Below are 144,179 nucleotides of genomic sequence, written 5' to 3' on the forward strand. Positions count from 1 at the left end.
ATTTTTCATATTCAAGTGAAGTAAAACATGTCACTTTTTGATCTTTCAAGTTCTCAAGAGTCAATTCATACACATTGTTACATCGCTTAGCTTCAAACAAAATATCCCCAGATTTTTCACAAATGACTAAACACACCAATTTTCTAAAAATGACTTCATATCCAAGATCACATAATTGGCTAATGCTTAGTAAGTTGTGTTTCAGCCCATCAACAAGTAGAACATCATTTATGAAAGAAGAAAAGTTTTTATCAACTTTGCCTATTGCCACTATCTTTCCTTTGTCATTATCACCAAAAGTGACAAACCCTCCATCATATTCCTCAAGCTTAATGAAGAAGGTTGCCTTTTCGGTCATATGCCTAGAGCATCCACTATCCATATACCACATATTGTCCTTCCTCTTGGATGCTAGGCACACCTACAAAGTAAACTCAAGTGACCTTAGGTATCCAAATTTTTTTGGATCTTTTAACGTTAAACCATCTCCTTTGTCCCAAGCCATTGTAATCACAAACAGCTTTACAAACTTTGTTTCCAATCATTCTTTCAATAAAAAAATATTGAATGGGAAAATGACCACTCCTATTGCACAATCTACAAAACCTTGGAGTTGCTGTTTTGCTAAAGCTTGTTGGGTTTTAAAACCTGGTATCATTTGAAGATGAGGCCATGTTTGCAAAAGAAGGTTTCTCAAAATTTTCAGTTTTATAAAATCCCAACCCAACTTTATCATAAAGAGGTTTTTGACTAGCCAAGAGTTTATTTAAATTTTCAGAACTTTGAGTAAAATTGGCCAAATCTTCTTTAAGCCTTCTTATCTCTTTATGCAGCTAGTCATTTTCTTCAAAGTAATTCAGATTGGCAGTTACAGAATGGTGGAATTCACAGCTTTTAAGTTGGGCTTTTAACTGCTTGTTTTCTTCAATAAGTTCAACAGCATTTTCAGCCTCCCTTAATCTATCCTTGAGAAAACCATTTTCAGCTTTAAGAATAGTAATTTGTGATTCAAGATATTGGTTTTCACTTAGGAAGCATCTAATCTTTTCAGAAAGGTGGTCTATCATGAGATAAAGATCTTCAGTGTTAGGGTTATGAAATACTACCTGTTCAACGTGATCTGCCATGAGACATGGTTGGGACTTGGTTTCTGATTCTTCATCATCTTCTGAGTCATTCTCCAAGTCCTCCCAAGAAGCCATCAGTCCTTTCTTCTTTCCTTCTTTGGCTTCTCCTCCTTCTTCAACTTAGGGCAATCGGATTTGAAATGCCCAGTCTCTTTGCAGTTGTAACAGATCACTTTGCTGAAGTCTTTCTTTTGTTTCCTTGAGCTGCTTCCCTTGCTTCTTTCCTTGAGCTTTATCATTTTTCTGAATTTTTTGGCAAACAAAACAAATTTATTTTCAGAGAAATTATCACTGGATTCATCATCCAGGGGGTTAGAAACAGATGTAAGAGCTATTCCTTTTCTTTTTGAATCCTTTTTCAAATAAGTGTTTTCAAAAGCAAGTAAATTTCCTCTCAAGTTATCATATGTCATAGAATCAAGATCACTACTCTAAGATATTATTAATGCCTTAGTTTCCCACTCTTTTGTGAGACTTCTCAAAACTCTCCTCACAAGCACAGATTCAGGATACTTGATCCCCATAGCATCCAAGCCAACAATGATGATGTTGAAGCGTTCAAACATTTCATCTATTGATTCTCCTTCCTTCATTGAGAACATTTCATATTCTCTGTTCAGCATATCTATCCTGGTCTTCTTTACTATGGTGGTTCCTTCATGAGTGACTTGAAGTTTGTCCCAGATTTTCTTTGCCATTGTGCAATGTGATACCCTTCGGTATTTCTCGAACCTGATTGCACAGTTGAGCAAGTTGATAGCCTTGGCATTGAGCTCCACCTTCTTTCTATCTTCTTCGGTCTAACTGGCTTTGGCTTTAAGAGAGACTACTCCTTCAGCACTTGTGGTGATTGGAAATTGAGGACCCTCCAGGAAGATCTTCCATAGTCTGTAATCTACTGCTTGCACAAAAATATTCATTCTCTCCTTCCAATAGGTGTAGTTCTTCTCATTGAAAAGAGGAGGTCTGTTGCTTGACTGTCCTTCTGTCAGATTGTAGGACACCAGGTTTGAGCCACTGTTCTCTGCCATCTGGATCTTTTCTCCAAGATGCAAAGCTTGATCTCTTTGAGACCAAGCTCTGATACCAATTGATGGTTATCAGTGGCTAAGAGAAGGGGGTTGAATCTTAGCCCCTTTTTCGCTTAGTAACACTTGCTGTCTTTTTGAACACTTGAGGAGATATTTCTTGTTTTTGTCTCGTGCCTAGTCAAGAGACCTTTTCTTTTTGTCTCGTAACCAGCCAAGAGATATTTTCAGTTTTGTCTCCTACACAGCAAAATCAGAAATGGAGTAGAAAAGAGAGAGAATCACACCAAGATGTATCCTGATTCAGCTGCTAAGTGCAATGCAGCCTACATCCAGTCTCTATCACAACAATGATGGAATTTCACTATAATCATCATGATTACATACACCAATTCTCCGTAAGAACTACCCTTCCTATTTGGGACAAATCCAGAACCTATTTCCAATCCTGAACTTGACTTGATCACCTACCAAACTTTCAACTACTGAGTGCTAACCCAACTTACAAGGGGATTCCCACAGAATCATGAAAACACAACACAGATGTACAAAAGACCTCTAGGACATCTATGGCTTTTTCTTTTAATTTTGTATACTCTGCCATTTTTCGCTCTATGACTTTTTTCATACAAACCTCACTGTTTTCCTTTTTTCATGAGACTCAAGACAGACAAAACTAAATAGAAAAATACAACATGAAACACATTGAAGAAGAAGAACTTCTGTTAGCTTTGGTAGCTAAGAGAACTCAGTGCTTTTCACTCTTTTCTCCTTTTCTTCAAGCCCTGGTTGTTCTCCCTTATTTATAGAAGGGGAAGCCTCCAAGGTTGAAACTATTGAACCGAGCTAATCTTCTTCTTCTTCAACCAAAAACCGGTTCGGCCAGAGAGAGAGGAGAGGAAACCGAATGTAAAACCCAACATGCAATTACCTCTGTGTCATCCCTTCTCACCAATCTTCATCAATCCGTGCCTTCCATCTTGACTTGCTCTCCAAGAAGGATTCCTAGCCCTTGATGAGTCCTTGATGCTTGATAGCTCCTCCTGCTCTAATCTTCTGCCTCTTCCTCCATGTACGTAGCTACAGTAGCTACCTCCTGTGGTGGTTGATCAAAAGTAGAGACGAGACATGCTTCCAAGGGATCTTCTTCCTCTGACCGAAATAGATCTCTTCCATTTTCGAGTATGGAAAGCTTGAGATTACTTCACCACATCTTACCTTTAGTGGCAAAGATCTCAGCCACACCATACTTTTGATTTTCTTTTTCTTAATGCCATCATTACAATGGCTTCATGCTTGCTCCTTGCTTCTTCTTCTTTCTTCTGATAGCTTGTTTTTGCTTCCATCTTTCCTGTGAAGTGACAACCGAATAGAGAAGAAAGAGAAGAGAGAGAATGCAGAAAAGATTTCAAAGGGATTATGAAAGGAAATAAAAATGAATTAAGTTTACACTCCCCCATGCCTAGTGGCGTGTAGCTCATTAAAGGCAATTAAATCAATTCTACTTTCTCTTTCATGTTTTCAATGCTATTAATGCAAGTTAATTAGATTTTGAAATCCATCAAATGATAGGGTGGTATCCATGGAAGCATGAAAACTTTGCTTTCTTCCGATATTGATTTCAGACTAAGTTTTGGTCTTTGTAGTAAAGATTTTAAATGGGCTTGTTTCAACAATATACTAGCCCAACTAACCAAGCATTGATTCAGCCATAATCATTTAAAATATTTATGTACCAAGGCTGAATTTTAACTTCACATTGGGCTTGTTATTTTTTTCTTTCGGCCCAAAACAGGATCTGCGAACAACAAAATTATTAATTAACAAATATGAATTAAAATTTAAATTAATAATTTTGTAATTAATTATCTTAATAATATTTGATCATCATCAATTTAATTTAAAATTTTTTAAACTCATCATATTCAAACAAATCAAACAGCAGGAAATTAAAAGACAGAAATACAATGCAAACATTTGAATACAAACAATTGCTATTGGGAGGTAGCTACAATTCCAATCTCTACTAAACCTTGGAGCTACACTATCCCAATGCCTATAATTATCGATGGTTCCGAATATTCATCACAACATTGTAAAAAGAAGAAGCATATGATTCTTCTTTTCGTTTGAAGTCAACAAAAATGACTAAAAATTACATGTTATACAAGTGGAACATGATAAAATTTTAAGAAAATTAAAGAACATTATAGAATTTAAACTTAATCTAGAATCAAGTATAATGTAAATGGTTCTTATCAAATTAAAGACTCATAAAATTTCTTGCAAGTTGTCTAACTTGCATAGTTAAAATTCTAGTCAAAATTTGCTACTTAAAAACAAGTTAGCTTAGTTGCAATCTTTGATTTAGTTAAAGAATGAACTGTTACAAAAATTATATTTATCAACTTGTCATACAACTTGATAAAGATGAATGTAAAAAAAGACTTTAGTATATACACTTGTATAATTTGTGTATAATTTGATCAACTTGTAAACTAAATAAATCTCTGCAAAATATTATATATAGGGATTAAGGTATTTACTAATGTATGTCATATTTTGCATAGAATTAGTGATTAAAACTTAAAGAAAAAAGTAGTAAGATTTTTCATATGTGTAATCCTTTTATAAGAATTTCTATAATATTTAAGAGAGTATTATAGACTTCTCTATATATTGTGAGAGATTATAATTTTACCATTTTATCATATTAGTTTTACTATTATTTAAATTCTGATCAATTCTTTTCGTTCATAAATTTTAATTGCATTATTGTGTCCCTATTAATTCTGGTACTTAAAAAACATTAATTAAAAAAGAAGCTAAACGTGATACTCAATTACCGCTGCTCTATGTGCCCCGGTGGTTATAACTGCTACATCCAACAATTTGTTAATATATACAAGATGGTGAATTCCAACATCTTTAGCTGTAGATATAAAATAATAAAATTTATATACAGTATTAAGTTTTGACTTTTGTGAGAGTAGAAGAGTTCATAACAAATCTAATCTAATAATATTATATTTGCTAACAGCCCAAGCCCCAAGGCAGCCTGCTGTTAAATTTTCCCCTAATAACATAATAAATGAAATGAAAAATTTGGTTTAGCGGTTTTAAATGTCGTGGTGCATGTCCAAGTTAATTAATAAGTACTGTCTCTTATATGTTATTAAGAGTTAATTAATCACATCTATATGCATATATGCATGGTTGAAATGTCTATTTTTTAGTTTGGAGGGGTAGCAGTATTGTGAAAGAAAGGCCTGCCTTAAGTTCAATAATTATATCTATCGAATAAAATCTATGCATGATTATCAATTTACTTAACCTATTATTTGCCGCCTTCTTAATTTGTATAAATAGTTTTAAAGTAATTATTAATTAAATAGAATATAGCCGGCCATGAGGTATTGCAGGTTTGTTAATTAATAGTAGTTTACTTTAGCAATTATATCGTTTACATGTTGTTTACTTGTTCAATTTCCAAAAAAGTATACTTATGAATTATTGAGTCTACTTACTCAGTTGTTCTTAGAGAGTTAATCAGCTTTGTTTCAATAAGAAAAACGCAGCGGTTACACTAAGCTAGCAGGTATGGGGAGGCCGAAGGAAGAACGTTATTGGAATCAAGTTACAAAAGAGGCAGACAGAACGTGGAAGTGCAAGCGGTGTGGACGTCAGTTTAGTGGTGGTGCTTCTCGAATTAAAGCTCATGTCGATCGGATCCCGGGGAAAGGTATCTCTATATGCTCTGCTTCACCGGATGATAATCATTTACAACCACAATCACAAGAAACTGCAAATCCAATGAATCCAAGGGAAGGTAATTCATAATACTGTGATAGTTTTATGAAATTGTTTGTGCTAAAAACTTAAGTTGATTCATTATGGATCTAAGCGATTGTATAATTATATATGCTTCTTCGTATACTTAAAGATACTACATCATAAATTAGTTGTTCTAAAAGTATAAATTGAAAAGAGGAGAAACATTAATGATTATTTCTGATCTATAAATAGTTATGTATCTATCTGTCATTGCTTTAATTTTGTTTTTACCAACTACTTGTGTTGAAGTATAAAAGTCTTGACTGGATCTTTTCCTGTCTCATCATGTTTTTGTACCAATTAAGTGGCCGCTGAAGATGATGATCATGAAATGGTTGATGCCTTCTTTGGAGGTTTAATGCCGCATTCAATTAATATTATTAGTCAACCCATCAACTTGCCTGGAGGTAAGCACCCTTTACTCCCATAAATTCAGCATTAACCAGATTTCTTGTTTGATAGATAGACATTTCAAATTTCAATCGATTAGAATATATTAACAATCGATTGAATTCAGAAAAAAAAAATTATTTACAACGCTTTCAATCGATTGAATTGGAATTCACATACACAACTAATCGATTGAATTTGACAAATCTATATTGTTTTGGTGAATCCAATCGATTGAGTAATAAAACCAATCAATTGTTTTGGTGAGACCTCAGGTTGTTTTCAAGCATTAATCGATTGGAGAGTATAAACAATCCACTTTTTATTCATAGTTCAATTGATTGGATCATATAACCAATTGATTGATTTATGCGAAAACCATGCTGCCTTATAATTTTCAATCGATTGTTTTGTGATAAACTGTAATCCAATCGATTGAGTTATAATTCAATCGATTGTTTTGAAATTCCAATCGATTGGTTTTCAAGGAAACACGATTTTATTATTGATCACGAACGTCACGAATCAAATATAAACTTTTAATCCATTGGAATGGCCAAAAGCTTTATTACGATCAATGGAAGATCTAATTTGTTATTGTTTTTGTTTTTAATTGTTAATAAACATAATAAATGATTGATAAAATAATAATTTATAAAATTAAAAACAGGTTTTATAATTAAAAAAAATATATGGGATTAATTTGTAATTAAAATTAGTTAAAGAACTATATAGCAATTGTTAAAAAATTTTTAAAAATATGTTTTATTATAGGACCATTTAATGATTCAAACGTTATGGGACCATCGAATCTTGTGCCCACTTAGTATTACGCTTGTTTTTATTTTTGAAAAAAGTAAAGCAATATCCTTTTAGATTTTACTTTTTAGTAATAGATTTTCAGGGAGCATTTAAAGTAAAAAAGAATTCATAATAACTAGTCTTCTTTGTAAGTCTTCGCCTTTGTCATTTTACGAGTCAACGGCAGATGAATGCGAAGACAATGTTTATCAGTGCACTCAATTCCCTGTTTAATTTTCCATTTCATGCGGGGCCACCTTTATTTACAACATAATATGATAACACCCAATGAGCTCGAATGGCATAGTCTTTTTATACTCGAGATTATAAATTCGAGATTTTCTATCTCTGATAAAAAAAAAAAACATAATATAATAGCAACAATGAGCAAGCAAAAAAATCTGTGAACTTGTCAACTTTTCATCAAATAAATAAAATTATACTTATGAATTAAGGAGTCTACTTACTTACTTTGTTATTGTTACAGAGTTAAATAGGCTTGGTTGAAGAAGAAGAACGCAGTTCTCAGTATACGGAAAGAAGAACATTACTGGAATCAAGTTACAAAAGAGGCAGACGGTACGTGGAACGGTGGAAGTGCAAGCGGTGTGGACGTCAGTTTAGTGGTGGTGCTTCTCGAATTAAAGCTCATGTCGATCGGATCCGGGAAAAGGTATCTCTATATGCTCTGCTTCACCTCATCATAATCATTTACAACCACAACCACAACAAACTGAAAATCCAATGAATCCAGGGGAAGGTAATTTATAATACTGTGATAGTTTTATGAAATTATTTGTGCTCAAAACTTAAGTTGATTCATCATGGATTTAAGCCAATACGTAGAAGTAAATCAATAATTATATGTTTCTCCCAACACTCAAACATACCATCATATCAGTTGTTCCAAAAATTTAAACTGAAAAGTGGAGAAACATTAATGATTATTTCTGATCTATAAATAGTTATATATCTATCGGTCATTTCTTTTTACCCAACTAAGTATAGAAAGTCTTGACTGGATCTTTTCCTGCATCATGTTTGTACCAATTAAGTGGCCGGCTGCTGAAGATGATGATCATGGAATGGTTGATGCCTCTTTTGGAGGTTTAATGGACCATTCAATTAATATTACTGAACCCATGAACTTAGACGAGAGGTAAGCACCCCTTGCTCCCGGAATTCATCATTGCTTTGGATAACCAGATTTCTGTTTCTTCCACGATATTTTGAGAGATCTAATAAATTATATGATTTCCTTTGTCGATCTCAAAAGTAGGGATTTGAATCCTCTAAAGTTTGAATTTCACTTTAAAGAGTAAAGTATGATCTCTTACTATTTATTTTATAGGTGGGACTAAGAATAAATATGAAAGAGAAACTAATCAAGGGTAAAAGATCACACTTTACTCTCTAAAGTAAAATTCAAACTTTAGAGAATCTAAATCCCAAAATAGTACATCTATATTACTATATTAGTTAAGTTCGTTTTAAATTCTAGCGATGGTTATCATCCTGAGCAAAAAAAAAATCCACTTAAATTCTCAAGCATAAAGAAGAAAGGGAGACGGTATGTATAAATCTAGGTTTAGAAAGTGATGATAATTGGTGTGAAATTTTATTACAAAGTTTTGACTGATAAATTAACCTTAGCACAATAATTATAGAGATATGGTTTAATCTTAATTTCACCATAATTTGATTGGTAAATTAAATTTTGTGCAATATAAAATGAAAAAGTTTAAAGATTAACAAATTTAAATTCTTTTAGCCTGTATTTTTAGTTAATAGATCAATACCTTTAACTTAGCAGTCAGCAGTCTAACACTGTTTTTTTTCTAACATTTTTAAATATTGTTAGGTATGTGCAAGTCAAAAAAACAAAAATACTAGTTATTATAAATGCTAAAAATAAGATAAATTTTGGTTATTTTTGGTTAATTATTTTTTGTTATCAAACATTTCTGATGTATTTGAGTATAAATACATATATTGTTTAACTAATTTTTAATGGAAAATGCCAGTTGTACAATACTAATCGGCCTTTAATCAGCCTTTAATCAGATTTAAATAATATTTAATTATTTTTTTAGTGTAACATGTTCCTATTTTGTAGATACATATCTATAATTAGATTTTAATTTAAATTTAAATTTTAAAACTCACCTACTTCATTGGTAGTTACGGTAACTTTGCTTTACTTTCGTAACTTCACGTAATAGATACAGTTTTTTAAATTCCTTATTCTACGGGACATTCACACGCATTAGTGAATCCCAAACCAAAAAGAACGCTACCAGCTGAATTCTCCATCTCGTCTTCATTGGTGAAGACCATCACCACCTTCCAGTTGAAGGACTCTCTCATTTTGCATTGGTGAAAGGTATCATTATTTTCCACACATGTGTTTATGTATTTTGTTAAGAAATATCATATTCAACATTTTTAATTATATTTTAATTTAAACATAAAAATACTCTGCTGATTTAATTGGAATAAGGTTGATCTTATTTAATTTTATTAATAAAGTTGTTGCAAATAAAGTACTATCTACGTAAGTAGTTTGAGCAAAGAAGCAAAAAAAATCTGGAGTTTAAGAGAGAAGATGTAGTTGATATGGTCATAAAAATTCTGTTGTTATTTATCAATTATAACACATGATAGTATGATATTTTATTCAAAATATTTTTAAAACACATCCAAAATCAGGCTAACTTTAAATATTTAAATTTAAACGTTAATAATACAATTAATCTTTTGATTTTTTATTCGATCAAATGAATATAATATTTATTATTTAAATTATCAGTTAAATTTTTTTCCATACTTATTAGTTTTCAAAATTATTATAATCAACAATTAATTTAAAATTGTGTTGTTATTTTTCGATTATAACACATCTGATAGTACGATATTTTATACAAAATATTTTTAAAACACATCTAAAATCAGTCAACTTTAATAATACAATATAAATGTTAATAATACAATTATGAATGGTCGAATATAATTATATACATAAACTAAAATATTTTCAATTGTAGTTTCTTTTTCAATTGTAACACATCTAAAATATTAAGTTATAAAAAAATATTTTTAAAACACATCCAAAATCATAAATCTAAAATTTAAATTTAAACATTAAAAAACAATTGTAACACATCTAAAATTATGAAGTTATACAGAAAATATTTTTGAAACACATCCAAAATCATAAATCTAAAATCTAAATTTAAACATTAAAAAATAATTGTAACACATCTAAAATTATGAAGTTATACAGAAAGTATTTTTAAAACACATCCAAAATCATAAATCTAAAATTTAAATTTAAACATTAAAAAGACAGCGTTGTAAATGAGCGCCGAAAAGGAGGAAGGCAGCGTTGAGGATGAGCGCGGAAGGCGCGGAAGAGGAAGGTGGCACGGATGAATGACAGCGGAGGATGACTTCTCGATGTGCACCTCTGAGTTTTCCATGTGTGCCTCTGGATTTTCGACATGGCGCAAACGTGACTTCTCTGCTTCTTTGAGTGTTTTGTACGAATTTAATTAATAATTTGATAGTTTAAGGTTTATTTTATAATTTTAAAATCAAAATTTTGAATTTTGAATAATTTGATTTTTAGATATGTATTTAAATTATAATATATTAATAATTAAATATATTAAATCTCAAACAGAAATTTAAAATTTAAATTTTAAATTTCAGTTTTTTTAGATTGTATTTTGAATGTGTATTTAATTTTAAAAAGACAGTAAATCTATTTATAATTTTTAGTTGTGTTTGTTTTAATTTTTTTTTAATTATTGTAATAAAAGGCTGAATGTTGTACTATTTTAAAAGGATACCTAGTTGAACCGATTTTTAATATATATTTTGTATTTTAATTTGTATATTTTATATTCGTGACTATTTTAGTATACACGTAGTATTATTCGTTAAAAATAATAAATTATATTGACCTTGCAGCATTGTTCTTTTTTATTTTTATATAAAATTCACCTTGAATTAGATTTTCATATTTTATATAGTTTTTATAGTAATATTATAGGACTAACAGAATTTAATTTGTTTGTACAGCAGTAAATTATAATATTTAAAAGTATTAACTAAAAATATGATACTAATTACTAGATTAAAGATATTAACTGCATAGTCACCAAAAAAAGATATTAACTGCATTAAAAATACTTACTAATATAAATTAAAATGAGGAACATATGCCACTTGAGCTAAGGCTCATTGACAAATTTTATATGCGTTTAAATTTTGAACTTTATGTAATAGGGTCGGCAGCCGTGGCCCAAAGCAACAATGATGATTTTGTAAGTGATGAGATTAACAAGTTACATGAATTGCTGATAACCCTTGAAGAAAACGACGTTAAGGGAGAGCTAGAGTGGCTCAAATCTCAGGGCAAGCAGAGCAAGAAACAAGTTGATGATTTGTTGAATGAACTGCAAGAATTGAGAAACAAAAGTTGGTGATTGTTTGAATCTTGTGATGGCAGCAACTCATAAGTTCAGTGAAAACTATCCACACGATCTTGGACAAATACAGCAATCAAATGCACAACTGAGCGAGCTTAAGCGGAGAAAGCCTGTGGTTTTGTCAAATGAAGTTGTTGGTGAAGATTTCGAGAGAAATGTGGAGAAGATGTGGGAGCTTGTTAGAGATGAGAAAGTGTTGATGATTGGGATACATGGAATGGGAGGGGTGGGTAAAACATGTCTTGCAACTCATTTGGAAACTCAAATCAAAAGGGAAGGAACCTTCAACCACGTCATTTGGGTCACCGTATCTCGTGAGTATACCATTTCAAAGCTTCAAGAAGACATCGCTGAAGCAATAGGTGTAAAGCTTGGTAGAGATCAGAGAACAAGAGCAGCACATTTGTCATCTGCTTTATCAGAGAAAGGAAAATGGGTGTTTATTTTAGATGATGTCTGGAAATTTATTGATCTGCAAAAGGTGGGAATCCCTCGTTGTGGCTCTAAACTGATTCTAACAAGTCGGCTGAAACATGTGCTTCGACAGATGGATTGCCCCACACTTAATATAATAACAATGCATCCTCTCTCTTGCAGTGAAGGTTTGGAGTTATTTCTTGTAGGACTTGGTGAAGATCGCAAAACTCATATATTAAAGATTGCAGAGTCTATTGCACGGGAATGTGGTGGTTTACCACTTGCAATCAATGTAATGGCCAGAACCATGAAAGACATTGAAGACATTCATCAGTGGAGACATGCGTTGAATAAACTTAGACAGAAGATGGAAGAAGAGGTATTTCAAGTATTAAAACTAAGCTATGATAGCTTAAGACATAAATCCATGCAAAATAGTTTCTTGCTTTGTGCATTATACTCTGAAATCCACAGAGATGATAAAATGATAATGATGCTGGTTGATAGTGGAGCTATAAATGGAAGGAGGAGCTTGGGAGAAATTTTTTGTGAAGGGCATACCATATTCAATGAACTTGAAGACCATTCGTTATTATTGCCTCATTCTAAGATTCTGAGGATGAAGAATTCAATGAGAAATATGGCATGTCGTATACTGAATGAATCTCAGAGGTGCATAGTGAGATATGATCAAAGATTATTTGGAGGAATACCTCACTTGCTGGAATGGAGTGCTGATTTGGACATAGTTTCTTTGGATACAAACAGGATTGAACAAATCCCAGCGGGTATATCACCAAATTGTCCAAGGTTATCCACCTTGATTCTCAGTAACAATCACATCATTAGCATTCCAGAATGCTTTTTCACACACATGAAATCTCTAGCAATACTTGACCTATCTCAAAATCGCAGTTTAACCTCACTACCGGATTCGCTGTCTGACTTGTCTTGTCTTGTTTCTCTACTGCTCCACGGATGTAAAGCTTTGAAAAAGGTGCCTCCATTGGGAAGGCTTCAAAAATTGTCAAGGTTGGTAATTTCAGGCACTTCAGTTGAGGTGGTTCCAGGCTTGGAAATGCTAACAAACTTAACATGGCTTGATCTCTCTTACAATAAAAAATTGAGGTTGAAAGCAGGGAGCGTACTACGTGATTTGACCAATTTGCAATGTCTCAATCTCTTCGACTCTGCTCTGTTAAACGTGGAATTAGAGGATGTACAAGGGATGATCTCACTCGAATATTTTGTGGCCGGCTTTCATGATAGCAAAAGCTATAACAATTATGTGGCAAGCATATGGAACAGAGGTTCTACACCCAAATGTTATCTTCTCTATTTGGGTGATATCTCTGATTCTGAATGGATTTTGAAAGCTTACGATGTTATTGATCCAAGTGATGACAACAACCAATTTCTACATTTATCAGATTGCAAAGACTTGGCTCATTTGCTGCCAAAAGATATTACCAAGCTCTCCATTGATTTTAATACGTGTTGGAAAAGCTTATGTGATGCTCTGTCAAATAATGCTTCTTCTTCTTTGATGAACATCGAAGTTGAGGGTTGCACGAAAATGAAGAGCTTGTTTTGTTTATTTGGTAGATGTTCCTTTTGCAGTAATCTCAACAACCTTCAATCCTTGCAACTTGATGATTTGGAGAGCTTGACGGTCATTTGTAAAGAAGATGTTCCAGTTACTAATACAATAACACAGCCTCTCAAATCAAATTCCATCTTCTCTCATCTCATGCGCTTAAATATCTCATATTGCCATGGGATAACAACGTTGGTAACAGCAGCGTTATTGCCCCAACTTCAAAACCTGCAGACATTAAGTGCAGTGAGATGTTATTCATTGAAAGAAATATTTGATGAGCGTGTTTCCACCATTTCGCTCCCCAACCTAACCACACTCGAGTTGTGTCACTTGCCAGAGTTAGAGATTCTATGCAAAGGAACTATAATCTCTACATATTTGCCGAAATTGGAGATCGATGAGTGTCCTAAGTTTAAAAATCACCATCACTTTCAAGTCTCATCATCATAGTTCCTTTTTATTTAAATAATCTTGTTTTCTTCTATGGGTGTAATAATTTCAGACCTCTTCGCCATATATATATATATATATATATGGTCTTTTTTCATATTTTGATTTATATCTCAGTGTTTAGTAGAAAATAAATTCTCTCAATTTGTTAAAAAAAATGGAGAGAGTTATGTGTGATCTATAATTCTTTATTGTTCTTTCTCTCATATTTTTTCTTAGTCTCATTTATAAAATTAACGGTGAGAACACATTTTACTTCTTCAATTGTAAAAAAAAAATTGAGAGAATCTATTTCCATGTTTAGTATATAGAGATTCATTTACATTAGTTGCACGTTAATTTTCTAAAAAAACAGTAATATAATTATTAATTTCTTTGATACTGAATTATGATCATATAAATTTATTTTATCAGAAGATTTAGTTTTTATACATTAGTGTAATTTTAGTGTATTATATATATATATATATATATATAATAACTATCTTTTATACTCAAAATTTAAATAGCTAACACAGAAATAAATGTGTCTAATTAGATGATAATATAATCATTTTATACATTTTTAAGGTATTAAAATAATCTATTTATAAAAAATATATAAGTTGACAAGTCTTCGTTAAGTCTTCCCCTTTGCCATTTTGTCATTGATGTATCATATTCATGTATGTCCTTTTTTTTTCTCATTTTAATTTTCCTTTTATATAATCATCTAATTTTTCCATTTCACGGGGACCATCTTGTTAATTACTACTAGCATAAATAATACCACGGATAATAAATAAGTCTAAACTCGGGTTTTGCGATGATAAAAGCTAAATATGATAAGATAGTTTTAAATGCTTTATTTTATCTTAATATGTTAGTTAACGCAATTTAGTTAAGCTATTTTGAAGTTGCCAAATTAGCACATAAGTGACCTTTTATTTTACACCCAAAATGGTGATGGTGATGGTTCTGAGTTTAGAATGATTTTAGAGTTGAGTTTTGGAGGAAGAGAGACGGCTGCATGTGTGCCTGTGAGGTGAGAGATGTGATTAAAAAGCTAATTGGCTAAGTCTAGAGTGATGAATTCGATGTCATGTCATCTATTTCGTTAACAGAAATGGAAACAATTGAAGTCTAGTTATTTTTATCAGATTTTAAAATATTTTAGAGATTATTTTATCAATGACATATTTTAGAGTTATTTTTGTTAGCACTAAAATATTCCTAGTACCAATTTGGCTGATTTAGTAATTTACTCATCATATATATATATATATATCGTTGAAAATCATATCAACAGTAGCAATGTCTTTTTGATACATATGATACTCGTGCTTTTAAATTCATAGAAATTATTGAATTGTAAATTTTTTGTTTAATTATAATGTTTTGGAGTGTGAATAACCGAATATCACTACTAAAATGTTTCCTTGAAATAAAAGTTGTAGTTATCGAATCTGTAAGCTCCTTAATATGTTTGCTAGAACACTACGTACTCTATACTACTGCACTTGTATTATTTTAAGCTTCATACATCGACTTTTTGTGAGTTCTACACAAATTATGAAGGTCAAAATCATAAGTATAAGAGAGAACAATATTAATACGAAAACACGAGATTCAAACAAATTAAATCAAAAAGCAAGAAATTTAATTACAGAAATACAAACATTTGAATACAATCAATTTCCATTGAGAGGAAGCTACAATTCCAATCTCTACTAAACCTTGGAGCTATACACTATCCCAACGCCTATAATTATCGACAAATACCAGAGGTTCCGAATATTCATCACAACATTATTAATTAAAAAAGAAGCTAAACGTGATACTCAATTATAACTGAGATCTACATCTAATAATTTGTTACTATATACAAGATGGTGAATTTTAACCTCTTTAGCTGTAGATATAAAATAATAAAATTTATATTCATATACAGTCGACAGTATTAAGTTTTGACGTTTGTGAGAGTAGAAGAGTTCATAACAAATCTAATCTAATAATATTATATTTGCTAGCAGCCCAAGCCCCAAGGCAGCCTGCTGTTAAATGTTTCCCTAATAACATAATAAATGAAAAGAATAATGCTAGGTATCCAAATCTAAATAAGTTGATCTAATATAATAAAAATCGGTTATATTATTATTATTCTAAATTTTATTGTTTTATTTTGTTAGATTTGGTTTAAAAATATTTGGTAACAAAAAAAAAATATCCTTAAAAAGATTTAGATGCGTAGCATTACTCAAATAAAAAATTTGGTTTAACAATTTTAAATGTTGTAGTGCATATCCAACCTAATTAATAAGTATTGTCTCTTATAAGTTATTAAGAGTTAATTGATCATATCTATATACATATATCCATGGTTGAAATATCCATTGTCTAGTCTGGAGGGGTAGTAGCTAGCATTGTGAAAGAAAGGCCAGCCTTAAGTTCAATAATAATATCTAGCGAACAAAATCTATGCATGATTATCAATTTACTTATTAATTTATTTTTTGCCGTCTTCTTAATTTGTATAAATGTTTATTTCATTTGAGCAGATTATATTATTAATAGAGATGCTTGCAAAGCATGAAAATAAAAATAATGACATACAAATTTAAAATTTGAAGAATATACTTTCATCATCACCTATAAAATAAAAATTTTAATAAATTTGGTATATGCATGCAATATCAAGTATCAGAACTCTAAAGTCTAAGGTACAATATCATAATGAATAACGCGGTTGCATTGTGAACTACAAATCCAATGAATCCACCAGGGGAAGGTAATTTATAATACTGTGATAGTTTCTTGAAATTATTTTAAGTTGATTCATCATGGATTTAAGCGATTGAATACTTTATATATGTTTCTTCGTACACTCAAAGATACTACATTATGAATTAATTAGTTGTTCCAAAAGTATAAATTGAAAAGAGGAGAAACATTAATGATTATTTCTGATCTATAAATAGTTATGTATCTATTTGTCATTGCTTTAGTTTTGTTTTTACCAACTACTTGTGTTGAAGTATAAAAGTCTTGACTGGATCTTTTCCTGTCTCATCATGTTTGTACCAATTAAGTGGCAGCTGAAGATGATGACCATGAAATAGTTGATGCCTTCTTTGGAGGTTTAATGCAGCATTCAATTAATATTATTAGTCAACCCATCAACTTGCTGGGAGGTAAGCACCCCTTGCTCCCATGAATTCAGCATTGCGTTGCATAAACAGATTTCTGTTTCTTCCACCATAATTTGAGAAATCTAATAAAATATATTATTTCTTTTGGAGATCTCAAAAGTGTGTATATCTATGTAACTATATATTAGTTAAATTCCAGTTAAATTCTCAAGCATAAACAACAAAGGGAGATGGTATGTATAAATCTAGATTTAGAAAGTGAAGTGAAATTTTATTAGAAAGTTTTGATCGATAAATTAAACTTGGCACAATAATTACATATTTGGTTTTGATGATTTCAGCGGCTAAAAGAAGCGGGGGTTGAATCTTAGCCCCCTTTTTGCTTGCTAACACTTGCTGGACTTTGAAGAGACTTTTCTGTTTTTAGTTCGTCCCTAGCCACGAGACTTTTTCATTTTGTCTCGTCACTTGGCACGAGACATTTTTTGTTTTTACTCCTGTGCAGTAGAAAACATAAATGGAGTAGGAGAGAAGAAAGATTACACCCAGATATATCCTGGTTCAGCTGCTAAGTGCAGTGCAGCCTACATCCAGTCTCCATCACAACAATGATGGAATTTCACTATAATCAATCTGATTACAAACTGTAAAGTGCTAACCCAACTTACAAGGGGATTCCTACAGAATCATGAAACACAACATAGATGAACAAAGGAACTCTAAGACATATATGGCTTTTTCTTTTAATTTTGCACTCTCTGCCTTTTTCCGCTCTATGGCTTTTTCATACAAACCTCACTGTTTGCCTTTTTTCATGAGACTCAAGACATGACAAAATTAAACAGAAAAATACTAAACAGAATACATTGAAGGAGAAGAAAATCTGTAAACTTAGGTAGCTCTGAGAATCCCGTGCCTTGCACTCTCAATACTTACTTCTAACTCATTGCTTCAACCAGTGGCTGTTCCCCCTTTTTATAGAAGAGAGAAGCCTCCACACTTGAAGCCAAAAACCCAAGCCAACTTCTTCTTCCTTCAAGAAACCGGTTTGGCCACACAGAGAGAGAAGAGATAACCATGCAAAACCCAACATGCAATTACCTCTAGTTCTTTCTTGATCATCATCCTTCATCAATCCGAGCTCTCCATCCTTGGCTTGCTCTCCAAGATGGATTTCTGGCCCTTGATGCTTCATGATGATAATGACTTCATCTGCTTTAATCTCTGCCTCAACCATCACTTCGCCACTCTAGCTACTTCCTGTGGTGCTTGAGCAGAATCAAAGATAAGCCATGCTTCAAGAATCTCCCTGGCTGGCCGTGATCTTCTTCTTCCTTTTTGAGCATGAAGAAGCCAAGATTACCTCACCAAATCTATCCAAAATTGGTGACAATCTCAGCCACAGCTCATTTTTTATTTTAGTATGTTTTCTTGCCATCATTGTGATGGTCTTTAGGCTTGCTTTCTCTTCCTTTCGGTAGCTCATTTTTGCTTCCATAGCTGCCAATATTTTCTGTGTAATAACCGAAGAGAGAAAGAAGTGAGAGAGAAGAAAGAATCTGAAGAAAAGCAATTCAAAGTGGTTAAACTAATTAATTGAAAATAGCTTGCTTTTGCTTCCCTTAGTTGGCGTGTAGCAATGATGCCCTTAGTCAAATCAATCTTCTCTCACTTGCTTATATTCCCAATGTTTAAATTAGCTTTGAAATCCTTTCAGGAAGTGTAATGGAATCCGTTGGAAGCATTTGAGGATTTGTTTTTCTTTGCTTCATGGATTCGGACAAAGCATGAGGAACTCTCATGGAATTGGGCTTGGTTGCAATAATTAATAAGTTTCTTGGCCCAAAAATAACATTTGCTTTCCTGATAAAATTTTGGAACGGATCAAGCATAGGAAAACATTCATCAAAATTAAATATGGGCTTGGTTGCAATAACATTGAGCTTGGCCCATTAATACAACAATTCAGCCACATAATAGGAAACATGTAGCAAGGCTGATTGTTGGTTTTAGTTTGGGCTAGCAACATATTTATTTTCCGGCCCAATTAAAAAAACTGCATCACAAAATTATTAATTAACATATGTTAAATGAAAATCAAATTAATAATTTTGTAATTAAATATTTCAATAATGTTTGTTCATCATCAAAATTAAATTAGAGTTTTCCAAACTCATCAATCTCCCCCTTGATGACAAACATTATTAAAATTGAAATAGAAAGAAATTTAAAAAAAAATTGAGTATGAGTACTCCCTTTGAAGATTGAATTTCTCCCCCTTTCTAAATGTCACATGGCTCGCCCTTGATGTATGCTTATTTTACCAAGGGAAGCACTAACCTGTAACATTTTAATCAAGCTTCAAGAACAATGTTATTTAGCATGGTAGATGATACTAAATGCTTGATTTATGAGCAGTTTTAATTGATAATCAAAACTCATTTGATATCATAAACTGATTTACTGCTCAAACTATACAACAAAACAAAGTGGTTCAAAAATTTCAAATATTTTCCAGTCAATATATCAGAGCTATATTATTCATTTAAGAAAAATATTTTTGAATCACATATGATCACATCAAAACATGGCAACTGTTAGATATCACAATTTAAAGGAACTGCCAAAAATAAATGTTCAAACCAACATGTTTACCAAGATGAATAAGAATATTCCTATTTCAATACAAGCATGTTTATCAAGATAAATCAACAATCAGGCATTCATATGATCAATACAAACATATTGTCAAACATCATCATAAACCAAATGCCAAGTGTATTTCCAACAGTAGTAACCATAGTAAGACAAATGCAATAACAACATGCATTCTTTAAACAAGAGAGATAATGAATTTTCAATTTGAAAATTTCATCCCCTGTTTCTTTAGTTTCAATTTCAATTTTGGAAACTAAATTTTCTCCCCCTTTTGGCATCAAGGGGCACCTGCACAAAATATGAACAACATAACAAAGTATCCATAATAAAGTAACAAGAGAGTAGCAAAGTATCATAGAGCAGTGAGTATCAAGTCATGCTCCTACAAAAAACAGATTGAGCCTAATGGAGCCAATATCAAATAAAGTAAAGAAACAGTCATTAATCATCAGAAAGATTGATCTCTGAACCGGAATCATCATCATAATCCCCTGTTCCCATGTCATCATCAAATCTTTTAATCATGAAACTAACTCTTTCGTGACATTTTTTTCAAGCCCTTTCCTATTCATATTCCAATTTCCGGGCAGCCTTGTGAGATTTACGCATTAGCTTGGCCATGTTGCGAAACTCTTTGAGAACTTCCCGGATTGATTGAGTGACATCTGAGGGTTCAGGACGGCTCTCTAGATCGCTGAGAGATGGTTCAGAGGGAACAGACTGCTTGCCTTTCTTGCCCGAAACTCCTCCTCCTTTAATCATGGAAATCTTGTTCTCAACAGATTCATTAGACAAATCAAACTTAAAGTACTCAAATATACATGTGAGAAACATGCCATATGGAAGATTATCCTTTTTAGTACTCTTTACTGCTTCCCACATATGACGTATCATAATATAAGCAAATGAAATTGGGGTAGAAGTAATGAGAGCAAATAGGATAATAGAATCAAAAACTGTTACTCTATGGTGAGAACCACTTTGAGGAGTGAGGATATGAGTGATGATACGGTGCAATAGAGAGTTCTCCGGGCCGAGTACTTTGTGAGTTGGGATTAATCCATCTAGTCCAGAAAGGTTTGCACAGATGTATTGCAAGACAGCTTGTTGTGTGACTCCTACTTGATCATCCCATTTATCAATCATGTAAACTTTTGGTCCTTCATCTTCATACCCAAGAGCAGCACCTACAGTTTCAGGATTGAGAGTGATGTAAACACGCTTGACGTAAGAATGGATTGAGCCATCAATCAAACACATATTTGCATAGAATTCCTGGACCAGCCCCGGGTAAACCAGTTTCTGAATATGAACCAGAGGGGTCCATTTCAGAGCATCAAACAGAGAAGAAAAATTGATTCCTTTGGTGGCCAGATTTTCAAGATTCACCAAGTAAGAGGGGCAGAGATGTCGTTTCAGCAAGACCTTTTTGTGAAATTAATAGAATGCACATGAGTAGAACCTAGAGGGATCAAAATAGGAATGAGGTTTGTGAAACTTGTTCTTGAATTCGAGTGACTCCAAATTCGCGGGTTCATTAGTATCATGCAACACAAAGCTTTTCTGCCTCTTTTGAAAGCTCCTTGCATGTGGGGTGGATCTTTTCGGTGATGATTGAGGAGGTGAGGTATGTGACTCGTCTTCTTCCTCTTCAACACTTGGTTCCTTGGCCTTTCCAGATTTGCCTCTCCCTGACGTTTTCTTGGCAACAACCTTACGGCGCATGGTTTTGGTCCTTTTGGATGGAGTGGAATGAGTAGAAGAGGAGGTAGAATGGAGATGGATATGTGTATGGGTTGGAGGTGATGAAAAAGGTGGATTTTTTTGAATGGGGGTTCGGTTACTTCTCCTAGGTGTAGTTTTCTTTTTCATGGTAGGAGAAATGAAGAGGTTGAATATGAAGAGGTGAGGGCCGAAAGAGAATGAGGGTGGAGGGAGGTTAGTGGTGCAATAAATGAGGATTGGAGAGAGATGATGGAGAGGTTAATGACCATAATGGCGCGGTTATTAACCAAATGGGAGTTTCAAAAAGTGATAAAGAGGGGGTTTTCCTTGAATCAAGGGATTAGTTGGAAGGAAAAGATATGATTTGACAACATACTTCTTCCAACAAGATTTGAAAAGACAAATCAAGGGATTTTGTGATTTTATTTTTTAAAGAAAGAATAACTAACTAAACTGTCATGGTGGGGTCAGGAATTATTAGGTGGGGCCCATGAAAATTTAAATCTGCGTTGCCTCCCCCTTGATCATAGCTCCTCCATCAAGCTTGCATTTTTATCTCGTCCAAACCTACGAGACAAAACTGAACAGAGTTAAAAAATTCACAAATTTTCAATGAAACTTAAATCAAACATTCCCAAACTTTTTCTCAAGGTGCAGAATCTGTCTTCACAGAGAGGTTTTGTAAAAATATCAGTAATTTGGTCTTCAGATTTTATAAATTGAATATCAATAGTTCCCTTTTGTACATGTTCTCTAATGAAATGATATTTAATTTCAATGTGCTTTGTTCTTGAGTGCAAAACAGGATTTTTAGAAATGTTTATAGCACTCATATTATCACAAAATAAGGGTATACTATTGATTTTTAATTTGTAATCTTCTAATTGTGTTTTTAACCAAATTAATTGAATGCAACATGCAGATGCGGAAATGTATTCTGCTTCAGCTGTGGATAAAGCCACTGTGGCTTGCTTTTTGCTTGACCACATATTGAGTGAGCTTCCAAGGAAGCAACACATGCCGGATGTGCTTTGTCTATCCACTCTATCTCCCGCAAAATCTGCATCACAAAACCCTACTGCACAAAAGTCATCAGATTTAGGATACCATAATCCATAATCACAAGTTCCCTTAATATATCTAATGATGCGCTTAACAGCCATGAGATGGGATTCTTTTGGGTGAGATTGAAACCTTGAACATACACCCACACTTTGGACAATGTCCGGTCTAGAGGAGGTAAGGTACATGAGTGAACCTATCATTCCCCTATACCTTGTTTTATCCACATCTTGACCATCATCATCCTTTTCAAGTTTTGTGTTGGGATGCATTGGAGTCCCCATTGATTTGGAAATTTCTAGGCCAAACTTTTTGATAAGCTCTTTTGCATACTTCCCTTGGTAAATAAAAGTACCACTAGGAGTTTGTTTAATTTGGAGGCCAAGAAAGAAAGTAAGCTCTCCCATTAAACTCATTTCAAACTCACTAGTCATGAGTTTTCCAAACTCTTCACATAAGGAAATGTTGGCCGATCCAAATACAATATCATCAACATAAACTTGAACAAGGAGTATGTCATCAATAGATGCTTTAATAAACAAATTAGTGTCGGTGGTACCCCTTTGAAATTGATTTTCCAACAAGAAGGCACTAAGCCTTTTATACCAAGCTCTTGGAGCTTGTCTAAGACCATAAAGAGCCTTAGTTAATTTGAAAACATGATTTGGAAACTCTTTTTGTTCAAAACCGGGAGGTTGTGCCACATACACTTCTCTATCAATAAAGCCATTAAGGAAAGCACACTTAACATCCATTTGAAACATTTTGAAACCTTTATGGGCGGCATAGGCAAGAAGCAATCTAATTGCTTTCATTCTAGCTACCGGAGCAAAAGACTCATCAAAATCTATACCCTCTTCTTGATCGTAACCTTGGGCCACTAATCTAGCCTTGTTATGAACAACTTGTCCATCCTCACCAAGCTTATTTTTAAATACCCACTTAGTACCCGTTACCTTCTTACCATCCGGATAAGGTACTAATGTCCAAACCTCATTCTTGTCAAATTGAGCTAGCTCTTCTTGCATGGCCTTAACCCATGATGGATCCTCAAGAGCTTGTTTGACATTGTTGGGCTCTATTTGTGACAAGAGAGCAAGATTGCTAGGTTCGGCTTTCCTTTTGGTGGATGATCTTGTTGTTACACCATGAGAGGGATCACCAATGATGAAGTCATGAGGATAACCCCTCATAGACTTCCATTCTCTAGGTTTTCGGACAGGTGTTGAGCTTTGATGATCTTCTGGTGGTCTCACTGTTTCAGTTGCTCGTGCCTGCTCAGGAGCCAAAATGGAAATGTCTCCTCCAATCTGACGAGACAAAACCGGGCTGACAAATTCTTCACTTTGCACAGGTTTGGAATTTTCTTTATTTGTTCCAGCCTCTTCACAATCTGAATCAATATCCTTCACAATACTGGAAATTAAGTTAGAATCACAAAAAGTAACATGTATGGATTCCTCTATGGTTCTATGCTCTTTGAGATAAACTCTATAGGCCTTGCTTGTGGTGGAATATCCAACAAACATTCCTTCATAGGATTTTGGATCAAACTTTCCAAGATTTTCTTTATTATTAAGTACAAAACATTTGCATCCAAAAACATGAAAGTACTTAAGATTTGGAGGGGTTCCTTTCTATAGTTCATAAGGGGTTTTCTTTAACCCTTTTCTAATGATAGTTCTATTTAAAATATAACATGCTGTGTTCACAGCTTCAGCCCACAAAAATTTAGGAATCTCATTCTCACATAGCATAGCCCTAGTCATCTCTTGAAGACTTCTATTTCTTCTTTCAACCACCCCATTTTGTTGGGGGGTTCTAGGACACGAAAAATTATGAGAAATTCCTAAGTCATCACAGAATTTTTCAAAATTTTGATTTTCAAATTCCCTTCCATGATCACTTCTCAAATGGGCAATTTTCAAATCCTTTTCATTTTGAATTTTCTTGCAAAGAGTGAAAAAGGCTTGAAAAGCATCATTCTTATGAGTAAGGAAAAGTACCCAACCAAATCTAGAGTAATTATCTACCACCACAAGACCATAGAATTTACCTCCTAAACTTTGAGTTCTAGTAGGACCAAAAAGATCAATATGTAACATTTCTAATGGCCTTTTGGTTGAGATTTCATCTTTTGATTTAAAAGATGATTTTACTTGTTTGCCTAATTGGCAAGCATCACAAGTAAGATCCTTTTCAAACTTAATATTTGGAATTCTTCTAACCAAATTCTTTTTGACTAGCTTAGAAATTTGGTACATGCTAGCATGACCCAACTTTCTATGCCAAAGCCATTTTTCAGATTCAAGAGATGTAAAGCATGTTACATTTTGTTCCTTTAATTCCTCAAGAGTTAATCCATACACATTGTTACACCTTTTGGCTTCAAATAAAATATCCCCAGTTTTCAACCAAACAAACAAACTTCTTAAAAATAACTTCAAAACCCAAATCACACAATTGACTAACACTAAGTAAATTATGTTTCAAACCATGTACAAGGAGAACATCATTTATACAAGAAGAAAAATTTTTACCAACTTTCCCAACAGCCAAAATTTTTCCTTTTGCATCATCACCAAAAGTGACAAGTCCTCCATCATATTCATCAAGCTTTATGAAGAAGGTTGTCTTTCCGGTCATATGCTTAGAGCATCCGCTGTCCATATACCACATATTTTCTTTCCGTTTGGATGCTAGGCACACCTACAAAACAAGCTTAAGTGACCTCAGGTATCCAAATTTTCTTGGATCCTTTCACGTTAAACCATCTCTTATGTCCTAAGCCATTGTAATAAAAAACAACTTTACAAACTTTATCACCAATCATTCTTTCACCAAAGAAACATTGAATGGGAAAGTGTCCATTTCGTTTGCATACCCTACAAAATCTTGGAGTTGCTGTTTTGTTAAAGTAGGTGGGGTCTTGATACCTTGTATCATTTGAATATGAAGCAATGTTTTCAAAATGAGATTTTTCAGATTTATAAAACCCCAACCCAGCCTTATCATAAAGAGGTTTTTGACTAGCCAGAATTTGATTCATATTTTCAGAACTTTGGGTGAACTGGGCTAGGTCTTCTTTAAGTCTTTTAACCTCTTTAAGCAACTCTTCATTTTGCTTAAAACAATCCACATATGCAAGAACGGAATGATTACTTTCACAGCTCTTAATTTGGGCTCTTAACTGCTTATTTTTTTTAATAAGATCACAAGCAGTTTCGACCTCTCTCACTTTCTCTTTAAGAAAACTGTTTTCAGCTTTAAGAATGGTGATTTGTTGTTCAAGTTCTTGATTTTCCAACAGAAAGCATCTTATTTTTTCAGAAAGGTGGTCTATCATAAGATGAAGATCCTCAGTGTTAGGGTTATGAAAGACTACCTGATCTATGTGATCTGCCATGAGACATGGTTGTGACTTGGTCTCGGTTTCTTCATCATCATCATCTGAATCATTCTCCAAATCTTCCCATGAGGTCATCAGTCCCTTCTTCTTTCCTCTTTTCGGCTTTTCCTCCTTCTTTAACTTGGGACAATCAGATTTGAAGTGCCCCATTTCCTTGCAATTGTAACAGGTTACTTTGTTAAGGTCTTTCTTCATCTTCCTTGAGCTGCTGCCTTTGCCTTTGAGCTTCACCATTTTCCTGAATTTTTTTGCAAACAACACAAACTCATTTTCAGAAGAGTTATCACTGGATTCATCATCCAGAGGGTTAGTTACAGAAGAAAACGCTATTCCTTTCTTTTTTGGATCTTTTTTCAAATAGGTGTTTTCAAAAGCAAGAAGATTTCCTCTCAAATCATCAACTGTCATGGATTCTAAGCTATCGCTCTCAGAAATAATTAAAGCTTTTGTTTCCCACTCTTTTGTAAGACATCTCAACACTCTTCTCACTAGCACAGATTCTGAATGTGTAATTCCCAGAGCATCTAAGCCAACAATGATGGAGTTGAACCGTTCGAACAGTTCATCAATGGACTCTCCTTCCTTCATTGCAAACATTTCATATTCTCTGTTCAACATGTCTGTCCGAGTTTTCTTAACAATGGTGGTTCCTTCATGAGTGATTTGTAGCTTGTCCCAAATTTCCTTTGCCGTTGTGTATCGTGAAACTCGTCGGTACTCCTCAAAGCTGATAGCACAGTTGAGCAGGTTTACTGCCTTGGCATTTAACTCTATTTTCTTCCTATCTTTTTTGGTCCATCTTGCTTCTGGTTTGAGAGAGACTACTCCTTCAGCACTTGTGGTAGTTGGAAATTGAGGCCCTTCCAGGATAATCTTCCAAAGTCTGTAATCCACTGCTTGTACAAATATCTTCATCCTCTCCTTCCAATAGGTATAATTTTTCCCATTGAAAAGCGGAGGTCTGTTGCTTGATTGACCTTCAGTCAGATTATAGGACACCACATTTACACCACTGTTCTCTGCCATGAGGATCTTTACTCCAAGATGCAAAGCTTGATCTCTTTGAGACCAAGCTTTGATACCAATTGATGGTTTCAGTGGCTAAGAGAAGGGGGGGTTGAATCTTAGCCCCCTTTTTGCTTGCTAACACTTGCTGGACTTTGAGGAGACTTTTCTGTTGTTAGCTCATCCCTAGCCACGAGACTTTTTCATTTTGTCTCGTCACTTGGCACGAGACATTTTTGGTTTTTGCTCCTGTGCAGTAGAAAACAGAAATGGAGTAGGAGAGAAGAAAGATTACACCCAGATATATCCTGGTTCAGCTGCTAAGTGCAGTGCAGCCTACATCCAGTCTCCATCACAACAATGATGAAATTTCACTATAATCAATCTGATTACAAACTGTAAAGTGCTAACCCAACTTACAAGGGGATTCCCACAGAATCATGAAACACAACATAGATGAACAAAGGAACTCTAAGACATCTATGGCTTTTTCTTTTAATTTTGCACTCTTTGCCTTTTTCCGCTCTATGGCATTTTCATACAAACCTCACTGTTTGCCTTTTTCCATGAGACTCAAGACATGACAAAATTAAACAGAAAAATACTAAACAGAATACATTGAAGGAGAAGAAAATCTGTAAGCTTAGGTAGCTCTGAGAATCATGTGCCTTGCACTCTCAATGCTTACTTCTAACTCCTTGCTTCAACCAGTGGCTGTTCCCCCTTTTTATAGAAGAGAGAAGCCTCCACACTTGAAGCCAAAAACTCAAGCCAACTTCTTCTTCCTTCAAGAAACCGGTTCGGCCACACAGAGAGAGAAGAGATAACCATGCAAAACCCAACATGCAATTACCTCTAGTTCTTTCTTGATCATCATCCTTCATCAATCCGAGCTCTCCATCCTTGGCTTGCTCTCCAAGATGGATTTTTGGCCCTTGATGCTTCATGATGATAATGACTTCATCTGCTTTAATCTCTGCCTCAACCATCACTTCGCCACTCTAGCTACTTCCTGTGGTGATTGAGCAGAATCAAAGACAAGCCATGCTTCAAGAATCTCCCTGGCTGGCTGTGATCTTCTTCTTCCTTTTTGAGCATGAAGAAGCCAAGATTACCTCACCAAATCTATCCAAAATTGGTGACAATCTCAGCCACAACTCATTTTTTATTTTAGTATGTTTTCTTGCCATCATTGTGATGGTCTTTAGGCTTGCTATCTCTTCCTTTCGGTAGCTCATTTATGCTTCCATGGCTGCCAATATTTTCTGTGTAATAACCGAAGAGAGAAAGAAGTGAGAGAGAAGAAAGAATCTGAAGAAAAGCAATTCAAAGTGGTTAAACTAATTAATTGAAAATAGCTTGCTTTTGCTTCCCTTAGTTGGCGTGTAGCCCGTTGGAAGCATTTGAGGATTTGTTTTTCTTTGCTTCATGGATTCGGACAAAGCATGAGGAACTCTCATGGAATTGGGCTTGGTTGCAATAATCAATAAGTTTCTTGGCCCAAAAATAACATTTGCTTTCCTGATAAAATTTTGGAACGGATTAAGCATAGGAAAACATTCATCAAAATTAAATATGGGCTTGGTTGCAATAACATTGAGCTTGGCCCATTAATACAACAATTCAGCCACATAATAGGAAACATGTAACAAGGCTGATTGTTGGTTTTAATTTGGGCTAGCAACATATTTATTTTCCGGCCCAATTAAAAAAACTGCATCACAAAATTATTAATTAACATATGTTAAATAAAAATCAAATTAATAATTTTGTAATTAAATATTTCAATAATGTTTGTTCATCATCAAAATTAAATTAGAGTTTTTCAAACTCATCAGGTTTAATCTTAATCTCATCATAATTTGATTAGTAAATCATATTTAGTAGAATATAATAGTTAGAATTCAATGACGTAAATTCTAAGTAAGTTTAGTATGGGTGAATAGACTTTTATAGTTTTATTTGTTTATGTTTTATTTTTATACAAATTTCACCTTGAATTAGAAGTTTATATTTTATAAATTTTTAATGAGAGTTTGAAATTTGAACTTTACGTAATAGGATCGGCAGCGGTGACCCAAAGCAACAGTTAAATGAATTGTTGCATGATTTAACTCTTGAAGAAGACGACATTAAGGGAGAGTTAGAGTGGCTCAAGTCTGAGGGCAAGCAGAGCGAAAGACGAGTTGATGATTGGTTGAATAAACTGCAACAATTGAGAAACAAAGTTGGTGATTGCTTGAATCTTGCTATGGGAGCAGTTCATTATTTCAATGAAAACCATCCACACTATCTCACACAAATACAACAATTAACTGCACAAGTGATCAAGCTTAAGAAAGAAAAGCCTGTGGTGTTGTCAAATGAATTTGTTGGTGAAGATTTCGAGAGAAATGTTAAGAGCATGCAGAAACTTGTTGGAGACGAGGAAGTCTTTATGATTGGGATACATGGAATGGGAGGGGTGGGTAAAACATGTCTTGCAACTTATATGGAAACTCAAATCATAAGGAAAGGAACTTTCAACTGCGTTATTTGGGTCACGGTGTCTCGTGAATACAGCATTTCAAAGCTTCAAGAAGACATTGCCAGAAGAATTGGTGCAAAGCTTAATGGAGATGATGATGAGAGAACAAGAGCAGCACATTTGTCATCCGCATTATCAGAGAAAGGAAAATGGGTGCTTATTTTGGATGATGTTTGGAAATTTATTGACCTGAAAAAGGTGGGAATCCCTCGTTGTAGAATCAATGGTTCTAAATTGATTATAACAAGTCGGTTAAAACATGTGCTTCGACAAATGGATTGCCCCACAAGTAATATAATAACAATCTATCCTCTCTCTTGTTTTGATTATTCAACTGAAGGTTTAGACTTGTTTCTTTTAAGACTTGGTGAAGATTACAAAACACCTGCAACCTTATCTCCTAGAATATTGGAGATTGCAAGGAATATTGCATGGGAATGCGGTGGTTTACCGCTTGCAATCAGTGTAATGGCTAGAACCATGAAAGGCGTTGATAACATTCACCAGTGGAGACATGCGATGAATAAACTTAAGAGAGGGGAGATGGTGGGAGAGATGGAAGAAGAGGTATTTCAAGTATTAAAAGCGAGCTATGATAACTTAACACATAAATCCATGCAAAATAGTTTCTTGCAATGTGCATTATACTCTGAGTTCTGGAAGGATGACAAAATAATAATGAATCTGGTTGACAGTGGAGCCATAAATGGGAGGAGCAGATTAGACGCAATTTTCGATGAAGGCCATACTATATTCAATGAACTTGAAGACCATTCATTATTGCTTCGTTTTGGGGATATGCAGAATTCAGTAAGAAATATGGCATGTTATATATTGAAAGAATCTGAGAGGTTGATAGTTAGATGTGGTAAAGAATTGACAGGAATACCTCACCTGCAGGAGTGGACTGCTGATTTGGAGTTAGTTTCTTTGGATAGAAACATGATAAAAGAAATCCCAGCGGGTATATCACCCAACTGTCCAAGATTATCCACCTTGATTCTGAGTAGTAATTGCATCAGTAGCATCCCAGAATGCTTCTTCACACACATGAAATCTCTAGCAATACTTGACCTATCTCATAATCGCAGGTTAACCTCTCTGCCGGATTCCCTGTCGGACTTGACTTGTCTTGTTTCTCTACTGCTTCATGAATGTTACGCTCTGGCAAAGGTGCCTCCATTGGGAAGGCTTCAAAAATTGTCAAGGTTGGTAATTTCACAGACTAAAGTTGAGGTAGTTTTAGGCTTGGAAATGCTGACAAACTTGAGATGGCTGGATCTATCTTTCAATAAAAAGTTGAGGTTGGAATCAGGGAGGGTGCTGCGTGGTCTGACCAATTTGCAATATCTGAATCTCTTCGACGCAACTCTGCTAAATGTTGAAATAGAGGATGTACAAGGGCTGACCACACTTGAATATTTTCTGGGTGGCTTTAATGACTGCAAAAGCTGTCACAATTTTGTTGCAGGTATATGGAGCACAGGTTCTGCTTCTGCACTCAAATCTTATCTTCTCTATTTGGGTAGTCTCGATAACTCTCGATGGATTTTTGAATCTTATCATCGTATTGGTCCAGGTGGTAACGACCACCAAATTTTACATTTATTAGATGGCGAAGAATCCCCTCATTTGCTGCCAAAAGATCTTACCAAAATCTCTATTGAATGTAATCCGCGTTGGAAAAGTTTATGTGATGCTCTGTCAAATATTACTCCTTCTTCTTTGGAGAACATTCAAATTGAGAGATGCACAGAAATGAAGAGCGTGCTTTGTTCATTTGGTAATTGTTCCTTTTGCAGTAATCTCAAGAACCTTCAATCCTTGCAGCTTTACCATTTGGAGAGCTTAACAGTCATTTGTAAAGATGTTACTGCTACTGATACAACAACACAATCTCTCAAACCAAATGCCGTCTTCTCTCAACTCAGGAACTTGGAGATCTTCAATTGCAATGAGATAGAAACGTTGGTAACAGCAGGGTTATTGCCCCAACTTCAAAACCTGCAGACATTAATTGTAGAGAGTTGTGAATCATTGAGAGAAATATTTGCAGCAGGTAGCAGTGATGCTGATAGTGATGATGCTGCTTCCACCGTCATTACACTCCCCAACTTAACCTCACTCGACTTGTGTAACTTGCCAATGTTAGAGACTGTGTGCAAAGGAATTATAATCTCTGAATCATTCCCGAAATTGGACATCCTTCTGTGTCCCAAGTTAGAAAGTCGGTCTCCATTTGAAGTCTCATCGTCATCATTTACTTCTTCCACATGACTTTCTTTTGGGCTCTGGTAAGGTCTCTACTATGGTTCAGAGGTAACATAATGATTTCTATATTCAGCTTGTAATGGAATAACTTCTGCAGGGCTGCGTCACTGAAAGTGGGCCGAACGACATTTTGGGTTTGACTTATTTGCCTTTGGGCTTGCAGCTTTTGTTTTTCCTTATCATGTGTTCTATTGAATAAGGTGTAGCCCTGTGTGAAATTTGTGTCCAACATCAACATGTGTGTTAGGTTGTGAACATTTTCAATTTAGTGGTTTCCAATAATTGACACATCTATATAATGTTCCATAGGGGATTTTGAGTGTTTGGTGTTCTAATAAATCTAGTCCATTTAAATTTTTGATAACAAATTTAAATATTCAAATCAAGGTAACAATACTAATTTAATACCCAATATTAAAAAAAAAACTATATTTAACAAATTTAGTTTAAATATTCAATACAAGATAACAATTAACAAGGGTTTCTTCTCACAACCCACAAACGACATCGTTTAATACCTTTTTTAATGTCAAAACGTATACAATATCGTTTTAATATGTCACGTTACTAATATGTCACGTCACTAACAGTATTGAGTTTCTGGAGGAATTACATTGATACACTTTTTTTAATTTGAAAGATCAAATTATAACAATCAAAAAGTCAAGAACTTAAAATAGTTTGTTTTATATATAGACCTATTGAATTATATTATGCTGTAAACACCAAATTATAATTCTTTGTAAATATGCTAAATTTATGTTAAATATAATGTTTGAGCATGCGTTGTTTATTAGTATTATGAGAAATTCTATTTGTTTTTCTTTTCCCTGCCGAATTGGATTGTGACAATGTAAGTTCTCTAATTTGTTTATTGCACTCTTATTGCTTCACTGAGCTCTCTCTATTACTTGTATTATTTTGAAGCATAATTTATTGAATACATGACTTTTGTGAGTTTTACACAAATTCTGAAAGTTAATACCATGTCTATGAGTATAAGAACGAACTTATTCCTTTTAATTTTTAAAACAAGCAAAATATTTAGGGGTGTTCATGGATCAAATCAGATCCGCATACTAATTAGATCGGATTGTGAATTTTATGTTGGTACCAAGATATGTGATTCGTATATTCGCGTATTCGCAAAAATAAAAAAATAAATAGGTAAATATTATTTAAATTTTATTTCAACTAATAATTATCATATATGTTATATTATTTTAATTTATTATTTAAAAAAATATGTTTAACATTATTTTAATAAAAATACTGACCGTCTAAACTTTCTCTTTTCAAAATTTACGCACATAAATTAATAAAATGACAATTTAATATTTATGTTCCCCAAATAATACTAAGGGCTTGTTTGGGTGAGCTTTTTAAAAAAGATCTTTTTTTGAGTTATCTTTTTTTAAAAGATCTTATAGAGAAGTAAAAGTAATTTTATGTTTGGATATCTCATGTAAAAAGGTCTTTTTATCAATCAATTATGTTTGGGTATAACAATATAAAAGTATTTTTTTGTTTATTTATTACATGAAAAACATCTTTTTTTTAAGAAAAAAAGATCTTTTAAAAAAAGATGTAAATTACAGCTTCTCAAAAAAGATCTTTTTTTTATTTTACTAGTGCTTTTACTTTTACTACTAGAAATTTGCCAAACACATTAAAAAATAAAAAAAGATCTTTTTTTATTGAAAAAAGATCTTTTTTTAACAAAATAATGGCGCCCAAACATGCACTAAAAATTGCTAACACTCAAGAATTTCTCTTCAAATATTTCTTATTTTACCTCTCTATGCGCACTATTGTTATCATTATCAACAATCTCAATATCATCGTGAGATCATAGCCACCACCAACACAATCATTCTATCCTTTCTCCCAGGATCATCATCAATCACACAACAACTCACCACCGACCACCCAACGGCCACTGCCCCCAAATTCCATGATCCATCACCCAACCACCACGGCCTCTTATCTCATTTTATGTTAGATGATTTTTATAATTGGCTGAGACTAAAGAGATGAATTTAATGTCATGTCATCTTATTTTGTTAACAGAAATAAATGAAAATAATTGACGTCTGTATATTTTTATCAAATTTTCAAATATTTTAGAGGCAAGTTTATTTTATTCACATATTTTAGAATTATTTTTGTTAGCACTAAAATATTTCTACTACCAATTTGGCTGATTTAGTAATTTACTCATCATATATAAAATCATATCAACAGTAGCAATGTCTTTTTGTTACATATGATACTCGTGCTTTTAAATTCATAGAAATTATTGAATTGTAAATTTTTGGTTTAATTATAATGTCTTGCAGTGTGAATAACTGAATACCACTACTAAAATGTTTCCTTTGAAATAAAAGTTGTAGTTATGGAATTTGTAAACTCCTTAATATGCTTATTGCACTCTACCAGCTAGAACACTACGTACTCTATACTACTGCACTTGTATTATTTTAAGCTTCATACATCGACTTTTTGTGAGTTCTACACAAATTATGAAAGTCAAGATCATGAGTATAGCAGAGAACAATATTAATACGAAAACACGAGATTCAAACAAATTAAATCAAAAAGCAAGAAATTTAATTACAGAAATACAAACATTTGAATACAATCAATTTCCATTGAGAGGAAGCTACAATTCCAATCTCTACTAAACCTTGGAGCTATACACTATCCCAACGCCTATAATTATCGACAAATACCAGAGGTTCCGAATATTCATCACAACATTATTAATTAAAAAAGAAGCTAAACGTGATACTCAATCTCCTCTTATGTGCCCCGGTGGTTATAACTGAGATCTACATCTAATAATTTGTTACTATATACAAGATGGTGAATTTAAACATCTTTAGCTGTAGATATAAAATAATAAAATTTATATTCATATACAGTGGACAGTATTAAGTTTTGACGTTTGTGAGGGTAGAAGAGTTCATAACAAATCTAATCTAATAATATTATATTTGCTAGCAGCCGAGGCCCCAAGGCAGCCTGCTGTTAAATGTTTCCCTAATAACATAATAAATGAAAAGAATAATGCTAGGTATCCAAGTCTAATTAAGTTGATGTAATAAAATAAAAAAATAGTTAATATTATTATTCTAAATCTTATTGTTTAACTTTGTTAAATTTAGTTCAAAAATGTTTGGTAACGAAAAAAAATTAACTTTTAAAAGATTTAGATGTGTAGCATTACTCAAATAAAAAACTTGGTTTAACAATTTTAAATATCGTAGTGCATTTCCAACCTAATTAATAAGTACTGTCTCTTATAAGTTATTAAGAGTTAATTGATCATATCTATATGCATATATCCATGGTTGAAATATCAATTTTCTAGTCTGGAGGGGTAGTAGCTAGCATCGTGAAAGAAAGGCCTGCCTTAAGTTCACTAATCAAGCTTTTAGTCTTTTACTAAATAAAGAAAAAGTTACACTTATGAATTATTGAGTGTACTTACTTTGTTGTTCTAAGAGAGTTAATTAGCATTGGTTCAAGAAAAAAATGCAGCGGTTACAGTAGCAGGTATGGGGAGACCGAAGGAAGAACGTTACTGGAATCAAGTTACAAAAGAGGCAGACGGAACGTGGAAGTGCAACCGCTGTGGACGTCAGTTCAGTGGAGGTGTTTCTCGAATTAAAGCTCATGTCGATCGGATTCCCGGTAAAGGTATCTCTATATGCTCTGCTTCACCGGATGATAATCATTTACAACCACAATCACAACAAACTGCAAATCGATTGAATCCAGGGGAAGGTAATTTATAATACTGTGATAGTTTCTTGAAATTATTTTAAGTTGATTCATCATGGATTTAAGCGATTGAATACTTTATATATGTTTCTTCGTACACTCAAAGATACTACATTATGAATTAATTAGTTGTTCCAAAAGTATAAATTGAAAAGAGGAGAAACATTAATGATTATTTCTGATCTATAAATAGTTATGTATCTATCTGTCATTGCTTTAGTTTTGTTTTTACCAACTACTTGTGTTGAAGTATAAAAGTCTTGACTGGATCTTTTCCTGTCTCATCATGTTTGTACCAATTAAGTGGCTGCTGAAGATGATGACCATGAAATAGTTGATGCCTTCTTTGGAGGTTTAATGCAGCATTCAATTAATATTATTAGTCAACCCATCAACTTGCCTGGAGGTAAGTACCCCTTCCTCCCATCAATTCAGCATTAACCAGATTTCTGTTTCTTCCACCATAATTTGAGAAATCTAATTGGAGATCTCAAAAGTGTGTATATCTATGTAACTATATATTAGTTAAATTCCAGTTAAATTCTCAAGCATAAACAACAAAGGGAGATGGTATGTATAAATCTAGATTTAGAAAGTGAAGTGACATTTTGTTAGAGAGTTTTGATCGATAAATTAAACTTGGCACAATAATTATAGATTTGGTTTAATCTTAATCTCATCATAATTTGATTGGTAAATCATATTTACTTAGGATATAAAAGTTAGAATTCAATGATGTAATTCTAAGTAAGTTTAGTATGGGTGAATAGATTTTTATAGTTTTATTTGTATATGTTTTATTTTTATACAAAGTTCACATTGAATTAGAAGTTCATATGATAAATTTTTTATGTGCGTTTGAAATTTGAACTTTACTTAATAGGGTCAGCAGCAGTGGCCCAAAGCAACAATGAGATTAAAAAGTTAAAAGAACTGCTGCATGATTTAACTCTTGAAGAAGACGACATTAAGGGAGAGTTAGAGTGGCTCAAGTCTGAGGGCAAGCAGAGCAAGACACAAGTTGATGATTGGTTGAATGAACTACAAGAATTGAGAAACAAAGTTGCTAATTGCTTGAATCTTGCGATGGGAGCAGTTCATTATTTCAATGAAAACTATCCACACTATCTCACACAAATACAACAATTAACTGCACAAGTGATCGAGCTTAAGAAAGAAAAGCCTGTGGTGTTGTCAAATGAATTTGTTGGTGAAGATTTCGAGAGAAAAGTTAAGAGCATGCAGAAACTTGTTGGAGACGAGGAAGTCTTTATGATTGGGATACATGGAATGGGAGGGGTGGGTAAAACATGTCTTGCAACTTATATGGAAACTCAAATCATAAGGAAAGGAACTTTCAACTGCGTTATTTGGGTCACGGTGTCTCGTGAATACAGCATTTCAAAGCTTCAAGAAGACATTGCCAGAAGAATTGGTGCAAAGCTTAATGGAGATGATGATGAGAGAACAAGAGCAGCACATTTGTCATCCGCATTATCAGAGAAAGGAAAATGGGTGCTTATTTTGGATGATGTTTGGAAATTTATTGACCTGAAAAAGGTGGGAATCCCTCCTTGTAGAATCAATGGTTCTAAATTGATTATAACAAGTAGGTTGAAACATGTGCTTCGACAAATGGATTGCCCCACAAGTAGGTTGAAACATGTGCTTCGACAAATGGATTGCCCCACAAGTAATATAATAACAATGTATCCTCTCTCTCACGGGGAATGTTTGGAGTTATTTCTTTTAAGACTTGGTGAATATCACAAAACACACTCACCTCCTAATGCATGGAATATTGCAAGGGAATGCGGTGGTTTACCGCTTGCAATCAGTGTAATGGCTAGAACCATGAAAGGCGTTGATAACATTCACCAGTGGAGACATGCGTTGAATAAACTTAAGCGAGGGGAGATGGGGGGAGAGATGGAAGAAGAGGTATTTCAAGTATTAAAAGCGAGCTATGATAACTTAACACATAAATCCATGCAAAATAGTTTCTTGCAATGTGCATTATACTCTGAGTTCTGGAAGGATGACAAAATAATAATGAATCTGGTTGACAGTGGAGCCATAAATGGAAGGAGGAGATTAGACGCAATTTTTGATGAAGGCCATACTATATTCAGTGAACTTGAAGACCATTCATTATTGCTTCGTTTTCGGAATATACAGAATTCAGTAAGAAATATGGCATGTCATATATTGAAAGAATCTCAGAGGTTGATAGTTAGATGTGGTAAAGAATTAACAGGAATACCTCACGTGCATGAATGGACTGCTGATTTGGAGTTGGTTTCTTTGGATAGAAACAGGATAAAAGAAATCCCAGCGGGTATATCACCCAACTGTCCAAGATTATCCACCTTGATTCTGAGTAATAATTGCATCAGTAGCATCCCAGACTGCTTCTTCACACACATGAAATCTCTAGCAATACTTGACCTATCTCAAAATGGCAGTTTAACCTCTCTGCCGGATTCCCTGTCGGACTTGACTTGTCTTGTTTCTCTACTGCTTGATGGATGTAGTGCTCTGGCAAAGGTGCCTCCATTGGGAAGGCTTCAAAAATTGTCAAGGTTGGTAATTTCACACACTCAAGTTGAGGTAGTATTAGGCTTGGAAATGCTGACAAACTTGAGATGGCTTGATCTATCTTACAATAAAAAGTTGAGGTTGGAATCAGGGAGGGTGCTGTGTGGTCTGACCAATTTGCAATATCTGAATCTCTTCGACGCAACTCTGTCAAATGTGGAAATAGAGGATGTACAAGGGCTGACCACACTTGAATATTTTCTGGGTGGCTTTAATGACATCAAAAGCTATCACAATTTTGTGGCAGGTATATGGAACACAGGTTCTGCACCCAAATCTTATCTTCTCTATTTGGGTAGTATCGATAACTCTGAATGGATTTTTGAATCTGATTATCGTTTTAGTCCAAGTGGTGACGACCACCAAATTGTACATTTATTAGATTGCGAAGAATCCCCTCATTTGCTGCCAAAAGATCTTACCAATATCTCTATTGAATGTAATCCGCGTTGGAAAAGTTTATGTGATGCTCTGTCAAATATTACTCCTTCTTCTTTGGACAACATTGAAATTGAGAGATGCACAGAAATGAAGAGCGTGCTTTGTTCATTTGGTAATTGTTCCTTTTGCAGTAATCTCAACAACCTTCAATCCTTGCAGCTTTACAGTTTGGAGAGCTTAACAGTCATTTGTAAAGAGGATGTTGGTGCTACTGATACAACAACACAATCTCTCAAACCAAATGCCGTCTTCTCTCAACTCAGGCACTTGGAGATCTCATTATGCAATGGGATAGAAACGTTGGTAACAGCAGGGTTATTGCCCCAACTTCAAAACCTGCAGACATTAACTGTAGAGAGATGTAATTCATTGAGAGAAATATTTGCAGCGAGTAGCAGTGGTGCTGATAGTGATGATGCTGCTTCCACCATCATTACACTCCCCAACTTAACCTCACTCGAGTTGTATGACTTGCCAATGTTAGAGACTGTGTGCAAAGGAATTATAATCTCTGAATCATTGCCGAAATTGGAGATCGCTTTGTGTCCCAAGTTAGAAAGTCGGTCTCCATTTCAAGTCTCATCATCATCATTTACTTCTTCCACATGACTTTCTTTTGGGCTCTGGTAAGGTCTCTTCTATGGTACAGAGGTAACATAATGATTTCTATATTCTGCTTGTAGTGGAATAACTTCTGCTGGGGCTCCGTCACTGAAAGTGGGCCGAACGACATTTTGGGTTTGACTTATTTGCCTTTGGGCTTGCATCTTTTGTTTTTCGTTATCATGTGTTCTATTGACTAAGGTGTAGCCCTGTTTGAAATTTGTGTCCAACATCAACATGTGTGTTAGGTTGTGAACATTTTCAATTTGAGTGTTTGGTTTTCTAATAAATCTAGTCCATTTAAATTTTTTATAACAAATTTAAATATTCAAATCAAGGTAACAATACTAATTTAATACCCAATATAGAAAAAACTATATTTAACAAATTTAGTTTAAATATTCAAAACAAGATAACAAGGGTTTCTTCTCATAACCCACAAACGACATCGTTTAATACCTTTTTTAATGTCAAAACCTTTACGATATCATTTTAATATGTTATGTCACTAACAGTATTGAGTTCCTGTAACAGAAAATACACGAAGAATTACATTGATACACTTTTTTGAATTACATTGATACACTTTTTTGAATCTGCTTGTAGCAATCGAAAAATCATGGACTTAAAATAGTTTGTTTTATATATAGACCTATTGAATTATATTATGCTGTAAACACCAAATTATAATTTTTTGTAAATATGCTAAATTTATGTTAAATATATATATTATGAGAAATTCTATTTATTTTTTTTTTCCTGCCGAATTGGATTGTGACAATGTAAGCTCCTTAATTTGTTTATTGCACTCTTATTGCTTCACCGAGCTCTCTCTATTACTTGTATTATTTTGAAGCATAATTTACTTAATACATGACTTGTGAGTTTTACACACATTCTGAAAGTTAATACCATGTCCATGAGTATAAGACCGAACTTATTCCTTTTAATTTTTAAAACAAGCAAAATATTCTTGATATTTCAATTTTGATTGAAAAAATTATAAACATTCATTAACGGCATATGACATGAGACTAACAGAACAATATTAATACCAAGACATCGTCATGAGATTCAAACAAATCAAACAGCAGGAAATTAAACGACAGAAATACAAAACATTTGAATACAATCAATTTCCATTGGGAGGTAGCTATGATTCCAATCTCTACTAATACTTGAAGCTACACTATCCGAATGCCTACAATTATCAACAAATACCAGAGGGTCCGAATATTCATCACAACATTAATTAAAAAAGAAGCTAAACATGACACTCAATTACCGCTCCTCCTATGTGTCCCGGTGGTTATAACTGGGATCTACATCCAACAATTTGTTAATACAAGGTGACTTCCGACATCATTTCCTAAAGTCGATGAGGGTCAAAAGACAACACACCAAACCTCCATTCTCATGAAGATGGTGTATAATTATGTAGTCAGAAACTTCAAAATCGACATACCAATCTTCTTACCTATTGAAGCTTCACCCGGTTGCGGCTGGTAGTCTTCATCATCCACATCCACATCCTCATCCTCGTCCTCCTCGCCAATGGCATCTTGGCTGTGGGATTCGCTCCTATTCTCGGCATCATGTTCCTCCACATTATCCGTTGTTCCATTCACCTCTTCGCTCAAGGCCATATTGTTCGTAAATTCCCTTGTTGTCTCATTATAAACATCCTCTTTCTCCACAATTCTCTCAGACTGAAGACATAACAACTTGCACTTTCAACCTCCGGAACCGAACATATCAAAGTTTGATGAAAAATAACACCATGAATGTGCATGTTCAAATTGCTATACTAAAAGCTTACCTGTTCAACATGTATGCTTCCACCGTTCTCATTAGTAACATCTACTGAATGTGAAGAAGGTTTTGAGTTTACAATTCCTTCATCTGCATCTTTTACACGATCAACCTCTCTCTCACTTTCTGTGCCAGCCCCAGACATTGCTCTAACGGATGAGGTTGTTGCTCCACTATAAAAATTCAGCGCACACATCCAAGTCAGAGGACAGAAAATCCAATAACCATTAAGCAACAATCACCTGTAATAATAGAATAAAAGATTATGGATCTAAATGAGCTAAAAAGGTACTTACGCCTTTGATCGCCTCAGATTATATCTAGTTCCAGCAGCAGCTTGTACAGGCGGAGCAGCAGTCTTCTGTCGCCTCCTTTTGTTTTGCGCTGCTACTATGCTGTCAGACTGTCCTTCACTGGCAGCACCATCATGCCCACCAACAGTTTGAGATGTCTGAGCTCGATTTCGCTTCCGTGTGTTCACTTGCGTCCTTCTAGTGGATGGTTTCAGGTGTTCAGAATTCGTGTTGGCAGAATCCTCAGCATTTCCATTTGGTAACTCCGACTCATGATCATCCACAGATTCCCCAGGTACAGCCTCAGCAGCTTTTGAGTCACCAAGTATAGCCTTAGCCTCTTTGAGAACAGCTTTCACCGTTTGTGTACGCTTTACTTTCCTCCCACCTTTGCGAGGTTTCTGCTGCTCAAAGTTTTCTTCAGGGGGCTGGGAATCTTCGGGTGCCTTACTGTTGATATTACTCTGATTATCAATTGATGGTTCATGGTTGACCTCAGCCTCAGCAACTTCATTGCCAGATTGTACCCTTCCAGCATCAAAAGAATCATTTACAATAGCAAATGACAACTCAGCTTCATTTTCAGTGCCGGGAATTCTCTGTTGTGAATCTTCATCATTTTCCTCCACAGTCAAATCAACCACATCTCTTAAGCTCTCAACATCTTCAGACTCTCTCTTTCTAATTGGGGACTTCTTGAAAATGTTAGTGCATTTGCGTAGAAAAGAAATTGTGCGTGCAGAAACTGGCGACTTTGGATCCGCAGCAGGTGATGCATCAGTATTTTGCCTTGAAGCAGCAGCCAAGTTCACATTAGAACCACCCTGAATATTCCCGGCCAATTTTGGGAGAGAAGGAACCTCTATATTCTCAATGTCATCCGAAGATTGTAAATTAGACAGCACAAATTCAGAGATCATTTCCCCACAGTTTTGGCAACTCCTAAATTTCTCAACATAGTCAATAAAACGCCGTCTCTCCAGAATAAATTGTTCCCTCTGACTTTTGAGCTTCCTATTAAGGTCAACAAGAACATCTATATCCTCCTGCATCTCCATCCTTTGCCTTTCAAGATGATTTTTACTCTCATCAGCTTCTCGTTTCTCCTTCTCTAGTTTAGTTCTTTGAAGTTTCATTTCCTCCATTTCTCTATTAGACACTTCTCTCAGGAAATTAATATTGTTCAATTCACTCTCTCTTTTTTCCTCAAATAACTGCCTCCTCTCTAGGAATTCTTTTTCCTTCTGCTCAAACTGATTCTGCATATCAGCTTCAAGTTCTTTTTTTCGCAGCTCAAAATCCAGAAGCATTTGGCTTCTCTCACTTTGAGCTTTCTCAGCCAGACTTGACTTCTCCAACTCCATTTCAGCAGCAAAAGACTCTTTGGCCAACTTAATAGTTTCCAACTCCCTTTGTACATAATCCTGTGCAGCCTGCTTCTCATTCTTTAACTTCTCTTCTTCATGTTGTTGGAGTTTTAACATTTCTTCCTTCTGCTTAATCACATCTTTTAGCTCTTTCTCAGTATCAGCTCTTTTTACATCCAGCTCATCCCATTCTCTTTCAAAAGTCTCTTTTTGTTGCCTCAGGTCATCAGCTTCCTTCAGAAGCAGTTCTTTCTGCAGCCTGTACTGATCAGCTTCATGCTTCAATTGTGACTGCAAGCGCAAATATTCAGATCTCTCCTCATCAGTGACTTTAAGACGATTTATCTCTTCATTTATCCTCGATAACTCTTCTTCATTGTTAGCCCTTATTTTTTCAACTTCAGCCTTAAGACTGAGCAATTCCTCTTTCTCATTTTCTATTTTCCGTCTCTCCTTCTGCATGTTGTTTTCCTCAGCCTTAATAGATTTCTCCCTTTCCTTCAAAGCTTTTAACTTCTGTTCATACTCTTTCTCTTTCTCCTTGAGTTTTTCTGCTCTCTTTTCCAGTGCCTGCTCACGTTTTGCAACTTTCTCCTCCATATGGCTGATTTCAGCTTCTTTATTCTCCAATTCGACCAATCTATTCTTCAATCCATCTTCAAAGGATTTTCTTTTCTCCTCTAATTCCAATTCAAACTCCTGCTTCTTTACCTCAAGAATGGCATTGTGTTCATCAAGACGCTTCTGAATCTCAACCTGCAAAATAGATCAGACTGCGGTTAGCAAAAGAACGAAATGTAAAGCAGTAATAACAAATGCATGTGTGCCATCTAAGCAATGATGCTCCCAACAACACAATGATATTATGAGTAGTTAACAATTAGACACTTCTGTTCCAATCATAAGACCATTCGAAAGCAGACCAAAAAAATAATCACAACACAACCAGCCTGCAAACTTTAGTTGTCATAGCTTGTTGAATGCTAACTTATTTTAGGAAACGAAATTTACACAGCCATTGGATACCCATCTCCTGAATGTCCCAGACTTGATAAATAACAAGAAAATAGGAAGCACACAGGCTTACATTTTCCCTTGCACTGAGTTCTTCCTCCCATGCGGATAACTCCTTCTCCTTGATGTCCAAATTTACTTTAATAGAATCACACTCCTGCACCAAAATGATATTGACCGATTTAAATTTCAATCACAACGACAGAATTAAAAGTAACGTTAAACAATATCACCAGAGGCACAAATATTTACCTTCTCCTTTACAGTTAAATTTGCAAGCCTTTTGTTCATATCATCTTCTTTATTTCTCAAGGTTAAATTAGAAGCATCAATATTCTTCTGTGCATCTTCAAGGTCCTTCTCTTTCTGCCTGCATATCCTGTCATTCTCATTAGCTCTCTGTTCTCTTTCATTGAGAATTCTTTGACCTTTGGCTAGCCTCTCTTCCCCCTCCTGCAATTTCTTTTCCCATTCTCGCAAGTCCTCTCTCTGCTTTGATAAAGTACTCTCGTGTGCTTCTTGCCTGTTGCAAATCAAATCATAATGCATTATAAACAAGAAGTACAGCTACATATCACAATAAGAAAACAGTAAAACCTTTTAAGAACAAATAGTTTAGAGTTAACAGGAATACTCTGCAATCAGAGATAAGCGATCCCTTCGAAGCAAAGCTTCTTGAGACTCAAGATCGTGTGATTTTCTGTCAATCTCTGAACTCTTTCTGCTTATTTCTGCAAGTTTGGCATCAGCAGAGCGCAACCTGGCTTCCACTTCTAAAGATTTCTCTTCAATGCTAGCAACCAATGCATTTGCTTCCGCTAACTTTGACTCTGCAGAAAATTTAATATTTGCATGCTCTGAACGCATTTCTCGCACAGCCTTCTCTAGCTGTTTATGCAAAAAGTTTTACATATTAGCAAGCAGCAATTGTTAATTGTTAATTAATAAAATAAGAAAAGAATAATCATGGGTTCCACAAATAAGCTTTAATATATGAATCATGCTTTTCTTTATTTTGAAAAAGAAGAAATTAACAGTAATACAAGTATTTATATAATAATTAAAAAAAACTTACATCAAGCACACATTCTTTCTCAACACCCAAGGCCTTCCTCAGATGCTCTTCCCGCTTCTCTGCCTCAGAGATGGCAATTAAATGAGCAGATTTTTCTCTTTCAAGAGCATCCTTCACTTCTGCCAAATCTTGATTCAGCTCATTATACTTAGAGTTCCACTCTTTTTTCTCAATCAAGAGAAGCCCCATATTATATTGATACTCGTAAAGCTGGCCCCCAAAAAAGAAAACAAATTAGCTAAAAGAAAATTAACCAAAGTTACCATGAACAAGAAGCAGTGTACACTACTACATATAGATAAAAGTGGACATTTGACCAAAATCCAATTTCCTTAAGCAGTGGCAAAATTGGAAGAAAGTAAAGAAGAAAACACTGGAAAAGGGACATTAGAAAGCTTTATGAACTAATACCCACAAGACAAAGACAGACTTGAGAGCTAAATTGCCACAAGACTAGTTCTTTGGACAACATAACAAGCTGCCAACCCAAAACCAAAGTTAAAATTTCAGAACCCAAAAAGTAGGTTGAAATTTCACGAAACAGCCTGAATCCGGTTTACACTGGAATAACTCTCTTAATTTATAAAATAGTACTTCGAGTTCCCACTACAAGAAATAAGAACCAAACATTCAAATCAAAACCAAGAATTTCAAACCACTCTCCCCCCCCCCCCCCCCAAAAAAAACAAAAAAACCCCCTCAAGTATCCATCCTCTCTCCTAGTCTTATCCAAAACTTCAAAGTAAACAAATTTTTAAATTACTAAAACACACATACTAGGCTACATCAGCAAAAAAGTGATAACGAATAATAACTCGGAACAGTGAAAAACAATTAAACAATCTAAAAAATCATAAGCAGAAGTTTAAAAAAAATATATTTACCTCCTTCTCGAGGCTGGAAATCCTCTCAGCCAAAGCCTCTCGATCCAAGCTCGCGCCATTCTCACCAAAAGCCAAACCTTTACCCTTTGAAGCGCCACCCTCACCGGAACTCGGAGCCGAACCAGACCCGGTTCCACGCGCCCCACTCTTACCGGGGGTGAGGGACCAGCCCGGCCACGCCCTCTGCGGCGTAAACATCACCAAACCCTCACTCTCCCACCGAGAATCCGAAACCTCACACACCGAATTCCATCGAAGAAGAAGAATCTCCGAAGAATTTCTCTAATTCGAAGTAGCGAAAACCCTAACAAATTAGAAAGAAAAGCACTTTGTGAATAGAAGGAAGAAAACCCTAAGTCCCCGGACTCCAACCGTTGGTCCCAAATTCCGGCGAATTGTGGATTTGAAGTCCGATAACGTCTCAAAAATGCTCAAACGGTTCTTTCTCTCTCTCTTTCTTACACACACTCTCTCTCTTCTTCTTCCTTCACTTTCTTTGGTGTCTTTGCTTTTTGCGCGGATCGCTCACGTTCTTTGATTTTATTTTAATAGTTTTATTTTGGGGTCAAGGAGTTGAAATTACTGGAGTAGCCTTTTCTCTTAATGGTTGTGGAACTAAGGGGAGGGTAATCTGGGGAATTCGGAAGGTTGCTTTATGAGTTTGGAACGTGGGCTCTCGTGGGTGTTCACTGGTTTGACCGTTTTGCCCATGGTTGGTAGAATGTAAGGAATAAAGAGGACTAACGTTGCAGCTGTATTAACTTGAATCTTCTCGTACACTAATTAATTTTTATATTAACTATGGTTTAAATGATCATCTCCAAGATGATTTTCATTCATTTGTTGAATGAAAATGGTATATTAAAATAAAATTCTATTTCAGTTAAGTTTCCTTTCTTAAAATATATACCAAAATTGAAAGAAATTTGAAATAGAAAAATTTGATTCATCACTCTTTGATATTTTGAGTTTAAAATTTTAGAATTATTCATTTAAAAAAGTCAAAAGTTATATGTTGACTAAGAATTTGAATCATAATTTAAGTACTTTGATTACGACCATAAAATAAAAGTAATCAAGGGTGCTTTTGTTTTATATTTAAGATGCTACTTTTCTTTTATATATATAATTTTTTTTTTAAAATGTGATATTGTAGTTTGAATTGTATGTTATTTACTAGTTTGAAAACATTTTCCTTATAAATACAGAAATACGATTAGTAAAGTTGGGACTCAAGGGGTATTTCGGTAAAAGTGATATTAGGTGTTTGGATTTTGGAGAATATGCCATTTGATATTGAATTGAGAATGCCACGGTGTATGAGTGCTGTTAACTAGGAAAGTGCCCAATTGAGTTGAGGGTGTTTCAAGATAAGCATCGCTTTTGTCGCATTTGTTCTTAATCATTATGTTGAGTTTAATTTTTCACTTAAGGACTCTTTGGTCACTCTATCTATCTAAATAGTGTCTAGGATACTTTAGGAACAAAAAACTATGACCTTTTTCTGTCGTTTGTTGGTTGTGAAACACTATAACATAGGAATAAATGAAATATAAACATTTGTAATAGTAATAACAATAATGTTAATTATTAACTAACTATAATAATAATATAAGGACTTTGGCACAAGGAAAGACAACAAATGAAAAAGGTTAAACAAGATCAATTTTGGTTGTGGTATGGATTGTGATGTAATGCAACCTATTATGTCTAAACATTTAGGTACTCTCTTAATCCACTTTGAGGTATCTTTGACTAAGACTAGAAATTAGTTTAAGTTTGGAGTCGTGATTTATAATAATCTTTGTCAGCGATATTCATTGGATTTTTATTGGAAAATTAAAGTTTATCCAAAAAGAAAAAAAGAAAGTACAAAGGATATATGAATGAGAACATGACCGATTGTGATGGTTTGAAGGCGGTGCCTTGTAAGTTGAGCATGAACAGGTAGAAATGTAACTGCCAAGTTTACTCTCAAAAAGTTTTAATTTGTTTCAAGGATTATTCAACCTATGAAAAATTTTCTAAAATTTAGATGTTCCTCCTCCATGGCTTTTCAGAACGATGAAAGGATTAATTCCTTAGACTAATAATCCTTGGCTTTTCATATTCAGGTAGACTAATAATAATAATATATTAGCATGATTATTAATTTGTTATTATTATTATTTTCGCATTTCATTTCATCTGATCTACATAAAATCCGCAAATATGCCAAACTTTATTAAAGTAAAATAGTATTGGATTTGTTTCGTGTACCATTGATTGTTTAATTCTGGTGGTTTCTCTTGATTCGTTATGGAGAATCGGAATGACTTCATTCTTTTACCAGTTATATTTATATATAAACAATTAACAATTAACAACTGGAAAATTCTCTAATACAAATAGCGAAACCTATTAAACACGTGTTTAATACTAATCATCCTACATAGATTTAGGTAGCGTTTGTTTTGAGGTACTGAGACAGAGACTGAGAGACTGAGACTCAGTATCGTATTTGTTAATTCAGAGACTGGTACTAAAATTTCTATCTCTGTCTCTAAAATTTCAGTATTTCAGTACCTCCAAAAAGTAGGGACACAGGAGACTGAAATTTTTAGAGATGGAGACTGAAACTTTAATAACATTTTATATCTAAAATACTTTCATTTCAATTAATTAATTCTAATTTTACCCTTTGTGCAAATTAAATTAGAGTATCAATATTGTTTCAATTCCTGTCTCCCATTTTGCACCAAATAGAATACTGAGATTTATTTCAATCCCTGTCTCTTAGTCTCTGCCTCTCAGTCTTAGTCTTTCGGTCTCTGTATCTCCACCAAACGCTACCTTAGGGTATATCTCCAAAGTCAAAATTCATTTGACCACTTAGCCATGTTTCTAAATCCTTAATACAACTTATATCAGCAATTGTATTATGTACAATCCTGAAGTTTAGATTGTCTTAAATAGTCAACATTTGTTCTTTATATTTATCTTACATTTAAGTCAATATTATCCAATTCTCCAATTTTTTCACATTAAAAAGTATTAGTTTCCTAACCTTCTTTTTCCGCTAATACTACAATAACAATAACAACAAAGTTTTGTCCCACTAAATGGGATCAGCTACATGAATCAAACGACATTATTGTGCTCTATCATATATCATATCTACAGAAAAACTATTTACATATAGATCTCATTTGATCACCTCATGGATGGGTCTTCTTAGATCTTCCTCTGTCTTTCACCTCTTCTTTTTCCGCTAATACCTTTTGTAAATGAACAAAGTTTGAATGTGAAACATGCCCGCATAGCCACACACTCCACGCACATCCAACCAAATTCTCTATTTAAATAATCAAATGAAGTTGGACGCTAAACAATTGTGGCTACCACTTGCCTTAACTTCGAACATTTAACACTTGGACTGCATTTTAATACTTAGCTGTCATAAGTCTTAACAACGACGATATACAGATCCTTTGGCTGGGAGAACAAATGCAAAAGATGCTGAGTTGGTTAAGTTCATTGATCACTATGACACAGTGGTTAGGATTTGCAGTATCACCTCTCTTTGCACAGGTGGGCCACTGTAGTTCAGATGTAACCGACCTCTCTTTTTCTATGGCGTCTTTATTTTCAATGAAATTCCCTATTTAGGATAAAATACTTGCGGTGGCACAAGCTTACAAGACGCACTTGTAGTTGTCAACTTCTGGAGATGGTAATGAAACTTTGTTTGAATTCATGCTATATACATCAGGATAATGCAAAAGTTGAGAAAAGAAGAAAATCATGGGTTCAAATTATATCAACCTAATGGGGCAGCAGTAAATATAAATACAGCAACAATATAAGGGACAAGGATTAACTAACCCCCAAAATTGTGACTGAACAACTATCCAAAATTTGAAGAACCGTTACAAGGTAAAAAAACGAACTGTTCATGTGAGGATTCGTGGCAAAATTAAAATCTGTCTGGAGAGACGACAATTCGCACTCTTCACTGCGACAGGCCAATGCCAACAAGGGCACAAAATTTCAGAACAAGAAAGTGGCTCACTACATTATTCAAAGATGAGAAAATACTAATACACAGAAAGATGCAATACAACAATCTTCTCAAATTTTATTGCTGCCAGGCTGCTACATGGGGATTTCAGCGCCCATAAACTTGAGATGATCCGCATTTGCATTATTTATATCCACAGCTGTTCTCTCCTATATTCTCTTACAATTACAGGAACACTTGTTGGTGGGACCTGCCAACAATTGTAAACAATCATGACCTATAGTGAAGAATATGCAAATGCTAGTGTCCCTTATAAAAGGGACAAACAATCTATGCACACAAGGTTTGCCTAGGACAAGGTCCACATCTATAACCTTCATTGGATAAAACCACTTACCATGCCATAATCTGTGACTATCATTGAAATATAATCTGAAGGAGTTGCATCATAACTGGCATCAATTTAAAGAAAATCAAAGTCAGTGAACATTTTCGGTGGTCTGTTATGTATTATCTGAAGGTGCTTACATCAAATTTAGTAGTTGCAGATTTTCAGTATTGGCCCAACCATCCAAGTAGTTGACATCCTCTCTACCCAGAACCTTGGAAATGACTTCTGGATCACCTGAAAGAAAATCCAATAAACATTAACATTCTTTCAGACAAGGAAATAATAGATCCTCATAGTTTGTGACTGTTTACATACCGAGTTCATTTGAGCATATTGAATCAAGTTGTACCCTTTCACTAAATTTATAAGCCTCACAACATACTAAAACAGGGACACGAAACGAATGAGCAATCATTGCAACACATGCAGTCCCAACTCCTGAATAAACTGTCCCATTAGACAAAACTGATGAAGCACCCAAAAACACACGAGTGACTTCATGCATTATGTAGGAAAGTGCATTTATTTGAGTGTATGTACAGCTAAGACCTTTCTCCACCAACCTCCGAAGCAAAATTTTTCCTCTAAGCTGTGGACGAGAATCAACTATTATAACTCGAAACTGTTTTCCCAACTTATGTGCATGTAACAGTATCATTTCAACAGCCGATGACAATCCATAAGTAAGAAGAACATCACCATCTCTTATTTTTGTGACTGCGTGCTTAACTATCACCTTGTCAGCAAGTATAATCTTCTCATTTATAAAACGCTCAATATCTGAGTGGAGAGAAGCTTTTGATTCTGACTCAGACAGTGTCAAAGGTAGTTTAGCAATTCGAGTTTTAAGAAATTTTATTGCATTTCCCATACTGATACAAAGAGGCCGACACTCAATGAGGAATGAAACATAGCTACTTATTTTTGCTGTTAAGTCTCTCACAAAAGTCTTCTCCGGTGGAACTCGGTAGTCTCTGATGGCATCTTGAAATGCTTGAAGCATTGCAATGCAACGAGCATTACTGCCAGATATATTGCCAGACAGATACTGCAAACCCGCCTGATAATCATAAAGACTACCATGGTTAAGGGAATAACCATAGAATTTTTACAATATGGCTCATAGTATCTCAGTATTATACAATTTTGACACCATTCACAATGAACTTCTTAGTTGCAGATAGTATAGGCAAGAAAATACACTGCAGGTATAACAATATAATATAATAATACAAGTGACTTTAAGTCAGGTGTTTTATCAAATTGAACGCCCAACAATCAATGATGAAAAATTAAGCAAAAAACTTAGAAAAAGTTTAAAGAGAATTAAGTGCTGAACCTGTGTTAAATAATTAGCAATTAATTATCTAAAGCTATATGAAACTAAACCATTTCAAGTGATTGATTTAAACACGAAAAGTTTTGCTGCACGATATCGGCAATGACGTCTAATCTGCTGAACATTTAAAACTGTTTTATTTCTACGTTGCAACAAAGAACTGATTTTGAACTTTACGATAGGCCTATATGGGTTTGTCAACTCCTTCATCAGGACAAGAAGGGATCCCAGGGTAAGGAACATCAACTTATCCTGTGGCATTATTTCACAATTGAGTCATGAGCATGAAGCCATGAACATCACAGATATTGTGAAATGATGACTCCTGGCTGTATAACAAGAATGATTGTAACAAGACACAACAAGGAAATAAGATAGCCACCTTATAAACTGCAGGATGCACAGTATCAAGCTGGAAAAACTTCGCCTCAAGATCTGGAAGAAGACTCCCATGTTCATACTGTGGCAAATGCCTGAACAACTCAACTCTGTTCCTAGCTTCTGTTTGTTTTACCACAGCACGCCGTTTAGCTTTCTCCACTCTGCTTTCATCATCATATTGCATGCGTGGTTGAGGAACATCTTTCTTTCTATCCTTTTCTGGTGGACGATCACATCCCTTCTTCTCGGACACTGCAACTGAAGAATTATCTACTTTGTGTGGGGGCTTTATGGCCTTAGCTGGTTTTGCAGTCCCAGAAGTTACAGTTCCAGATGCCTTATTTCCTTCAGCTAATAAGACAATAAGACATTATATAATAACTGAATAACATAATAATGAGCAGGCAACTGTTCATTGGAAAAAGAAATTTCATGAAAACAAGTCACAAGTTCCCAATTTAAACTTGTTGAAAGTAGTGTTAATAGAGAAATTGAGTTTTTGCCGGGTGGGTCTAATCTGAAGATTATACTAGGTCCAAATAACAAAATTGTATGGCATTTCCAATGGAAGAGCTCGAAGATAGACATAAAATCAATAATCAAATGTCATTTCTTTGTTCACAAAAACTTAAAAAATAAAAGATTTTTTAGAATTGGTGTGATGATCACAACTAAACATGCAATAGTTCTAATCAAAGTAGGGCATAATAATTGCTAATACCTTTTGCAGCAGCCTTTGCAGCTCGTTGTGCTTCTTGAAGAGCACGTCTTTCAGCTTTTGTGGTCTTATCTTTCTTCTGCTTTGAATTGGTAGCTTGGTCTTTCGCTTCCAATGCCGATCCTCCTCCATTATCTGCTTTCTCTCTTCCTAGAGGTGATTAAGGAAGGAATAAGAAAAGGACTAACAAAGTGATTTGATTTCTAAACAAAGTCATATATGCAAGAAAGAAAGAAAAATTAGAAAACGAAAAAATACCACAAAGGGAACCAGAGAGAGAGTAACATTTGATGCCATCCATAATTAACAAGAAGCAAGTTCGACAAAAAAGAAAATGAAAATTTTCAAAATCAACTTTTAAAACCAAACACGTACTATCAAGACGAATTAAAGTCAACACCAATTTCACGTATAGGATAGTTATAGCTTCCCATGTGCCGACACAAAACTCAATCTATCCTCTTAAATTGCGGTTCAACAATCCAACCTTCATAGGGCAAACAATAAAATGATCTTCATACTCAAAGCACATAATTCTCCACTTGAATTCTCACTAGTAGTACAAAAAACATTTAAATGAAGCTCAAATTTAAAAAGCCTGTAAATTCACAACACAAAAAGCACTTAAAATAAGACTCATATTCAAACATGAACCCTCCACTTCAATTCAAATTAGATTCATATTCAAAGCGTATAAATTCTACCCTTCAATTCACTCAACAAACAGCACTTAATGACTTCAAATTCAAAATCACATAAATTCTCCACTTAAATTCAATTCAAAGTCAAACAACGGAATAACCAAAACTAAACAAGAGAAGCAAAACCTAACCGCGAATCCCTAGGGAGGAATCATTCACCACCGAAACCGTAGTCAATCCGCTCGCCGGAACGCTGCTAGCCTTCACCGCCGGCGACTCGAATCCGCCACGAGGGAACGAAGTCGCCGCCTTCCCTCCGCCGCGACCAGGCGAAGCCACCGCAGCTCCATTCAAGCAGTAATCTCCGTCACCACCGCCAACGAACCTGCTGGAAGAGTACGAAGACGACGCCGGAGACATCGGAGCTGGAAAGAGCTCCGACGAGCTCCCGTAGCTCCCGCCAGCAACAACGGAACCCTCGATGGAAACAGAAGATGCACCTGGCACAGTCGGCGCCAGCGGCCGAGCATGGTGAAGGAGATTTTCCGACGAGTGGCGCGGCGGAGGGATCATGACGGGAGAGAGGGAAGAGGAAGGAAGGGAGATCGGGTCGGGAAGACCCGATTGTGAGAGTTCTGGTGGAGCAAAGAACCCGACCTTTCGAACCTTGGGGTCAATGACGGCGCGTGGAGCTCGGCGCGTGTCCATTGGTGATTGATTAAACAGAAAAAAGAGTGAGGAAGTGAAAGATGTTAGGGTTTTTGAACAGAGAAGAAGAACGAGCAGAGCATTGTTTTGGGGTTTTTCGAGTTTGGATTATTTTGTTTTTGTTTTTCTGTGAAATTTTGTTTTCGGATTGAATGTGACTCAGAGTGCGCAGCCGAAAAGGTGAAAATGAATGAGGAAAAAAAAAAGATTATTATATGAATATTTTTTTTCCCTTTGTTTGATGCTTTTGCAGGTTTGAGTTGATAGAGTTTATCAGTTTTCTCTGCATCTCATCTCACTCTCACTCTCCAGCTATATTTTCTTCCATGTTATCGTTAATTTTCGAAAATCTCAATTGGAGGTAAATTACCAAATTTGACATAATAATAATATCTACATTTAATTTACATGTTTTTTCAAAAAAAAAAAAATTTCATGTATTATTATTATTATTATTATTATTATTATTATTATTAATTGAAAAACATGCTTTACCGTCAATGAGTAATAGTTCAAATGGTATAGTCTCTCATACTCAATTAAGAGATTGCGGACTCGAGTCTCATATCTTTGATAAAAAAAAAAGCATGCTTTACCGACTTTTGTATAGAATACAATAATTAAAGGTTTAATTACTATTTTAGTTCTTATAGTTTCGTGAAATTTTCAATTAGGTCTTTATACTTTTTTTTCTTTTTAATTGGATCTATGTACTATTTTTTTTTAATTAAGTCCCTCTTAATAGTAATTAGCCTAATTTTATAGGAACTCAATTAAAAAAAAAAGGAATTGGTATAAGGACCTAAATAAAAGAAAAAAAAATGTAGGGACCTAATTAAAAAAAATTGGTGCAAAAACTCAATTAAAAAGAAAAAAATATAGAAACATAATTAAAAATTTCGCAAAACTATAAGGACCAATAGAATAATTAAACCATAATTAAATTCAATACAACTTTATAGATAAATTTTCTTTTATACAAGAAAAACAATATTTTTCTTTTTTATTTTTTTTAACTCTTAGAATTGAAAGAAAAACAATATAGATTCCTTTTTCCGATGCTGTGGAAAGTGGAAACAATTTTGTTTTAATGGATTCCTTTTTTTCACCACTTTATACCTGACTCTTAACTCGTTAAATTGAATAATTTCAATGGTTTTAGTTTTAGAGAGGAGACTGATATTTTGCAAGTATCTGTACAATTCGTACTACACATAACACGCTTACACAGGAGTTTATAGTACACAGTACTTTCAAGTGCTCTGTGTATAAAATTAAATCCTTACCTTATCTGAATTATAATTGAACTACCACTATCCTTATCCTCACTTATAAAGTAAATAGTAGTAATAATAATAATAATCATTTAAACAAAGCTATACGTTTAGTTTATTTTAAATTCATTTCAAATCTAATTTGCTTTTTTTTTTCTCTCCAATGTTAATTCTTTGTCATCACTCCATTTAAGATAGAGTAAATACTCTTTTTAGTCTTTATCTTTTTTAAAAATTGATAAATCATTTTTTAACGTTTAAAAAATAATAAATTGATTTCTATCTATTTTTATTTTCTTTCATTAGACACATTAATTTTTTCGTTAGACAAATTGACTTTTGTCTATTTTTTTTGTTAGACATATTAACATCCATTTATTGGCCACAAAAAAATTGATGTGTCTAATAAAAAAAATAAACAAGGATCAATTTATTATTTAAAAAGTGTTAAGGAACAGCTTATCAATTTTCAAAAAAACAAAAGTCAAAAAAATATTTACTCTTTAAGTTATTGTTAAGATAAACTCTCATCCCCGTCAGAATGGAAATAAAGAATGATTAAACTCTCATAATTTAGGCTGATCCTGTGAATAAGTATATAAGTAGAAATCTAACATCAATTCCGTTGTCGTCCAGCGGTTAGGATATCTGGCTTTCACCCAGGAGACCCGGGTTCGATTCCCGGCAACGGAAATTTTGTTTTTTTCTCTTTCAATTAATTACTTCTGAATTCTGATGCTGTCAAACTTATAATTAACTGAATGATGAAATGAGACTATGACAAGTGCCTTGGTTTTATCATATATCATTCTATGATCAGCTAAGTTCCCTTCATCCTTCAATTTCATAATGTTTTTCCTATGCTTTACAGAAAAGCATATAAAAATGGCATCAAATTTTCATTTGCCATTGGAATTGATTCAGACCGGAAGAGTTCTAGGAACAGTCACAGACTCAAAAAGGTTTGAAAAATGAAAGATTCCGTTGCCGGGACTTGAACCCGGGTCTTTCGGATGAGAGCCGAATATCCTGACCAACTAGACTACAACGGATTGCTGATTTAGTATTGTGACAAAGCATTTTGATCTTGTCAGTTCTATATTTCTTTGTTATTAAATCTTGACAAAAGAACATTTGACTTAAAACATCTAACTATTAATAATAATATCTTCTAAGAGCTCAATAGGGAATTAATAAGAATAACAATTTTAGAGCATATATAGTAAGATTATTTATTAGTTACTTTAGCGAATCATCATACACTATTATCCCCACAATATTGTGCTAAAATTATTACTATCTCAAGTTCATATAATAATTATCAATGTTTTGAAATACCCAACCAAAACAACTGAAATATACTGCTAGCAAATACTCCATTTATTAATTTCACGAGCATGTCTGTGATTGATAAATATTGAATGGCAAGTGCTCATGATGTTAGGCAATGCATCTTCTTGTGACACGAGAGAACCAGAAAAAAAGAAATATATATTTTTTTGAAAAAAAAAAAAAAAAAAAAAAAGTGGGGACTGAATAGTGAATGCGTACACAAGTCACAAGATGCTATACATAATTTTCATCAGAAGACATTGACAAAACAGGTTTGTCGCTATTTCCTTATCAATAAACACTAGTAACAAATTAAACTGAAAAAGCACAAACAAATCCTAGTTATTACTTATTAGTTGATTTGATTGCCATGGCTGTGGCCTGATTAATTAATATATTTACCGAATCATCATATTATAATAATAATTAATAATGTAAGAATTTGGATCACATAATGTATAACCATACTTACATGCATGTGATGATATGATGCCACTTTAATTATATCTTGGTCCACACAAGAAACATATATATAGCCCCTACCATTATATTCATGTACACGAAATTAGATTGTCTCAATTAAAATGGTTAAGTGTTATACATCATCATCATTATAAATAACTCATGATGAGTTCAATTCCAACACTTATGCACTTAATTCCCTATGCATCCACCAAGGAATTGAATTCAATTCATCACCTAATTAAGATCCAATAATAAGGCATTGCAGCATCATATGGCTATGCTTAGTTTAATTTTTGAAACCCCACAAAAATCATATATAGTAATTTTATCTAGGCAAAGGCTAACAGACAAATCGTTTGTCGGTTTCAGACTTTTTCACATATATAAACTAAACCAAACATGTGCTGGTAATAATTGATTTTTGGTGATTGATCATACTATGATTGATATGTACATGCATCTATCATCCATTATTTATCTATGTATTCTCCAACATCAATATTGAATAAATCACTGTATATACATATATATGTAACCAGCCAAAACCCCAGAACTACTACTTTTGGGTTATTCACAGCATAAAGGACCACAACACAGATTCAACAACACATACACCACCTAATTTGACTCAACAATCTTAAAAAAAAAAAAAAAATCACAAGAGCGATAGAAGATATCATGGTGATAAATAATTTGTTTTTTGCATGCATGATTCGTTGTTGTTATTAAATTTAATTAATTTGGTGTTCAAAGCAGTTGAAACTTGAAAAAAGTGAATGCTAGCTCAAGAGAGAATGGAGCAGCGAAACACAGAGAATAAGTGAATCCAATTTCCGTTTAATTATTATGTTGGTTTATATAATTTCACTCTATTTTTAATTAGATTTTTATATTTTTTTATTTTAATTGAGTTCTTACATTATTTTTAATTTTATAATTAGGTCATTTTTATTATAAAAAATAATAAAATTAATTGAATATTTTTTTATAAATTAAAGATATTTATAATTAAAAATCTAATCAGATATTTGACCACATATATTTTAGGATAAATAATATTTTATTAATATTAACGTTTTTGACATAAAAATGATCTAATTATAAAATTAAAAGCAATGTAAATATTTAATTGAAAAAAAATAAAAATTTAATTAAAAATTTGGTAAAACTATAAAGACTACTAAAATAATTAAACCTTTAATTTTCAAAATGAATCGAATGATGAATCATACTTTTTTTTTTTTAAGTAAAAAAGTTCAATACAGTAAGGTGGAACAAAAAAAAAGAAAAAACTCATCACACTAAAAATAACAACTCCTAACTATCTTTGACATTACCATCAACAACCATAGAATTCACCACCAATCCACTCATCATAACTTGTAAAGCTTAAATCATACATCTTTGGATAAAAAGTATACACACAACTAAGAAAACTAGTTAGCTATGCTAACTAAGTATAACTAACTCAATGTACTTAGTCACATGGGTATAACCAAGTACCATAAACATCTTCAAATCCAACTAACTACTAACTACTCCCATATGTGTAATTCACTAATTGTTCTACCCTCAAGTTGGGGATTAAGATTTGTTCACAGAATGTAGAAAATAATAATGAGAAGAATTTAACTAACATCTATTTTAAAAATATATATTAAAATTATTAATTAATTTTTTTTAAAGAAAATAATAGAACATTTTTAAAATAAAAAATATTTAAAATACCTTAACGTATGCCTTTAAATTCTAATAATAATAATAATAAATCTCTAAATATAGAACGAACCTTAAAAATCTCAGAGCATCACATCAGACCTCAGATGATAGCATTTGACCACAAAAGTGTCTTTTCCTAATAGCCTCTATCAATTCAAAGACCATAGTTGCTCCCCAAATCATAAGTACACTGACGAATCATTGGCATTTAACTTCTCATTAATGTTCTTCCCAAATTTCCTTTAATTTAATTTCGTCATAAAGTAGGCTGTAACATTTAGGCTCCTTGTTTGATGGAGAATAATTCATCTCCAAACTCAGGAGTGTCAATGACATTTCCTTCGCAGAATGTATATGCTTCAAATCATTCAAGGAAGAACCAACTTGATTGGTCAGATAGTTAACTCATTTATTTGTTTATTGAAATTTTGTATTATATATACAATAATTCTTTAGTTAATAACAAACCTTTAAATAAAATTTAAATTTAGAATGTATTAATCGTTAATTTGTCGAGTTAAAAAATAAGAGACAAATTGATAAAAAAAAAACTACAAAGTCTTACAACGATTCCAAGCTTTACGAGTATGAATCAGATTTACAAGAAGAACTTACAACTTTGTTCTTGATATATGCATTTCAAATTTTCTTAAAAGGAAGTCCGAAATTGTATATTTTAATTATGGTGGATTTTATGGTGCCTTTTCATTGTGGTGTCTAAATTGTCTAACTTATTTTTATAAGTAAAAAATAAAATATATAAAATAAAAGTAAAATATTTAAAGTTTATTAAATATTATTTCTTTGACTTTTTTAAAAAGTTAGGCACCATAGCATTCACGTTAATTATTATGTGCTATATAGCTAAGTGACCGGGTTCATTCCACGTGTATAAAAAGAAAAAAAAAGAAGTAAAAACCTGTACATGAGATTTATTATTTAATTTGCATGTAAATTTTTCATATCAAATGTAAAATTTAATTTGATGCTATAAAAAATTTTATATGTGTATTTAATCACTGTAATATTACATCAGTAAAAAAATAAATGTGATTGTATAACTGTATAAAATATTTTATGATGTTAATATATGAAAATTAAATTAATCTAACATATATTTTAATAATTAAAAAACTAGAAATAAAAAAAAAGCGCTATTATTCTCATTTTTTAGGCCAGTAATATAATTAGTAACCCTAAAATTATGGGAATAGAGATGAACAACAGTCCTAGACTCCTAGATATACAATAGGTAATTAAATACTAGCATTTTTATTTTAATCAATCTGAGACCCTAAGCTGTCTAACCACTATTGGAAGTTATTATTCATTAATACAAACTATTAATGTGAATGCATATAAAGAGGTACCTAGTCCTTATTAGACTTAGCTTATATATTGACATTGATTTGTATCTGCAAAAGGAGCAGAAAAATAGCTGAAGAAAGAGATGTATCATGAAACTAGATTATTAAAGCTATGAATTTTCATACATTATTGATTGTTATTAATGGTGGCATAGTCCTAGTGCTAATGCATGTAATGTAACCGTACCAATTTCAAAGTGAATATATATATAGTCAGAGTGATGATTTAATTTAACATATAATATTATTATTTCTGCACAACAATACTACTAATAATTAAGATAGGGCTTGGTATAGTAGCTGTGTTCATCATCATCACTTTTGCATAATAAGGCTCAGACCTCAGAGAGATAGATATATAGAAAATTAAAAAGAGACGTACCACTGCATGCTATTTATGATTCATCTTGATCTCATACATTATTCTCAGTTACTCATAAATTCCATAATCTATATATATATTTATATTTATATTTTTAAAAGAAAAAAAATGAATTATTATTATATGCAAGTATCTATTTTCCTATTCCCTCCTACTCCCTAGCTAGCCCTGCTTTTTTTGTCTCTTATCACTTCATCTTCTACTCTTCTTATTGTCTCAAGGTTAAAACCACTATATGCTTTTTAAATTTCCACTGTTCTTCAGATCAGTTGAGTTCTCTTAATAAGGTTAACTACTGTTGAATTGTTCTTGCTGCTGCTGCATTTCTCTTTCTTCTTCTATTCTTTCTCTCTTTGTCCATGTTCATGAATGTTATCACACATGATCTTCACTGTTTTCTTCTTGGACAGGTACTAATCAATAATAAGAATAATGTGATCCTAGTTTCTTTCTCAATTTGGTAATAGTGTTGTATGATTTGTAGTACTACCATCTTTAATAATTTTATCATCATGCAGTGTTATTGTTTTTGTGTATGTGTTATATATCTGGGTATTTCTAAATCTATGCTTCTCTATTTATTTAATGTGAATTTCACATACAGAGCTATTTCAGTGATTAGTTTATGATAGATGTTACTACTAATCAATTTCTATTTCAATTAACATTCCAATTTCATCTTCTTTCTTCTCTTTTGTTCCTTTTTTTTTTTGGTATCATGTGACTTATATATTCTTAATCCACCAATACATATACTATGAAAATTTAGGTACAGTTAATTTTATATGAAGTTAATAGATGAAAGTCCTTAAATGATTTGATAAGTTTAATAACTAAATTATCATCTGACGATTTTCACTTATTAATTTCACGTGAAGTTAATTGCATCTGAATTTTTGTCGTGCTATTTTAGTGTTTGGTACAGTGCATTTCAAAGGAATCAAAGTTATATGATGAGATAATTATTACTATTTATGTTTTTCTTTTGTACATATATGAAACTATTAAACTTCATTATGTGAGTGAAGGAGAGTATCAACTTGTTCCATGACTTACTTCATCTCAATGCAACTTGTTCAAGACAAAGATTCTTGTTGGAAATAATTTTAAAAGATGGAAAAATATAATGATTAATTAAGAACGAATAATTAAAAAATGAGCATTAATGTCAGTCTTAATTTTGTCTTATATGTAGCTTAACAATGTCTTTTGCAAAAACTTTTCAGATGGAAGAGATTTTGGACTGTGATGATGAAAGTAAGAGACAGTGATTATGGAAGCGAGGCCATGTAAAAAGATCACTGCCATCAGGGTGAGAAATAAGTATTACTTTCATTTTGGTTTTTTATTTGAAAAAAAAAAAAAAAGAAGTATGCAATCTTTTTTTTTAGTAGGAAGAAAGCAAATAGTTTAAATATTAAAATCTTAGTTGGTGAACCAATAAAAAAATGCATGATGCTATTAATTAATCTTACGTCACTGAAATCATCTGTGAAAGGCTTACTCATTACAGATTACACACACCAAATAAAGTCGAACACAGTATGCCCCCGCCCAAGCCCAGTTAATATATATGAAAGTTATCAGGTGTATCTGGAAATATCAATATTTCAATTGTTTTAACTATTGATTTTAATTAATATATATTATATATATTTTTTATAATTTAGATCAATGGTTAAAATAACTGAAATATCGATATTTTCGGTTATATATAAGATAGCTCCAAGTCACAAAAAAAAAAAAAAGAGATAACTTCATATATCGAATTATGATTTTATTACGTAATATTTTTAGTTAGGTATTAAAAGTGGAATAATTTTTTTTTTTTTGAATCAAAGGGAGCTCAACACAGCAAAGTGGAACAAATAGCAAAGCTATAGTAAGAATAAAACAAGATAACATACAACTCCTAGACACTGTGACCCGGCTATCAACACCCAAAGGGCTCAGCACCACCCCATTCTTCGTAGAACGTAAACGATCTATTGATAATGTCCCCTACTCTTGAACTCTTATTTCGGAAGAGTCTGTCATTCCTTTCTAGCCAAATTGTCCAGATAACAGCAAAGAATCCAGTGAACCATCTCTTCCTATCTACCTTCCTTCCTAGAAAGCTCGTCCAACTCTCAAAATATTCCTTCAAAGTACCCGGAAAGCTCCACCTTTGTTGAAAAGCCATTAGCCAAGCACACCACACCTACCAAGTGGAATAAATTTGTGTAAAATTATGATTTAATAGACAAATTAGCTCTTAACACTGCATTTGGTTAGTAATTTTGAGATACATAAATATATATATACAAATATATAAGATATAAAAATATAAAGATACACAAATTTTATAGTGTTTGATAATAATCAGAAATAAATTTAGAGGGGATCAGTGGAGTTATGGTCCTCTAAAAAATTTTAAAATTTCTATGATATGATAATGCATTTAACTTTTAAATTGAGTTATTAGTCTAATTGTTAATTAAAAAATTATTTGTTCTATGACTTGAGTTCAAATTTCAATGATTATATTTTGAATATTAATAATATATTATAATTTTTTTAGACTAATTATTTTGATCAATAAATCTTTTTTAATTATTTTTTATTTTTTATTGTTCCTTTTCTTTTTTTCTTTTTTTCTTCACTTCTAAATTTATTATCATATAAAAAATACTTTAATTTTTATAACAAATTCTAATTAAATAGTAAAAAGGTATATACATAAAAATAAATTATTTCAATATTTATTTATTTTTCATGATTTTAAAATAATAACATATTAAATAAATTATATATTAGTATGAATATTTTACATATTTTGTTCATTAATTTATTTTAAATGCATATATCAAAATATCAAAATAACTAATTTATATTAATCATGTTATATTTTTTATAATAATAAAAAATTAAAATTAAAATTTTAGTTATTATGAATAATATCACATATAAAATTATTATTTTTTAGTAGAATTCTTTATTTTAATATAGCACTTATTAATAATTTTTTATTAAAAATAATAATAAAAATTAATATCATCAATTATATAATACAATATTTAACTATACAAATATTTAATTTTTGGCTCCCTCTTTAAAAGAATTAAAGATAAACTAAATATACAAGACACATATGTATAAACTAAATATCAATTTTATTCTTTGTGTCTTATGAATTAGTATTTTTAAAAATAATTAAAGATAAAAAGATCAAATTTTGTGTCCTATACATTGTATTTTCCTATCTCAATTTTAAAGAAGAATATTAAATATATGTATTTTGTGTGTATATGTGAACTACCGTGTTCATTTAAATTTGTGTCTCAACACACAAACCATAGATATGTACCACCGTGTCTAACAATTAGTGTCTGTGTCTCAGCTAACAAACACAACCTAAAAAACTAATTTTTTAAATTTGTCCTTAAAAAATTATATCAATCAAATTGATTTTTCAAAAATTATAAATTAATCATTTTTTCCTTTTTTTTTTTTGGTGACTAATCATTTTTTCCTTTAATCGCTCAATTAATAGTTTTCATCACCAACCATTAATAACATGGAACATTAACTCACAGATACCTAGCATATCCAATTAAATGCTAAATAAATATATTTATGAAAATCTATTTAGTGTTGATATTAGGATTAGGATTTATATAATTAAAATATTTGACTAAATTGATAGATTTTTTATAAACATATTTGTTATCACTTAACGTTTTATATCATTACTTATTGATCGAAATTATTAATTACGTGACGAAAGAACAAAAATAATTAATTTATAATTTTTAAAAGATTAATTTAAGTAATATATTTTTTTAAGAAGGAATTTAAAAATTAACTCATTTTTTAGGAGCTAATTTAATTACTAATCTATAAAATTATATATAATATTGATTTAGGTATTTTGTTTGTATTTGTGTACGTACAACGTATAATTAATGACAATTAATGCATATATATGGCCAAATTAAAACTTGAATGTAAAGATTTGGAAAAGCATAGAGATCATCATCTCAATAACAAGGATTGAGCCATTGAGGAGCGTCCCACAAAATAAATTAAGCGTCTAATCTAAACATCTTGCTATGGTTAAATTCAATAGATCACATACTAATTAAAGCTAACAATAAGACACAAATTTTGGAAGCAAGCCGAACACTCTTTTTAATCAACAAATTAACTTATAATTGAATATTTAAAAGAAACATTAAAACTAAAGGGGAGAGGTTTAAATTCAAAATTCTATTACTCTTCATTGTTATCTTCCCAGCCATTCGGGTCGAGACATGTTTGGGCCGGGCTTAAGGACGGTTTGGGCCGGACTTTATGTATGTCTGAAACAAAAGTAAAATAAAATTAAATTAAATTAAAGTATAAAATTTTAAATTTAATGTTTAGAATTTAAAATTGAGAAATTATAATTTAGAGTTGAGGACAGTTCACAATATGAAACGGCAGACAGCAGGCAGATAATGGTAGTTGATAGCTGATGGTGAGTGAATGAAATTATATTGTAAAAAAAAAAAGGGAGAAAAAATAAAAAAGAATAATTAAAAAAAAATGTGAGTAATTGAGTTTGTCTGTTTATTGGTTGATATTAATTATTTTTGTGTTTGCTCCTTAGCTAGGTTGTATTGATTTAGGTGTTTTTGTTTGTATCCATATATGTAGAACGTATAATTAATGAAAATGTATATATGGCCAAATTAAATTAAAAGTTGAACAAAAACATGTGGAAAGCATAGAGATCATCATCTCAATAACGGGGATTGTGGAGCATCCCACAAAATAAATTAAACGTCTAATCCAAACAATCTTGCTATGGTTAAATTCAATGTCTCGCATACTAATTAAAGTGAATGATTAGATATCTTGTTCAAAGTATATACAGGGGCAGAAATGTTTAGTAACCAAAGAAAATCAGCAAAAAATAATTATAATTTGTCTTATTTAATATTCATTAATTGTTGTGATAATTAATTAATACTAAATAAGACAAATTCTGACTGTTTTTTTTTTTTCTACCTAACATTACCCATATAGTTCAGAGTTGTGTTGAATGTTGACCATCAATAATTTAGAGTTTAGAAAATAATGATTAATTTACAACACCAAATTATTTAATATTCTAAAAAAGAAAATTTAAAAATTTAGAATTCATTCTGTTAATTAAAATAATCATGATTAATTCATTTTAAATTTAAATTTTATTTAAGAATTTATCATTAGTCAATAAATTAATATGTATATAAAAAATTAAATTCCAATCACTTGTTTAAATAATCGAGTAAATTTGTGTCTTTAAATGAGTAATATAATATTGGCATAACGAGAATCATAAATACTACTTAATTTGCACACTTAATTATTAATCATAATATTATTACCATGATTAAACAAAATTGAAATTAAAGAATAGGTTTTATTTACTTTTTGTTGAGCGTTTTGAATATTATATATAGTAGCAATTTGTGAATGATGATGAGATGGGTTAGGTGGGATGCAATCTTAGTGCTTTATTTATTTGATTGTGCAGGATATATATGTAGAGTATATATAGGACTTTGACATATATATGTAGAGTATATATAGGACTTTGACCTTAGACATAATAATCAGGTACTTTCCATCCTTACCCTATACATAAATACTACCTAGTATCTTCTATAGCTGCTGCTTCTTCTTCTTTTACTTTTTATTTTTATTTTTTATTTTACCCTGGCTTGTTTATGGTGTCTTATTTTAGCCTCTTATGATAATTCATTTGGCAATAACACCTTGCTGTCTCAATTTTTTTGAAAATTCCTCAAGTTGCTATATGTCAACATAATATAAGGAACAACATCAGTATCTGTATTTTACCTACTTATAGTTTGGAATTACTAATTCCTAAGGACAAATATGCTCCCATACAATATATATACATTATATATATAGAGAGAGGTAGCTGGAAAAGGAGGCAATGGAATTAATGATAACAATCGGAAGGCCGAAATATGTATGTTTAAAGTTTTGGTCAATACAAGTAAGGATCTATCATCTTTCATAAAAAAAAATAGGCACGTATGCATTACATGATTCTTTGTGAATGCCTTTCATATATGATGATGTTAAATAGGTGAAGACCAAAAATACAAGTTCTAAGTTTAACATTTTTGCTCCTCGATTATATATTGCCATAATCTACATAGAGAAAAGAGAAAGTTTAGGGCCAGTAGATTTTGTGGTTTTTAGCCATTAATTAATTATTAATGATGTTTTTAATGGTGTGAGATTGTATTTAATGGTATAGAATTATTCAATTTTCTTTTGATAGTTAAGTGATGGCCATAATTTAACAAAAATGCTGACCTCCTAGCACTTCTCTAGAGAAAATACGGGAAAAATAATTATTAGATAGCATTTGGAAGCAGAAATTAGAATTGAAGATGGATCGACAGAAATTTAATATTTTGTTTGACAGATAGGTAGTGTTTGTTTTGAGGTATTGGGACAGAAACTGAAAGATTGAGACTCAATATCATGTTTGTTGGCTCAGAGACTGGTATTAAAATTTCTGCCTTCGAGATTTTAGTATTTTAGTACCTCCAAAAAGTGGGACATAGAGAATTGAAATTTTTAGGGAGACTGAAACTTTAATAACATTTTATACCTAAAATACTCGCATTTCAATTAATTAATTCCAATTTAACCTTTTGTGCAAATTAAATTAGAGCTTTATTATTGTTTCAGTTTCTATCTCCCATTTTACACAAAACATAATACTGAAATTTATTTCAGTCTTTCTTTCTTAGTTTTTGTTTCTCAGTTTCAGTCTTTCAATTTCGGTCTTTCCACCAAACACTGTCTTAAAGACTAAAACTAAAATTTTAATCTCGGGATATAAAATTAGAGTCTTTTAAAAAGTAAAAACAGAAAAAATTAAAATTTTTAAAATAAAGACTGAAATTTTAATAACATTTATTTTAAAATTATTCTCATTCAATTTTTTAAATTTTAAATCTAACTCTACCTCTTTTTTAAGATACTACTTTATAATAAATACAATAATAAAGAAACTTAATTTAATCCCTGTAAGTCTCTCTCCCAAAAGATTTATTGGTGTTGACTTCCATCAATAATGAGGTTAACTTTTCATAAAAAGTAGCTTGAGATAGATATATATGTCTTTCTCTTTTAAAAGACTGAATCTATGACGCTTTCCTTAGAGTTGTTGAACACTTCTTCAGCCTAATGATCCTATTATGTCTATTAATGATGTCAACATACACATTTTGACCTTGCATCCAATAATAGACGTTTTCTACAAAAAAAACTACCCAATATTTCAAAAATAAAGGGTACTTTTTTTGTGACTGAAAAAAAAACTACCCGATATGATCCATTTTAAATAATAAATTCATATTTTTAAAAATCATATAAATATATATACCACCCTATTTTCACTTGATTAAAATCCAAACATAAATATATTATCAAAAATTCAATTTATAAATGATGATTAATTAATATATACACTATGCAAGAGTTCCACCATGTGCAACAAAATCTTCATATCAGATTCTATGTATTCTAGCTACCCTACTTAAATTGAAAGTTCTATGTATGTCCGTAGTATGTAGTAGGGTTCTCCAAAAGATTTTATTCGACAACTTTTTTATGCCAAATTAATTCTATACCTATATGTAGTCACTAGTAATCTCTTCCATAAAAATTTATTCTTGGTCATATACATAGAGGGAATAGACCAAAGTTTCAATATACACAACATCATTGTTTAAACTGCGCATATATTGTAATGTATTTAATTGGACTATATATATATATATATATATATATATATATATATATATATATATATATATATATATATACATACACACGAATATTTTACCCTTAAATTTTAAATCGATAGTTATAAGTAATTTTATGTTTTTTATTTACATAAATTTTATACAAATATTTCTTGTTTTATTTACTTTGTAATAGTTTTTTTTTAAATTAATAAAAATTAAATTTTAAAGTTTTAAATCATAACATTTTATATGATCATAACATGTTATAGGTAATAGTGTTATAATTAATATGCAATTAATATAAAAAAAGATAAGAAAACAAATTAATTAAATATGTTTTTTTTTTCTCATTTTCACAAAGGAGAAATATTAACTACAAATAATTAATCAAGTAGATTTTTGTCCCAAAAGAATACGTTTATATACACACCCTTGAAGCTTCTTTATATTTCTAAATGTTCATCAATTTCTAACAATCTTCCAATAATCCTCACACACATGCATATTTATTTGGGGCTTTTGGGATTTTTATTCCCATCATGAAGACATATTTTTCATGAAATCTACCATGCATGTAAAAATCTATTGGTAGGTATGATGCAAAAATTTGATACATATAAAGTAAGCTGCTTCCATGTGCTGATGATTTCACATCTCTGCAAGAAATTATTTGGTGAATTCTATGCATAAAGCAGAATTCAGTTATATTTGTTTTTTTTTTTTTCATTCAGTTAGATTAACATAAGTGGATCTATCTTAGGGATAGCTAGAAGACCTAAAGACACAAGAATTTCAGCAACTTATTGTTGTTATATTAAAGCTATAACAAATGAAAGTGTCATTAATATGTTAGCCAAATTTTCATTCTGTACTGATAAAATAAATAATAGTTATGACAAATAAAAGCATAACAAACTCTTGTAATGAGTCCAATTATTTTGTCCACCTAATTAGCCTGCAGACATAAATTCTCTTTTGCAAAAATGTTAAAGCAAACCAAATGCCTGATGAAATCAGTACATCAAACCTGCTTATTAATTAAGTAATTATCAAAGCACTTTTTTTTATATCTTGAAAGTAGTACAATAATCCTGCCACCCATGATTAGAAAAGGAGTTCAGACTTTCACTGTGTATGTTGCTGTAATAATAATGGAGATTATCATATACATGATAGTTAATATCTTTCTTTAGTCTTGCAGAGAATAAAATAATGCATTGTGTTAATAACTTGTACATGCAGAGAATCTGATCTGCTAATATCCAAGCTAAGTATATTATATTATAATATTTTTCTTGTCTTCTTATTAAGAACATATATATAACTGAAATTCTGGAACTATATATTATATATCATGCTGGTGCAAAAATTCAGTTCTTCAAATTGAAAACAAATTGCAAACTTATATAACATGTTTCTGCTTTTCTCTCACAAGAGGCAAAGAAATCTTTAATTTCTAATGGAATGTAGCTACTACTATTTATGGACTCTGTAATAGAAATGAAATCTGATTTGATTATTGGAGATAAAAAATACCAACAAATTAAGTAGACCTATAAATCACATATATGTAAATTGTTCCAAACAGCTTACCATATATATCAAGGAATTAATAATTGACATATTCTAATACTGATGCAGATAAGAATTAAGAGAAATCAAATATGTTCATTATTTTCTTAAAAAAAGATGTAGTTTCAATATTTCTTTCAATTTATTCATCTGTGAATTTAGGAAATTACCTAGCATAATATTCCACCATAGCATCAGATCCTATCTGTAACTTAATGATTTACATGGTTTTGAACTGAAAGTTGTTATTTAAAGTATATGGGACTCTTGATTTTTCTTGCATATTTGTTTGAAAATTTTCAAAATATATAAAGTTCTTCTTACAGAAATTAATATGCAGTGAAAATAAACAAATGCATGTCCCATCCAGCATATATATTTCTCAAACTGAAAACAAAAGCAATCTCAAAAGCCATTGAAATTTCTTCTACCATACACCTTCTCCAAAGAATTTAGCTGCTTCCAAATTTTCCACCAACAACATAGAATATGTATCAGTAAGTACCAAGTAAGAATATATTTAATAAACACTAACAAGTAACAACACAGATAAATATATATGATTCCTGTGATAAATATATAATATATATAATGTTTGTACTAATAATGTGAACCAAACTTTAAAAATTTGGTCAGAAACAAAACAACACACATTCAGAAACCTTTTGTGCCAACTGTCATATATGCCCTTCTTGGCTTGGCTGACCTTGAACAACCAAAAGATGAGTACAAACATTTGTTCAAAAAGGAATATTGGACAGGGAAAAAAAAAAGTTGGTGGTGAAGAAAATAAAAAAATAAAAACACAGATCAGAAAGAAAGATGCCTCCATATGAATGATTCCTTGCAAAGCATAATAGGAGAGTTCCATTGATTCATTCATTCAGATCAGAGAGAGAGATATAATGCTGAAAAATTAACTAACATACTTATAATCATAGGTGGGGATTGGTGCACTCTTCCCAAGACTTTCCAAAGATCTGAAGCCCTAACAAAAATTAAATTGAAAAATAAAATTAAAAAAGCAAAAGAAAACAAAACACTGTTAAGTATCAGTAAGTTCAACCAGAGAAAAGTAAGTTATTAGCTATGATTTGTTCATGAAAAAGAGAAACATACTTGTAGACAGATTCATGCTTGATATTGTGCAAACATTGGAGCGGCCATTATTAGTGGCAGCAGAAGCATTAGATTCCCAATTTGGTGATGATAAATTGGGAAAGCAGTGGTAGTCACTGTTGTTGCTGTTGTTGTTGTTGAAGTTTGTTGCTTCTTTAGGGATAACATTATGATTTTGATGGTGATGATTATTGGAAGAAGAAGAAGAAGAAGACATCAAAGATTGCTTCAACTTTCTCCTTATCACAATGGATTCCTCAATAACATTGAAATCATCTCTGGGGACTTCACTACTTCCTCCTCCTCCTCCTCCTCCTCCTCCTCCTCCTCCTCCTCCTCCTCCTCCTGCTGCTGCAAGATGATGAGGCTGAAACAGCTTTGGTGATGATCTCATTGAAGATTCCTCAAGAGGTTGAATCATTGGTGCCCTCAATTGTTGGTGCTGCATTAGAATCTGAGGATCTTCTTCCATTACCATTGCAGGGCTTTTCTTCTTCAACTCTTGCACCTTCTCACTGTTGCACATCTTGCTACTAGTCCTTTCCCTTGCTCTTGCCCTTGCTTTTTCCCTTGATTCCTTCATCTTTGCCCTTGATTCTTCATCCTTCTGTTGATCCCTTCTCAGCCTCCTCTCTAATGAATCCACACCCCCTTGTTCATGAGTACCTATACAATTCACAAATTAAATGAAGTAGTAGTGTTTGAGCATATTATATATCCATCTTAGATGAGTAGTATATACCATCAATATTATCAGTGAGTTGTTGTTGGTTGATGACTGAGTCAACTTCATCATCATCAACCCCATCAGAAGAGGAAGAAGAGAAGCTGTTATTATTGGCAACACCACCATTGTTATTACCACTGCTACTGTTCTTGCTCCTAGCTAACTCCTTAATTGCTCTCTTTGACTTTGTTAGGAGCCACTCAAGAGTGTTGCTGGCCTTATCAAACCCTAACATGTCTTGAAGATCAAAGAACTTGCGTGCAATCTCAATAGAAAGCCTCACCCTTCTGTCCCTCAAGCCCTGAGAAGTGTGAATCTTGCTGTGCCTATCTTTCTTTGGTGCTGGCCTCTTTGTTATCAAACTTGACATGCCATAATGGTGATGATGGTGGTGTGAAGAACCACCACCACCACCACCACCAGCAGTGAAGTACTCTTGCTTGAACATTGCATCTGCCACTGCCAAATTTGTCATCAGTGCACTTTCTGGGATTGTTGGAGCATGATGATGGTAAGGAATAACAGTAGTAGTAGTAGTAGCATTATTAGAAATTGGATCATGAAGGAAAGTGTTGTTGTTGTTGTTTGAATTATTAGCACCATTATTATTGTTTTCAGGGTTAAAGAAAGGGAAAGGAGGGTATGGTGAAGAAGAAGAAGATGAAGGGTAACAAGGGTAAGAGCTATAACTACCGAAACTAGAAGGAAACATCTATGGAAATTGTGATCTCAGTGGAATAATAACAAAAACCCTAGCTTTAAGGGATACACTAGAAGCTAGTTGCTACTACTTCATGAAAAGTATATCTATCTATATATCTATCTAAATATGAATGTATCTTGTTGATGAGTATAATGGGAAGAAGCTAATAAGCTTAAGGGAAGTTATCTCTAATCATAATAGTACAATATCAAATCAAAGGAGATAGATAGATAGATAGACAGATAGATAGAAAGATAGATAATGAAGGAAGTGGGATATGGATAGCAGTATATAATAGCAGAGTTGTTGATGATGATGGTGTGAAGAAACCACAAAGATCCAGGGCAGGATTGAATTGATTTTGGTGTGTAGTGAAGATGGATGTTGTTGTAGTGAAAAGTGAAACAGTGATAAATAATAAAGAGAGAGAAAAGAATTGGGTGGTGGATGGTGAAGCATAAAACATATATTTACATAAACAGACATGTGGATTGTGGAAGAAACGTAAGCAGATGGTGGCAGGGGGGGTCAAATCATACATTCAACTTTTAAGCCCGTTAATGTATGTGTGTTTTGTATCTTTGTGTTATCAACCATTCTCTATCTCCTGTTTCTGCCTCTCACTAGTTGTATTCATATGAATAGGGTTAGGGTAACTTAATAGTTGAATTCAAGGAGAAAAACCATCCTGGATTACAGGTACCTTTACCTATATATGCTTCTACTAATAACACCTTTTTTGTTATGTAACATTAATAATCCGTAAATTCAGATGCAGTTATCTTCATGTAAAATTAATAACTAAGAATAGTTAAATAATAATTTAGTCAAATCATTAAACGATTTTTAACAATCAACTTTATATAAAAACATTTGTATTTGAATTTTTACCGTAAAAATTTTTAACTAATAAGGTTAATTATATTTTTTTGTAAGATTATAAAAGAATAATAAAAATCTAAAACATATTAATTTGTTTATTATCTCTAAGAAGTATTACATTATTCCCTATCTATCATAATAGATAAAATTTTGATTTAATTTTTAAAGTTTTTTAATATTACGATTTTAAATAAATTAATTAATTTTACAAATTTTTATTAGGTCACAAAATTTTATGATTTAAATCTCATTACAATACTATCTTACGTATATAATTTACCGTAAAAATTCAGGTACTAGTAAACTTAACGTAAAATTAATAAGTGAGAACGGTTAAATAATTTGACTAATTTAACTAAATTTTTATTTAACGACTTTCAATTATTAACTTTACGTAAAGTTGAGTGCACTTAAATTTTCACTATACTTTAGTTTTAATTTTACGTAAAATTTCGAATATCTCTGCTTTCTCTTTTTCCAGAATGCATTAACATTCTTCTCATAATAAAAATAGTAATAGATGGCTAATCATTTGGAAAACGTAAAAAATAAAATGAATAAATTCCAAATCAGTTGATCTGACCATTGGTAGAGCTAGTTATAAGATTGCATGAGAAAAAGTTGACCAAGTCATTTCCGCCATTGTAATCGATGTTATTATATAATAGATGCTTAATTTACGTTGCAGTAAAAGGTGTGGGGGGCGGGTTTCATTTTGCAAGAGAAATAATTAGCAACTCAGATAGCAGCATTATGAATTCACGTTTTTGACCCAAGGGTCATCATCAACTCAAAAGCAACGGTTACATACTGTTGTAAATACTCTTTTTTTATTTTTAAAAAAATTTAACATGTTTATATAATTGTTAATTAGTATGGTGATTAAATGTATAATTTAATTTGACATGCATGAATAAAAGGAGAAGGCAGAAAAAGACAAATGAGAAATTAGAAAACTTATTATATATATGGTTCTCTTGAGATGGAGGTACTATAGTAGTATCTACAATCTAGTGTCATTATTTTTATCTAGATTACTCTTTCAACATCTGACACCATTTACTCTTCTGCTTTCTTCAAGAGTGGGGGAGGGGGGTATACTACTTCTTCTTCTCTGTTGTTCTTTCAGTTTCACAATCACGATGTTGTAAGTAGTCATAATAAACAAAGCATGTCTTCTTACTTATGTTTGGATTCGCACCACCATCATCATCAACCATATATTTATCCTCTTTACTTTCATTATTTCTTTTTTTATTTCACACTTGCTACCTTAGCTTTATTAGTGATTCTCCAATTTCCTTAATTACTATCACTTTCAAGTATATGTTAGTACTCTACTGTAAATGTTGCAAGTGTGAGGAGTGTTGAAGTTAGTCCCACATCAAAAAACGCAAGGAAGAGTGAGGAGTTTATAAGATGAGAGACCCATTAATTTATTATTTTAAGGTTTTGAGTTGGATGTGATGTCATCTCATCTTATGTTTTATCACTTGATTCTTTCCCAAAGTCTCTTGACTTTTATGATCAATTATAGATCTATTAACTTCTATTATTTCATCAAAATTTTAATTAGATCATTACAATTTAGAAAATTTAATTAGATCTTTAGTTATTAATTGTTTCTTTAATTTCAAAAAATACAATAATTCTAGAATATTTTACAATGATCCTGCATCAAATACAAGAAACAAATATTTCAAACATATTTTGTAACTTTTAAGAAAAATTAGCAAAGACCTAGTTGAAAATTTTTTACATTTAATATGAAAATTCAATTACAAATGTTTAAATTATAAAACTTAAGGGAAGATTTAATGAAACTATATATATAAGGAGGTGAAAACTCAGGTGCAGTTGACTTCACGTGAAGTTGATAATTGAGAGTCGTTAGATTATTTGACTGATTTTGTCTAAATTTTCATCTAACAGCTCTCAGTTATCAACTTCACGTGAAGTCGACTACACCTGAGTTTTCACCATATAAGTATCCGCAAAATAATTAAGCATTAATTATAGGTATGAACATGCTTATTTTGATATAATAATAACATTAAATTCATAACAAAAAAGTTCAATTGCTACTTGCACATATATCTATCCCAATTAATAGAAAATAACTAAATAAGTATGCATTCCTAACAAAAAATTTATTAAGTTTATACTTCAATAACATTATTTATAACAACAGTTTTTCATTATATTTAGCACATAAAACTAAAAAAAGTAAATAATAATAATAATAACAAATATTTCAAAAATGAATAAAGCTAGAGATATTTCTCACCAACTGAACCTAAAAATTTCAGCATCGACAAGTGATCGAGCCTTTTGGATGGTTGCAATAAATTTGATTGAGCGGATGAAAAGGCTTTGATGGAGGCATTGATGCCCTAAATTTACTCTCTCTTTCCCTATATTTACTTACAACTAAATAAAGTAAAGGCTTTGGAGGATTTCAGGTTTCGTTTATCCAAAAAGGGAATAAAACTGTCTATTGACCTCATTCTTTTACTTACCCTTTTCTAGTAAACTCCCATTCATCAACATTTTTCACAATTTCACAAATTCAAATTGAACTTGCAGGTTTGATATGATATGCTATATTCGTCTAATCGCCTTTGCTAATTTAATATGTTAACCCATTAATCTAATTCGTAACGAAATTAAGAATATTTTGACTTTATAATTTATAATATATTCAATAGCGTCATATATTTTAAAAATACTTCAAATTATATAATTAAGTAGTTAACTCATGGATCCATCTTATCCAACCCCAGTGGCAGCTATATAAGGGGGCCCCGATGTGGGGCATATTAAACTTTAAATTATTATTTATTTTTAGGTTTTTCTTTTTTAGTAAGTTTTTATTGAATATAATTTTAATATAAATTTATTAATTTAGTGTTGCAAATATAATTCCGCCACTGATTTAACCATTTAAATATTGGTATATAAGTGGCTTTTAGTGTTCAAAATTATGTACAAGTAAAAATGCATATACGTAATGAAATGAACATAGTATTATAAGATAAAGTATATACTAGGGTAATGTTACGTGGTTTGAATTAATCAATTGGATAAGTTTTAAAAAGTTAGATTTAGAATTAAATCATGTTGATGCAATTTGAAACAAATGTGATCACTCCAATTTAAATTCTTGCAGTTTTGATGATCTATTTTTTGTTTTATTTTCTTATGATATCTTAATTTAGTAGATTAAAAATTAATTTATTGTGAATAAAAAATTTATTTAAAAATTTATTATTAGTAAAAAATTACTGCATATATAATATAGGATTAGACCTTCTAAAATTTACTTAAAACAAAAAAAAAATAATGATAAACTAACTATTTGACCAAACTAAAATGGTTTATCGATTTTAAGATTTAGTTTGGTAAAAGTTTTTGAAAAGGTGTTTATACTTTTTAAAAGTATAAGCTCCTCATTTTATATTTGGTAAATCAAAAAGACCTCATACTTATGCTTGTAGCTTTTAAAATATCGGAGTATTTTTTAAAGTAATTAAAGTGAAACTTTTCAAAATTGTGTACTTTTTAAAATTTAAAAATCTAATATAACCTCATATATTAACTAATTTTAAAATTTAATGTTTAAATTTATGTCTTTTATAATATTTTTAAATCTTAAAAACTATTTTACCAAACATAATTGTTATTATTGTATTTATTAAAAATTATTTTTAATTTAATTTACCAAATATAAATGTTATACTTTTAAAAAATAAAAATTTTACTAAACTAATCTTTAATTTGATTGCATTGGATGGGAAGATCCCTAATAAGGGATGCATTTTCTATGTATAACTTATTGATTTATCGAATTTTTAATTTATTCACTTAAATTATAAATGAACAAATATATCAATAGTGAGTGTTGACATAATGATAGATATTTTTGATCTCATACCGAAGGCAACACGGACGGATGGAAACAATCTGATTGGTTTCTATTTTCCTTTTTCCTTTTGTAATATTTTTTCTTTCTCAAAATTTTATAAAAAAATCGAAAATAATAAAAAATTTTGTTGCTTTTTATTTCTTTTAGTTTTCTTCCACAAAATACATTGAAAATAAAAAATAAAAATAGAAACCATTTAAACTTTTAGTCTTCATTTTAGGTTGTGCTAGCTTATATTTTTAAAAATAATAATTTATCTTTCACTTAATCAATGATTTCAATATCTCGCTTAATTAATGATTTCAATATCTAATTATCCACCATATAATGAGAATATAAGAGAGATGTGATGCACAATTTATTTTTTAAAAAATATTTTTCATCGTAAATAATTTACAAAAAAAAAATATATTTTGCAATGTCTAAAATTTAATTCATTACCTTTTAATTTGAGCATAAAATACTTAGCATCTTAACTGAGCCTCCTAAGATACTTTGAGATAATGTCATATTAATTTTAAAAATTTTAATTTGATACTAGTAAATTGTAGTAAGATTGGATTCGCTATAAAAAAAAACGTTGAATACCATTAAATTTATTGTTGGATTTAGTAGCGAAATTTTTATCAGATTAGGTAGCAAATTCGTAACTCTAAAATATTACTGACGGAATAACATTTCCGACAGTAACATCAACGGTAATATTTGGAAGAAAAAAAAAGAAATTTTTGGCGGACACACTACCGTCGGATTTATTGGCGAAAAAATCCGACGATAACAAAGTTTAGTAAAACACTGCATTTTGGGCACACGAAAAACGTTTCAGTCGGACTAATCTGACGGTAACAGTGCTCTAAATGAAAGCGCGAGCGTCGTCTTCCCCATTTTGAATTTCATACTCTCTCTTCATCTCCACCCTATCTCTCTTATCACCGCCACCACCTCCGTTCCCTGCCCTCTCCCGTCGCCGTCGAGAGCACCGCCGTCGCCACCCCCTCTCTATCGTCGCCACCCCTTCTTTCTTCTCCTGCCGCTCTCTCTCCTTCGCCGTCACCACCATCTACCGCCATAACAACTTTGATGACCAGTTGACCACCACTGCAACATCCACATCTTTCCTTATTTCTATTGTTCTTTATTTCAGATTCATTGAACAACTCTTTTTCAATTTATTTAATTTTAGTTTAATATGGTTTAAGTTTGAGTAGAATTTTAATTTTAATTTTGAATTGGTTTCAAAGTTAGTTCAGTTTAGTTTTCTCTAATTTTAGTGTATATAGGTTTATTAAGTAAGGTTAGATTCAATACATTAGGTTTTGAATAGTTGAAGTATTTGAAATTGTCTAATTGTGTTAATTGTTGCGTTGATGACTATTTTGCTGAGAAATTATTGCTGAGATTGTTTGATAATTGTTTAATTTTAGTTTAGTTGGGTTAGATTTGCGTAGAATTAGAATTTCAATTTTGAATTAGTTTCAAAGTTAGTTCAGTTTAGTTTTCTGATATTAGTGTATATAGGTAGATTAAGTTATGTTTGATTTAATACATTAGATTTTGAATGCTTGAAGTATTTGAAATTGTCTAATTGTGTTAATTATTGCGTTAATGACTGTTTTGTTGAGAAATTGTTGTTGAGATTGTTTGATAACTTTTTATTTTAGTTTAATTATTTTAGGTTTGAGTAAAATTAGAATTTAAATTTTGACTCATTTTTAAAGTTAGTTCAATTTAGTTTTCTAATATTAGTGGATTTAGTTTGATTAAGTTATGTTTGATTCAATAAATTAGATTTTAAATGCATGAAGTATTTGAAATTGTCTAATTGTGTTAATTGTTGCGTTGATGACTATTTTATTGAGAAATTATTGCTGAGATTGTTTGATAATTTGATATATGTAGACATGATAACAGGAAGAGGTGCTGCTAATCAGGCTGCTGGTTGTGGTCGAAGCCGTGGTTGAGGTAGAGGGAGGGCTTCTTCCGATACTCCCAGGACCTCTGGATTCTCTCCCTCTACTCCGACCACCCCGGTCACGCCACACATTGCAAGTTTAGTGGACCAACCGTTTATCATGGTCCCTAACCCCAACTACGTGCCTCCGTCTAAGGCGGTGACGCCGCCTCCAACCGCTCAGCAACCGATATCCAGCGACGAATACCGCGGCTCCAGAGTCCAGCCACGGAAATGAGGTAGCAGCTGATACCCCTCCACTACCTCCCACCACACGGTTGCGCATTTGGCGTGACGGCGGCACGGGGTAAGTAACACGTTCAATGTTCATGTATTTTCTTTTATGGTTATCGCTAAAAGTGCTTGAATTGTTTATAGTTTAGTTGATTTAAGTGTTAATTGCTGGTTATTGTTTTCTAGTTTTAATGATTATGATTCCTGTTATTGCTAATGATTCCTGTTATTGCTAAAAATTCCTGAAAATTGATTCCTGTTTAGTGGATTTAGGTTAATTTGGATTGCTGGTCATTATTTTCTAGTTTTATTGATTATGATTCCTGTTATTGCTGAAAGTTCCTGAAAATTGATTCTTGTTTAGTGGATTTAGGATAATTTAGATTGCTGGTTTTTGTTTTCTAGTTTAATGATTATGATTCCTGTTTTCTAGATTTAATGATTAGGGTTGATTTTTGTTTGTAGGTTGTTGTTAGGTTTTTGCCGAACCCAAACGCATGTACTCAGGAGATGACGAATGTAGTCAAGTTGATGTACGACCAGTCCTAACCCAACTACACAAAGATTCCCGTTGAGACCAGGAAGCGCTGGTTTGAGAAATGAACGGTAATTACTTTCATTGTTTCTGTTTGAACCCTTTCTAACTAGTTTATATCCTTTATCTTGCCTAACTAATTTTAAAGCTTCTTTGTTGCAGTTGCAGTTCATTTGGGATGCTGAGTACGACCTGGCCAGCTGGAAGATATTCGACCATAGAATGGGTCGACGGCTCTAGCAGATGATGGATGATGTTCGTCATGGGCGGGATCAGCGGATGGGATGGCTCTGATCGGAGGTAAAGAAGAGCCTGTTAGCTCATTGGAGACCGATGCCGGGTTCAGGCATCGGCGTCTCACCAACAAAGCTAACAGGATATCGGCCAAGTCTCCAAGTACACCGGCGGCTCGGAGACCTTCATGAAGACCAAGGCCAGGCTACTATGTAGTTCCTTTAATTTTGTTAATAACTTTGTTATTTTATTTGTTTTGCATATCATTACTAGGCATTCTAATAATTTTGTATTTCAATGCAACTTGTGTAGTCGAAGTCGCTGGACCGCGAGGCCTCATTGGCAGAGATGTTCAAGTACACCAACATGCCTGAAGGAGAACAAAGTGAGATTTGCTTATCAGTGGTCTCAGGACCATTATGTGAGTAAACATGCATCCGATTATCTTCTGCTATGAAATTATTAGAGATTAATTATATATCTGTCTTACTAATTACAGTAACTTGTATTAATTGCACAAGAATTTTACACTCAGAGACTAGAGGCTGCGACTAACAGTCTCAGCAATCTCAAAAAAGTGAGGAGGATGCTGCCGATGGCTCTGCGACTTCAGTCGTCAACCCCAATGCGATTTGGCGCGAGACCACCTCAGTCCCATACAAGAACCGTGTATATGGGATGGGGTCGTTCTTCTCCAGCAGCCTTTGCACCTCGACGTTGAGGTTGTCGTCCCGCCACCAGTCGAGCCATCTAGCCCTAGGAAGGCGTGAATTTGAGGCTGCAGGTACAGGAGCTCAAGTGCAACCTTCACCAGCAGGCTCAAGATCTTAACGATTATTGAGAGAGATATCAGGAGATCCTCACCTACGTGATGTCTACAAATGAGCTCAGGCTGGAGTTTAGGGAGTCACTGGAGCGGATGCAGCGTATGTAGGCTCAGATGGAGGTGTACCAGGCCCAGATGCGCGCCGTTGGCATTGGCCCTATTGGTGGCACACGGACATCGTAACCACCTTCTGCACCGCCAACTCAGGGCCACGAGCTAGGAAGCACCGATACGACACGCGATACGGACACGACACGACACGGATAGGCTGACACGTTCTTTTTATTAAAAATTAGATACGACACGTTTAGGATACGTTGTGAATTAAAATTTAAATAATATGTTAAATTAATAAAATATCATATTATAAATATAAGAGGAAATATAATTGCATAAAAAAGTCTAAAAATTATGCAATTATTAAAAAAATAAAAAATTTTAATCTACTCTTGCCATCTCGCTAACAGGAAATGTATCAATTTCTTCTCCTCCAAGTCCATCATCCGCAAATACCACAGCTTCTATGTTTGGTTCATCTAAAGATCGATAAATACGAAACATCACTCAGATCTGGATTGTTGTCATCAACTCTAACGTCCCACATGCTGGTAGCTCCTTTTTTTATAATCTTCACTCATTCTAGATAAAAGTCGAAGATTAGTATGAACATATACCAAATCTTCAGCTCGAGAAGGATCCAATTTGTTTCTCCTCTTAGAATGAATGAATGAATATGTGCTCCAATTTCTTTTAGAGCATGATGAAGAACTAGGTTGAACAAGAAGTTTTAATGCAATCATTTGAAGAAGAGGGGCAGAAGATCCATAATTAGACCACCAGGATTGTGGGTCTAACTCCCATCTATCTGCAATTGAGTCAAAACTAGAAAATACTCCTCCAAACGTAGAGAATTTAGAGAACTCAAGAGCAACCTTCTTCCTATCCTCAATATCAGGAAAGTATCTTTTTAGACACTTATTTCTCTCCATAGAAATTTCTTCATCTTGACGAGGAGCAACTCTATTTGGAGCTTCTTGAAGCCATTGTGGACTATAATACCTATACAAAAGAAAATAAATATATAACAAAATCGGATCAGACTCGTTCGGATTCGTGTCGGACTCGTTTAGATTCGTGACAGCTTCACCAAAATTCTGCACCGTAAAAAGACACGCCACCGATACGCTCGTTTGAAGTATCCGTCGAGTATCGGTGTCAGATTCGTGTCCGACACGGATACGCCGGCACCATAGGAGAATCCGTGCTTCCTAGGCCACGAGACTGACGACGACGACTACCTGGATCTGTAGATATTAATTTTTTATTTTATTATTTCATTGTATTTATTTGATGTACTTGACTTTTAATTTATTTGAGTATTGAATTATTTATTTTAAATAAAAATTCTTCAATATTTATGAATTCACCACCAATTATGTGAAAAATTTTAATTTAAAATTAAAATTGACAATTTATTTCAAATTCTTTTAAAAAAATTGACATTGCGTTAATGACTGTTTTATTGAGAAATTGTTGTTGAGATTGTTTGATAATTTTTTATTTTAGTTTAATTATTTTAGGTTTGAGTAAAATTAGAATTTAAATTTTGACTCATTTTTAAAGTTACTTCAATTTAGTTTTCTAATATTAGTGGATTTAGTTTGATTAAGTTATGTTTGATTCAATAAATTAGATTTTGAATGCATGAAGTATTTAAAATTTTCTAATTGTGTTAATTGTTGCGTTGATGACTATTTTATTGAGAAATTATTGCTGAGATTGTTTGATAATTTGATATATGTAGACATGATAACAGGAAGAGGTGCTGCTAATCAGGCTGCTGGTTGTGGTCGAAGCCGTGGTTGAGGTAGAGGGAGGGCTTCTTCAGATACTCCCAGGACCTCTGGATTCTCTCCCTCTACTCCGACCACCCCGGTCACGCCACACATTGCAAGTTTAGTGGACCAACCGTTCAACATGGTCCCTAACCCCAACTACGTGCCTCCGTCTAAGGCGGTGACGCCGCCTCCAACCGCTCAGCAACCGATATCCAGCGACGAATACCGTGGCTCCAGAGTCCAGCCACGGAAGTGAGGTAGCAGCTGATACCCCTCCACTACCTCCCACCACACGGTTGCGCATTTGGCGTGACGGCGGCACGGGGTAAGTAACACGTTCAATGTTCATGTATTTTCTTTTATGGTTATCGCTAAAAGTGTTTGAATTGTTTCTAGTTTAGTTGATTTAAGTGTTAATTGCTGGTTATTGTTTTCTAATTTTAATGATTATGATTCCTGTTATTGCTAATGATTCCTGTTATTGCTAAAAATTCCTGAAAATTGATTCCTGTTTAGTGGATTTAGGTTAATTTGGATTGCTGGTCATTATTTTCTAGTTTTATTGATTATGATTCCTGTTATTGCTGAAAGTTCCTGAAAATTGATTCTTGTTTAGTGGATTTAGGTTGATTTAGATTGCTGGTTTTTGTTTTCTAGTTTAATGATTATGATTCCTGTTTTCTAGATTTAATGATTAGGGTTGATTTTTGTTTGTAGGTTGTTGTTAGGTTTTTGCCGAACCCAAACGCGTGTACTCAGGAGATGACGAATGTAGTCAAGTTGATGTACGACCAGTCCTAACCCAGCTACACAAAGATTCCTGTTGAGACCAGGAAGCGCTGGTTTGAGAAATGGACGGTAATTACTTTCATTGTTTCTGTTTGAACCCTTTCTAACTAGTTTATATCCTTTATCTTGCCTAACTAATTTTAAAGCTTCTTTGTTGCAGTTGCAGTTCATTTGGGATGCTGAGTACGACCTGGCCAGCTGGAAGATATTCGACCATAGAATGGATCGACGGCTCTAGCAGATGATGGATGATGTTCGTCATGGGCGGGACCAGCGGATGGGATGGCTCTGATCGGAGGTAAAGAAGAGCCTGTTAGCTCATTGGAGACCGATGCCGGGTTCAGGCATCGGCGTCTCACCAACAGAGCTAACAAGACATCGGCCAAGTCTCCAAGTACACCGGCGGCTCGGAGACCTTCATGAAGACCAAGGCCAGGCTACTATGTAGTTCCTTTAATTTTGTTAATAACTTTGTTATTTTATTTGTTTTGCATATCATTACTAGGCATTCTAATAATTTTGTATTTCAATGCAACTTGTGTAGTCGAAGTCGCTGGACCGCGAGGCCTCATTGGCAGAGATGTTCAAGTACACCAACATGCCTGAAGGAGAACAAAGTGAGATTTGCTTATCAGTGGTCTCAGGACCATTATGTGAGTAAACATGCATCCGATTATCTTCTGTTATGAAATTATTAGAGATTAATTGTATATCTGTCTTACTAATTACAGTAACTTGTATTAATTGCACAAGAATTTTACACTCAGAGACTAGAGGCTGCGACTAACAGTCTCAGCAATCTCAAAAAAGTGAGGAGGATGCTGCCGATGGCTCTGCGACTTCAGTCGTCAACCCCGATGCGATTTGGCGCGAGACCACCTCAGTCCCATACAAGAACCGTGTATATGGGATGGGGTCGTTCTTCTCCAGCAGCCTTTGCACCTCGACGTTGAGGTTGTCGTCCCGCCACCAGTCGAGCCATCTAGCCCTAGGAAGGCGTGAATTTGAGGCTGCAGGTACAGGAGCTCAAGTGCAACCTTTACCAGCAGGCTCAAGATCTTAACGATTATTGAGAGAGATATCAGGAGATCCTCACCTACGTGATGTCTACAAATGAGCTCAGGCTGGAGTTTAGGGAGTCACTGGAGCGGATGCAGCGTATGTAGGCTCAGATGGAGGTGTACCAGGCCCAGATGCGCGCCGCTGGCATTGGCCCTATTGGTGGCACACGGACATCGTAACCGCCTTCTGCACCGCCAACTCAGGGCCACGAGACTGACGACGACGACTACTTGGATCTGTAGATATTAATTTTTTATTTTATTGTTTCATTGTATTTATTTGATGTACTTGACTTTTAATTTATTTGAGTATTGAATTATTTATTTTAAATAAAAATTCTTCAATATTTATGAATTCACCACCAATTATGTGAAAAATTTTAATTTAAAATTAAAATTGACAATTTATTTCAAATTCTTTTAAAAAAATTGACATTACCGTCGGAATTACTGTTGGAATAATCTGACGGTATTATGGCACGGAACAACATTTTTTGGCACCAACATTACCGTCGAAAAAATTTGCCGGTAACCAATTAGCTATAAAGCACGGACACTTCGTTGAGTTGTCGTGTCCGCGTGTCGGACACATTTTGGACACGACACTCGCCGACACTCGTCCTGGACACACCTAAATACCATCACGTGTCAGCGTGTCCGGTCTTATTTTTAACATATATTTTTAAAATAAATTTAGATATAGTATATATTATTATTTATTAAAACAAAAAATATTTTAAATACTTAATATAATTAAAATAAGACATTAAAAATAATTAAAAATTTTAATTTATATTTTAATATCAATAAAATATCAAAATATCATTATAATTTATCTAAAAAATGCTTTATATTTTATATGTATGCGTGTCCCTGCATCATGTAATATTTTAAAATTCGCATGTCGGCGTGTCCTGTGTCGTGTCGTGTCCCGTGTCCGTGTCAGTGTCTATGTATCATAGCCAATTAGTTTTTCGAGCAAGTAATTCGCTGGAGAATCCGAAGACAATTACCGTCGGACGGAATAAATCCGACTGTAAATATTTACTGGTGAGGTTTATACCGTTCGATTATTTCCGACGATAAACCTGACGGTACTCAACTTTTTTTTTTGTAGTGGTTAATTGGATGTGTGGTTCATTGGAATGCAAGGTAGCGAGACTACCAGTTAGATACCTTAGGATTAATCTTGAGACGAATCCGAGGTTGGTGAAAACATAAAAATCGGTAATAGATAAAGAGATATTTAGTTTGTGGAAGTCAAAGGTACTAAGTAAAATTGGTAAGTTGGTTTTTAATCAGTAGCTTACTTGTGTGTCATCTTAGTCTCTATAAAATGCTAAATACAGTTGCACAGAGATTAATTTTATTGTAGAGATTTTTCTGGGGTAAGAAGGATGAAAAATTTGGCATGGCTCTAGTTAGATGAGAGTGAATACAGGCGCCAAAAGTTATGAAGTTTGGATGTGGGTGATCCAGTGATACAAAATTTAGCACTACTTTTTAATTGGTGGTGGAAATTCTCTAAAAAAGATTGTCCGCTATGAAAAAAAGTAGTGTGTTTATGTTACAATTTGAAACCAAATCAGTTGTTGTCCACTCAGTGTTTATCGAATAAAGGAGACCGTGGAGAGATATTTGTCAATTACAGATAAAACATATGCAGTAAAGGAGAAAATGATATATAGTCTTACTATGGAGGTAGAGAACAATAGAAGAACAAAATTTTGGGAGGATATATGGTTGCGATCTAGAATTTTAAAAGAATTCTTACTGGTCTTTTTTTTTTTGTTTCAAATCAAAAGGAATCCATGATTGAAAATTGTGAGTTTTAGAATGAATTTGAATGGATCAGGAATCTCCGATGAAGGAGGAAACTTCGTCAACGAGGGTTGAAACAATTAAACTAACTCTTTGAGATCCTACAAATAATCAGATTGATAGTAGGAGAATAGGACAAAATTGTATGATAATTTGATAAAGACGATATTTGTTTTACTAACTTTTTTATGATGGTGTTGTAGGAAAAAATAGTGTTATGGGTCATAAGTAACTTGATTCACCAATGAGATCTGGAAAAAATTAGTTCTACCACGAGTTGAATTATTTACACCGTTTGTTTTAGTTGAGCGGGTTAATATCAAGGATCATCTAAGTAGATTAGGTGTGATTGAATAAAAGGATAATATATGTCTGTTATGCAGGAACAAAGTAAAATAGTACAACATTTATTTGTTGTTTGTAACTTTACTTGCTAAATATAGTGTGTTTAGACTGCTGATATTGGTAAACCATGGACCATTCCAAAAATTATAGAAAATGTTGAAAAATTGTGACAATAGAAAAATATATATGCAAAAAATGGTTAATTAGTTTCTTTTCGTTGTGTAAAATGTCTAGTTAACAAAAAACGAGATTATTTTTCATAACAAGTCAACGGAAGTAGAGTGAAAGTTAGTCTTACAGTAGTTGATGATTATGCCAAAAATAACATAGAAATAGTTATAGTGTTGTAGTTCTTATTATTTTATTGTTTGTTTTATTTGGTCTGTATGCTCTTTCATTATGTGTTGAGCTTTTTTTCTTTTTCTTTTTTTTTAAAAAAAAAAGATAACATTACATTTATTATAATTGCACATATTTAATTAATAAAAAATAGATTATATTAATGGACACATTAATTCTTATTAATACATTAGTTTATTTTTTATTTATTTTTATGTGGTATATATATATATATATATATATATATATATATATATATATATATATATATATATATATATATATATATATATGAAAAGTTTAGTTCACAATTTTTTATTTCCAAAACACCATTCATTACATATAATTTATAAAAAAGAATACAATTTTGTTATTTCGAAGACTCGGATTCAATTTTTTTTTAAGAATATTAAATATTTACCATTTTGATTATTAACCTCATTTGTTATTGTTTTGAGTAATATTATGGTAAATATTAAAATTTTGGTGAAGAGTAAAGTAATGAGTAACATTTACATATTTTTTGTAAATTTAATAATACATATTTAATTTATAAAAGATGGATTAATACACGTTAATGTTTATTAATAATCCACTAGTATATAATAACTAGGAAGTTTAGAAGAATCTTATCTACTAATATTTTTGTGATTTCTATTTATTAATTAAGAACACAAATTTTATTTCATTTGCTAACTAGAAAATTTAACATCATTTTCATTTTCCAAAATCGACAATAATACTAATAAGCCCAAGCTAACATTAGTTGTGGCTTAGCTCATGACTCATCAGTACAAAAAATATGCTCAAAATTGTCAAAATTATCGTTGAAATTATTTTAAATTTAAAATATTTTAAATATTATTGTTGGAATTTTTGGCTGAATTATTCGATGCTAATGGTTCACCTATTACCGTCAGATTAAATTCAACGAAAACTACAAAATAGAGTAGATTTTAACTGAAAATTAACGTTGAATGCAAAAATCCGACAATTAGATATTTCTATCATAATTTTTATTGGCAAATCATATCCAACGGTAAATTTGATGACAATAAAATTATCCTCGGATTATATTAAGAAACTCGATGGTAAATTTTAACGATTTTGAGTGTATTTTTTGTAATAATATTAGTTATATATGTGTATTTGAATTTCAGTTTGCAAACATCAATTTGCATAAAATTAATTTTATAAAATTAATTTTGATGAAAAGTAAGTTTGGGTTAACGTGATTTATGTTTGGTAATATTTGTTTTAAAATTGATTATAGTAAAATAAATATTATTTGGATTATACTACTCAAAATCACTTTTAGATGAAAAATTACTAAAAGAGACATAAATTTAAATTATTTTTTTTATATACATGCAAAAACAGAACCTAATAAAAATAATATAAAAAATATTTATTATATAAATAAATACATACAATAAAAGATATGAAAGAGAGTACTATAAATTTTATAATGTTAAAAAAAAAATCTATAATTTTTCTAGTATTACCCGTATTCTTTAATTTAGTATTATTTTATACTATAAATTTTTATTATTTATGGCTCTGTTGTTACTTATAATAACTTTTTTTATTTATTTTGTCCTTTTTTATAGGATCATAGTTTATATTATACAAAATTTTGATAATAAACGTAGTATATAATAATTATAATTACAAATTTTATAAAGTCAAAATAAAAAATAAAAAAAATTAATATAAAACAAAGATAGAGTACATCAAAGAATAGAAAAAAATCATATAGATAAAAAATAATAAAAATTTCATAAAACCAACAACATATATCATATGAACAAAAAAATACAATAAAAACTAAATAAAATTTATATGAATAAAATAAAAAAAATAAAAAAATTTCATTCACAACATAAATACAATGTAATAAAAGATAGAAAAAAAGAATTCATATGAACAAAAAATAATAAAAATATCATAAAAATTAATAAAATACTTAAAAAATTATAACACTACAAAAAATAAAAAAAATCAACATTTGTCATATGAATAAAAGAAATACAATAAAATAAATAAAAAATCATATAAACAAAGTCAAACAAAAATAAAAAAAATTCATAAAAAATATACATATAAAAAATAGTATAGAAAATGATAAAAAAAAACTCATATAAAAACATAACATAAAAAATGGTAACACTAAAAATTAAAATATGAAAATGAGTACTAAAAATAATAAAAAAATTAAAATATTCAATTTACTAGTGATTGAAACAAATTTGAACGATTTTGATGAAAAAATGGAAGGAAGAACTATGAAAAAGTAAAAAGAACTTATCTGAAGCTTATAGTTATTGGTATCTTTTTCATAGAAAAAAAATAAAGGGTAATGTTGGTAAAAAAGAAATAAATTTCTCACCTAATTTTCTAAAGGTAATCAGCAACCATGAACGTGAAACGCAGAAGCTACAAATTTTAACTTCTTCTCAACATAGGTTCAGGCAGAATCGTTTCTGCGTTTAGAACGAAAAAAATTGCCAAACATAAAAGTGAAACTTTCAAAAAGCTCAAACGCACGCACTTCTTCCTTCACTAACGCGTTTGCCAAACACACTGATAGTATTTTTTTTGCTTCACAAATTAAAGTTTACCCATGTTTGGGGTTGGTTATTCTATTAAACTCAAGACAAATAAAACCCTATATATACATATACTTTATGGTTATGATAATAAACTAAAGTAATTTTACTAAAATCAAGTGATGTATTGCATATGATATTATTTATTTTATTTGTCATATGCATGTTTATATTTAAAAGTCCTTGTTTCTTGTAGTTATATTGATATATCCAAAGGGTTATCTTTCAGCAACAAGTTGTCATATTTATAGAAATTAAATAGTTAATGTTATATTGTGGAAAAATATAAAAGTATTAGGTAAATAATGTGGTATAATTATATTTAATATAGTTTAATTTGATCTTCAAAGGTATTCAGTAACAATGCAAGGATATAAAAAAAATGTAATGTTATATATTTAAATTTTTTTATGTGTCAAGTTCAATTAAATTAAATAATAAAATTTAGAGTGATATTATTTATAATTAATTTTTCTTGAGGTTAGACTAACTCTACGATGCACGGACACGGGACACGATACGATACGGAACATGCCGACAGGCGAATCTTAAAATCTTATAAGACACGGGACACGCATACATATAAAATATAAAGTATTTTTTAGATAAATCGTAATGATATTTTAATATTTTATTGATATTAAAATATAAATTAATTTTTTAATTATTTTCAATGTCTTATTTTAATTATATCAACTATTTAAAATATTTTTTATTTTAATAAATAATAATATATATTATATCTAAATTTATTTTAAGAATATATGTTAAGAATAAGAGTGGACACGCTGACACGTGATGGTATTTAGGTGTGTCCAAACGTCTGAAGAAGAATTTTTTACTTTTTATTAAGACACAATTGGACACAGAAGACACGCGTGTCGGTGTCGGTGAGTGTCGTGTCCGAAATGTATCTGACACCCAGACACGACCACTTAAAAGGTGACCGTGCTTCATAAAACTAATAACTTAATTGAATTTAATTAATAAAAAGATTTAGATGTGTAGCATTATTTTATTAAAAAAAAGTCTTATATTAAGAAAAATAAAAAAATTATAAGATGAGAATTTTAATTTATCAATTTAGCATTTTAAAATTTTTAGTTAAATATAATAACATCTTCTCATCTTATATTCTTTCATTTGTTTTGTCTCCGAAATTTCTCTGATAGTCCATCAAAAGGATCTTTCTCTTATTAATTATTAATTAGATTCTATAATTAATTATATATGTCCGTGCAGGAAGGAATCTAACGATTTGTTGGTTTAAGTTGATAAAAAAAATAGCAATGTGTTCACGTATGAATCATAGTACAGTACTGTTCTGACGTTAGAGAAAGATATTAAATATTTAAAGATGGCAGAGAGATAATAGAAGCAATATGAGTAGCAAAAACAAACGTTGAAATTCATGCCAAGAATTGAAGGAGTTGTCCCACTGAAGGTCATTCATGAGCATATCAAGACAAAGCTTAAAAGCGACTACTCCTTTCTGCTTATCAATGAAGAGAACAACTCCTTCACTCTGTTAACTACATACTACACAAACCAAGCCAAATAAGCACGTTACACTTTGCTGCTTCATTATTGTATGTGCTTTCTCTTCCATGCCAATCTAATATTTCCAATACACTTAGCTTCCATCTAATTTTCATGGATAAAAAGAAAAAATAAAATAATGATAGAGACACCCAGTCGGCATAGTGTCTCAGCATGGTATGAGTTATGATTAAACGATGTTGGTGTCTATTTAAATCGTTGGATAGTTTTTTATGTGTGTAATTTTTTTTTTTGAAAAAAATAACAGTATTTGAATTACAAGCTTATATATTTTAGATTTTTTTTTTTAAATGTTATGTCAATTCAACATAGTTTGATATATCTTTTTTAATATAACTGATAGTATAAAATGTTTTACACAGTCAAATATATAATTGAAAAAAATTTTATAATTATATATTTTAAATAAATATATTACATCAATTTTTAAGATATATATATAAAAGATATAATTTAATTTTAATATATTATCGGTATAAGATAATTTTATATGTGCATCTAATTATTACATAACATCACGTTGGAAAAAATAATTATTTTTTAGTCTTTTATATTGACCGTCTGAATAATCATAAAAGTAACGGATGTTAAATGAATTTCGTTATATGTTTTTATGCTTTAATAGTCGTCGATCGATAAGATAGGGAGTGGATCTTTTTCAATGGGAAAAAAACTGGATGGTATTCAGTGTTTAATCTCACCTTTCATTATTCTCTCTCCTCTTTAATTTTGATCTCACTTATAGAATTAAAAGTGAGAGATCACATTTTATTCTCTCAAATATTAAAAAAATTGGAGAGGGCCCATTTTCGATGACATATGCATCTTATAGTTGGCTATTGATCAATATTTATTAACTCTCGACTCCAAAAGAGAGACTAAGTCAACACTCAATGTTTACAATTAGTGTTTGCAAGATTACAAATCAAGAGATCACAACAATTCATACTCAAAAAAACCAAGATAAAAACTAATACAAAAGAAAAAAACTCCAACACAATACCACAAACAACACAAAAGTAAAATTTCTTAACTAAACACAACCAATACCTGTGTCATCTTTTCAATTTATGGACAGAAAAACAAAATATAACTACACATCAAGTAAGAAACCAACATGGTTCCATAAAAAAGATAATATAAGACTTACACTATATTTTTTATTCGTTAAATTTCTTTCTTCTGATTTCTATTGTTGTGTCACTCTTTTCTTTTGTCTGATCTTTGCGGTTATACTCTTTGTTATATATGAGTACACATTATTATGAGAAATAATATAATTTTATATGATTATTGTTGCTGATGTTATATTATATTAAATAAACATGAAAAATCAATTCTTTTAAAAACATATGATTATATAGACTAATTTAATTAAAATGAATTTCTGTGAAGAGTTTAAAAAATATGTAAGAGAATATAATAAAATGTTTTAGACAAAACTTGCTATTGAAAAATTTCAATTATTTTTTTTATTATTATTATTATTATTATTATTATATATATATATATATATATATATATATATATATATTAAACTCATTTAAATAAAACTTATATTCGATACCAACTAGTACTTAAAATATGTACACATAAAACGCACGATGAGAAAATATGTTAAAAAAAATTATATAATAAAAAAGTAATTATTATTGAATTTATCATTTTTATATTATATATTTTATTATTTTAATTGAAAAATAATTATACTTTTATTTTTATTTTATCATCTATTTCACTTTTTAAAAGTTTTTGATGTAAAATACAGAGGCCCACAAAATGAAATGAAGGCTTTCAAACTTTGGGTAATGAACCAGCAAATTAAATAAAAACAGCCCCACATAACCCCACAGATAGAAGCTCTCATGTGCAACAGAAACTAAATTATGCGGCAAATTTTATGGTGCCTATAATTTTGGTGGCGAAATTGCGGAACTTATCTTTTATGGTAAATTTTAAATATTAAAAAATTATTTACTTTTATAGTTTTTAATTTAAATATTAATTTTATCTCTTTTTAATAAATTAGACAAATACAAATAGATACTATAAAATACACCAAATTATATAATTACAAAAAAAAAACTAAATTATATATCACAAATCAATGTGGATTAATTAACAGGTCAATTCACTCGTCAGTTTAAATAAATATTAAAGATTTAAATTTTATCTTAGTAGTAATTTATCGACTAACTTTTGAATAAAATTTAGATTTTTTGTAAATTAATTTTTGTCTGTTAAATTAAAAAATATTATAAAAAATATATATATATTATGCATTACAAACTGCAGAAAACAGTTTGGCACTTTTGGCAGTGTTACTGTGTCAGGTTTGGGAGAGATATTAGAGGTTGCTGTTTCAAACTCTAATTAATTAATTAATTACACACTTATAGGTAATTATATGCATGGTCATTTCGGATTTCCCAATATTCCATATTCCATTTCATACTAACATTTTTCACAAAGTTAGACCCTCAAGTCAATGAACGTCTTATCATTGCTTTTTCAGTAATGATTGTAGATATTTTCAGTCAGGAGAAAAATATTAAAGATTATTAACGTAATAAATAGTCAATCAATTGTCTATTACTCAGAAATTATTAAATAATATCTTTTTATGTATTATTTTAACGTGTGTACTTGTTTCAGTTTTTAAATAGATTAGAGACTAGCTAGGGAGTGAATTAATAATTTACACACTTTTTTTTTTCTTTCAAAAAGTTATGTTATTATTTAACAATAATGTGGTTGTGTTTGGCAGCTGTGGAGGTGGTGGTTTTCTCCTTTGATAAATTAGTTTGCTCAAATTATACAATTTGTCTCTTCAATTAAGTTTTGTTAACTCTGTTTTAGTTAGTTGCTTTTAGTCAAGATTAATGTACATTGGAGTATTGGACAACTAGAAGAGAGTTTATGTGAATTTAATTTCCACATATTTTTTAGAAAACCAATGTAATTTATCCTAATTATTTACTATTTCATTATGTTTTTTTATTCTTTAATATATCTAACTAATATTACTCAGTTTTTTTATATCCGAATAATGAGACGGAACATTTATTTCACTCCATTCTTTTGCACTATATTATTATTCAGTAACATTCCATTTTATTCACTGCGAAATAATTAAATTGTATTATAGGAATGTTTTCTGATAACAATAAATTTGAAATAAAATTGAGTACTGAAGGGGAAAAAATCCCTTGAAAGATGAGGCTCATTTTTTGGATATGAATTTTATGCCTGTGTTGTGCTTTGTTATGAATATAGGGTGTGTTATACATTGGAATAGCGACTATTTTTTTAAATTGATAAGATAGAAATTGGATTCTCTGATTTTTTTTATTATTGATGCATTAATACAAATTGGATGGTCTAATTTGTATGAAAAATAAAAATTTTAAATTTTAAAAGTACTAAAATCGATAGATCCGATTTGCTTGTTTTAATTTTTTTTTTATTTTTAGTCAAAATAAATTAGATCCGATCAATTAGTAGAGGTTAAAAAATATTTTAAATGGTTAAATATAAATCGGACTTTTCGATTATTTGTCCTCTTTATATATACATTTATTATCCGATCTTCGCAGAACTTCCTCTTCTCTTCTATTTCACTGTCTCACATTTTCATAACTCTCCCTCTTGACTTCTTCTACTTCAAAAAATGTATTGAGATTGAAATATCTTTAATGTGAGGTAAAATATATAAGATGCATGATAAAATTTTGTTAAAAATATATTATCATGGTCAAACTTTGTTGTAAACTTTTGAATGAGTGAAATTTGTATGTGAAAATCTGTTGGGAGATTGTATGTTATTCCGTTCACACTCTCATTTGAGAAACTGAAAGGTATGATCTGTGAGAAGAAGGATTCTCAAATATCAAGGAGAGTGTCATATATTTTGTATAAGTATGCTATATCAGTATTTTGTGGATTCGTTCAATTTCAAATTAAATATGTGACTGATGAAGTGAGCATGCAAGAAATGTTTTTAATGTATATTGAAACTCGCTCTCAGATATCGTTCATTGAATTGTATGTTGAGTTCAAACAATCTGAAGTCGATCGACAAATCAAACAGAAAGATTACAATAGTGATAGCAAGGAAGAGTTTGAAAGTAACTATGAGATCGTTGATTCAAATGAAGCCGAAGATCAAGCTGATGGCACTATGGAGGCAGCATAATCGCGAAGGTGGCAAATGCATTAGTAAATCAGCATCCGTTTGAGGAGCCATCTTTCATCCGCGTGTTAAATTTGGAAGTCATGCATGCACCAAAATTTTTTGAATATATGAATACAGATATATAATTTGGATATTTGTCTGAGAGATTACAGTTTTGCTATTTTTGGTTTCATCGATCGATTAAGTACTTATGTGACATGTGAATACATAATTACGTAGTATTTGTTTATATATTTGTTTGGTTAAATTTGAGATAATAACCTTACTAGGGTTGAATAATTTTTTAGTTTAATTTAAAGTAATTAATTGAGTAGGAATAAATACATTGTATATATTTATATTTATATTTATATTTATATTTATACTATAAATATTTGTTTATGATTTATAACAGATAGATGGATTTAAATTTTACTTATTTAATATTTATTTAGTAAATATTTAATTGATGGTGTCGTTGTAGCAGAATTTTTTGTTGTCGCAAACGGTGAATTTGCCATGGGAATAGAATTCAGTTCCAGAAAAGTTGTTGTTACAGTGATGAAAGATTATAACATCCGTAAAAGTGTAGGTTACCAGGTGTATGAGTCAAAATCGATAACATTTTATGCCAAATATACACAATGCGGCTCAGGGTATGATTTACTGATCAGGGACTCAGGTTAACATGATCTGCACGAAGTACTGTTGGGTTATAAGGAAGTACAATGGTAGTCGCACTTGTACTAGAGCTACAATTTCTTAGGACCATTCGAAGCTGGATTCCAACACAATTGCAGAAGCAATAAAGCCGTTACTAGAGTTCAGGTAGGGTTGCCCTCTTTATTCTCATGCACCACAAAATCCAACAAGTTCAAGCAGTTGGCATATTTTTCACGGTACCAATGCATGTAAATCTTTAAGGGATACTGTGGAGGCATGGGAAGCTCAGTAAGAACGTGATATACCTGTTCATCAACTGCATCACCCAAAATGAATGAATGGTGATTGTGGACTAGTCAAGATTCTTAGGACCAGACAGGACGTATTGGTTGCATGCCACTCAATGCATTCGAATGGTATCAATGACGCCATAGTGCTCTACACAACTGAGTGCTGACGGATGTCTGCAGGGATTACATTTGGCTCAATGCGATCAACACCATAGGCCGCCCACACAAACTGGACGCAATAAAAGAAACAGATGATTACACATCAAATTCAACCGTAAACAAAACACTTATTTAATGAAAACATACCTGGCAATCCTGCAGATCATCCAACAACTTCCTAAAGTGGGTAAGACCAAAAAATCTATAGTATCGGTCAACACGCTCCTAATTACGCCACCTAATATTATTTATTTCGTTAACATAATTTCATCTTAAATATAAAAATACGATATTACTCGATAATTTTACCTGTTAGCAAGCAGAAAAATGTGGGAATAACCAGAAATCGGCACAAGAAAAAGTAGACAGATCCAAGCCCAACCTAGCAGAAATGTTAGTGGATCATCGATTTTATGGCAATTAAAACGAGATGCCCTACATAGTGCTCTATATACAAGTGTATGTTAGGCATGCCAATCCCCAACTATACTCCCCAATACTGCCGAAATCGCAAAGCAATGGCAGAAACTTTCAGTGCACAGCTACTCCAGACTTCCAAATAAGATTGTACCCAATAATAATATGATGTGGCACTTCGCGTACCTCTGAATGCTGTTTTCGTCAGTCAAATCTAAACGATCTTTTAAATTTTGAAATCACATCAATTTTATGAAGCTTTTTTTATAGTCTGACTTTCTCGATGTAATTCCAGATTGGTACAAACACTCATCCTCTAAAGCTTCATGACTACTCATCGTCACTTTTATGACTAGAAGACCATTTGTCGAAAAACCAAGAATAATAGCCACATCTGCCAATGTCACAGCACACTCACCAATTGGAAGGTAAAATTTATGGGTGTTGGGGTGCTACCTCTCGATTAAAGCATTTATCATTACTGATTGACATTGAATTATTCTAGGTTAATATGAAAAATATGATAAAAATCAGTAAACTGTAAATGTTCTTCCACAATAAAATTGTACGAATTTAGCGACAATAGGTAGTTACATGTCAATATAGTAAACTCTACAAAAATAATATTACCAAATATTACATCAAACAAAGTTATACAAAAACTCCGACTAATTATTTTATGACAATTTATAACAATAAAAAATAATTTTTTATTATCATTAACAATATATAGTTATGTTTTGACAAACTATTATTATTTACCCAAACAATTTGTAAAAATTATAATTAATTATAATTCTAATGATACTAATATTGTATTATATTTTATTCTAGTCTCACACACACACGCACGCACGCACGCGCGCGCATAACAAACCTAATTATTCCTTAAATAATTATTTATTTATTAATAAATAACTTATTAGATAATTTATCAAGTAATAATTAATAATTTACTAATAATAATTAATAATTTTCTAATAAAAATAACCAAGTTAATAAAATAATATTAAATTTAGTGTTAATTTGTTAATTTAGTAACTAACATCCATGCATACGTACAGCTAATCTACATATTATTTAACTAACATTATTAAAAAATTTAAAAACTTAACTATAATAAATACATTAATTAACAATAATTAATTAATTAATAAAATTTAAAAAATATCATATTAATAAATCTATTTTACTGAAACTTTACAATAATAATTTAACTTTTAAATTTAATTAATAAAAGTAAAAAATATTTCGAACAGTTTTTTATTTTCAAAAATTATGATATTATTATTAATATTAAATGTTTTATTAAATTGTTTATTATTATTTTTTAAATTATTCCTTACACAATTATTTATTTATTAATAAATAATTTATCAAATAATACTTCATAATTTACTAATAATAATTAATAAATTACTAATAATAACTAATTAATTAACTAGCAGGCACGTACGAACCTAGAAATTATTTAACTAACAATATTAAAAATTTAAAAACTCAACTACAATATTTATGTTAATTAAATATGTAACAATAAATAATTATTAAAATTTTTAAAATATAATATTTATGAAATCTATTTTACAAAAACTCTGCAATAATAACTTAATAACTTCTAATAATAATTAATAAAACTAAAATATAATTTTAATAATTATTACAAAATACTCTAAACATATATTTTCTAATAATCTACTACATCAATTCAGTACTAATATTGTCATTGACTAAAATATTCACTAATTAAATTTAAAGATATATATTTTTAACTACTACACTAACTATCATTAACAATGTTAATTTCTAACATTATTAATAATATTTTTGTTAAATTAAAAAAATTTAAAATATTAATTTACATAATCAAAATGACAGAGATAATTAATAATATAAAATTTACGATAATTTACATTTTTTTTTTGTTTTTTTTGACATTATAGTTCTTTAATGAAGATGAGGGAAGGTTGATGATGAAGAGAAGAGAGAAAATGGGGTTGGGGTTCTTTGAATATGGGAAAGAGACTTGAGAGAGAGAGTGACTTAGAGAGAGTGACTTCAGGAGAGTGGAGAGTGGCTTTGAAGAAGAGGGAGCTTAACCGGGGAGGGCCATATTGCATGCGCCATACGTGGTTAGTAACTTAGTATGACATAGATCGAACGGTCTGATTTGTGTAATTGAAATCGGACTGTTCGATTATCGTAGCTTAAATTTGTACCATTTTATTTTAAATTTGATATCACAACTGTGTATAGCATTCAGGTCTCCAATATTTGTGTTCTACATCATTCTCACCTCCATATCAAAATTAAAAAGTGGAAAGAGTTTTTTTTGTTTGAAATATATGCTAATGATTTGCAAAGTTTTTTTTGTATTTCATGGTGTTTTTTTATTTTGGATTAGCCAAAAATTAATCATCCATAAATCTAAACTCTATTTAAAAATCTGTAATTGATGAATGAATTATTGTATGTATAAAGTGAAATTTAAATCCGTTGATATTTATTTAAACAAACCAGTTGACTCACTAACTCAAATTAAGTTGCAAATTTTTTTTTGGTTGTTGGAAGAACCATCTTCCATTTGAGGCCATTATGATGAAAGAGATAGGCCCAACATATTTGACGAATCATCTCCAAAATTCTCAAAACGTTGATTCTACATTCGGCCCACCAAGATGTTGAGGCCTTTTTTAATTTAATTATGAGGGTGAAAAAACGATGAGTGTGCACTTGCAACGATAGACAGCCGAAAAGCCATTGTTGTTCATATTTCATAACCTTTTCTTTTTGTCAGGATATTTCACAACTTTGAATTGGGCAATTGTTTATTTGGGCTGCTAGAAAACGATATAGTGAAAGAGTTACAATACTTAAATACTAGGTGTTGTGGGTCGTGTAAAAAAAAAGAATGGTGTTGAAGGTCAAATAAATAAATAAAAAGAAATTTTTTTTAAATGTGTGTCATTTGTTTGTTTTTAGTTTTGGACATTGGACATTTGTTCGTGTGATTAATCCGTTTAGATAAGTATAAGGTGTTCGAATCTTTGTGCATGCAGTGATAAACTGATAATCTATTAGTCAATACAAATTTTTAAATAAAATTTAAATTTATTATAGATTAGTCCTTATTTTATTAGACTGAAAAATACAACGAAAAGCAAATATTGTTAAATATTGTAAATAATTTTTCATTGGTAGGGAAATTTGTTGAAATCGAAATTTTAAAACATTTTGTGCTTAAAGCAAGAATCAAACATGCAATACTTTATTAAACATGGTCTTGATTCAACTTGTGGAGTGGAGCCTTGTTATTATCTTTAAGATTTTGAGCTTTTTTGGGTGACCTTCTAAGAAAATATCTTTTTTCGAGTTATCTTTTTTTAAAAGATCTTGTGAAAAAGTAAAAGTAATTTTATGTTTGGATATCTCATGCAAAAAGATCTTTTTATCTATCAATTATGTTTGGGTATAACAATATAAAAATATTTTTTTATTTATTTATTACATGAAAAATATCTTTTTTATAAGAAATTTTTTTTTTTAAAAAAAGATGTAAATTATAACTTCTCAAAAAAGATGTTTTTTTTTATTTTTCTAGTACTTTTACTTTTATTATTAGAAATTTGCCAAACGTGTTAAAAAATAAAAAAAAAATCTTTTTTTAATAAAATAATTTTTTTTAATCAAAATAATAGCGCCCAAAAATATAATATTAGAGGTGTATTATTTGCTAGAAAAACTGAAAAAGTCAACATAACTATCCCAGTATCCCTCACAAAAGACAAAGGATCTTCTACTTGCATTCTGAACTTGAACTGAATACATCATTTTTTTTTTCTCTTTTAAAAAAGATGCAGCATGTGAGGTGTTTCGGTTGGGCACATACTCTGATCTATACACCGAAATTAAAGTAACAATTCTTTATTTTTATCCCTATCAAACGCCAAGTTAAAGTTAACCATCTCAATGCACTAAATATGTAAATTTTAGGGTAAAAAACGTTAATAAGCCAAGTCAAGAATCATGTAACGTAAATACGCCAAAACGAAAATCGTTTTAGCAATAAGCCAAATCATATTTTTATATAATTCGAACCAGCTTGGTTCGAATTATATACAAACACATGCATACACGTAATTCGAACCAGCTTGGTTCGAATTACACACAAACACACGCACACACATAATTCGAACCAGCTTGGTTCGAATTACACACAAACACACGCACACACTAATTCGAACCAACTTGGTTCGAATTACACACGGTAATTCATGGTATAATTCGAATTATGCTGTTAAAAAATTAATAATTTATTTAAAAAAATTTATTAAAAAATTAATAATTTAAAAATTAAAAAAATATATATTTTTATTTCATACGTTAAAAAAAGCTAACAAAATATTTAATTACGAGACTTCTTTAAAATATTAATGAGCTATCAATTCGAATTCCATACAATACTTTTCTGTCCATTTTTAATAGTTCATGAATATTTTTTAATAAATTTTTTTAATAAATTTTTTTAAATTATAGTACAAAAAATATTTTATCCTATGCAAAACAATTTAAAAAAAATGGTTTAAAAAATATTAGGAGTACTATAAAAATTTGTAATGTTATAATAACTTAGGTAAATACATGCATGTACTCAAATTTTAAATAAAATACTCTACATAGTCAATAATAATTTAGAAATGAAAGAAAATATTTTATTCCATACAAAATAATTAAAAAATATATTTTATTCTATACAAAATAATTTAAAAAAATGGCTTAAAAGATGTTATGAGTAATATAAAAGTTTGTAATATTCTAGTGATTTAGGTAAATACATGATAAAAATATTTTTTCTTTAATTTCTAAATTATTAGTGACTATGTGGAGTATTTCTTTAATGTCTTAAGTCATTAGGACATTACAAATTTTTATAGTACTTCTAACATTTTTTAAGCCATTTTTTAAATTATTTTGCATAGAATAAAATATTTTTTTATGATATAATTTAAATAAATTTATTAAAAAATATTCATGATAATTTTTTAATAAAATTATTTAAATTATATGGTGAGATATTACATGATTCGAATTACGCATAGGGAAGTTCGAATTACTCTGATTCAAATGATATGGTGAGCAATTCGAATTCTATACAATACTCTTCTGCCCATTCTTGATAGCTCATGAATATTTTTTAATAAATTTATTTAAATTATACCACAAAAAAATATTTTATTCTATGCAAAATAATTTAAAAAATGGCTTAAAAGATGTTAGAAGTACTATAAAAATTTGTAATGTCCTAATGATTTAGGACATTAAAGAAATACTTCACATAGTCACTAATAATTTAGAAATTAAAGAAAAAATATTTTTATCATGTATTTACCTAAATCACTAGAATATTACAAACTTTTATAGTACTCATAACATCTTTTAAGCCATTTTTTAAAATTATTTTGTATAGAATAAAATATATTTTTTAATTATTTTGTATGAAATAAAATATTTTCTTTCATTTCTAAATTATTATTGACTATGTAGAGTATTTTATTTAGAATTTGAGTACATGCATGTATTTACCTAAGTTATTATAACATTACAAATTTTTATAGTACTCCTAACATCTTTTAAGCCATTTTTTTTAAATTGTTTTGCATAGGATAAAATATTTTTTGTACTATAATTTAAAAAAATTTATTAAAAAAATTTATTAAAAAATATTCATGAACTATTAAAAATGGACAGAAAAGTATTGTATGGAATTCGAATTGATAGCTCATTAATATTTTAAAGAAGTCTCATAATTAAATATTTTGTTAGCTTTTTTTAACATATGAAATAAAAATATATATTTTTTAATTTTTAAATTATTAAATTTTTTAATAAATTTTTTTAAATAAATTATTAATTTTTTAACAGCATAATTCGAATTATACCATGAACTACTGTGTGTAATTCGAACCAAGCTGGTTCGAATTAGTGTGTGCGTGTGTTTGTGTGTAATTCGAACCAAGCTGGTTCCAATTATGTGTGTGCGTGTGTTTGTGTGTAATTCGAACCACACTGGTTCGAATTACGTGTATGCATGTGTTTGTGTATAATTCGAACCAAGCTTGTTCGAATTATGTAGAAATGGAATTCGAACTAGCCTGGTTCGAATTATATAAAAATATGATCTGGCTCATTGCTGTATCAATTTTTATTTTGGCTCATATAGATAAATTTGGATTGACGTTGGCTTATTATAGTATTTTACCCTAAATTTTATGATACTTAAATTAAATTATAAGGTTCTTCCTCCCAATGGGTTAACATTTTTGGCTTCATATATCATAATGGATTGAAAACCATAGCAGGTATTTCCATTTAATCTTGTGCAATTAGGAATTAATAAAAGAGAAAACTTTAATGCTCAGTAATTTTACGTTATTTTTTTATTGATGGTAAAATTTTCTACTCAAAAAAAGAGAAAATGTGAGTATTTATAAGACGACAATAAAAATTTTTAACAATGCTAGGAAATTAAGAGGGTACCAACCAAAAATCAGCCAAATACTTATGGGTGAATTCAAAACCTCTACGTGGATGGTGCTTATACTAGGTATTAGAATGTTTCTTCTATTAAGTATCAGAATGTTTCTTTTTCATACTAAATGGATGTTCTTTTATATATTTTATAATTTTTTTATATACTAAGAATCGGGATTGTTGGAAGTTCCGTGATCCCCACCTCTATTTCTCCAACATATCATTCAGAATCTTAATTTGGGGTGAGAAGCAATTAATATCAAATATTATAAATTAAAAACAAATAAAATTAATTAAATATAATTATAAATTAGTTAAATTGTTTACTTTTTGGTTTATTACCTCTTGATTCCATATACTTTTCCAAAAAATTTACATCAACTCAAATTAAAATACTACAATTTTATGTTATATGGCCAATAATTTTAACCAACAATTCAATACTTTTAGTCTATCAGTCTAATAATATATTTTTAGATAACACTTTTAAATATTAATAAATATTCTCCTTAATAAAACGGATATCTTTAATCAATAGAACAGATGAAACATTCTTTTTAAGGTAGGGTCTTTCTTCCATGCATTACTTTTGGTCTTTTTTTTTTCCCTGGTCATATGCATTATCTTTGGTCAAAACAATGCAATTACTGATAAGTTGAGGTGATCTGTAACTTTCTGGTGCACTCTATTTGCATTGAGCTGTCAACTGAAGCACTCAACAGCACAATAATAATTTTCCTTAATAGTTTTTAAAGCTACAATATTGTGATAGCTACAATTCATCATCATGTGTTCAAATGTAGGTAAATTTAAGATATAAGTAGAATAGCTCCTCTTAGAAATTTACTGTTCCTAGTAAAAGGAAAAGGTAATAGAGAAGAATCAAGATCAGAGGAGAGACCTGAAAAGTGAAAACCTTTGAGTATGATATTTAGTGTTTACAGCAGTTAAACGGTCAACAAGTAAATTTAAGAAAAGGACACCTTCTGAATTAAACTGGAAATATGCATGGGACCGGTTTGAGATTAGGATCTTATGCAGCTTATGCCAAAAAAAAAAAAAAAAAATTTCACTCCCTTCTACTACGAGATGCTAAAATAATACTCTCCTCTCCTTTATTTATAAAATGTATATTCTCCTCCCTTATAACTCTTAAAAAACCTCATTTTTAATCTATTTTAAATTTTTTGTGTTAACTAATGTTAACTTTAACTATTTTTCAAAAAAAAGAATTATTTTTTACAAAAATACTCTTTAGCAAAAATTTTATTTTTTTATCATTAAATTTTACTTACTAAAATATTATTTAATAAATTATTTTTTATTTATTAAATTGTATTTTTACCAAAATATTTTTTTAAAAAAATTAATAATTAAATTATTTTTTTAAGATACCCTTCAATAATTTTTTAATTATTAAATTATGATTTTACTAAATTTTTTGTTAATAATTTTTTATATTTTACTATTAATTTTTTGATATCAATGTATATTATTTTAACATTAAATAAAAAAATCTTACCATGGTTAATATGTATAACAATTAATATGTATTAATATTAAAAAATAATCTTACTAAGATTTTTTTAATATTAAAATAATATATATTGCTATTGAAAAATTAATAGTAAAATATAAAAAAAAATGTTAACAAAAATTTTGGTAAAATTATAATTAATAATTAAAAAATTATTGAAAGGTATCTTAGAAAAAATAATTTAATTATTAATTTTTTTAAAAAATATTTTGGTAAAAAATAATTTAATTAATAAAAAAATAATTTATTAAAGGGATTTCGGTAAGTAAAATTAATAACAAAAAATAAAATTTTTGTTAAAGGGTATTTTTATAAAAAAATAATTTATTTTTTTTGAAAAATGGATAAAATTAAAATTAGATAACACAAAAAAATTAAAATGGATTAAAGAAAAGGTTTTTTAAAAGTTATAAGGGAAGAGAATGTACATTTTATAAATAAAGAGAAAAAGAGTGTTATTTTAGTATCTCACAGGAAAATGGAGTGAAATTTTCTCAAAAAAAAAAAAAAAAAACAAAGCAACTCTGGTCATTAAGGTGTTTCTTCAAACTAACATTCACTTACTGCATAGACTTTATTAAATTATTACTTACTAGCTAGTAAATGGAACAAAAATAATTGGGTAGCACAAAAGAAAAAGAGAGTGCAAAATTTCAGAAAAAACCTATATATATATATATATATATATATATATATATATATATTAGGGCTGGTAATGGGTAGGGTAGAGCCCTACTCACGGATTGAAAATTTTATTAAAACTCTATTATACCCTACCTGCGGATTGAGAATCTCTCAACCCTAACCCTACCCACACCCTAAAATTCTAAATCCTACCCTATTCTACCTGCAGAAATATCAAATTTTTTTAAAATAAATATAAAATTCAATCATTTCGAATTTTATACATGTTAATAACATAAAAAATAAAAAATTAATGATCTAAATTACTAAATTAACTAACTAGTTTTAGTGGTTGTTCACTCATTATAAGTTATTATATAAGGGAGGTTGTGAATTCAACTCTTACTTCCTTCACTATATACCTAATTGACCATACCATACCCTACCCGCAGTGGGTCGAGTAGCCTATCTATCTGAACGGGTTGGACCGAATTGAATACCCGCGGGTAGGGTATAAATTGCGAACCCTAATACCTGATAATTTTTTTTTTGAAGAATTACGAAAATTTTTAGCAAAAAAATATTTTTTTTAATTTTTAATATTTAAATTTGAGAGACTGGTTAGTTTTTTTATTAATGATCTCTCTTTAAAATATACTTATGTGACACATTAATTACTAATATATTTTTTATTTAATTTTTATAAGTAAAAATAATTTAAAAATTACTAGTATTTTTTAGTTTTACATAATAAATTTAGCTAATGTATTTACAAAAAATAATAAAAAATAAAAATAAAAGCTAAACAACTTTGACAATAATTATTCTTGAAAGATAACGAGACTCTCAACAAAAAAAAATTTATTAATTCTAGTTAATTCTTAATAGATAAATCAACAGTTTACCATGCTATATAAGCTTATTCCGTTAATATAAAAAAATATTGACAAAAAAATTAATCAGTCTTATAAAAATAAATATTAAAAATAAAATAAAAAATATTTTTTTTAATAAAAAACTTCATTATCTTTTAAAATAATTATTAGCACCATTCATTTAAAATTGTTTCTCATTATAATTTGTTGCACAAATTAGTGAAGTTAGCTATAACTTGTTGATGTGCACTTTAAAGGAACAACGGGAATGAAGTTGCCACATGGAATAATTCATGTATGTGCTACATTTTTTTTTTCCAATAAAAGAAAGATGATATATTATATTAATATTTATCTTAATAACTATAATAGTCCTTGAATGTTGGACACATACATGATTGTCTTCATAATGTTTCGGACCACATGCATTTAGATCATAACCATAGCCACCTCATTGCCTCGTCAGCTTCTATCTCCTTCGGATCAGTACTACTCTTTATCCTTGTAATCTTATTAGCTTGTTATATATTATTATTGCATTTTTGTTAGATCACTATGCTGGTAATTAATGATTATGGTGATGATGGTAGTACTATACCTCTATACATAAATCATCATCATCATCATCATCATCATCATGTGTTATCTTCAAATAGTACTAACATTATGAGTAGCATCTAAGAAATTGAATAAAACAATTCAGCTAGCGACCATAAAAGGTATAAAAAAAGAAAAGCAAAGTATCTAAATATATAATTACTATTATAGGATAATCCATAAATATATTATATACATGTATAATCATAGGTTCATTTTTCTTTATATGAGAAGCATGCGTGTATTACGTGTTATTGTGGAGGATGTAGGTCTTAGACATAGATGTAATACAACTTTTTCTGAAATAAGAGATGAAAGAATCGGACCATTCGATTTCTTTGTAAAAAAACTAAGCCTACTAATCGGATAGTTCAATTAGTATAGAAGAGAAAATTTAAATTTTGACAAAAGTTATCGGACCTTCCGATTTGTGTTTAAAATATTAAAAAAATTTGGGGTACACAAATCCAATTTTTTTTAAGTTTTAAAACACAAATCCAATCCGAAAATCGGACAATTCAATTTTTGTTTCTAACACTACATTTGTGTAAAGTACTTATACACTCCATAACTCCATAACTGCGTCCTACACCATTTGTCCAACCACATCTAAATTAAAAAGTGCTATAATCATATAAAATTATCAAAAATAGTATGTACATATAAAAAAATTAACTACTAAATTAATTATTATATATTTTTGTATAAATATATATAATATTTAATTTATTTTAATATATATTTTATATGAATAATTTGATAATGATTTTTTTTTACAATAATATACTTATAAAATTATATAAGAAGTGTATGTTACATTCTCTAAAGAAATAAATATATGCATTTTCTAAAAAGAGTTTATATTACGATTAATATTAACATTGATCAAAATAAAATTACATTCAAGCCAACTAAACATGAATATAAGATTTATTTTAGGAATTGAAGATTATTATTTTGCATTCGGTTGAAATTTCTTTAATTTTCACAATTTTTTTTACTTTGAAATTTGAACCATATAAAAATATATTCCAAGAGAAAAGAAAATACTCATTCTTAATACATAGATAAGAGTTATACAATTCATATTTATATTAGTTTATATAAATATATTTTGATCAATATTTTAAAAATAAATTTTTGTGCTTTAATTTTAATTTGTATATTTAATAGGACTTCTTAGAAAAAATTAGAAATTTCTAATAAATTTAATAGTGTGTATTTTATTGTGCTAGAACTTGATGAGTTACGCAAATTAAAATAATTATAAAAATATTTTTTTAATTTCATGTAATAAACTATGTTATTTCTAAATTTTTTTTAATATATCAAAGGAATGACCTAAATTGAGATTCACACTCTGAAAAAATTACATAAAATAATTCATTAAATATATGGATAATTACATAAATAAAAAATATGTTAATTAAGTTAAATTTATTTACAATTTAAAAAAATATATCTCAAATATAAATACAAAAAAATAAATATTTTCACACGAGTTCATACACTAATAAAATTAGAAAAAGTCTAGGGGCATCAATTTTTTAAAAAATTGGCCAACATTTAACCATAAAAAAAAATTGAATGATCCTACACCATTGGATTTAATTTCACACCATTAAAAATATTATTAATAGCCAATTAATGGTTATAAAACACAAAAATTGCTGACCCTAGCACTCCTCATAAAATTATATAAGAAGTGTTATAGATTCTCTAAAGAAATAAATATGCATTTAGCTTTTAGCTTAGATTCAGAGAATGTTGATATCACAGCATGTTACAGAGACTCATGATCATCACTACTCTCACATTTTATTTTTCTTTCAAGAAACTTTTGTCTCCATATATATAATGCATGAATAGATGAGTGTCATGATTTTATCCCTTGCACAAAGGACTGTGATCATGAGGAACAAGTGAGGGTAGCCATTCATGTGTCCATGATTTTAGACATACAACAAAGACTAATGGGTTTTGGTGATGGGCCCCAACATCATAAAGCAGGTGGGCCCATCCATTTGGGTTGGGATAAAAAGAAGAAGAAAAGAATAAAAAAAAGGACAAGAGAGTAATGGTGAATGGTTACTTAATGGTGGCATGATGGAGAAGAAGTACTACAGACAGGGGGCAATCAGCAATGTGAACTGTGAAGTTGTGATGAGTGTGTGAGTGAATTTGCATGTGTGCATCATAAAGCTGCCACTTTGACCAATCAATACTCTTTTTTTTGTTCTTTTTTTTCTTCACTGCTTAACTGAATCATGGGGTCCCTCCTATTTTTAAACAATAATGTTAAAAGAATCAAATATAGTTTCAGCCAAAAATCAGTCAAATGTTCTTGTATCAATCTAAAATTTTTATGTATTTATGCTAGGTATTAAGATGCATGTTTCTTTTCTTTATAAATTGGATAATTCTAAATCTGTTTTTTGATTTATCATATTTTAGGTATTTAAATAGAGAAGGAGAGTGAAAAGACGAAAACTAATTGAATTAGTTTTTGTGATTCACGTTACAATGATACTGAACGTAATTATAAATAAATAAATAAATAAAATTAATTACTATATTTATAATTAATTAAGTTGTTCTATTTTTAGTTAATTTAGAGTTGATTTCATATACTTTTCCATTCTTAAAGGATCGATTTTGCTCCATTAATGCCATAAAAATTATGTTAAATATTCAATCCAATCTTTAATTTTTTTACTTTTTATGTGATATAACGTATTTTAATTATTTTTAAATCTTAACAATCAGGTTCTTATGTATTAGAAAAAAAAAAATAGACAGATCAATTCTTGTTATCGAATAACAAACAGCTATCTGCTGACATATTAAATAACAATATTAAGTATATCACTTCTAAATAATTATAAAAATTAAAAATCTCTTTTCTACTTCCTCTTCTCCTTCCTTCTTATAATGCCAACATATTAGGTTAGATGTATAGATGTTGGTATCTTTTTTAAATTATTACCTAGTGATTTCGGATTTTAATGTTCGACTAAAATGTTCTTTAATAAAAAAATATATATTTAATTTAAAAAAAAATCATATTATATGGTAACTTTTATTATATTGTTTGGCTTCACTTCTCAATGTATAATACTCAAGCTAAGCATCTATTTTATATATATATATATAGTGATTTTACATGAGAAGAGTTAATTAAAGAAAATATTTTATACAACTATTTAAATATTTATTTTTTTAAATAATTATTTAAGTAGTCGACATAAAAAATAATTTTTATTAATATAATATTAGATAATTGAATGTACATCTAAAATTATTTTTTAATAACGATATATTAAAATTAAATTCATTTATACGGCCTAAAATAATAGTTATGTCATTCACTCTCCTATAAATTGATTCCTCTAACACTCAAATTCTATATGAAAGATCCATGTTGTTTATAATTGTTGCTTTAGTTTATAGAGGGTAATAAAGGAGGTAGGGCAAAAAGTGAAGAGAGACACTATTTGATTCTGACCACAATAATGGGACTGCACGAGTGCAAGTAAATGTTTGAAGCCATTAAATTTTCGTATGACCACATTGGAAGATTTTTTTCCATATCCATTAAATTTTGGAGGACTACTTGTGATGAAAAGACAAGTCAACATTTCATACATTCAAGCAACGAGCTAGGCCTAAGCAACAATAATGTGTATATATATATCAAAGCATAAGTGTGCAAATATTATTATGAATTAATATATATATTAAATATTACTAAGGATAAACCACAAATTGTTTAGGGGATACTACGAGTCTCGAACAACTTCCTTTACTCATCAATTTTAATTTGTTGTATTTATTTATATTTTTGGAAAGGAAAACAGCATACTAGAACTTATTAGAACCCATTAGAGATATCAGAAGAAACATATTATACTAAAATTGATCATATCATCACATTGCAATATATTGAGATCAATTGGTGAAACAATATAATTTATGATGTATATAATATAATCAAAACTTTAATTTTGAGAAATATATATATGATTATCGCTTGAACCTACATTCAAAATCATTACAAATTTTACATTTTTCAAAAATTAAGATCTCTAAATAATTTATAAATATAAAATATTCTTCATTCAAAACTTAGTTTTTAAAGTTGAATTAAGTTTACTATTTTTAACATGGTATCATAATATATTAGATTTAATATTGTTTGACAATTTACCTGCAAATGTTCATGTTTCAGATTATTATTCGATTCTTGAATGTGAAGAGTGTGTATTAAAAATCACATCACATACATCTCTAATCTCAATAATAATGTTTATGAATAATTTATAAATGTGAGACATTATATATATATATACATACTAATTTATACAAAATACCTTAATGTAAAAAAGTATATTAAATAATAAATCTTTAATTTTCTAGTAACTAAAGCAGCAAAGTTAAATCGCTTAAGCAAATGTCAGGAGTTCAAATCTCGTCTTATGCATACAATAATTTATTGGTCAACGAAAAATCTTTAAATAGAGCTCTAATCTGTAACAAATTAATCATTGACCTGCCAAATTAAAAAAAAAAATATCGTGATAAAAAAAACGAAGTTAAAAATGTGGCATAAAATAATAAAACAAGACAAAGAAAAAGAAAGAAAAAAACTACATGTGATCAACGAACTATAACTCAAATGATATAGTCTTTCCATATACTTACCTAGAGGTCACGGATTCGAAACTCACTCCTCACTTTTGAAAAAAAAAAAAAAAAAACATACATGTGATAAAGCATTGATAATGTAATTTCTAGCCTTCTAAATGTGGTGTGCCTCATGGTGTGAAACGTCTTTTATGCTTGGTAAGGATGAGCAAAACCTAGAAGGCAAGGTCTACTATCTACAAAAGTTCTCATAAACTAACCACATGTGATTGCATTCAGTGGAAACCAGAACAGTAATACTATCTCATAATGTCTCAATTACAATCATGTGGATCGGAAATTAAACTCAAATAAAATAACATAATAAACTCCTACATAGAAAACTAACACTAACAGTCTAACAATTTCTAGATAACATATATATATAGGTCTCTATTAATAATAAAACAAAACTCTATATTTTTTTTTCCTTTTTGAATTACAGGAAGGAGAAGTGTTATGAAATAGTGACACGTACTTCAAAGACGACAAATATGAATAGAGGGAATATAAAACGGTAAGAAAAACAATTCTTCTCCATGAAATGATGGAAGAAAATGGCAATAAGAGTCATATCATTGGGCACACACACATGTGATCCACAAAGCTCTTTTTTTCTTTTTTTTTTTTTCAAAATGCAATACATGAAACTCTGAGTTGACAAGACCTGAGCAAATAGAGCCTACGTAAAAGACACTAACACACTCATGACCTCATTACCACACACACGTACGTGTCCTTCTTGCATTCTAGGTTATTATTTTTTTTATTTTTTAATTTATAGGTCTCTTATTAATTAATAAGGTATTTTCCCTTTTTATTTGTAACCTTTACTTTGATATTTCAAGGAAATATTCCCCATTTCATTCCCCTCTAGCTAATCATGAAAAGAACCTTCAATTATTTAAATTAAACCTTTAATTATTATTGCTAATAAAGGAAGTTTATATTGTTCTGTTGTCTTGAACAATCTCAAATACATTAATTTATTATAGCCTCTACTAAAGAAATTAGCACAAGATTATAAATAAATAAAATATATCAACTTGACAAGCTAAGGAACAAAAACATTCAAATATTTCTGATCATGAGATATTGAAGAGTACAAAATATAAATAAACTGAAAATTTTAATACTATTAAAATGCTTTTGCATGTAGGAAAGAAAGCTAAGATTTGAGGCATGATCATAATATATATAAATGAAAACTTGTGTCAAACTAACATTTCTTTCTCTCTCTCTCTCTACTAGCTAGCAAGTATTTACATAAAAGTGATGATAATATATAATAAATTAAAGAGCAAGATAGACCATGCCCTTAACTCGTATATATGATGCTTGATTGAGACTTGGATTATCCTTGATTTGAAGGAACACATCACCACCACATCCAAAAAGGGAATAATAATAATAATAATAATGAAACAATAGTGGTTGATTGTTGTTAGAGAATGCATGCATAGCTAGAAGCATATATAGAAGGTTCTTCATTAACTCAATCATGCCAGCATAGAAGCATAACAACACATCTTCTAATTATGTAAAGTCTTCCTTTTTGCTCCCTAATATACCCTCCAAGCCTTCTACATGATACCTTCTTCTTTGAAGAAGAAGAAGAAGAAGAAGAAGAAGAACCTCTTCTCATTGATTCACTATTACTCATCTTTGATTGATAGATGTGTATGTATGTAATAACCTTAACTCTTGTACACTTCTCAAACAATGGAGAATTGGAATGTTTGAGTGAGTGTGTTGAAGGCTCTAAGCTTAAAGAAAGAATGTGTTATATATAGAGATGGAGGATTGAAAGGGGGTTCTTATAGAGCAAAGCGTGCGTGGTGTGGTCCATGCTTCCCATAAGAAAATGTCCCCTAGGCCCCCCATCATTTCAGATTCCATGCTCCCATTTTTTGTTTCCCTCTCTCTCTTTCTTCTTAGCACTAATATTAATGTGGCATCAACCACCAAGATATTTGGTCGGCCAATATTCAAATTAAACCAAAGAAACTAATAATACTCATGTTTATTCAATAGTGATACTAGTTAATTCCCCCCACTCCAAATTCCATGCAAAGCATCTTAATTACACGGAGAAAAAGTATAATTGGTAATGTTAAAAAAAATATCTTATTTAGTATTTATTAATTTTAGTATTAATTAATAAATACTAAATAAAACAAATTTTAACTAATTTTTTTGTTATTAAATATTTTCGATCTATAATATAGTTAATTAGCATAATAACCTAAATGATATGTATTTATAAAGGTGACATATGTATTGTTTGTTTTATTTTATTTTATCTTTTGAGAAAGGGTCATATATATTTTGATTTAGTTTATTCCTTTAATTAAAAAAGATCAAATTTGATTTTTAACATATTCTTTATTATAAGACTTCTATCCTTTTCTTTTATAAAATTTGTAGTCATAATTTGAATTTAAAAAATATTCGAAAATTAGTAGAATTTATTGTTTATTATTATTATTATTATTATTATTATTATTATTATTATTATTATTATTAGTTATTAATTTATTTTTTTGTCTAATAATCAAATAATATATTTTTAATTTATATTTTTAAATATTAATAATTAATTATTGATAAAAAATAATAGTTTTTTAATGTTCTAACATTTCTCATATAAATAATATGATTCAGATCTTAGTGATGGTTGAATTAGGTCATAAGAAAAAGTGATACATTCATCATATACCTAATTAATAGAAGGCCATTTATCTTAGATATTTGAGCTTATTTTCCATGGTTTCATGACTATGTTATTATACGGACCTCATAATTAGGCCAAGAAACAGTGAAGAAGTTTCCTTGTCATGTCATGCGACTATAGTCTACTATTATTTATTAGCACTCACATCAGCCATATGTATGAAATTTCGTGAAATCAAACTTTGAAGTATTGCTTAATTAGTTGTTTATTTTTAGCACGGGCTACTATATATATATATATATATATATATATATATATATAAAAGGGTAAAACATTATAATAAGTCAACGATAATGAAATTTTACACAAATAAGCTAAATGGAAAATTGGTTCATAAATTCACCAATACATATTACTATATAGTTCGAATTAGGTTCATTCGAACTCTATTCACACATAATTTAAATCATGTTGATTTGAATTATACACAAACGCACACACATACTAATTCGAATCATGTCGATTCGAATTACACTAACACACGCTGCACATAGTAATTCGAATTGACCAGATTCGAATTACTCATGATTTAATTCTGTCCATTTTTTTATTAAAAAATTAATAATTGATTAAAAAAATTAATAATTTAAAAATTAAAAAATATATATTTTATTTCATGCATTAAAAAAAAGCTAACAAAATATTTTATTACGAGACTTCTTTAAAATATTAATGAGCTATCAATTCGAATTTCATACAATACTCTTTTGCGTATTTTTAATAGCTCATGAATATTTTTTTATAAATTTTTTAAATAAATTTATTTGAATTATACCACAAAAAAATATTTTATTCTATACAAAATAATTTTAAAAAATGGCTTAAAAGATGTTAGGAGTACTATAAAAATTTGTAATGTCCTAATGACTTAGGACATTAAAGAAATACTCTACATAGTCAATAATAATTTAAAAATTAAAAAAAATATAGTTATAATCAGTATTTACCTAAATGACTATAATATACAAACTTTTATAGTACTCCTAACATTTTTAAGCTATTTTTTTTAATTATTTTGCATAGAAAATGGCTTAAAATGGCTTAAAATGCCCTTTATTCTAGGCAAAATAATTTTAAAAAATATGGCTTAAAAAAATGTTAGGAGTACTATACAAATTTGTAATGTCCTAATGACTTAGGACATTAAAGAAATACTCTACATAGTCAATAATAATTTAGAAATTAAAAAAAATATAGTTACAACCAGTATTTACCTAAATTACTAGGACATTACAAATTTTTATAGTACTCCTAACATTTTTTTAAGCCATTTTTTTAAAATTGTTTTGCCTAGAACAAAGGGCATTTTAAGCCATTTTAAGCCATTTTCTATGCAAAATAATTTTAAAAAATAGCTTAAAAAATGTTAAGAGTACTATAAAAGTTTGTAATATTCTAGTAATTTAGGTAAATACTGGTTATAACTATATTTTTTTTTTTTTTTTTTTTTTTTTTTTTAATTATTAATATTAATTTTTATATTTAAATTTTTAATATTTTATTATTATGATAAATATTTTTTAGTTTTTTTTTAATGCATAAATAAAATATATATTTTTTAAATTTTTAAATTATTAATTTTTTAATCAATTATTAATTTTTTAATAAAAAATGGGCAGAATTAAATCATGAGTAATTCGAATCTGTCCAATTCGAATTACTATGTGCAGCGTGTGTGAGTGTAATTCGAATCAAGATGATTCAAATTAGTGTGTGTGCGCATTTGTGTATAATTCGAATCAACATAATTCGAATTATGTGTGAATAGAGTTCGAATGAACCTGATTCGAACTATATAGTAATGTGCATTGGTGGATTCAAGAACCAGTTTTTCATTTGGCTTATTTGTGTAAAATTTCATTCTCCTTGGCTTATTATAGTGTTTTACCCTATATATAACAAAGATATTACTACGCTTTTTATTTTTAATATGGAGGAAGGTGTGGGGTGTAACGGCATTATGGAGAATAGAAGTGCTTTCCCTGCGTATGGTGTCAGGAGGCTGAAATCGGACCGAGCGATTTAGAGTAAGGAACTCGGATGGTCCGATTATAGGAGATCTACAAAAAAAAATTTATAAAACTCGGACGGTCCGTTTTGATTTAAAAAAAAAAAAAAACTAAAAACGGAGGATCCGTTTTGTTTTAAGGAAAAATAAAAAAAACAAAAAACAAAAATGGTTAACGGATGGTCCGTTTTCATTTTTAAAAAAATAAAAAAATAAAAAGTGTAAACGGATGGTCCGATTTCATGTTAAATAAAAAAATAATAAAAACTAATCGGACAATCCGATTTGTGATCAACAAACTTTTTAACAAAGAACTCGGACGGTCCGATTTTTCTCTGTCCCACACATGTGTCTAACACCTTTATACACCATAACAAAACACAACTCACACTCCTCCAACATCAAAAAAAATTAGCCTATTATTTAGTGACATTTTTATTTACATCAGTTTTCTTTAATATATAAGATTGAAGACCAAAAATACATGTAATAATAATGACTTTAATTTTAATACTATCACAATATAAAAAAATTTATACAATCATCTAACTAAATTTATATATTTAAATAATGAGTTTAATCTTGATACACTGATGGTATAAAGTGTTTTACACAGTCGTACAATCACATCTGTTATTTTGGATGACTATTTATGCGATCAATATGAAAAGTAGTTATTTTTACTGATGTAGCATTACATAATTGAATGCATATATAAAATTACTTTACATTGACAGTGTATAAAAATTAAATTCTTTAAATAATATTTTAAATATTAAATTTAAAAATTAATATTTTTTTATATAATAATATATAATTATTTATTTGTGTTCAATTTTTTTATACTAATAATACATGAAAATTAGAATTATTATATTTTATTTGGTGACAGTAATTAACTGTGTGGAAGAAGATAAAACAAAAAACAAAAACTGGTGATTCTGAAATTATTCAGGATGATGACTTCTTTAAACCCGACCAATTTAATTATTATTAGTGTATTTTAGGGTTTCATCCTAACCTAACACCGAACGTAATCCCATATGTTTTCTCTTGTGCTCCACCCATATCACTTGGAATATCAGCTTCTTAATCAGCTTTTAATTAATTTTTTATAAATATATATCTTTCCCCTAGTCTTTGGGCCGGGAGCACAAACAAAAGTTTTGTCTTGCACTATTATGTCATTAATTAGTGCCATAATCTTTTATATATTCCTTAAATTGCACTTGTCCTAACATGATGACAAAGATGAAAAATGTCAAACTTTTAAAATTTTTTTCTATTTCCAATAAAAATTAATTTTTAAGATAACTTATCCTCCAAAAGAATAAGATATATAGAACAATGCATAATTAGATAACTTATCCTTACTTAAAGCTTGTTGGATTTATTACATTCTTTTTAGTTGTATTATCATATCCATCAAATCACTTGAGCCAAAACTAACAATAATGCAAAGTCAATCAGGTTTTTATTAAGGAAATGGGGGTTAAACCATTGTTAATGCTAAAGCAGACAGAGAGGAACATACATCAAACAAAAACTTAAGGAAAATATTATTAAAAACGGTAACAAATCTATTTTAATAGAGAAAAAAGAAGGTTGAATGTGGCTTAAGCATGGGCATGAAATATAAAATGTGATTTTTTTTCACGTTGAATGGGTCCACGGATCCATCCCAATCTATATTAATCCACCAGTAAGATTTGTTTGCCTATTCTAAAGTGGTGACTATTTGACACTTTAATTTAAAGGTAAATAAATTACATGAATATATATAAACCATAATTTTATCTAAAAATAATTAGATGTGTGTCTTTTCTGAAAACAAATTAGAATGGTTTTTTGTTACTATAGAATATATTATAATATAAATCGAAAATATTTGAAAACTAAAATAAATTAACCAAAAATAATAAAAATTATTTTATTTAATATTTATTAATTATTAATATAACAAATTTTGATTATTTTTTTATTTTTTTTAGTATTACCCAATATGAATTTGTAAGAATGAGGCAGCAAGTTACGGCAAACTTTTTTCTCCAAGTTAGCGTCTCTATGACAGTAGAGATTCATTAGGTATTAGAATTTTGGTCAAATAAAATATTTTGGATATGTTAGATTATATATATATATATATATATATATATATATATATATATATATATATATATATCTGAATATATCTACGTATAATTTACGTACGTGGATATGATTTAAATTTAGAAAAAAACCTAAAACAGTCTCTGACAATTATTTCGAAAGGATAACGAGATCCTTAACAAAAAAAAAAATATAACCCGGCCCCTAACAATTACCTCGAAAGTATAACGAGGTCTCTGTGCAAAAAAAAGTCAATGTTATTTGTTTTGGCACAGGGGTTAATCAGTCCCAAAAAAAAATCAGGGACTAAATTAGATATTTTTTTTTGGGATCTCATTATCCTTTTAAGATAATTGTGAAGAGTAGGATGGGTATTCATAACTTAAGTTATTTATAGATTATTATACTTCTAAAAGGAGTATTTTTTGACTAATCACTATTTTAAATCCAATCTAAGATTTGGACCGTAACACATGTCTATGTTCATTCATACAATAATACTTTAGTATATATGATTAACTTGTTTTGAAAATATCACCTTTTTAATAATAGATACAGTTCATTATCTAAGTACTGAACAAACACATAAAGAATAATTTATTTCCGTTTTGGGTGTGTGCATTTCATTATTAAAGATTATAAGCAAAAAAGGGCATGGGAACTTTAAATATGTCTAGAAGGGGTTCATTGATTCACTATATATCAACGTTATATTGTCTAAACGATGTTCCTTTCTGGCTTTGGTCTAAGAATACCTTAATGGACGAAAACACAAAGCTGTACTGCACTAAGAAGACATCCCAACACGTGAAATGCTCGTGATTGGCATGGCCACTGCCTTTCATACTGTAGACAAAACCAAGATTTATTGCTTGCTCTTCACAATCTTGTAATCCACCTTGTCCACCTCATGTTTCAATGAGAAACAAAACAAATCTTAAATTTTTCACGGATTAGATTTTTTATTTTCCCAATTAAGATGAACAAAACAAACTAATTAAAAGAATTGGTGGTGATAATTAGGTACATTTCTTGATCTAATTAACTAAGACTATTCACGTTTAACCATGCCCTATTAGTACGGTACAGTGTACTTGGTTAACAATTGATCATTGCCTATAAGACAATGTACAAGTAGAGAAACGCTAATTTAATTCGGAAAATCATCATTGGAGATCAGAGCTTAAATTAAAGCATGCATTATTTCTTGTATAGTGTTTAGTCTCCCCGTACTTGGATTTTGGATCAGTTGAGAATCTTATACGTAAATTTCACTAAACATTGAGCGAAATGTGGACTTGTAAAACACTATTTATATATAATTTAATCTTTTAAGTTTTAATAGTATTTTCTTTTATTTCTCACAATATTCTTTGATCCCACGTGAATTTGAGCTCCATTTAAGAATTTATCGATCAGTAAGGTAACGTTTATTTACGGGCATGGGACATATAAAAACACAGAAATGTTGAATTAATGTATTTTGTGTCCATTATAAGAGGAAGAATACAGAGACACTAACAATAGATATAACTTATTTTTTATTTTTTCTTTCATTATTTTTATTATTTTTTTATTATTATATTCTTTTCCAATTTTTTTAATAAAAAATGAAAATAAATTAGACTTTCATAATTTCTTCAAGTTTATTACCAAACAAAATACAAAAACACTAGTTTATTTTGTCTCTATCCTTTCAGTATCTTAACTTTTCCTATTCCCAAAACCAAACGCAACCTATCTTACTGGATGATACTCAAGACAATAGTCGAATTCCAAGATTTACTTAAACGAACAAATGAGTTAATCACTTCACTAACTCAAATTAATTATTTTAACCATAAAATACTAAAATTTAAGAGTCATGGTTAAAAAAAATTAATATTTTTCTAAAAAAATAATTGTTTAAATAATGGATACTGTTGTTATTGTTGCAGTGAGCAATAATTAGGAAGTTCAAGTAACTGTTGGTTTTGTAACTTTTATTTGGCTGTTACCTGAAGTTGATGGGCGGCGCCACCACCACTTGTAGATATGGTGTGTGTGTTTGGCTGCAACTTATTGGAACTATATGCAGTATGCAGCAGCAGAATGTTTGAGCATATCATATGTATTGCTTCACATTTATTAATTGATTGCATCTAAGATTAAGAAGAGATATTATTGGTGCATCTAGGCATCTATGACAAGGATAATCTTTTTTTTTTTAATACGAATAACTTTTTTTCTTCTGTCAGAATAATATTCATAAGATTGAGAATTGGGTCTAAACTCTTAAAAGTCCTTTTTTGGTCAAGAATTGGGTCTAAAGTCTAAACTACAAGTTTGGGCCACTAAATTGGGCCTCATACAGCTTTCTTTGAATAGCCCAACTAATTTGGGTGTTAAATGGGCCCAAATAAGCCCAACAACAACAGAGGCGCAAAAAAAAAAAAAACCGAATATGATCATTATCATGAACATTAACCGAAACATGTGGCAGAGGATAACTACCTCAGAACAACAAACTCTCTGATCAGTTAAACAGAGTTGAAGCCATGGCAACTCTGAGCTTCAACCACGCCACAGTTAGAACCCCAAAGCCCAAACACTTCACTATAAACCCATCAAAACCTGTTAGAATATCTTTAATCACTCCCTCAAACAAAAACCTCCCACTACTCCGCCATTTCCGTACATGTTCATCGGTGTCTGAGAGCTCCGTGTCGATCCAGAAGGAGAAAGAGGAGGAAGAAAAGAAGGATTTTGAAGATGAAGACGATGACCCAACTGCGGAAATGTGCTATCTTGACCCTGAAACTGACCCTGAGTCCATAACTGACTGGGAACTCGATTTCTGCTCAAGGCCCATTCTTGATGTTAGAGGGAAGAAGCTTTGGGAGCTGGTTGTGTGTGACAACTCGCTTTCTTTGCAGTACACTAAGTATTTTCCCAACAATGTCATTAATAGCATCACGCTTAAGGACGCTATTGTCACTATTTCGGAGGAGTTGGGTGTCCCTTTGCCTGAAAAAATTCGCTTCTTCAGGTACTTAATTTCGGTTTTAAGTTTGAAGTTTATGCATTCTGTGTGTTTGTACAATTGTCTCATTAGGTTTGGCAGCTGAAAATATAAATTAATAAAATAAAATATTCGTTTATCACCTAAGTTACTTTTTTGTGCCAAAAGCTGAGTTTTTTAGCTTGTGAGTAGAAGCTGAGATATGGAAATTTTGTAAAAGCAAAGAAGGGAAAAAGAAAATCACCCGTAATGTTCATAAGCAAATGTTCCCTTAGGCCTTAGCTAGTGACTTCAGCTGTCAAATTTCTTCAGCAATTAGAGGAGACTAAAATTAGATAAACAGAGCATGGCATTCTATTCTATCTAGATTTACAGGCACTTTTGTACAAGAATATTCTTTTACTTGGTGTTCATAGTATACAGTAATACTGTAATAGTATGGAATGTTGATTACTTTTGTTGTTACTTTGTAGGTCACAGATGCAGACAATTATTACAAAAGCATCCAAGGAGCTCAACATAAAAGCTACTCCAAGTAAACGGGTGTGTATGATATTTATTTTTTTAATATGGCTTTGCTAGTTTAACTGCTCAGCAGAAAACTATAGGTTTTGCCAATTTCTTTGCCTTTCCTTTAGGTACATTCAAGAACGTTCTCAAACATTCGCTGCATCATTGTGTGACTATATACTCCAATTAACTTATCAATGGGAATAAGTAGTTAGTAAAGAGTTAATGCAATTGCAATCACTTGATATCAGTTATTTACATTTGGACTTTATTAGTAGTATATAAATTTGTATTTAATCCGAAAAATTGTAAACCATTCTCAGCTAGGTCATAACTTATTACATGCTGGATTAGAAAGTTTTCCAAAGCTGCAGAAGGTTAGTTCGATTAGTACAATTTGCTTGGTAGTGAACTCAGTGCTTCAGGAAACTAATTTAAGAGTGTCTCAATGAGGTAATAAGAATTGTAAAGCAGTTTTGGAATGTTTCAAGAGTTAGCTTGTTCTTGTTGCACTAGACTAAAATATTGAGTATTAAGGATCTTCATGAATTTCATTAGATGTCTAAATTTTTCAAGATACATTATTATAATATTATCTCCTACTCCCCTGATTGGTGATTGATTATTGATTTAAGTGGTTCAAATACTCGACAAATTAGGTCTGTACATAAGTTTCCCAAATTAATGGCACCTCTTGGCTATTGTGTGTAGGGTGAAATACCTCTATTATCTGTGTGCTTAAAATGAGGAAATAGAACTTCCTGGTATATTTAGAATCTTATTTTGATAATGATTCATTGAGTTCACACATCAATTTTGTGTACTTAATGTGATTCATATGATCCCTTTCAGTGTTTGTCATTACTTCTATGGCTAGAAGAGCGCTATGAGACTGTATATATGCGGCATCCTGGATTTCAACAAGGATCCAAGCCTCTTTTGGCCCTAGATAATCCTTTCCCAACAGAACTTCCAGAGAATTTGTTTGGGGAAAGATGGGCATTTGTTCAATTACCTTACTCAGGTAAATTGGCCACAGCTCGCATGTCATTTAATTCGCAATTGCTCGACATACGATACCCTTAGGCTAGGCTGTGTTTAGTTTGTGTCTTCATTTTTAGTATCCTAAATTAAAAATAGTGAAAATAATATAATACTAAGTTTTGCTTCCATTTCATAAACAAGAAAACAGAAAATGGAAATAGAAATCAAATAGACCTTACTTTTACCTTTTAATCATCAATTTCCTTACACCAATTTGAGTTATGGATCATATCTATATTACATGGATTATATTGCTTGCATTTTACAAGGGCTTAAAGCTTTTTCTCCTTACTTTTAGAAATCTGAATTTCATGCTTTAGTATTTTGAGTTATCTTCATATGGCATACCATACCTCTCTAACTTCCAATAATCCATTCTTAAGCTGTTCGAGAGGAGGTTTCATCCTTAGAGACAAAATTTGTGTTTGGCGCTGGGCTTGATCTTGATTTATTGGGTATCGAAATTGATGACAAGACATTGATCCCTGGGCTTGCTGTTGCATCTTCTCGATCTACAGCATTAGCAGGTATATAACTGCAAATCATCATTCATTTTATCCTCCCAAAGAAAGCAGTAGAATTTTCTTCCACATCATTCTTATGAATTATGATCATTTGGTGGCACAGCTTGGATGAATGGATTGGAGATCTGTGCCGTAGAAGCAGACACTGCTCGCGCGAGCCTTATTCTTTCAGTTGGAATTTCGACTAGGTATGTATACGCCACCTATAAGAAGACTCCAGTGACAACTAGTGAAGCTGAAGCTTGGGAAGCAGCAAAGAAAGCTTGTGGGGGTCTGCATTTTCTTGCCATCCAAGAAGATTTAGATTCTGAAGATTGTATTGGTTTCTGGCTTTTGCTTGATTTGCCTCCTCCACCTGTATAATCTTACAAATAATGATTATTATGGTTGAATATTCAGTGTAACAAAACATTATTATCATAGAAATGATTAGATTTCATAAGCTTGTTCCTCATCTTATGGCAGTTCTCCCATTCTCAACCTCTGTAGATTTTACCATTTCTGTAAATAATTTAAAGCCTAAAGAATTTGAACTAACTGATGTTTCAACTTTCAAGCCTAGCATAGGTGTGCCTTACATTAGTTGGCTAATCATATTTTGATGTTGACATGGAGCTTTATGGGTTTATGTTTTTTATATTTTCAAAAGCACCACACCAAACACCTCTAACATTGGAATAAAAATAAATTGTTATTAATTAATTATATATTAACAAAGAAAATAAATTTGGTTGCTAACAATACTGAAGTCAAAATGATATTTGTTACAAGAGTATATGCATAGTGTTTTTTTTTTTTTTCTCAAAGAAAGCATGTTCATTAATAAACAAAGATGAAACTAGACTACTATGAAAAGGTGCAGACAACCTGTATATAAAATAAACCAATAGCTAGTATATAAATTCTTTAAAGCATGAACACAAGCACATTACACTATAAAATTTCAAATTCAACCATTGTTAGTGGACAATTTTGATTCTCTCTTCATTTCTCTTTGTGATCATTCATATATGTATCTTGTGTTATAATGCAGCACTTGCTTACAAAGTTGCCCACACTAAAATCTTCCACTATTGAGCAACAATAATGAATTGATGACTTAAAACCTATAAAAATGCACTCAACAATAAGAAAGAACAGTAATGACATTTAATATCAATAACACAAAATAATGCAGTACATGATTTAATGGATGAGCTTAATTAATTGAAGTTAAAACAACTTCAATCTTTTAATACTATTGTTTGTGCAGATGTGTATGCATTACAGCATTAGTCAATTGTTTGAATAAAAAAGGATCAAAAGCTCGTGGGCTTAAAATAAATGAATAAATAACACCTGAATTGGAATCTAGTGTGATAATTGTTAGTATTTTGTTTCCTCCCTCATCACCAAAACAAAAAGTAGCAAACTCCCAACAAAAGAAAATGAGGCACTATTTATTGTACCGTCCACTTTTGCCTCTAGCCATCATTGACTATTTGACCCTCATCAAAATAATGGTTCTTTTACATTCCACAATTTCCATCACATGGTTCATATTCCTACCACCGTCCACCTATTTAGCCGGTAAGCCAATACAAGTTCACACACTACATTCAAATTTCATTGTCCTAACTTCTTATGCTATTATTCCCTATATATAAAACCACCATTTGCCAACCCTTTTTCATCACATTAAGTCACCAACTTTTGTGTTATACCAATACCAATATCTCTATATATTTAAGTTTCATAAGATTATTAGCAATATCATTGATCATGGCCTCATCAAGCTATGCTTTGAGAACAATCCCTGCTTCTTCTATTAGGCCTGCTAACACATCATCAAGATCAATTTTCACAGCCCCACCTACCAAATCATCACTCTTACCATTCACTTCATCATCAAACACATCAATCACTAGAAGCCTCAAGCTTAACTCCACTTTGCCACACTCTTCCTACTTCACTTCAGTTCCTAAGAAATCATTCTCTTGCAAGAGCCAGGCTGAGTCATCTGAAGCTGCAGGTACATACATAGATCTTGTTTTTAATTTCATTTGTTTTATTTATGTCATATGATGTTTATGTTTATTGTGCACAATGTTATGTAGAGAGGGTTCAAGAACTGAGTGTTTATGAGATCAATGAACGTGACCGTGGAAGCCCCATTTACCTTAGATTGAGCCAGAAAACTGTGAATTCCCTTGGTGATCTTGTACCCTTCACTAACAAGGTAATTTATTTTTTATGATTGAATTATGTTAGTGATCAAACATCATCATATGATTATTCATATTACAATCTTTTCAATTATATTATTATGCAGTTGTATACTGGAGACCTTCAAAAGCGCATAGGCATAACAGCAGGTATCTGCATTTTGATCCAAAACAAAGCAGAGAAAGGTGGTGATCGTTATGAAGCAATATACAGTTTCTACTTTGGTGACTATGGCCACATTGCTGTTCAGGGTCCATACTTGACCTATGAAGACACATACCTTGCTGTCACAGGTGGTTCTGGAATCTTTGAAGGTGTTTCAGGGCAAGTCAAGCTTCATCAAATTATGTACCCTTTTAAGATCTTGTACACTTTCTATCTTAAGGGTATTAAGGATTTGCCAAAGGAGCTTATTGTTGAAACTGTTGAGCCTAACCCTTCTGTTCAGGCCTCTGATGCTGCTAAGAATCTTGAGTCACATGCTACAGTTCCTGGTTTTACTGACTGATTACAGTTATTGAATAATAAGTGAGGCGGCTATGATTTTTTTTTTTTTTTTGTGGTAGATTTAATAATGATTTTAGTATGTAGTTGGTGGATGGTGGTTATGATGAAAAGCTTGATCATTTGGAACTCTTTTTGATAAGAAATTGATCAGAAATGCTTTTGTTTTTAGTTAATATTTTGTTGAGGGAATTTTATATTGAAAGTTCTTCCATGTGATGTTGATAATTGTTATGTGACACTGTTGAGTTTATCTTTTGTTTATTATCATAAAGCTATGAAGAGTTGACCACAAATAAGGTTTACTTTTATGTAATTGTTAAATCATGGGTAGCTTAAAGGCTTATTTGGATGTTGACACAAATAAATAAATAAAATTAGATTATTTGGATGGAATTATAGTGATGACATTCTTAGTGGACTAGTAACTGGGTTGTGCATGCTGATGGATAAAACAACCTGTGACATGAAAATTTCCAATAATAGTCATGATATCAGGTTTCTTTTTTATGTCACATTTTGTAAAGATGTCCAGTTAGGACTTATATGGGAAATGAGACCAAACCCATTTAAGAAATTGATGCTACATTGGAAATGCACATATTTTCACATGTGAAAAAACAGATAGGCTTTAGACCAAAAAAGGGGGGGAAAGAGCTGGGCCAATATAATTCTATCTTGGGACCAAAAATTAAAAATATCAAGCTTCTGTTTATCACTTTATCTTGATAAATTATGCCTGCTGATATTTATTTTGCAATTTGCATTATTATTATCATGCATCATAAGCTGCAGTGTGCTCAACTGCTCATATGCTAGAATAACATGTTTAAGATAGAATTCATTCACTAAAAAATGCATTCTTTTATCTGAAATTTCACCCTATTGTTGGGTAAAGCAAGAGCATTTTCTCTCCTACAAAAAAATGCACCCTTCTTCCGAGATATATAGATGTCAAATATGTCAACTAACATGAATAGTAGAATATTTTAAAATTTGGTAAAATTTTTTAAGGGAGTATAGCACATGATTCCAGTACACAGGATCAGTACAATCTGTAATGTTTTCTTTCTTTTATAGGGTAGATCAAACAAAATGGTTGTACCAATCAAACATAGTAAGTGTACTGCATCTGATCTGAGACCATTCACAACAGTCAAAAACCAACATTTGATGAATCATTAATTAATAATAGTCTGTTCTATAATAAATGACAGTGATGTGTGTATTATTGTCTCATCAACTCATGGCATGGACCATTCTTTTCAGCACTGCACACTGAATCTGAAACCCCTTGTTGGCTTGACCATGTTGTCATGGGAATCAATGACACTAGTGAGGACTGAGGAGTAGTAACACCAACAACAATAATAGGCTGCTTTATGGTAAGCTTTTTTGTTCCTCTGTGTTCTGATCTGATGTATAACTCTTGAGCTTATTGTTGCCATTGATTCTCAATTCTCATCACAACATGGTCCAATCCATAAGGGAAAGATATATAATACTTTGTCATAAGTGCATGATCTACCTGATTTTGTCACCAACCCAACAATAGAATAAAAAAAAAAGCAAATGCAGCATTAAATGGTAACCTTTTTCTTTGTGCTAGTTGACTTTTGAAAGCAAATTATAGTCATTCCTCAATTTGTGTTGTTTTTCTATGCTAGGGAGATTAAAACAGGAATTGTAGTTTGTTTTTGCTGATGTAATGTTCTAGTGAATGTTCCTCTAACATTAAACTTAGCCTGTACAAAAATAGAGTTCACATTCCTCAGTTGCTTTTGAATTGGAATTGATGATTACCTGCAACATTTGAGTGCTTAATCAATTCAATGTCTTCATTTGTTTTTGGTCATACATTTCACATACAATGAATGTCAATGTCAATTCTAAGCATAAAGAATATTATGATAAAATTTCTTAACCACAGATCTCCATTGGTATATGGAAACATATATATAGTTACATACTTCTAGTTATAGCCAATGTCCAATTATTACTTCTCAATGGAGCATTTGAGTTCACTTCTTTTCTTATTTAGAAGCTGCTTTATAACTTGGAAAGCATTTAATTTCATTTCTTCTCTTAATACAAATTAAGGATCTTTGAACACCTTTTTAGTGAGTTTCTTTCTCTACAATGAATACTTTTTCTGCATCATCTAAGTTAAATCTTCTCTGTATTTCAGTTATTCAAATTCTTTTCTATAAGTAGCTTCAAATTCAAATTCAACTTTTATTCATGTTGGTCTTATTTTGAAGTTCAAGTTATTGCTTCTGCCTTGGCCCTGCTAATTGCAAATATGAAGATTATTTTGGTATATATGTATGAGGCTACTTGGGATATGTAAAGTCTCTTGAATGTGTATAGAATGCAGAATCTGATGATTATGTCTAGAGACCCTCTCTTCTTCTTTTAATTATTGTGGCAGGTGAATCTTGATTGATAGAAAAGACACAAAGGTGAACTGTGTTCAAAATAAAGTCTTATAAATTGCAATTGGATCCTTCTATTTTTTTTTCTCTGCATTAACTTGCAAAAGGAATTATATTTTGTTGAGTAATAAGGTACCTATACTATAAGTAACATTATGTGAATGCTATAATTAAGTTAAATAGTAGTATTTGGTATAATCACTGCTGATTATGATTCTGCCTAGGATGCTGTTACTTTTCAATTCTGTTGACTTGACAAATGATGACAATTATTGTCAATGGAGAATCTATGTTTGCATGCCTCTCCTTTGAAAAGATGCATCATTTCAATAATTCTATGACCAACACAAAAAGTTCACTTCATTTTCCTCATTCTAGTTCTGTTGGCTACATATTTTGTTCATGCTCCTTTTCAGAGCTAACATAGTTAATGTGTTAAGGGTATGCAATAATTTGTTCCATTGAACTATAGAGGGGTAAGAACTAAGAAGCATAATTTGGTTCATTTTGGCACCTAATTAATTTGTTATTTTTATTAGTAATTAAGTTACAGGTATTTTTTTTTTAAATTGATATAAGGATGCAAAATGAGAATATTAGTAACCCAAATTATGAGTAGAATTGGTGAATTTCTTTGGTGAATAATAGAATCAAGTAAAAAAATAGGATTATGCTACGTATACATCAAAATCAGCCACAAGTATAAAATACATGCTAGAATATAAATATATATTGAAAATAAATTAAACCACACATATATTTATATACAAATATATTAGTGGCTGATTTTAGTGTACAAATAGCATTTCTGAAAAAGAATAAAGACTCTTCCTAAATTTATAGAGAAGATGCATATTAAAAAGTACAATACACTTATTCATAGAATAAATCTACCGAATTTAAATATTATCGATTTTGGTATCCAAATGATTTTTATTTCTTACCGCAGCAAGCATGTACTAAGTCTTAAAAGTAACGGAAGACAGTGAACAATGTTCATGAATGGTTACATTGTGGCTGAAATTGGAGTAATGGATGTTCTTTCCCAAAAGAGTCCTTAATATAATTAGCAATGGATAGGAGGAAACCTTTATTGCAGTGGCAAGTGTTTAGGCATACAAAGACATGACAATTCAAAGTGGGGGACACAAGTGTTTTTCTTTTTCTTTTTATTTATTTATTTTTTTTAAGTTAAAAATGATACTCGAATCTAAAATTTCTGGATAAAAAATGAAAACTATACTATTTGAGTTATAGTTCGTTGACTTTTTTTTTTTCTTTTTTTCTTTCAACAAGTCTTTGCTATTAGTATTTTGATTTTATTATCAAAAAGCTAACTAATTTAATTCAAAAAATCTCTATAGCTAACTTTTTATTTTGATTGCTAAATTAGTCGCGAATTTCTTATTTAACTACGGATTTAGTAACTCCAAACTCCCAAAGTATGGTTTTAGTATTGGTTGCTAATTCCAATCTAACTAACTACTATTGTTTTTGTCATAAATTCAAACGGTTGTAAAAATTAATTACTGTTTGAAAACTTTTTTTGTAGTGATATTTCTTTAAATAAAGTTTAGAATAAAAAATATTAAAATTACTACTACAAAAGAGATAAATTTACATATTATCTGATCAATTTGAGTTGATCGATTAGTTAGTTTAATTGTCTGTTCAAATAAGTGTTAAAAAGTTAAATTCTATTTTATATATACAATAACTCACTAGTTAATAATAAATTTTTAAATAAAAATTAAATTTATAATAGATTATTTTTTAACTTATCAAACTAAAAAATATCATGAGAAATAAAAAATTATTTAATAGCTACTACCAAATAACTTATAGTTTAAACTTTTTCTATTTTAGTATTGTAATTATTTGAAAAACTGTAAATAAGTATGGTTTTGAAAGAATTTTTTTTCAAATTCTTAATTTAAAACTACCGAAAGAAAGAATGGAGAGATTTAGGTCTTGGGGAAACAAGCATATGGCAATTGGAAATTCGTGTGGGAGACGCAAGAATGATAGAGAAGTAGAATTGAAAAAACTTTGGAAAATAAATGAAGTAGATGGACCCCAAAAGAGTGTAAATGTAAACAAAAAGAGAAGGTCTATTTTTTTTACTGCATCTCTTAATTCGATATATTAAAGATTAGTCGTGAAGAATTAGAATTTCGCTTAAAAAATTTATTATTGATCAATAAATTATTATATACATAAAATAAAATTTAATTTATTTTTAACAATTATTTAAAGAGAAACTAATGATGGCCCCAATCCAAATCTGATGAAGGTTTCTCTTTGTTGATGTCAACAATGCATACACATCAGACAAAACTGACGGCTATGATGAGGTCCAGGCTAGTGGGACCCATGATCTCTCTTGGCTTCCATAATGTGAGGGGGGACCCATAAACACCCTTCACTCATTTTCATAGAATTAACAAGATAAGAATGTGACATCCACATGCACATGCACATATACAATCCCATTCCCTTCATATTCTTGCACACATTTACAGCCTACATTGAAAACAACTCAACACTATACAAACTCAATACCATAATCCATAATATCATCATCATCCTATTGCTATCTAGTCCTCATAATCCACTTGGACGGGAAACAACACTTGTGACAATCAGAATATAGATTCAATCCCCATTATTCAACACTAGTAGTATAAAGGAGGGAAAAACAAAAAATCTCATTCTTTTATTGTAATGTATACTATATATGTGAAACTTATAAAGATTATTAATATGGTGACTATTCCTATAAAATTGTATTCACATAAAAATAAATTTAATTAAATATATTAAATTATCTAATAGTATCTACATATTTTTTAAATATTACTTCAAGGGAATGTGATTATCTTATTATATATGCATATCATTTGTTTTTCTAATAACCACAACAATATAATTTGCCTTTTAATTAGTCATCATTAGGGTTAATAAATCATAAGAGTTTAGCATAAGCTTCAATTCATCTTTTTGTTAAAACTAACATTGCTATATAATAGTAACAATAATATTTAAAAGAAGGGAAAGTATAAGTAGCCAATAGAATATTTGTACAATGTGTACAATAGAGGTTTAGGGAGTATTAAAGATATAACTATTAGTGTTATTTTTTTCATTAGCTGAAGCTTTTGGGATGAGTGGTTAGGGGTGAGCACGGGTAGCGGGTACCCGATTACCTGTCTGAACCCGAACCGAACCAATTAAATTGGTTCTGAAACCAACGGGTAATCGGGTCCAATTCGAACCAAACCAATGACCTTTGTTAATAATTGGTTCGGGTATCGGTTCTGGAGGTGCAGAACCCGAACCAACTCGTGAACCCGATCATATATTAACTAAATAAAAAAATATATATGGTTTTTAGTGGCTTTTAGTGAGATTATTCACTATTAATATGTTTGGATTTTAATGAGTTTAGTTTTTAATGTATTTGGTGTTTAACATGTTTAGATTATTTATATTGATGTTATATGTTTATTGTACTTGTTGAATTTTTAAGATAAAATTTGGTTTTTTTATGAATTTCAAAGTCATCGGGTACCCAATTACCCGAACCGAACCAATCCGTTTTTAATCGGTTTGGTTTGATTCGGATACATACACAAAAAAATACAAATCCGAACCAAATCGAACCAATTACATTTTGATCGGTTCGGTTCTAATTTCACCTTGAACCCGAACCAAACCGACTCGTGCTCACCCGTATGAGTGGTATCATGACATGGTATTAGAACTCTAGATCCGAAAGATCAAGAGTTCGATCCTTGGTGAACCCCAAAATCAGTTTAATTGGCTCTCTAGCAGAACTCTAAAAGAAAATAAAAAATCATCCCATCAAACAGACTTAAATAATTTTATTTAATATTTATTAATTATCGCTAAAATAATTGTACAATTTTAAATATAATAAATATATAATTATAAATATTATGTGTATAAAATTAAAAATATTATGTTATATAAAATAATTTTAGTAGATATTATCTCTTTAATATTACCGTAATAGTAAATATACCAATATATAATTACTAATATATGAAGCACGGACACTTCGCTGAGTTATCGTGCTCGCGTCACCGACACTCGTCCGACACGCGTGTCTGCAGTGTCCAACCGTGTCTTAATAAAAAATAAAAAAAAAAATTTCCGGACATGCTTGGACACACCTAAATACCATCACGTTTCAGCGTGTCCAGTCTTATTCTTAACAGATATTCTTAAAATAAATTTAGATATAGTATATATTATTATTTATTAAAACAAAAAATATTTTAAATACTTGATATAATTAAAATAAGATATTAAAAATAATAAAAAAAATTAATTTATATTTTAATATCAATAAAATATCAAAATATCATTACAATTTATCTAAAAAATACTTTATATTTTATATGTATGTGTGTCTCGATGTCTCCGTATCATGTAAGATTTTAAAATTCGCGTCTCGTGTCGTGTCTCTGTACATCATAGATTACTATAGTTATAAAGTATGATATTTAAATTCAATAATGCTAAGAGACAATATTTAAAGTAGTTACTTTATATAACATAATATTTATTATTTTATACATATAATATTCATAATTATATATTTATTACATCTAAAATTATACAATTATTCTAACTATTACTAAATATTAAATAAAATAAAATTAGACTATTTAAACTGATTTTTTTATTATCTCTCAAGTATTATTAATAATTATGTAACACTATAGCAATGTGATCCTCTCTGTTTAATACACGAATAACAAATCAAAAAGTGTCATACCCAATTTCCGTTTAAGTTCAATGTAACCTAACCTAATAACCAAACTTTAATAGACATTATTATTTTTTTTTTTTTTTTTTTTTTTTTTTTTTTTTTTTTTTTTTTTTTTTTTTTTTTAAGTGTAACCATAACTTTAACCAAATCTTATAGATTTTAGCATCTCATTAGTTATTATTATTATTTCCTTTGTGTCTGCTCTCTGCTTTCATGAGGAAGGTTCATAATTAGTTGTTATTAAACCCTGCATGTACAATAATGATTCATTTTGACTAAGAAGCTTTAGTTTCCATTATTAATAAATTAACGCCTACATATAACTCATCAAAGTTTCACAAAAAGAAGGAATAATAATAATGAGTAAAAATGAATAATAAACCATGCACTGATTCATGTGATTTCTCTTTCACGAAGAAGCATCATCATTAAAGCTAGCTTGGTATTATCACTAAATGCTCTTTTTATTATTTACCAAAAATAAGGAATCTGTTAGAATGTACAGATTTCTTCATGTCTGCTCTCTTTGATTAAGAAGGTTTTTCTTATCTTAGCCATGAATCATTATTGAAAAATGTCTCTGACATTCTAACTACTACACATTATTTTGTCACACATGCCACGTGTCTGCATTATATATAGCTTGATCAGTAATTTTGTAATGACTTTAATTAAATTCATTTGACTAATGTAACCATTAATTATATGGATTAATGTATGGATATAAGTGTTTTGCGCTTACAAGCTTTATAAGTCTGAAAAAAACGAAACCCATTAAACGCGTTGTTTATGTTACGTGCCTCTTTAATAGATTTTTAAATCAATTCAAATCAATTAACGCGTAAATATATAACTTCCATCTTTCAAAAGATTTCGTTTTTTTTTTCAAATTTCTTGCCAAATTTGTTGGATCTCCTTCTTGCTTCGTTTTTTTTTCCATGATTTTTGAAATCAAGTTTTGAAATTGTTTTGAAGATAATAGAACTTCAGAAATACACCCAAATAATTACATAAATACACCCAAACAATTACAGAAATACACCCAAACGGTTACTGAAAGGATTACAGAAATACACCCAAACGGTTACAGAAATACACCCAAAGGATTTAAAAAATACACCCGGGAGAGACAGTATATTTCTTCTTGAAATCTTTTAATGTTTTGCTGGTTAAGGATGAGGCACATGACAGAGACAATCTAGAAAAAAAATATAGAAGAACAGTAAAACAGTACCTTGAATAATGTTTCTTCATTTTTTCTGGTGATTTTTTATGGAGATTTGTATCTTTTCTTTTTGATTTCTTCTACTCTTCGCGAGGAATTGGAACGTGTCTTCATAATCATAGTTTGTTTCGAATGTCGCTTGAATATTGACAGTTTGCGTTTTGATTGAGGAAGAAGAAGAAGAGTACGGCATAATGAACGCATGCGTTGGACGCTCGATTTTAAAGAAATGGTGCGCGTTTTTTTTTTTTTGGACTTGGGCCAACTTGTATAACTTCTAAGCCAAAAAGACTTGTATGTATAGTAGGCCTCAATAAATTTACTGAATATATAATATATTTCGTGTAGTAATTAAGGCTGTAAGAAACAATTTTTCACAATAAATTGAAGTTGAAACATCTATTACTCCAAAAGCAATTTCAATTCAACATTTAATATAGTAGATAACCCATCAATCAATAATAGCATATAAAAACTTTTTTCTTAATCACATTCAGATCTTTTAAAATATTTGGATACTAGACCCCCATAATATATATTGATGTAGACAAGAATAATATTAATAAGGCACACGTCATTGTATATTTTATATATCTATGACTATGATGCAAAATATTACTTAAGATAAATAATTAAGTTGTTATATATATTTATTTCAATAAACATGTTGAAAAGAAGTGACGAAATTAACTTCTGATATGAAATATAAAATTCCCTAAATTCAAGTGGCTGGTAGATTTTTGTAATAAATCTAACACTCAATTTGGCTGCATCAAAAATGACCAAACTTCATAGATACAGAACAGAAGCAGATAAAAGTAGTAGGATTGGGCCATGCTATTCAAAACAGTGAGTTTCATTATTTTGACCCCACCAAAAGAATTCTCCCAGCTGCAATTTATGTGTTACAATAAGTTTTATTAGTGCATGTTATAAAGTTCATAAATTTGTCATAGATACTTCTTACTTTGAAATAAGATTCCTTTGAATAAGGTTATAGATTGTGTGCTGGATGGATTGTGATAGGATAAAGATCATATATATAATGAATGATTTTTTGATTTTTTTGGCATGAATTACATCACCCAAATTTAATGGAACTAGAGATAGAAGAAAAAAAAGGTGCACAATTATTTCTCTGTCTTTCTTCAACAAAAAACCATATAAAAATCTTGTACTTATATTTGAGTGTCCCATGATAAACTTGAAGATTAAAACTTCATATAGTGGCCTAGGATATTAGGGGTCAAAGAACAAGAAAAGTTACTGGGGCAGTCCACTGCATTTAATGCATAGGCCAAAAAAAATTCATATAAATAAAATTTTTAAGGGTGAAAAATAATAAATTTTCATTGCATTACTTGTTCACTTGTTGCATGTCTTTTGCAGCTTGTGAGATTCAAAAAGCAAAAGAGCAAAACTTTTCAAGAGACAGAAACACACTCTTCACAGAATTTAGCATGCCTTGTGTTTGTATTAATTCCAAAGCCACATTCCACCTTATACCTTAACAAGACAAAAAGCTTCTTCCCTCAGTACTCACTTTTTTTCTTTTCTTTTTAGTCATGTCTGCACCTTCACCACCCACTTTCAAACCTATGCAAAGTTTGAGTATGGTGGGAGTGGCTTCATTGAACACTTAGAATAAAACAAAGATCATATATTCATCATATTCTGCTGAAAATTCTAAGTAATAGTTTCCATGGCATCAACTGCTGAACCATCTCCTTATAGCACTTCAAGGAGAAGAGATGATGAATCAGAGTTCAATTTGAGAGAATGGGGAATGAAAGGTAGAATCATCAGCAGAGAGAACACCAACTCAAGAAGGTATTCAGGATCATACATGAGAAGCTTTAGAGAAGACACAAGGTCTTTCAGATCAAACATAACCATTTCTAGCACAGCTTCTTCACCAGGATACCCTTTAAAAGGTATATTCCTTTTCTTTTCTTTTCTTTTTTTCATAATGATTTCAAATTTCTTGTTTCACAAACATATATTCTCCATGTTTTTGTTGCAGATGAAATAGACCCTTCAACATACTCATTCACCACTGCTCTTAAAGGTATTAACATATTATGATAATGCATATGCTTATGAATTTTTATTCTTTTTTCTTTTGAATAATTTGAATATGTTTAATTGCAGCATTGCAAGCAAAAGCAAGCTATAACAGTTGGGAATGCTTATCCCCAGATGGGTTTGCATTGAATTCAAAGTGGAATGAAGCAGAAAAGTACATATGCAACCCTCTCTCAGGAGAAGTACCAATGGAGTGTCTATCTGCAAAAACTCTTAGTGGAAGATCATTCAGAAGTTTCACAAACAGAATCACCATGTCTGCTCCTCTAGTTTATTCCTCTTCAAGACATATTCAAGCCAAACCATCTAGTCTCATAGAAGAAGATGAAGCAGCTCCTCCTCAATACCCCATTCCAGGTCACTATTCAAATATTCAACAATCATCTAATGTTTACAATAGCTAAGGCTGTTATTTATAGACTAATCAAATAACTAATGCCTAATTATTCAGTAATCATGAATGAATTTTCTTTTGCATTCTCCTAGTATCCTATTTTTAAGAAGTTGCTTTACAATTCAACTCTGAATCTAATCTTTTTATGCAGAGAAGAAAAAAGAGGGAATGACAAGAGATGTTGGTGTTCAAAGCACACCTCAATATCTTAGTTCAAGCAGTCCTAGCCCTGCTTCAACACCTTCAATCATAGAAAGGTCAAAAAATAGAGCTGCAGATTCACCTAATTCAAATGCCAAAACAAAATCTGAAGAAGAGGTATGTGTATGTGGTATGAAGTTTTAGCAGAATTTCTTTTTGCATTAATTACACTTCAATTAACAGCTCAAACAATTTAGGATTATGATTCCCTTTATCTTTGATCATTAAGTTAGCAATGACATTAGTGAAGAGTATTTTATTGTTTAAACTTTAAACAATGAAGGTACTAATTAGACTATGGTATTTCACTGATTATCTATACAAAAATAGTTTAAGCTATTAATATACAAAAAAAATTAAATTATTAAAAAAAATCTATTTAATTTCCAAATGTAGTTAAACTTAATTGTTTAATTTTATCTTTTGTTTTGGCAAGACAAATTTAAAACCTGTCTGAGGAAGTATCCAAAGAATCAGATACATGAGTCAGGATCATTATTATCAATCATTCAAAATTATTCAAAAAAAAAAAAACACAGAGAAAAGAAAGAGCAACTACCCTAAGGCCTAAGCAGGAGGAAGGGGGTGAGTTTCCCAAGATAAGAGAATCAAATCTGGTTGTCATATAATTAGATTATAACCTTCCAATGGTGGGACAGTGATATAGATATCTTGGTCCTCAGTGTTTCATGTGCTAATGTCCCTCATTTTTTTATATTTTTTATTATTATTATTTTTTTTGGTCCCTCCATGCCTTTCCCTCCCAAGTAGCCTGCTTTTCTACTACACATACAGTTGCAATTGTCTTTGTTTTTGGGAATCAATTTTCAGGTACTGAAAATGCCATCTCACAAAGCAAAAACCAAATTATTCCCTTCTTCAATTTCTTTTTTCACCTTCTTTTATGAGTTAGACAAGGATTTCTTCCTTTACTATAATTCCTATTATTAGAATTCAAATAATTTATAATTAAGGACAGTCCAATACACAAGTATCATGTGTTAACGCAGAGTTTCGAAAAGAATTGCAATCCAAAATTGAAATGTATGCAACCTAACCTGATAATTATATCAGTGATTATTTTCAAACTGTGAAAAATATCTTTCAAGGACATACAATACTTTAATTAAAAAAATCCCATCATTAAAACTTACATTCAAAGTTTATGATTAAGAGACTAAAATGTATATCACCTTAACTGATAAGGCCATCACATGTTAATAGAATTGTTAGACAGTTGGATAAGCAAATTCCAAAAATGACAATTCAATCCCACCACTTGTTCAGACCCTTGAATGATTTAAACATGGCAACAATATAGATATAGCTTTTCTCTTTGTCTCATATGTAACCAATAGAGATTCTGGAATCAAGGTACATAATTTTGTTATAAAGGCTATACACTCAACAAAATTCTCAGTGTACTCACTCTTGCAACTACATTCCTTCATGGGATAAAATACAAAGGAGTGAAGGACTAGTATAGAGTTACAAGGGTAGGAGCCTAAATCATATAGCATACACTTTCTTGCATTATGGCAATAATAGGGTCATAGAATATAATCCCATTGAAGAAATTTGCCATGGAAAAATGTACTTCAATTTAGGATAATGCATAGTGGCTCTCAAACTATTTTAGTGCAGTAACTAAAAGTACAATCATATTACGGTGAATGCTATGGTGTGTAAAAGGTGGTGTCTATTTATTAAAAAAGATTAAAAATTATTATTTATTTTAAAAGATATAATAATAAATAATTTTTAAAAAATCAAAACTTACTACAAAAAGTAAGTTAGGCAAAGTTTAGACAAAAACTCATAGACACCATATAATTGGCCTCATATTATATATACTCAATAAATCATCACAGTCATATAAAATATATATTAACAAATAAAATAAACATTAAAATTTTATTAAAAACATATATATAATAACTGATTTTTTTTAATTCTCATAACATTTTTATTATTAATAATAACGCGTTACATTAATATATAGTTTTTCCAAAGTGTTTTATAATATAGCCAAAGTTGTTAGAGATTGAAATTGAATTGAATTATTCCATACGTAAGCTGATTTGGACGCAAAAGAGGAGTGGGGAAGAAGAGCTAATCATTCATATTGTTAGTTTCTTCTTTTTTTTTTTTTTTTTTTTAAACAGCTAAATAAAAAAAATTCAACAGTGTAGGGCTCCTCTTTATGTCTCTATCTGCGTCAGAGAGGATTCTTGTTTCTTAACATGCAAACAAAACTTTAGATGGAAATACCCTATTTGGCGCTTAAATTAAAACATTATATATAGTCATATAGATATTATATTTGAGAAAAAAAAATGATTGATGCATGCAGTGTCTTCACTATTTCTTTATTTATTATGTTTATTAGTGCCTTAACTATTATCATTTTTGCAATATATATATATATATATATATATATATATATATATATATATATATATATATATATTATCTATTTGATATTGATATTTATTAAAGTCGGTTTAAATTTTAAAAATAACATTATATATAAAACTACATAATTATCCAATGCTACTATACCTTAATTATGCTGCTTCTTATTATTGTTGAGCTATGATGTACATGAATACGGAATACGATACGATATGGATACGTCGACATACAAATTTTAAAATTTTATAAGATACGTGGATACGCATATATATAAAATATAAAGTATTTTTTAGATAAATAGTAATGATATTTTAATATTTTATTGATATTAAAATATAAATTAATTTTTTAATTATTTTTAATATCTTATTTTAATTATATAAAATATTTAAAATATTTGTTTGTTTTAATAAATAATAATATATATTATTTCTAAATTTATTTTAAGAATACATGTTAAGAATAAGATAAGACACATTGACACGTGATAGTATTTAGGTGCGTCCTCTGATGAATAATTTTTTATTTTTTATTAAGAGACGGTTGGATATAGACATGTGTGTCGGATAAATGTGGATGAGTGTCGTGTCCGGAATGTAACTGATACATGGACACATCAACTCATCAAAGTGTGATACACGGACACGACAACTCAACTCAACAAAGTGTCCGTACTTTAGGTAGTGTTTGTTTTGAGGTACTGAGACAAGACGGGGAGACTAAGACTCAATATCATATTTGTTGGTTTAGAGATTGGTACTAAAACTTTTGTCTTTGTCCCTAAAATGTCAGTATTTCAGTACTTCCAAAAAGTAGGGACGCAGAAGACTAAAATTTTTAGAGATAAAAACTGAAACTTTAATAACATTTTATATCTAAAATATTCTCATTTCAATTAATTAATTCTAATTTTATCCTTTGTACAAATTAAATTAGAGTTTTATTATTGTTTCAATTTCTGTCTCCCACTCTACACCAAACAAAATACTAAAATTTATTTCAATTTCTGTCTCTCAGTTTCAGTCTTTCCGTCTCTGTCTCTCCACCAAACGTTACGTTATAGTTGTTGAGAGTAACATATCTTGATTATAATATTTTATTATCATAATGCTTTAAAAGTATTATTTAGAAATCTTAAGATCTCACAACTCTAAAAACAAGGTAGAAGACATTACGAAATTAAATCATCAAATATATATATATATATATATATATATATAGCAAGGTAACTTATGCCAATTTATAAATAATACAATATTGTTTACCGAATGTTGGAACTCGGAAAAATATTCAACCTTTGGTGGGTCAGTAACTTTGATGGCAAATAATTCATAAACGAATATCTTGTAACAAGAGATGACACATGAATATAATGGACCAGTGTTGATTCATGTTACCTAATATAGCAATATTCTGAAAAGATAGAAAAATGGGTTATGAGAATAAGCACATAATAACATATATATATGCATCACATGCACTACCATGCATGACATTGATGTGTGCATGAATGCATGTGCAGGTGGAAGTGAAAGATACAGAAACATGGGAGACAAAAGAAACAGTTCATCATCAAAGAGGAAAGAATGATTGGAGCAAACATGAAGAACAACTTTGCAGAAGGCAAGGTGGTTGCTTTTCTTGGATGATGAGGAAGAATAGGCAGAGAGACACTGAAAAACAAAGAAGAAATAGCATCTTTCTCATTCACTTCAAAGGTTGCTAAAATAAAATAAAATAAATAAATAAATAAATAATTGTAATTGATGATGACATAATTTGTTTTTCATTTGAAAAACATCTAAACTATATACTAGTTTAGATAAAATTAGAATTAGCTAGTCTCTTATAAGTTGAGTTTAATTTTTATATGCTTAAAATATAAAAAGTTTGGCACTCTCATTCAATCAGATTTAATTTGTTTGTTCAAATAACTTTTTAAAAAGTGAGTATAAAGGATAATTATTTATGTAATATAATAATGCATAGTTAATTAAATATTTGTGCCATTTTTTCAACAAATAATAATATATAATGTTTGCAAATTAATTTCTTTTTATACTAACTAATTGTCTACTTTTAATAATTTTTTTTGCACAAATTATTATCTTTTCCCAAAAATTCATCAATAATAATGAAAATTACTATTACCAACGGATAATTTAATTAGTACTTCAGTCTTAATTATTTTCTTAATTTTATACACATTATTCAAAATTAGATATTTAAATGAAAATTAAAGTGAGTGCGTGTAACTTAGCTTTTAATTTAAAAAATGTTACGTAACTAATATTTTTTTATTTTTATCTTACATTTGAATCAACATTAATCAATTCTACTCCACTTTTTAAACACTAAAATATATTAAAATTAGCTATTAAAGTCAGTCACCGGTATAAAATACATACTGAAATATAAATACACATTGAAAATAAATTAAATCATACATATATTTATACAAAAATACATTAATAGCTGATTTTAATGGCTGATTTTGATGTATAAATAGTATTTTAAAAAAAAATATGTTTTATTTTTTTTTTCCAATTAATTCTCTCCACTTCTTTACGCTAACAAATAATATCCTCCCAGCATAGTATATGTGATTGATGATGGGTGAGAATTGAGATTCTCTTACTGTCTTGCAGTGGAGAAAATTTTGGGGTTGCTTTGCCGTAAATAGAAAAGTTAAGAGCAATTTTCAATTGTGAAAGGGATGGAGTGTGGAGTATGTGTCACATTCTCTCTATCGTGTGGTCCATTAATTATCATGATTATTTTTCTGTTAAATGGTCAGTGATATAGTATATATATGTTATGTTCTTCTTGTGGTGAAATTTGGGTGACAGCTTAGGCTTCACATGCATTATTTTATATATGCATATCATTTTTGAATATGAAGGTTCTTAGCTTTATTCCCTATCCAACTCGCTTAGTCACACTCATCACAGGTCACATTTATAATTTTATTTTGTTAATATATATCAATAAACTTCAAATCTACAATAATAATAATATCTTCTCTCTTTCAAAATTTTGGATCTAGCCATAACACTTAGGGAGCCACTCAGATAAATTAAAGACCATGAAAACGTTTTTTTATAAAAATATTTTTTAATAATTAAAATTTAACACATATAATCGATTAAATTATGTTATTTTTGTTAAAATTAAACTAGACAAATTGATTTGACTAAAAAATTGTGAATCAAATCTTGAATTGATCTAAATTAATATTATTTTTTATAAAAAATGACTACAATATCCTATTATAGAAAATGACTAAAATACTTTTATTATATATATTAATTTTAAAAATTCTAAATTTTAGTCCTTTATTTTTCTATCGTAGAGTTAGAATTTAGAATTTTTAAAATTAATATATATATATATAATAAGAATATTTTAATCATTTTCTATAATAAAGGTATTGTAGTTATTTTTTATAAAAAAATAATATTAATTTAGATTAGTTCAAGATTTGATTTACTATTTTCTCAATTAAATCAATTTGTCTAGCTTAATTTTAACAAAAATAACATAATTTAATCGATTATATATGTTAAAGTTTAATTATTAAAAAACATTTTTAAAAAAAGACGTTTTAGGCGTCTTTATTTGACTGAACAGTTAAACATGTATTCCTTGAATAATCAACAAATTAAAGATGATATATATTTGTTATGAGTTTAATTTATTCACGGACAAAGTAACAAATTTTATACCACCATTCAATAAATTTATATATTAGTTATTAGTTTTATCGATATAAAAATATACGATCTATATTTGAAAATTTAATACTCGTAATGTATTTAATAAATATTTTTTACTTGTATTTTATATTAATTAATTATCATTAATTAATAATTATTTAAAATTTATTTTTTTTAAATATAAAATTAATAAATTAATGATTATTAATTATAATTGTTTAAAGTTAGTTAGTTAATGGTTGTTTTTGTATACTTTTCCATTTAAAAATGTTTTGATTTGGATTATTAAAGAATTTATATTCTTGATGTTTATAATAATAAAAAATGATAGGTG

General features: G+C 30.5%; 10 protein-coding genes, 1 long non-coding RNA gene and 2 other non-coding genes across 24 annotated transcripts; 7 read left to right on the forward strand and 6 right to left on the reverse strand.

Moving 5' to 3' along the window:
* Window positions 1–5,055: 5,055 nt before the first annotated feature.
* LOC112743406 (probable disease resistance protein At4g27220) lies at window positions 5,056–14,323 on the forward strand. Of its 6 annotated transcripts, none has more exons than XM_072215276.1 (5): window positions 5,056–5,984; window positions 6,295–6,396; window positions 7,668–7,853; window positions 8,236–9,563; window positions 11,471–14,323. In XM_072215276.1, exon 5 carries the CDS (start codon window positions 11,687–11,689, stop codon window positions 14,138–14,140), a length of 2,454 nt encoding a protein of 817 aa, XP_072071377.1. In that variant the 5' UTR covers window positions 5,056–5,984; window positions 6,295–6,396; window positions 7,668–7,853; window positions 8,236–9,563; window positions 11,471–11,686; the 3' UTR covers window positions 14,141–14,323. The 6 variants fall into 6 exon arrangements, with proteins under 6 accessions (XP_072071377.1, XP_029148213.1, XP_029148212.1 ...); XM_029292380.2 differs by having other exon boundaries at window positions 5,251–5,984; window positions 8,236–8,339; XM_029292379.2 differs by having other exon boundaries at window positions 5,254–5,984; window positions 7,668–7,940; window positions 8,236–8,339.
* Window positions 14,324–16,667: 2,344 nt separating this feature from the next.
* Window positions 16,668–32,293, forward strand: LOC112744728 (probable disease resistance protein At1g61300). Of its 4 annotated transcripts, none has more exons than XR_003813810.2 (3): window positions 16,668–16,907; window positions 17,209–17,310; window positions 17,610–18,015. XR_003813810.2 is itself a non-coding variant. In XM_025794426.2 (3 exons), exon 3 carries the CDS (start codon window positions 29,379–29,381, stop codon window positions 31,929–31,931), a length of 2,553 nt encoding a protein of 850 aa, XP_025650211.1. In that variant the 5' UTR covers window positions 16,677–16,907; window positions 17,209–17,310; window positions 29,189–29,378; the 3' UTR covers window positions 31,932–32,293. The 4 variants fall into 4 exon arrangements, 3 of the variants coding, with proteins under 3 accessions (XP_025650211.1, XP_025650213.1, XP_072071381.1); XM_025794426.2 differs by lacking the exon at window positions 17,610–18,015 and adding an exon at window positions 29,189–32,293 and having other exon boundaries at window positions 16,677–16,907; XM_025794428.2 differs by lacking the exon at window positions 17,610–18,015 and adding an exon at window positions 29,189–32,293 and having other exon boundaries at window positions 16,677–16,907; window positions 17,215–17,310.
* LOC140178388 (uncharacterized) lies at window positions 27,432–38,497 on the reverse strand. Its single transcript, XR_011871542.1, has 2 exons — window positions 37,975–38,497; window positions 27,432–28,648 (listed from the first exon to the last, which is right to left on the reverse strand). It is a non-coding gene; the product is annotated as an uncharacterized lncRNA (long non-coding RNA).
* On the forward strand, window positions 35,283–39,672 carry LOC112744727 (probable disease resistance protein At5g43730). Of its 2 annotated transcripts, XM_072215278.1 has the most exons (4): window positions 35,283–35,714; window positions 36,016–36,117; window positions 36,595–37,324; window positions 37,367–39,672. In XM_072215278.1, the coding sequence occupies exons 1-4, from the start codon at window positions 35,486–35,488 to the stop codon at window positions 39,357–39,359; spliced, it is 3,054 nt and encodes a 1,017-aa protein (XP_072071379.1). In that variant the 5' UTR covers window positions 35,283–35,485; the 3' UTR covers window positions 39,360–39,672. The 2 variants fall into 2 exon arrangements, with proteins under 2 accessions (XP_072071379.1, XP_025650210.1); XM_025794425.3 differs by having other exon boundaries at window positions 36,595–39,672.
* Window positions 39,673–40,474: 802 nt separating this feature from the next.
* On the reverse strand, window positions 40,475–46,361 carry LOC112744726 (nuclear matrix constituent protein 1). Its single transcript, XM_025794424.3, has 8 exons — window positions 45,799–46,361; window positions 44,915–45,124; window positions 44,474–44,727; window positions 44,092–44,362; window positions 43,913–43,996; window positions 41,462–43,581; window positions 41,173–41,338; window positions 40,475–41,062 (listed from the first exon to the last, which is right to left on the reverse strand). Exons 1-8 carry the CDS (start codon window positions 45,994–45,996, stop codon window positions 40,787–40,789), a joined length of 3,579 nt encoding a protein of 1,192 aa, XP_025650209.1. The 5' UTR covers window positions 45,997–46,361; the 3' UTR covers window positions 40,475–40,786.
* Window positions 46,362–49,640: 3,279 nt separating this feature from the next.
* On the reverse strand, window positions 49,641–54,386 carry LOC112744729 (uncharacterized). Its single transcript, XM_025794429.3, has 7 exons — window positions 53,460–54,386; window positions 52,631–52,777; window positions 51,911–52,260; window positions 50,505–51,249; window positions 50,327–50,423; window positions 50,196–50,250; window positions 49,641–50,048 (listed from the first exon to the last, which is right to left on the reverse strand). Exons 1-7 carry the CDS (start codon window positions 53,974–53,976, stop codon window positions 49,986–49,988), a joined length of 1,974 nt encoding a protein of 657 aa, XP_025650214.1. The 5' UTR covers window positions 53,977–54,386; the 3' UTR covers window positions 49,641–49,985.
* Window positions 54,387–55,871: 1,485 nt separating this feature from the next.
* On the forward strand, window positions 55,872–55,943 carry TRNAE-UUC (transfer RNA glutamic acid (anticodon UUC)). The gene has a single exon. It is a non-coding gene; the product is annotated as a tRNA-Glu (tRNA).
* Window positions 55,944–56,229: 286 nt separating this feature from the next.
* TRNAE-CUC (transfer RNA glutamic acid (anticodon CUC)) lies at window positions 56,230–56,302 on the reverse strand. The gene has a single exon. It is a non-coding gene; the product is annotated as a tRNA-Glu (tRNA).
* A 14,127-nt stretch (window positions 56,303–70,429) lies between these two features.
* Window positions 70,430–72,938, reverse strand: LOC112740716 (uncharacterized). The gene is made up of 3 exons (XM_025789310.3): window positions 71,751–72,938; window positions 71,009–71,674; window positions 70,430–70,877 (listed from the first exon to the last, which is right to left on the reverse strand). Exons 1-3 carry the CDS (start codon window positions 72,445–72,447, stop codon window positions 70,825–70,827), a joined length of 1,416 nt encoding a protein of 471 aa, XP_025645095.1. The 5' UTR covers window positions 72,448–72,938; the 3' UTR covers window positions 70,430–70,824.
* A 40,173-nt stretch (window positions 72,939–113,111) lies between these two features.
* On the reverse strand, window positions 113,112–113,803 carry LOC112740717 (small polypeptide DEVIL 3). Its single transcript, XM_025789311.3, has one exon. The coding sequence runs from the start codon at window positions 113,598–113,600 to the stop codon at window positions 113,433–113,435; it is 168 nt and encodes a 55-aa protein (XP_025645096.1). The 5' UTR covers window positions 113,601–113,803; the 3' UTR covers window positions 113,112–113,432.
* Window positions 113,804–121,204: 7,401 nt separating this feature from the next.
* Window positions 121,205–124,321, forward strand: LOC112744730 (protein TAB2 homolog, chloroplastic-like). The gene is made up of 5 exons (XM_025794430.3): window positions 121,205–121,816; window positions 122,263–122,332; window positions 123,152–123,323; window positions 123,727–123,870; window positions 123,971–124,321. The coding sequence occupies exons 1-5, from the start codon at window positions 121,326–121,328 to the stop codon at window positions 124,228–124,230; spliced, it is 1,137 nt and encodes a 378-aa protein (XP_025650215.1). The 5' UTR covers window positions 121,205–121,325; the 3' UTR covers window positions 124,231–124,321.
* Window positions 124,322–125,495: 1,174 nt separating this feature from the next.
* Window positions 125,496–126,810, forward strand: LOC112744732 (allene oxide cyclase, chloroplastic-like). Its single transcript, XM_025794431.3, has 3 exons — window positions 125,496–125,878; window positions 125,964–126,085; window positions 126,179–126,810. The coding sequence occupies exons 1-3, from the start codon at window positions 125,629–125,631 to the stop codon at window positions 126,578–126,580; spliced, it is 774 nt and encodes a 257-aa protein (XP_025650216.1). The 5' UTR covers window positions 125,496–125,628; the 3' UTR covers window positions 126,581–126,810.
* A 9,055-nt stretch (window positions 126,811–135,865) lies between these two features.
* On the forward strand, window positions 135,866–142,039 carry LOC112744733 (uncharacterized). 3 transcript variants are annotated; one of them, XM_072215266.1, is made up of 6 exons: window positions 135,866–135,883; window positions 136,424–136,968; window positions 137,058–137,102; window positions 137,186–137,476; window positions 137,665–137,831; window positions 141,652–142,039. In XM_072215266.1, the coding sequence occupies exons 2-6, from the start codon at window positions 136,737–136,739 to the stop codon at window positions 141,853–141,855; spliced, it is 939 nt and encodes a 312-aa protein (XP_072071367.1). In that variant the 5' UTR covers window positions 135,866–135,883; window positions 136,424–136,736; the 3' UTR covers window positions 141,856–142,039. The 3 variants fall into 3 exon arrangements, with proteins under 3 accessions (XP_072071367.1, XP_072071368.1, XP_025650217.1); XM_072215267.1 differs by lacking the exon at window positions 135,866–135,883 and adding an exon at window positions 135,944–136,156; XM_025794432.3 differs by lacking the exon at window positions 135,866–135,883 and having other exon boundaries at window positions 135,944–136,968.
* The last annotated feature ends 2,140 nt before the right edge of the window (window positions 142,040–144,179 follow it).

Source organism: Arachis hypogaea, chromosome 14 (genome assembly GCF_003086295.3).
Source record: "Arachis hypogaea cultivar Tifrunner chromosome 14, arahy.Tifrunner.gnm2.J5K5, whole genome shotgun sequence".
Taxonomy (NCBI): Eukaryota; Viridiplantae; Streptophyta; class Magnoliopsida; order Fabales; family Fabaceae; genus Arachis; species Arachis hypogaea.

Excerpts from the sequence above, each read along its gene's own strand:
- LOC112743406 (XM_072215276.1), top strand. The coding sequence starts at position 11,687 with ATGGCAGCAACTCATAAGTTCAGTGAAAACTATCCACACGATCTTGGA.
- LOC112744728 (XM_072215280.1), top strand. The coding sequence starts at position 26,125 with ATGGTTGTGACTTGGTCTCGGTTTCTTCATCATCATCATCTGAATCAT. Across the intron at positions 26,193-29,188 it reads TCTCCAAATCTTCCCATGAG|GATCGGCAGCGGTGACCCAA; the intron begins GTCATCAGTCCC and ends TTTACGTAATAG.
- LOC112744727 (XM_025794425.3), top strand. The coding sequence starts at position 35,486 with ATGGGGAGACCGAAGGAAGAACGTTACTGGAATCAAGTTACAAAAGAG. Across the intron at positions 35,715-36,015 it reads TCGATTGAATCCAGGGGAAG|TGGCTGCTGAAGATGATGAC; the intron begins GTAATTTATAAT and ends GTACCAATTAAG. Across the intron at positions 36,118-36,594 it reads ACCCATCAACTTGCCTGGAG|GGTCAGCAGCAGTGGCCCAA; the intron begins GTAAGTACCCCT and ends TTTACTTAATAG.
- LOC112744726 (XM_025794424.3), bottom strand. The coding sequence starts at position 45,996 with ATGTTTACGCCGCAGAGGGCGTGGCCGGGCTGGTCCCTCACCCCCGGT. Across the intron at positions 44,363-44,473 it reads CGCTTATCTCTGATTGCAGA|GCAAGAAGCACACGAGAGTA; the intron begins GTATTCCTGTTA and ends GATTTGCAACAG. Across the intron at positions 41,063-41,172 it reads GAAGCATACATGTTGAACAG|TCTGAGAGAATTGTGGAGAA; the intron begins GTAAGCTTTTAG and ends TTATGTCTTCAG.
- LOC112744729 (XM_025794429.3), bottom strand. The coding sequence starts at position 53,976 with ATGGACACGCGCCGAGCTCCACGCGCCGTCATTGACCCCAAGGTTCGA. Across the intron at positions 52,778-53,459 it reads TTCCTCCCTAGGGATTCGCG|GAAGAGAGAAAGCAGATAAT; the intron begins GTTAGGTTTTGC and ends AATCACCTCTAG. Across the intron at positions 50,251-50,326 it reads CTGCAACTACTAAATTTGAT|TTATGATGCAACTCCTTCAG; the intron begins GTAAGCACCTTC and ends AATTGATGCCAG.
- LOC112740716 (XM_025789310.3), bottom strand. The coding sequence starts at position 72,447 with ATGTTTCCTTCTAGTTTCGGTAGTTATAGCTCTTACCCTTGTTACCCT. Across the intron at positions 71,675-71,750 it reads ACTCACTGATAATATTGATG|GTACTCATGAACAAGGGGGT; the intron begins GTATATACTACT and ends TGAATTGTATAG. Across the intron at positions 70,878-71,008 it reads AAGCATGAATCTGTCTACAA|GGCTTCAGATCTTTGGAAAG; the intron begins GTATGTTTCTCT and ends AATTTTTGTTAG.
- LOC112740717 (XM_025789311.3), bottom strand. The coding sequence starts at position 113,600 with ATGAGTAATAGTGAATCAATGAGAAGAGGTTCTTCTTCTTCTTCTTCT.
- LOC112744730 (XM_025794430.3), top strand. The coding sequence starts at position 121,326 with ATGGCAACTCTGAGCTTCAACCACGCCACAGTTAGAACCCCAAAGCCC. Across the intron at positions 122,333-123,151 it reads AAGCTACTCCAAGTAAACGG|TGTTTGTCATTACTTCTATG; the intron begins GTGTGTATGATA and ends GATCCCTTTCAG. Across the intron at positions 123,324-123,726 it reads TGTTCAATTACCTTACTCAG|CTGTTCGAGAGGAGGTTTCA; the intron begins GTAAATTGGCCA and ends TCCATTCTTAAG.
- LOC112744732 (XM_025794431.3), top strand. The coding sequence starts at position 125,629 with ATGGCCTCATCAAGCTATGCTTTGAGAACAATCCCTGCTTCTTCTATT. Across the intron at positions 125,879-125,963 it reads TGAGTCATCTGAAGCTGCAG|AGAGGGTTCAAGAACTGAGT; the intron begins GTACATACATAG and ends AATGTTATGTAG. Across the intron at positions 126,086-126,178 it reads TTGTACCCTTCACTAACAAG|TTGTATACTGGAGACCTTCA; the intron begins GTAATTTATTTT and ends ATTATTATGCAG.
- LOC112744733 (XM_072215266.1), top strand. The coding sequence starts at position 136,737 with ATGGCATCAACTGCTGAACCATCTCCTTATAGCACTTCAAGGAGAAGA. Across the intron at positions 137,103-137,185 it reads ATTCACCACTGCTCTTAAAG|CATTGCAAGCAAAAGCAAGC; the intron begins GTATTAACATAT and ends GTTTAATTGCAG. Across the intron at positions 137,477-137,664 it reads TCCTCAATACCCCATTCCAG|AGAAGAAAAAAGAGGGAATG; the intron begins GTCACTATTCAA and ends CTTTTTATGCAG.